This window comes from Mustela nivalis (genome assembly GCF_964662115.1).
Source record: "Mustela nivalis genome assembly, chromosome: 6".
Classification (NCBI taxonomy): domain Eukaryota; kingdom Metazoa; phylum Chordata; class Mammalia; order Carnivora; family Mustelidae; genus Mustela; species Mustela nivalis.
The window spans coordinates 132,466,217-132,610,395 of record NC_139025.1 but is presented as its reverse complement, the minus strand read 5'-3'; positions in this window follow the sequence as shown (position 1 = coordinate 132,610,395).

Sequence of the window (144,179 nt, the reverse complement as noted above, 5' to 3'; positions counted from 1 at the left end):
TATTCTTCTAAGATGGATAGAATTTTAAGTTCTCTAAGGTAGTTTGCATTTGGTTTGGGGTTGCATGGAAGGAATTACCTGTAGTACTTTGGAAGAACGGGGATAATGTGGTCATGTTTAGACCTTCATAAGGACATTGTTGTTTGGAGGAAGAGAATTAAGGGGAGTTTGAAAGAGGAGTGTAAAATAGGAAGCAAGTAGTGAGTTGAACTTTGCTTAGTTTACCATTTTTCCTTAGGCTAAGCATGCCTGAAAAAGGGAAGGGTGTTGGGGGGTAGGGGAGGACTTCCTTTTTTTTTTCCCCCTCTCAGAATTTCACCAGAAATAACTTAATTATTTAGAGTGAGGAAAGAATTACAAAATATTTGGAGAGTGTATACAATTGGTGGTCTATTGAAGTAACTTAACTATCTCATTATCAGGGAACTTCAGTCAAGAAGCCAAGACCTTTAGGTGAAATGCTTAGAAGATGGTCCCAATTGGCCCATTACTATTGTTCTTTCTCACATCTTTACTTACCTTCAACCCTCCTGCTTCCCACTCCATTGTTCTCTCTTCCCCTACACTCCTCATTCCATCTGACCAGTGGTACAAGAGCCACCAAAACACTTCTGCCCTATATTAAAGAACTTTACTTCTACCACCTTCTTTGCCTAAAGACTGTGTTTCAAGGCAGAAGTCATAGCCCCAACAAGGCTTATGAACCCTTGATGCATACAGTTGTTTCCATGAGAAAACACATCCTCAAGGCAAAATTGTTGACTTAAGTCTGTGCTGCTGGGATACAATGCCTTCTAAGTTTGGAAACAGCCTTCCTGTCTTGTATCTCACACCTCAAGAGAATCTAACCAGATTAAAAACACATTCTCTGTGTAAATACACAAGTCTGTTCTCTTATTCCTTTGTGTGTGGGCTGTGCGTGGCACGTCAGTTGGAGTCACAAATGCCAGTTTGTATAAATGAAGTGATCAGGCTAGACTAAAATTACATGCATATTGTGCCTTCGCCTTTTGACCGATACTGACTGAGAACATGCCTTCTCTGAAGGAGTTTGCCTTGTTTGGTTGGGATAAGAATTAAAAAAAAAAAAAAAGTCCTCTATGAGGTTAAAAACCATAATCATCATAATAAAAAGTATTCATCTAACTTATACCTACTTCCTTCTGTCTTCCTCTATGCCTTGAATTTCATCAGATCGAATTTACCAAGCTCCAAAGAATTCCTTCTGCTTTGTCCAAATGTATTCTTTGAAAAAGGGGGGGAAAAAAGGCCCCAGTCCCTCATTTTGAAACAGAAGACTCTTCTAGAACAAATGCACACTGCCATAAGTGAAATGGTATTGGGGGTATGTCTGCTCCAGTCTGACCTGCTCTTGGCTGGAAAGAGATTTATGGAAAAGGAGGAGGTTGGTCTCTCCCTGGGTCCCCAAAGACTGGGCTACAAGTGTTTTCTGGGTGTTCAGTGGAGCCCTGACCTCAGTGTCTCAGCATCAGCTCTTCTTGGCGGAGAATCAATCAGTAAGCCCGACTAAACTAGGATGCAAAATATTTAACTTGAATATATTACAGAGAAGAGTTCTTTCATATTCTGAAATATAGAGATGAGTGCTTGATATTTATTTCTAAATAAATCCCATTCTCATTATTGGGGAAAGCAGGTTATTTTGGTAACTCAAGCCGAATGACCTAATTAAAACTTGATATAAAAATTCAGCGTGCCATATAGTACTTTACCTGTCCAAAGTAAACACGAACAAGCACAATTTATTTTAGTGGAGCATCCCTCATGCAAAATTACTAGTGAGTATATCACAGCCAATTACAGGCCACTGTATATGCAAATTATTACTCTTTCAATTATTTATAGAGAGCTATGAGTGTACACAGTTCTTTATAGAGCATCAAACACAGAAGACAAGAGCTCTGAATGAGGAAATCTAAATAGCAGGGAGTTCTCGTGAAATGATATGGTTGGGTGGCAGAAAAACAAAATGAAATTCGTTTGCAGACAGTTAAAGAAGGAAAAGAGGGAAAACAGGACTTAGGCTATTCAGAAGAGTAAGTGAAAATGAGTCACTAGAATGAGGACAGGCCCCACGCAAAACTGAGGCCAGAGCAAACATTTTTATTTTTCTCACTTGCCTACCCCACTCCCAACGCTACTGTATCATTTTACTATGTTATATTCTAGACTTTGTTTTTATACTTATTTTTCTTTTTTTACTCAAACTCATGTACAATAAAAAGACATCATAAGGCAAGTTAAGAGATGAGAAACAAATGGAAATCCAATATTTTGACATGCCTGGTAGTCAAGAATAAATAACTGGAATATGGAAAAACCCCCAAAGATCAATAAGAAAATTACAAACCTCCCACCCCCCAGTTTGTTGACAAATTATACAAAATGCAATTATCATAAAGAGAAACACAAGTGGTCAATGACATGTATGAAAAGAAACATAGTATTCCACTAACTTGAGGAAACACCAATTGAAATAAGATACCCTTCTGGCAAAAATTTACGAACTTTGGTAATATATTGGAAACAGCAAAGGGAAATAGAAACTCTCCAGCGGTTGGTTGGGGTGTGTATTGGTATGGCTATCTTGGAGAAAACTGGCTGTATTTATTAAAGTCATTTTCTAAAGTGCGTATCCAGTGCCTCGACCACTCCACTTCTTGTGGACCACCCAAGAAATAGTTATACTGTTTGTTAACTGCAAACAGTTAACAATGCTTTTGAAAAGACCTTTGGAGTTATGGAACTACTCTAGTACTATAATAATGGCAAGTGACATGACACAATTGTGAAAACCCATAGACTTTTACAACACAAAGAATGAACCCTAACATAAACTATGGACTTTTAATTTAGCAACAACATCTCAATCTTAGTTCATCAACTGTAAATGTACCACAAAGATATTTATGAGAGGAAAATCTAGGAATATAGGAGGGTGTATGGGAAATCTCTGGACTTTTGCTCGATTTTCTATAAACGTAAAACATACCTAAAAACCCCCCAAACATTAGTAATTAAAAAGAAGAAGAAGAAAATTGGAAACCCTTAAGGCTATTTTAGATAGGGTGATGTTAACAATGATAGTTTTGCCAATTAGAATTGAGTTCTAGCTTAGAACTAGAATTAGAATCAGATCTAGTAAGGCCAGGGGTATGATGTTTGCACCTACAGACAATAGTGGGAGGGAATATGTCTTGTTTTTGTTTTTGTTTTTCCTTTTCATCTTTTTTGAAAAATAAGTTGCTTGACAAATCAAAGACTTTCTTACATTTATTCCTTTTTAGTCACCCTAAACAGAGAAATAACAATGTCATTATGTGAATGAATGTTATAACTTCTGACCAATTTCACTTTTATGTAGATAGAATAAGCCAAAAATGTGCCAGAAAATAACAGTAGGTAATATTAGCACTAAGATCCTTTGACTCTAGGGGCACCTAAGTGGCTCACTCAGTTAAGCGTCTGCCTTCGGCTCAGGTCATGATCTCAGGGTCCTGGGATTGAGTTCTGCGTCGCATTGGGGAGTCTGCTTCTCCCCCTTACTCTCTCTCTGTGTTCTTCCTCTCTCCCTCAAACAAATAAATAAATAAAATCTTCAAAACAAAGACCTTTTGACCTTAAAGAGAATTTAAAAGTTATAAAAAGAAACAAGAAAGAAAAGCAGTTCGTTTTCTCTAATAGATTTTATTTTCAATATTTCTGGAGCCACTCAGTTTTCATGAGCCCTACATTTTGCTTCCCCTCTTGCAGATTCGTACCAAACTCTCCACATTCACCTAACATTTGTGATTCTCCAACTACAACAAATAAAGTCTTGTCCTGTTCTGTCCCTTGCTTGTTGGTTGGTTTTCATCCTTGGCATCAGACCTCTCTTGCTTTCACCTCTTTCCTGCCTTCTCACTTAGAAATCTTAATTGGATGCAGTAACCTTGCCAGCTCTCATCTGCCTCTCATCTTCCAAATCTTTGTGCCTCTCCTTCTGCAGGGCAATAAGCCAAAGCTTCCAGACAAATTGGATGGCATATTAGCAAGTTACTGAGTAATCCCTCCATGGATTCAAAGGACAGTATGGAAAACCCCAAGATTAAAGTTCAAAAATCGAAAAAACCTTCTTGGATTTTAGGTTGGTTTTCTGAGATACTGAATTTTATACAACGAGGTCACCATCCTCTGATATTTGAGAAGGATTCTGGATTCTGACCAAAGGACTGTTGAAAGATCCAAGGCATTGCAAATTGACTTGGCATGGGGAGATCCTCCTGAGGAGTAAAGGAAACCAGCACTGTGTCACTTAGGCAGCGGACACCATATGCTTGACTCAGCATCCATGACTGAGGAGGTGACAGAGCCAGAGAAACCTGCAGACCTAACAAGTAGGGCAACACGTTGTCAATTGGAGTGCAATGCTTTCTCTCTCTCACGTAGGTTTTTAAGAACCTATTCTTTGCTACGAGGCATCACTGCAACCTGGAAATGGATGCCTTTCTTGTGATGGATTTCATTTCAATTTTGAAATTCCAGGACAACTGCTTTAAAAAGACAAGGAAAGATGTAGTGGAAGTGAGAGCACAGTCAGCTGAGACAGGTTTCTTGTCAAGAGTTTAAGTATGTCAAAATACACTTCTGTCTTTCTTAAAGATGGAAGCTAATTGGGAGGGAAGGTGATATATGGAGCTCTTGAAGGAAGCTTATTGTTCCTGGTGGCTTAGAACTTAGAAACTAATGTAAAGGACTTTTATTAAGTATGGATACAATCCTTGTGAAAAAGAACATTGGATTTCAGATAATTTTAAAGATGTAATAAATATATAAAGTTAATTTCATCACTAAAACAATCAAGTTTTTTGGAGGAAATTTTGAATAGAGCCATGAATAAGAAAATAGATGTGTGAGCATTCTGTGTAAATGATATGTTTTTTGAGTGAACATAGTCATATAGTAAGATTAAAACTGCCAGAGAAAACATTTTTCTCTCCTTCTAATAACTCCCAAAGCAAAGAATAAAAGAGTAAACTAAAGTACACTGAAAAAAAATAGATAATTGAGGTTATTAACAAAGAGACAAAAAATCTTGAAAAAATGTAAGACTCAAACTTATCCAGATACATAACAGTGTATTTGGTACTTATTTTTTATTTGATTTGTATAACTATAACACTTTATCAATGAAATAAATGTTATATATAGAAGAAAAAAATAACATCTTTCCCCTCTCCCACCTCTATCCCTATTCTGTTGGTAATGAATGAAATAGTGTGGAGTGTTTTCTTCCACATCCTATCATGATAAACACTAAAAATATTTCACATATTCTTATATCAAACTTGGAATTCCTTGCTAACATAGATAATGCATTATTCAAGCATATGTCCCCAGAAACAAATAATGATTGAATAAATAGATGAGTGAATGAATGTTTACCACTATTTGATGGTACAATGTCTTGGGGCAGGATATTATGTCTTATTAATCTTTGTATTCTAATTACCAAGACTGGCATAGAATAGTGTGTAGTCCATTCATTTTTCTTGAATTGTTGAATAAATGCATGAAGGAAGGGTAAGTTTCAATCCCACATTGGTTAATATGGGGGACAAGGAAGAGGAAAAAAATAAAAGAATGAAACAAGCCTAAAGTGAAGAGATAAAGACTGTGTGAAGGAATGAAGGAGGGGAAAACGCAAGGTGAAAAAGAAGAGCAGGGACAAAAGGGACCTGAAGAGAGAGGTCCACAATGAGAGAATATACATAGAAGCAAGAAAGTTAAGAGAGCCTCCATACACAGTGCATTCCTGAGGTCTCAATAGTTTCTGTGCCAGGAGCACTTTTTAACTCCTTTTACATCCTTTCCTTCCACATCTAACCCATCACCAAGAACCTCTCTAATATTGGGCCAAAATTTTCCCTTCCTCATCAGCCTTTTACCCCATCTTCCTTCTTGAGCACAATCCGTAAAATACGAAGCTATGATATTAATTCTCCCTGCAACATTGTTTAAATCATAACATTGGCTATTAAAACAAGTTTCATTATTCTATTATGCTTAATAAACCCAAATTCAACAGCCCCAAACTAAAAGGAATTTATAAGCTTTTATTATATACCTTCTGAGTCTTTTCACTTGTCGAGCCAAGATAGCTAATATATCATTTTGCATACATTTTCCCATTCCAACTCTACCTTAGCCAACCCAGAATGTTCTTGTCCTAATCTACAGAGTGCAATGCTATGTCTTATTCTGTAGCTACAAGTGAGTAGTTCCTTTGAATAGCAGGAATATCAATAACAAAACTTCTCAAATATAATGCCATGTGGCTAGCCATTATGGATTCATTCTCCTAAAACTTCATGATAAAATAGTGCTTGATTGATCCATTCATTCCTTCACAAATTAAATTGAGCACCTACACTGTGCCAAGATATAATGATAAATAAGCCAATAAACATAGTTCCTACCTTCCTGGCACCTGAAATCTAGAGGAAAAAGACAAATAATTACAAAAATATATTATGATAAGTATAATAAGAGAAAAAAAGATGTCCCCAGAGACCAGTACATGTCAAAATGGGAAAACCCCCAACTAAAGCAAACCAACAAAACCTTTTTACAATATTTTGAGAAGCATTCCTATTGGGTATAAACCCAGTTGAGTTGAACTGGAAAAACAAGTGACTGATTCTTGTATTTGTTTGTTTGTTTTATTCTTTTTTTTTTTTTTTTTTTTAATTTTCATGAATGTGGTCCTAAAAGAAGTGAAAGGCTTTTTTTTCCTGATGTCATATTATCTCTTTCCTGTCTCAGACACCCAGGGTTTTTTCCATCAGAAAGCTGAGAACCTATCCCTTTTCTCTACCAATGATGATACTTTTTGAGGCTCCTAACGTGTGTTTCCTCTTCCATATTTCTACATTCCATTCAGAGAGTTCCAAAAAAGCAGCAGAAAAGGAAACAGAGGATTGCTGATGAAATATTAGATCATTGGAATTATAGCACTCACGGTACATGTCACTCTTTGCAAACACCATATGCTTGACTCAGCATCCTGTGCCAAAGCAGTGAAAGAGCCAGAAAATATCCTGTTCCCAACTATCTTCCATTCATTGGTATTGCCATCTATTGATCATTCTTCTCAGAATCCTTTATTACAGCTATTGTAAAATTGTCAGCCTTGCTAACCTTTCTGGTGAATCTGTACTGTTCACTTTGTTACAATTTTAATTGGCATTTCTTAAGATTACTTATCATATATAGCAACTTTTCATATGATTATTGGTCATTCAAATAGCCCCTTCTTAATGTGGCAGTTTTAGTTCTTTTTTTAAAATTGATTCTACCTAATCATTTGTCTTTAAAAATTTATTTGTATCAGTTCTTTATGTATTTAATTAAATAAGATTTGTTTTTTAGTTATGGGTATTTTTAATAATTTCATCCTTTTTGTATGTTTTCTGTTCACTCTCAATAGTTTCTTTTGATGAACAAAAATAAAATTATATATTTGTTAGTTTTCATGTATAATTTTTTGGTTAAGATTTTTGGCATTTCACTTAAAAATTCTTTCCCATTATTCCTATATTATATTTTTAAAGCTTTATTTTTTATTCTTTTTTTAAGATTTTATTTATTTATTTGATAGAGAAAGAACGATCACAAGTAGGCAGAAAGTCAGGCAGAGAGAAAGAAGGAAGCAGGCTCCCTGGTGAGCAGAAAGCCCGATGTGGGGCTTGATCTCAGGACCCTGAGATCATGACCTGAGCTGAAGGCAGTGGCTTAATCCACTGAGCCACCCAGGCGCCCTTTATTTTTTATTCTTTCTCATTAAGATCTACAATCCATGATAAGGCTGAAAATTAATGAGCTAAGTATGTCAAGAAAATAAAAAAGGCATAAAAAACCTGAATAAAGTAGTCAATAATAAATATAAAAACACACATTAAATGTATAGAAAGCTGGCATACAATAAAGATCAACAGTTTTCTATTTTCTAATTTTTAGAAAAAAAACAATAAAAATAGAGAATATAAAAATAACAAATATCAGGAATGAAAGTAACAACATCACTATTGGTCCTGAGACATTTAAATGATTATATAATGATATGGTGAACATGTTTTGTTAATAAATTTGAACTGACACAAGATGAAATAGACAATAAACATAGTCTTTAACTGTTAAGGAAATCAAATATATTAACTGAAAACATTTCCTGGTCTTACGCATTATTGAAATACCTCAGGCACCTAACATAGAACTCTAGTTTTTCTAAATGCCCAGTAAGTATTTCATAAATGATTAATTGTCTTTTTAGGACATTCTTATAGGTAGTTATTAGGAGTGTGAGTGGTATTTCTAGATGTAAATATGACAGTAAGTAAAGAAAACTAAAAGTGTGTTTTTAATAAAACATTTATCTAGAAAAGGTAACTAAAAATGTACAAAACACTTGTCCCATTTATTTTTTTAAAGATTTTATTTATTTATTTGACACAGAGAGAGAGATCACAAGTAGGCAGAGAGGCAGGCATAGAGAGAAGGGGAAGCAGGCTCCGTGCTGAGCAGAGAGCCTGATGTGGGGCTCAATCCCAGGACCCTGAGATCACGACCTGATCCAAAGGCAGAGACTTAACCCACTGAGACACCCAGGTGCCCCCACTTGCCCCATCTAAAAAACAGTATTATAAATGTAAGCAAAACAAGGTCTAACAACAGTAGACGGATTAGGTCAATTATATGTATATAGATATGAGATAGATGCCTTGAATATTCTGTAGACATTGATAGCCATCGTGTAGAATGTACTGGCATTAGAAAATACAAAATATTATTGAATGAATAAAAGAATTACAAAAGAGCAAGGGTAGCACGGTCTCAACTTTGTAATTTTGATTAGTAGAGTGTGTATATTCATAGGTAGAATATATATATTGTGTATATTGTGTGTTGTCAGCAATAAATGTCTACCCTCACCCCAAGTTTCCACTATTCAAATTAATATATCTTTCAGGGAATATGCTAGCATTGGATAGTCCTCCCACCCATTTTCTATAGAAATCAGAGATTTTGAAATAAACTTGGTGTGTATTTTTCAGGAATGGGAAGATAATGAGGACAAATGTTTATATAATTCCCATCCCTTTGAACACAATCTGCCTTATATTCTGTGATGCTTTAAGTGGAAAGCAGGTACTGATTAATGAAAAGATCTGTAACAAGAGCAAGGGAAAGAAAACTTTTTTTTTTTTTTTAAGATTTTAGTTATTTATTTGTCAGAGATAGAGAGAGAGAGAGAGATCAAACGTACAAGCAGGGGGAGCAGCAGGCACAGGGAGAAGCAGGCTCTCTCCGCTGAGCAGGTAGCCCATTGCAGGACTAAATCCCAGGACTGTGGGATCATGACCTGAGCTGAGGGCAGATGCTTAACCAACTGAGCCACCCAGGCGTCCCAAGAAAGCTATTTTCTAACCTGGGCCAAGGCACGTCCAGGATGAAACACTGTAGACTCTGAGAAACAAATTGAAGGTTTTGGGGGAGTTGGGGGTGGTGAGCCTGGTGGTGGCTATTAAGGAGGACACATATTGCATGGAGCACTGGGTGTGGTGCATAAACAATGAATTTTGGAACACTGAAAAAAAATAAAATAATTTTTTTTAAATTGACTCATTATAATTTTTCTTAGTATTAAGTTAAAGCCAGTCACCCTACTCCACCTATGCACCTCTCCTTCACAAGGAATTCATGCTTTAAATATATCATTTAATCCAGTTCCGGAAGAGACATACCTCCAGTTTCTTTAGGTTTGTTTTAATGCTTCACTACCAACATTATCACTACATCAAAGAAGTAGGTATTGTATGTGAATGATAATTAAAGATTTTAAAACTCAGTGGTGCTAAGTAAGAATGGGATTGTTGTTGTTGTTGTAAAAAAGATGGCAGTGAAAAATAGTCAGTTATAAAAACTAAACAGAAGTTTACCAGGTATAGAGACTTTACTGATGTTGGGGGCCCCAAATCCTGAGAAGATACAAAAGATAAAAGATTAAAGGGCTAAAAATCACTTTTATCATAACATTTATATTTTAGTCCATCTGCTTATTTATTTATCTGTCTTTTCACTGGTCCCTGGTTTCTTGAGTACATGGTCTGTGTCATCTTCAGTTGTGTAGCCTCAACTGAGTAAAGTGTCTGGTCCAGAGAAGAAACAGTAAATGTAAGTTAGAACACAAATTTATGGATGAGAACCAAAAGGAGATAAATAAATGAAAATATGCCATCCAGGAGAAGTGGAAACCATCAAGTTATTTTTTATGCAAAGACTAGGAATTTGCATGTTTCAGGGCTTAGGAGTCCAAGTCATAGATGAATATGGCATTCCCACTTCTGGGGAAAAATGAACATATAAGCATTGTCCAAGTCCATATCCATGTTCTAATCAAGAACTCTGTAAGAGGCATTGATCTTTCACCATTGAAAAGAACTAAGAATCTTTCATATTTCTCTGGCAAGAACAAGTTACATTAATTTCACTGAGGAAAAAAAAAAAAGTAACAACTGACTTGCTAGTCAAATGCTGTCCAGTTTTGAAGGTCACCAAAATAGATTCAAATTTTCACATCTTTGAGGAGATGGAATGAAGTCTTGCATTAATACAGAGACAAAAATATGGAATGGGCTCTTAAATACATTCAAAGTTTAAGCCCTAATATTCTACAATTGTAATATATATCTCTCATTTTAATGATAGTTGCATAGCATATGGTAAATTATAGAAAAAATAATAATTACAGAAAGATATAGTCTGGAGACTACAAATTAAAGTTGGATGCTTACATGGAGTCATATTCACTTATCTTAGGAATATAAATAAGGACACGATAAAATTATTTGGATATTATAAACAAAGTATTTGGTGGAGAACACATTTTTGGACAATTAAATATATACACCAATGAACTCATTAACATCTCATAAGTCATTATCTAAGAATTACACTAAACTTTGAACTTTTGAAGAATTATTTTAATTTATTTTAATTATATTCTTTTTCATTTATTCTTTAAACATATTGGTGATTCTTTTCTGTGCCTCACTCTGTCCTACAAGTTTGGAATACAAAAATTAATGACAATCTCATATCTGGCATACGTTTGACCATTCTCTCTTTCCATGTACAGCTGTGAGGTCATTACTTACCCTCAGAATCCTTCTCATTTCAAGGCTTCAGGCAGTTACTGTCACTTGGGAGAAGTACATTTAAGATGCATCCAGTTTGCCATTTCTGATAAGTGACATCAAAGAACTTGTATCTAGTTGGAGACAATATATATTCCATGAATGTTGACATTTTTTAAGGCAATATTTTGATTAGTAAGACATAGGCTGTAGAGTTCAGTGGCAGGAGAAATCACAGCAGGTGGGAGCAGGAACAGAGGTAAATTCAGGTAACTTGTCTGCCATTGGGTCTATAAATAATGTTTAGAGTTTAAAGGTAGAAACCATTCCAACAAAACAAAGCATTAAGAACAAAAATGTTCTCTTTTTTTCCCCAAAGGGTGAATGTGCTGTGCATTTATAATAATGCAAAGTAGTATTTTTTTTAAAAAGTGAGCTAATGTAATTTCTTAAATCCCAAAGGAAATCTTGATTCTAGCTTATTTTACTTTGTTAAATACATGTTCCCCCATCCATGCCTTCAATGAATTTTAAACTTCAGACATGTTCCCCTTCAGCTTGTGTCTTTCCAGCTAGAATCTAAATTTTCCAGTCTATCACCTCTTATCCCCTTGAGCGTTTTATTTGTCATGCTCTGTACAAGCTGCAAGCACATGAACACTTTTTTGAAAGGAGTTAAAGACTGTGGTGACAATAACTTCTCATGTACAGACTTGCATGAGTTTATGAAGAAATGCTGCTGTAAACAATCACTGTCCCAGGAAATCATCTTGGACGGGCTATTCTTTGACTTTGACTTTCACATATCACACATTGTTAATCTTTTCTTTTATTCAACAAAAATTTATAAGGTGCCAGCCACCCACAAGATTTTGTCCAAAATGTTAAGGTTAAAAAGATTAATAAGATTAACAAACAATGACTTTTGCCCTAAAAGACCACATGTTTAAGGAAAACAACAGATGCATAAAAAAGATAATATTTAAAAATGGGCAAGGTTCAATGATAGATATATCCACATAATGTCTTGAGAGCAAGAAGTGATCTATAACCTAGCTTGGCAAAGGGATGGATCAAGGAAGACTTCAGAGAAGTGACATTAGCTAGGCAAACAAAGGCTTCTGATATATCTTCTTAACAAAGATAGGAATACATTGCTTATACCACTGGACATTGGCTTATGTCATTTACTATCATTGTGGTTCTGACTATAATACACAACACATCAAGCTTTGGCTTCTAACAACAGCCTACCCACATTTCAACACTATGTCCTGTCACGTCCTGACTTTATGGTTTTGGATTTCTGATTCAGCATGGAGAGTATAACAGTGACCTAGGTTGTGACCATTCAGAGATGATGCAAGCTGAAAAAAGAAAGTGATTTATCCTAGATCAGTGCTTCTCCACATGGTGTCCCTGGGCTGGCAGCATCAGGGATACCTGAAGACTTGTTAGAAAGGCAAACTCTCAAGCCCCACCTCCAACCTACTGAATCAGAGACTCTGGTCATTAGGACTTATAAATCTGTGCTTCAACAAATACTCCAGCTGTTTCTGGTACACTTAAAGTTTGAGAACAACTCTGTTGGAGAGGGAACAGATCACATCATACCAGTGAACATTGTTTTTTCAAAAGTAATCTGGAAAGTTCTCACCAGAAAAGGAGAGAAATGGATGATGGCCAGCTGACAAAATATGTCAAGAATATCTAGGCTAGCAAAGTAAGATATAATGATACAAAACTGGTATTCTTTGTGCTAGAGCTCAGCAGTCAGCTCTTCAATTTATTTTCTTCATGAATACAGTATTTGGGGGAAAAGGAGACCGTAAGTGTGTGTAGAGACTTTATTCTACTTATTTAATAACTTCAATTAGTTAAATAGTTAAAGGAATTTAAAATAGATCATTTAAAAGTCACATGGCTCTCCTTTTAAATTAATGACTTCAACTCAGATCATTCTACTCTATGACATTCTACTCAGCATTAGAATTTCTGTATGCCAAAGAAATATGAAAATCCATATCTTGCCATTGTACCATTTTAATATTCATTTTAATGACATAATATAAAAATTTCACTTTACTAAGAACATCCATAGCATAAATACCCTGTAATAAGACATTTTAACTTTAATAGCAAAAATTTGTGCTCTTGTATCACTCCAGCTTGATGGATAAGAGCATCCAAATTAGGTTTTTAGCACAACCTTTGGACTACATTAGCAAAAATAAATATTAACATAAGAAATGTATGATGGAAAATCTTTAACACTATACAAAAATTAATTCAAAAGGTATATTGATCTTTAAGCCACCTAAAATAAAATGTATTAAGCAATTCTAAATATTTCTGTAGCAAAAGTGCTCCATATTTCACACATTTTTCAGACAACCTAAGTAGAAAGAACTCACTAAACACTGAGACAACTCTGATAGCTTGGGTCAGAATTAGTGGATTTGCCTACAGAGAAATCCAAGACTAGAGAACACATTCCTCTAAGTGGTTTTGAAGTCAATTTCTCTTAAGAAAGGTAAAGGAGATGATTTTGGTATTTTGATTCTCTGCTGAAAAGAGAGTAAATGTTCATATAAGTTGTTCACTTCATGTTCATTTGGATAAAACAGCTGGTTGTTAGGAAACCTAAAGCACTGAGAAAAAGAATATTTAATTTGGACAGAGAAACCAGCAAAAGGTAGTCCCTGGCATAAGAAGAACATGAGGAAATCTCCATTATTTTTTTCATCTTATTGTTGCTTCTTGCCATGAGTGTCAGTGCAAGAACTAAAATTCTAGAGAAACACTGTCTAACCAGACAACTGAGCAAACAAGATCCTTGGTGCTAGAGAGTGTGAGGGGACATATTGAGAAAGAGAGAGGAAATACTCAAAGTATGCCTATGAACTGGCAGAAATTTCCAGCTTAGACTCCGAGTTAAAAAAGCACAGAACACACCCAAGAAGTATAGCAACCATTTTAGGAGCTGAACTAGGATATTAGCTACTGCCTATGTCCTATCCGAAACTTTAGCTCACAAACTTTTAGACACACCAGAACAACTGTCCACATAAGGTAAAAGAATTTGTGATCTGAACCTGATTGTGTTAATTGAATGTTAAAGAAAAAATCAAAATTCTTCAGACAATTTTAATGGGTTCAAAAGCCTTACAACATAATACTCCAAATTCCTAGAATAAAATCAAAGTTCTTAAGACTGCAAAGTATCAGGAAAATTTGAACAATTCTTGAAAGAAAAGATAATCAGTGGATGCCAATCTCCAAATGATACAGATGCTGGAATTATTGAACAAAAATTCTGAAGCAGCAATATAACAATTCTATATAAGATAAAAATAAACACTTTACAGTAAATGGAAAGGTAAAAATTCTCAACAGAGATGTAAAACCTACAAAAAATAACAAAATGGAAACATTAGAATTATAAAATACATTATCTGAATATATTTTTTTAAAATTACCATATGGATTTAATAGAAGAATGGTTATGACAGACAAAAAAGAGTCCATGAACTTGAAGGTGAATCAATACAAATGATCCAATCTAAAGACCTGAGAACAAATACATTTATGTTAATTGAAGCTCAGAGTCCTGTTGGATATTATCCAAGGGATAACATTTATAACATTGGAGCCCCAGAGGAAAGGAGTAAGGGATTGACAAAGATAAAATATTTGACAAAATAATGGCTGAAAATCTTCCCAAATTTGATAAATGTCATAAAATAAAACTCTGAGAAAATTAGAGAACTTTAGAGAACTCAGAGAAAATAATGCCCATATAAATAATAAAAATTCCAAAACTTAAAATAAGAAAAAAACATTGTGCAAGTTGGTATAGCCACTTTGGAAAACAGTGTGGAGATTCCTTAAGAAATTAAAAATAGAGCTATCCTATGACTACAATTGCACTACTGGGTATTTATCCCAAAGATACAAATGTAGTGAAAAGAAGGGCCACCTGTACCCCAATGTTCACAGCAACAATGCCACAGTCGCCAGATTGTAGAAAGAACAAAGATGCCCTTCAACGGATGAATAGATAAGGAAGATGTGGTCCATATACACTATGGAGTATTATGCCTCCATCAGAAAGGATGAATACCCAACTTTTGTATCAACATGGACAGGACCAGAGGATACTATGCTGAGTGAAATAAGTCAAGCAGAGTCAGTTATATGGTTTCACTTACTTGTGGAGCATAAGGAATAGCATGGAGGACATTGGGAGATGAAGAGGAGAAGTGAGTTGGGGGAAATTGGAGGGGGAGACAAACCAGGAGAGACTGTGGACTCTGAGAGACAAACTGAGGATTTTGGAGCTGGAGTTGGGGGGTAAGCCTGGTGGTGGGTATTGTGGAGGGCATGTATTGCATGGAGGATTGGGTGTAGTGCATGAAAAATGTATTTTGGAACACTGAAAAAAAAATTAAATTAAATTAAATTTAAAAAAAAAGAAGAAAGAAAAATTATTGTGAAAACCCAGGCAGGAGGGAAAAAAATGCTACATAACAGACTAAGGAACAATGGGTATAGACTTCTCATCAGAAATCATAAAGGTGAGGGGCACTTGGCTGGCTCAGGAGGTTAAGCACCTGCCTTCAGCTCAGGATCTGAGGGTCTTGGGATTGAACTCCACATCAGGCTCCCCACTCAGCAGGGAGTCTGCTTCACACTCTCCCTCTGCCTTTCCCACCTCTGCTTGTGTTATCTCTCTTAAATAAATAAATAAAATCTTTAAAAAAAAAGAAAAGAAATCATGAAGGCTGAGGAAAATGAAATGCCCTTAATTTGCCCTCTCAACCCCAGCATAAGGAGGAGCTACCAGTGCAGAATTATAAGACCAATGAAAATTAAAAAAATGGGACAAAAACAACAATATCTTACATAAAGAAAACTCAAAGAATTAATTAAAAGTTCAAAAATAAATGTTGAAAGAAGTTCATTGGATTGAAGGAAAGTAAAACCAGAAAGAAACTTGTAACTTCAAGAATGAATGAAGTGCGGTAGAAGTGATAAGTTTCTGAGTTAATATGATAAATTATTTTTATCCTTTTAATTCTCTTAAGAGAATTAATCTTTTTAATTCTCTTAATTCTCAGACTCATAAAAGCAAACATTGCTGAAGGAGGGGACAATATATGCAGATGTAACAAATGTGATGACAAAAGGAACATATATATGTAAGTTGTGAAATAGTTATGCATATTGTGAAAAGAAATGATCAAAACAAGAATCACCAAAAATATAGAAAGTGGTTAAAAGCCAACAGATAAATTAAAATGAAATTCTAAGATATTCAAACCGCTTAAAATAAAGTAGGAAAAAGGAAAAACTAAAACAAAACAAAACAAAACAAAAAAACATAGTGGACAAACATCAAAACAATTGAATGATGGACCTACCTTGAAATACTCCAATAATTATGATACATGGAAGTGAGCTAAATAATGAACTAAAAAACAGAAGTTGTCATATTGGTTATAAAAACAAAAACAAAAACAAAAGTTTTCTTTGAAAGAAATTCACTTTAAATATAATGAGATAGAGGGTGCCTGGGTGGCTCAGTAGGTTAAGCCTCTGCCTTCGGCTTGAGACATGATCTCAGGGTCCTGGAATTGAGGCCCGCATCAGGCTCTCTGCTCAATGGGGAGCTGCTTCCTCCTCTCTCTCTGCCTGCCTCTCTGCCTACCTGTGACCTCTCTCTCTCTCTCTCAAATAAATAAATAAAATCTTTAAAAAAATAAATAAATATAATGAGATAGATAGTTAAAAGTAAACAGACAAAAAAATATACCACATGTGAATACTGATCTAGAGAAAGCCTAATTGGCTATATTAATACCTGATAAAGTAGACTTCGAAATATTTTTAGTTGTTTCTTATAAAGTTAAACATAAATTTACTACATTGCACAACAAGGTATTCACCCAAGTGAAGTGAAGAACTATTTGTATTTAAAAGCATTTATGTGAATGTTTTATAGATTTGTTTGTAATTGCCTTAAACTGGAAGCAACTCACATACCCCTCAAATGGGTTATAGATAAACTGTAGTATACCCACAAAATATACCACTACTCAGCAATAGGAATGAATGAACTATTGAAACTTGCAACAACATAGATTAATCTCAAATGTGTAATGCTAAAGAAGCCTGTCTCAAAGGGTGCCAGATGTATGAATGCATTTATATGATATAAACTCCTCAAAAAGGAAAAAAAAAAAAAACCTTCTAAAAATGGGGAACAATTTTTTAAGGGTTATTGTGTAGAGTAGTGGGGGTAAATTGACTGCAGAGGAACAGACGGCAATTTGGAGAGATAGTTATGAACAGTTCTGTACCTTGACTATGGTGGTAGTTGGAGGTAATTTAGCATTAGTCAAATCATAAAGTGCAAAACCCAAGCCCAATTTGTGATTTTAAAATACTATAAATGTCATTCTGAAGATAAACAGAAAAAAAATGCATATGGACTGTACATTAAACAACACTGTTAATATTGTCATTATAGTATTTTTATTACTGCTACCTTTCTTAGTTGTACTAGGCAATTGGGTTTCTTTAAGGAGAATTTACTTGTTTTGGGGAGATGAATCCTGAAATTTTTATGAATGAACATGTTATAATACCTGTGTCTTATTTTCAAATACTTTAGCCTAACCCCAGTATATGGCAAAGAAAACAAACATAAAAACATTAGAACAGTTGGTGAATCTCTAGGAATCCCTATTGAGGGGTTTATTATGCAAATCCTCACAGTTTACATAGGTTTAAACTTATTTGAAAAAAAAATGTTTGGTGAAGATTTTTTTCTAATGTTCTATTTGTAGAGCCATTGCTAGAATCTGTTGTCATTAATACAATTTCTAAAGAACATGATAAATTTACTTATTGTGCTTTCTAAAATTAGTAGAGCTTAAAGGAAACATAGCAGAAACTCCATGATTTGGTTCAAGGAAAATGGCCCGTTAAAGTATAACAGGAGAAACATGGTTTAAAGAGATTTGAGGTGAAAGTACAGGGTTTCAGTAACTTTCTCATGAGTTAACACTTGGAGTTTTTTTGTTGAAAAGCCAATAAACAAAAGACAAGAAAGAAAAGTAGAATTAGTGGCTACAGTTTGGTGTTTTTGTTTGTTTGTTTGTTTATTTGTTTTTAAGATTTCTGACAACTTAGGAAAAAGGAAAAACTTGTAATTTGTGTGCAATATAGCCATTGTAAACAGCAGCAAAAGCCGACATGCAGAATCTAATAAACAAACACTAACCTCTGAAGGGGCAATGGTACAAATTTACATGGAAATGATTTGTTCTATATAACAACCTTGAAGTGAAGGCAGATCAAGGAGCTATGGGGAAAAAATAACATCACATTATTACCCCACTTAAAATACACATCTTTGAGTATGTCTACCAATTTCCATTGACTGTTCCCTTCTTGCTTTTTACCTTCTTTTCTGCTGATTCTCCCATCAGAACAAAACAAGCCAGGCTTCTATAAACTTGTAGAGTACTGCAGGGATTTTTCCTTTTCAATGTCATTGACAGCCGTGGTTGGCTGGCCAAGTCATTGTCAGCTGTCTGAGCTGTGCTCAATCATAATCATCTCATCCATAAATCTTTCCATGACTCTCCTCTGACTAGAATGATCACTTATCTCTCAGAATATTCTACTTATTCTACAACATTTCAGTAACTACATTGAAATTATTTGGATACATCTCTGCCCATCAGGGATGATGCTTTGTTTTTGTATCATTAATATCTAATATAGTGAGATATTGACTCTAAAATCAATATGTGCCTAGTTGACAAAGCACCTGGTGCTTTCCAGATAGAATGGTGGACGATGACATATGAGTTAAAGCAAAGTGAAGAAACAAAACCAAGAGTGATTTTTGTCAGTGTGGAAAATAATGGTCACTCTCTTGACAAATACAGTGATCGGCTTTTGGGTCTCCAAGTCTGATTCATTGCATTAGAAGCTCAGTGTAATTTACTGCAAAACAAAAAAAATAAAAATGCCCTGAGTCATCAGTGCAAACAGAACCATTTTTTTCTTATCTATGTAGTATCAAAAGCTACTGAACTATAAATGAGAATAACATTGTGAACTTTATTGTATATCTAAAGAGCCAAGACAATGCTATTTAATATACAGAAAAAATTTATAACATGTGTTTTATATATAGACATATAAAATTTTTATACATAAAATAAACATATAAACATAAAATTTATACATATGTTGCTAAAACTTCTCTTAATTGCCTGGGGCAGTCCTCTAAAATCTTATGACTAAATGCAAATTCTTGGTTCCTACCCCATGCCTATTAATTCAGAACATGCATTCTTAAGAACAAGATTACTAGGTGACCATATACATATTAAAGTTTGAAAAACACTGTCCTAAAAGATATCTAGGATATACAGAAGAAAACCAAAGTTTGGCTCAAACTCTCACCAGAACAGAAAAATTTTGTATTTCCCCCAATGATGTCAACTCAGCTGTAGCAGCACACATTCCTAATGCACGAGATCGCTGATAGCATTTGTATCCATCTTGTATCCGTGTTATCAGCCACCCACATTTGTCTGCATCTGCTGTTCACAGATAAAGTTAGCATTTTGGAAATGAGTAGCTATATCAATCTATTTGTACGCAAATAATCGCCTAGTATTTTCTGTCTGAGGAAGAATGTGCATGAGTCCACGCACCCCAACTTGACTCTAGGACTTATCCCTTCTTTTGTAAATTCAAAAAAGAACAGAAATGCACATTTTTTGAAACTACATTGAGTTTAAGAGATTAAACATTAATAGTAAAGCAAGGGCTCAGGTAAAACTGGTTTCCTTGTTAATTCTTTTTCATAGCTGTGCTTTCAGGAGACTGACTTCAGTTTCTCTCTTAAACTGTAATTTGAAATGCAAATAATAAAGTTATTTAAATTCCTACTGATTATGCTGGGATTAAAAAAAAAGGAGAAGAAAGCATCTTTTGCTAAAAGAAATGCTTGAAATGTAATGACCTATTTAGAAGGGAAAAAGTATATTGAATGGTGTTATAAAAACAGTACTTTCTTTGCATTTGAAACACCTATGATTTGGTACTTTTTGTTTATCTTTCAAAATAAATAACACATTAACCAAGGAGGATTTTGGTAACTTAACTATAGATACATTCTTCCACAGATTAACAGACACAACCTGTAGCAGAAGCACATAGATAGGATTCTTCATCTTCCATTCTTGATTTCTTGCTTTATTTTTTTTTAAGATTTTATTTATTTATTTGACAGACAGAGAGAGATCACAAGTAGGCAGAAAGGCAGGCAGAGAGAGAAAGGGGGAAGCAGGCTCCCTGCTGAGCAGAGAGCCCTATGCAGGGCTTAATCCCAGGACCCTGAGATCATGACCTGAGCCGAAGGCAGTGGCTTAACTCACTGAGCCACCCAGTTTCCCCTCATCATTGCTTTCTTAAAATCTTTGAGTTGGTCTAAACATGGAACCCTACATGTTTTTTGAGGGCTACAGATCGGAACTCTTGGGAGTCTGTCTGGAAGGAAGATTTCAGGGATTATATACCATAGCTCACTTACTTAGTTTCTCTGAAACAACCAAAACAAATGTCAAAATATTTGTACCTGAAATCTACCTAGATGCAATAAGAGAAACCATTGTTCATATCAATTAAAAGTACAAAATATTAGTGTGTATGTGAATGTATTTTTAGATATTTTATCTAGTTATCATTATAGTAAATGTATTTCAGATAGCACATATCTATAATAAATTTTAAAATCTTTAATGAACAGCATGTGATAGATTCAGTTTTTTTAACTGACCTAATTCTTGACCTTGGAGAGAAATCATTACTCATAAATGTGTACAAATGTAATATATCTACTTATTAAAACCAATTCAATTAAATCTGTGTTTCAATTTATTTGTGGGTAGAGTTTAGGAAGAGTATTATTTCTGTTTTTGTTCTTCTTTTAGCATCAAAGCATATTATATTTAAAATTGGAGTAGAGTAAGTCCAAAAGATGAAAATGAAGATTTATTCATTTGGGTTCTATTCATAATGTGAAGATTCTCCCCAAATTTCTATTTTAAGAAGTCTTTGTTAGTTCTGACCCAAAGTGCTTGCTTGGTTGTAATGATCCCTGGGATTTAGCAGCTTGCTTATGGAATGGGAATGAGGAATGGCTCAAGGTAAGAAGAATTTGAGGAGTCATGAATTTAAATAATGCTTCATTAATACCATAATTTACATAATATTTTAAAAGGACGTCCTAGAGAGTGAAACATGCCCCCCCCCACCAACATGAAGACTTATTCAAAAGATTAAGGAATGCTCATCTCCTTGCAAGTATGCAACTTCATTTTAGGTACTCTGGAGACATTTAGGTGATTTGGGAAAGTCGTAGCTTCTTTGTTCATGTAGAACAATCACTAATAAAAATACGACTTTCAGAGTCAAAAGTCTAAATAAATCTCAGCTATGCCCCTTTTAGCTTTTTCCATTTTGGGTTTGTTTATTTATTTATTTATTTATTTATTTAAATGTAAGTGACTGGGTTTTAAAAAATAATTTGATTTGCAAATATAGCAACTTTTTTATTTCTGCCCACTAACTATGATGCCGGAGCAGATGTAACCAACCCATGACAATCCAGGAAAGATTCCGTATGATAAACCAGTTCCAACTAAAGATTCCAGACAGTACAGGTTATAGTCACTCTGTGATGTCTAGGGTAGCTCATGTGTAGTTACTCTCTTAAGATACTGCTTGAACTTCTGGATTTTATTGTCTCTTAAAACTATTGTAGATTGTATTTTGTATATTGAGTTAATTTCTTTTGAATTATTAAGCTGTGAAAAATAAATACTTCCTTTTTTTGGAAACATAAATATTTCAACTAATTACTTGTAGTAATGGACTTGAATTTTTTATTTTAATACCCACCCATTGTCTTTTTACCAGGAACTGATATAAATCTTCTCAGCATCTTTATCCATTCTCATGTACATCAGTTGAGTTTCATGCCTTACACGTTTCTTCTACATTTATTAAATTTTCCAGTCACCATGTTCCAGGGTCCATTGGCCATGTTACTGCCAAAACTTCCCACTTAGAATGCCACTTTACTGGTTGTTGTACTATTGCTTTCTGGTCAGTATTAATTTGTTCCCAATTTTTTTTTTTAAGTTTTCCCTCTGAATATAGATGCATTTCATTTTTCTATGTTGTGTTCAGTCAAATTTCAGATTTCCTTTTAAAGCATTACCGTCTCTTTGGTGAGCTAGGCCTGAGGACATGTTCTAGGTCACCCAGAAATCTGAGTTATCTAATTTAGTGTCTACTTACAGGATCAATAATCTAGTTGATGTCATTAGTTTATTCCTGATAGCCTGATTCTTTCAAGCCTATTATTTAAAAAAAATATTTTTTTAAAAATTATTTTGTTTAGAGTATTAGATACTGGAATGTGGGAGTAGATAAACAAATAAAATGGAAATAGAATATGCCTTCAAGGAGCTTACAGACTAAAGCAAGACTAAAATATATACTCCAGTGTCCTTGACAGGTATTCAGTAAATAAATAAAATAAGTGAGGAAGGATGGGATGGAATATATGTGGGAATAGCAAGTGATCTGGTTTGATTAATTTAGCTCCAAGAGGAAGGGAAAAAAGTCAAACTTGGAAAAAATCCAAATATCATTTCTATTCTTTTAAATTCATTGCTGAAGTATGTTCTGTGGGCCTGAAAGAGTTCTAACTCTTGGAATGTTACATGTGCTTGAAAAGAATATTTTCTGGTGTTGGATGGAGTGTTCTATAAATATCAATTAGATCAAATTGACTGTTCAGGTCAGGAGCTGTTCAGGTCATCTATATCTGTACTGATTATCTGCCTGCTTTATCTATCAGTTACTGACAGAGGACTATCCAAGATTCCAATTATATTTGGGTATTTGTCTATCCCTCTTTTAGTCCTATTAGTTTCTGTCTCATGTATTTTAACATCCTGTTGTTAGGTGCATACATGTTCAGAGTTGTTATGTCTTTTTGCAGTATCATGTTTCTTTTTCATGTAATGACCCTCTTTATTCTTGGTAATTGTCCTTATCATAACATCGTAAATCAATATAACTACACTTTCTTTGTTTTTAATGGTTAGCATGATATATCTTTCTCTTTCCTTTTAATTTTAACATTTCTGAGATACATAAAGATGCAGCCTAGAGATTTAAATATAAATGTTTAAAGTTAGTTTCTTGTAAACAACACGTAATTTGATTTTGTTAACACAGTCTGACAATTAGATAGTGTGTTTAGACCATTCATCCTTTTTATGGCTGGGTAGTATTCCATTTTTTATATATGTACCATATCTTTATCCATTCATCTATGGATGAATTCTTGGTTGGCTACCAGATCTTGACTATTGTAAATTGTGCTGCACTAAACATAGGGGTGCATATATATTTCTGAACTAGTGTTTTCCTTTCTTTAGGTAAATATCCAGCAGTGGAATTACTAGATCATATGGTAGGTCTATTTTTATATTTTTTAGTAACCTCCATACTGTTTTCCACAGTTTGCATTCCCGCTAACAGTGTGCCAGTGGTCCCTTTTCTTCCCATTCTCACAACACTTGTTTTTTCTTATTTTTCTGATACTAGCCATTCTGATTGGTGTGGAATGAAATCTCACTGTGGTTTTGATGTACATTTCCTTAATTAGGAGTTGTTCAGCATCTTTTCACATGTCTGCTGACCATCTGCTGGAGTAGAGGATTCTTTTCTCCAAGCTGGAATAAGGTTCCAGAACTGTCCTCTGGCAAAGTCTTTTTCCCTGGAGGTAGGCCTTTATTATGGAAAAGGCTCTGGACTTGTCTATGATGGAAATCCTTCTTGGATCCTCTGAAGATTCTTAGGAAGGAAGCTCAAAAAGGTATGGGGGCCCTTAAGTAAAGTGTCCAGGAACTTTTTTCCCTCTCACATCAATCCAGGCTCTGCCTTCAGCAATTTATCAACATTACCATTTATGCGTTCCTAATAGTTTAGGTCCTAGGAGCTTCTGCTCCTGGTAAATAGATCTCCATTGCTGCATCTGTCTTCAGATTTCAGGGTGAGGGATTGCTTTGCCACATCAGCTCTCTTGATGAATCTTGGAAAAATTGCTGATTTTTAGCTTGCCCTGGTTGTTCTTGTAGGGAGAATGGGAATGACTATTTCTGAGACATTTCAGAGATAAAAGCAAACATCCTTAGAATAGAAGTTTGGAGCCAAAATATGGAAAGGTTTATTCTGGAAATCTGGCTTTGAGAACAACTGAAATTTTGAAACAGAGTTCTTACATTCCAAGCAGATGCGAAAGGAATACTAATTGGCAGTTGTGCTGAAATTGGCTAAAGTCAGAGGAGACAGTGGGTTGGAAGACCTACTGGGAAGTTATTGACATCTCCGTAGTCAATACTGACAGCTTAAGCACAGATAGCATGAGTGGTAATAGAGAAAAAAGATGAGCATAAGAAGAACTGTGAAGACAGAACAAGCTCGGTTTACAACTCATGGTAAGTGAAGGAAGTGGAAGGAAAAGGGGCAACCAATGATGACTCAAATGTTTGAAGATAGTAGTGAAGGCAGTGGGGGTGATTTTCACAGAAACAAGGCACAGAAGAGAACGCAGATGCTTAAAAGGGACATGATGATCTTATGAGGATCTGGAAGTCACCATTTAGAAAAGACCATTACTCAGTTGAAATCAAACAATTTACCAAAGATATGGCAGCTGAAGATTTATATTTGGAAGTCAGCCACATAGAGACTAGTTGATGTCATATGCCTGATTGTCTTCGTAGATAATGACATTAAAACTATTTTGTTGAATAAGATTTATTAATCACCCAAATTTATTAATCAACTAATCTAATCAAAATTAAGGTTTATGCAAGTCGTGTTGGCTCTCTGTTTTTGCTCAATTATAGGCAAAAGAGGTTTAAAAGATAATACAATTAGCTGTCAATGAATCAGGTATTAGCTAATGAATGCATCTAATGTGGACCACACTTCTAATGGACCTCCAGTGGTGTCACATTTATCAGGCTCAAATCTATAGCCAGAGGTATTAGGAAAGTGTAAATTTATGGACACAATTCATTGGATGTGAAGTTGACCATAACGCATGGCTATTTTCATTCTGACACTAACGACAGAAATGAAATGCTCTTGGATCTTCCAGAGACCTCAAAGAAATTCCTACATAATGGATATACATAAATGTTTTATCCAGAAAAGGAGACTTCTTTTGAATTAGTATAGTTCGATACATTCAAATTCTGTGTGTTTATAAATATAAACAAACACCACACCTAGTAACAGTGATTAGGAAATGTGAATGAGTATATAGGGAACAATTTCTAACATTACAAATGTTACAAATTTAAGGAACTTCAACATTCATTCTACAGAAGAAACTAGAATATTGAGCACATTATTTATATAGTGTTCAAGCCCACAACTTAATTTTGATAATCAAAGAAAAAATTTGGTGGACCCATGATTGTTAACCAACTCTTTTCAAATCAATTGACTTTGGAATGAACAACATTGTGCTCTCATTGAGAGGGTCAAATTACCCAGGATTTTAGCTCCATGTCAACTTATAAATAGACAAATCACCATAGACACATCACCCAGCATGGCTCTGTTCTATTTCTGCAAGTTCCTGCCTGTCAGGTTTATAATTAGACCATGGATTCTTTCTACAGCCATTTTGACTTTGCATCTCCCAAGCTCTTTCAGGCTTTAGGGATGTGCTGGTATTGTTAGGTTGAAAATGAACTATTCCACTGGAGTGGTAGAACATTTCTAAATGCACTGATGTGGCCATAAGTCACAAGTACTAAGCTGGGTGCCCTTGTAGAAAGGTAGGAAGCAAATGTATATTCCCTTGGACATTCTCAGAGCGGGTTATGACTTCTCTGCAAAGCAGCCCATATCTAAATACTATAGATTTATATTTTCAAAGCATATAGGCTTATTGTAAAACTGCATTTACAGTTATCACTGATTGTTAAATAGTTCTTGAGTTAGTGAGGTACCCTGTGCACTCAAGATTTCAGTGAAGTTCTGGATCCATCAGAATGCACTCAGCCTAGGACTGGAACATGAAGGAAAGGAAACTCATACCCATCTGGAAAATGATCAGGCAACTAGAGCTGAGACAAAAGAACTTTGCACTAAGGAGCAGCTGGTGTTGGTGCTCCATGGCATGACCATGAAGAACAAATGGGCTGCTGAATGAAATGACACAATTTCACACGGCTCCTGACCTTTTCAGATTAATTTCCTATATTGACCAAAGAACAAAACACTTGCCTTCCACTCCACTTTGGATTATGTAGGCACAAACATGTTATAAAAGCCAAATGAAAGCAAGGGAGGAGGAAGTCAGGCAAAGATGGCATATCTTCTATACTTTCTAACACTAGTGCAAACCCTGTAGAGTGTGAGCAGATTGCATTCTGTGAGATGCAAAATATTTTAAGTTACAGGTGATATCTAGTATTCTTCTTGAAGCTGGTGAATTATAAATTTTATTTAAAAAAATTTTTGCACCTACTTCTGAGTGATGGTTCAGTTTGCTGTCCTGAGCTCCTGGTAAAAGTCTCAAAATTAATAGTCTACTTGATCCTCTTGGCTCTGAAAAACATGACGTGTTTTCCTAAGTGGTACCTATATGAGGCAAACATTACACACATAGCATTTCTTTGTTTCAGACCTGTTTAGAAGGAACAAGCAAGGATCCTAAAGTAGAATGTTAGACTAAAATATAATTGGGTTTGATAGAGATCATCCAAGTAATGAGTTTTAATAAAGCAAATAATCTTTAAGAAGTAGTTAATGATACAAATACATGCTAACTTTAGAATATCCAGAAAATCTAGGGAAAGGAAGCATAAACCAAAAATCACTTGACTCTTCGAACCCAATAACCACTTTTACCATCTTGGCTCATATTCTCCTAATCTCTTTTCAAGCACTTTAAACAGAACAACTGTGGCCATAAAGAGTTTTACTATTCTTTCAGAATATTAATTTTTCATTTATAAAATGACATTTTTATATTATCAACCCAGCTACAAACTTTAACTGAATACCAAAGTGAGTTCTTAAATTTTGCCCAAAATGTCACTTTTGAGCTTTGGTTTTCTGATCTCATCAGAACTATTGTGATTTTCCTCATTTAAATAAGTAGATCACTGTCCTCATGGTCAATCTCACCTTGCATATTTGAAACATATTTTGAACATCATCTTAAACAGCCCCACTTCAGTACCACCTACATCTAAGTGAGAGAGAAGACATGTCACTGGCATAAAGGATAAATACACAACAATTAATACTGTAAAGAAGATAGATATTGCTTTTGTGCAGTGGCTAACAGGGTCCTCCGTGCCCACCTGTCTGAGAATGCACAGGGAATTAGAATGTACGGCTTTCATGCATATTAGAAGCATTGTTTAAATCAGTTCTCATTTTTCCTTTTTTCACCTTAAAATACATGTCAGAACCTACTTTTGTTCATTGCAACTTCACTCTGGTTTTATCACCCTCCTCCCCAAGCCAAGGCAGCAGCAAAAATGTCTAGCTTCCATTCATTTTACACCTCTTCTTGCTAAATTATCACCAGGTTTGAGCTTTAAAATTCATTCACAGACAGCTCAAGTTGGGTGCATAAACATGTTTAATTCATTTGTCATTAGGCCACGTGACACCTTGTTCCTTTAACTTTGCAGCCCTTACAGCAGGCGAGCAAAAGTCCCTCTTTTCTGCGTGGGTTAGTTAAGATGTATCTGGCTGTTTTGCACTATCTTTAGTATGCAGGGAGCACACAGATGGAGATAAAAGGCGAAATGTCTATCTTTGAGTCCTCTGCAATACCGAATAAGTTATCAACCCACTAACATGCATGTCTGAATAGACTCCTTTGGCAACAGTGAGATGTTATCTTCCGTGACATGCGAATTCCTCCCTCATGTCAATCCATGAAAGTACTAAAGGATGAACGCACTAGTAAAATGAATGTGGCAACACCACTGGGAATGTGAGAGCATCATATTTTCCCCCAGCTCCTTTAAAAAAAAAAAAAATTCTCCAGCTGAATCTTCCATATACATATAAATTAGTCAGTCTGAAGAACTGCTTGAGAATCCATCTCTTTAATCTCAGGGAGTAGGCGTGGGGAATATACTCTGTTTAATGCTCAGGGGCCTTGTTTTTCCCCTTCAACTTTGCCATCCTCCTTCACAATCAGCCCACACAGATGGAACTAAGAAACATGTAGGCTGGAAGCTGGGCAGCTGTGCTGGCCAAATAAGCATACACTTGACTGGGGCTTGACCCAGAGTAGACAAACCCACAGAGAAAGACTAACCCAGGGAGGACACATGGCCCACCTGATTCATTCATAAAAACAAAACAACAAAAAAATTAATAGCCTGTCAGATGCTGTATAAGCACAGCACATCCAAATGCCATTGGTTGTTCCCAATAACCCTGAAAAGCTGCATGTTATTTTTGTTTTACAGAAGAGGGAATGGATGCATAGTAAGCCTGCATAACTTGGGAGTGGTGAGTCAATATTCAAATAACATACTGTGACTCCAGGGTCCGTACCACTAATGCTCTGCGCTACTGCTTGTCCTCCCCTCCCCAACACCTTTTTAAGCATTTGTGTGTTATTGCCTCATTATAATCCTGTAAGGTGGGTTTTGCTCTCCCTCTGCCTAAATGCAAAAACACTATGTAGCACGACTCAAAGAACAGATGATTTTATATAAACTAGCCAACTGGGGCACCTGGGTGTCTGTCTTCAGCTCAGGTCATAATCCCAGGGTCCTGGGATCAGGTCCCACATCTGGCTCCTTGATCAGCAGGGAGCCTTCTTCCCTCTCTGCCAGCTCTTTCCCCTGCTTGTGCTTTTCTTTCTCTTTCTGACAAATAAATACATATTTAATAAAAAAGGAAATTAAACTAGCCAACCACCTATTTTATTTGGTATGGTGGAAATAAAGTCACTAATCTATACCATAAAAATGGAGTTTTAAGAACACAACTTAAATGATGTCTCTTCTTTTAGCTCTTGAACTTGGATTGAAGCCTTCTTAGACAAGTGGTTGGAAGCATGAAAAGGTTTGTCACACTGGAATTTGGGAATACGAAACTTGAACTCCTGGCTGTGATTGTTCAAATTAATTTCTATTAAAATATGCTATAATTAATTAATTTATTATTTATTTTTATTAATTTTATTAAATATTTTATTAATTATTAATTAATTCAAATTAATTTTTATTAAAAATAAGCCACATCTGGGTGGTTCAGTTGGTTAAGCTTCTGACTCTTGATTCAGTTCAAGTCATGATCTCAGGGTTGTGAGATCAACTTCCAAGTTGGGTTCCATGCTGGGTATAAAGCCCACTTAAGATTTTCTCTCCTTCTCCTTTTGCCCCTCTCTGCTTATAAAGAGAGAGAGAGAGAGAATATGTTATATGTGGTCTTTATGTACCAGGACCATTCTAGAACCAAGGATTACAGCAATTAAAAATGAACCTTTAGGGGCACCTGGGTAGCTCAGTGGGTTAAAGCCTCTGCCTTTGGCTCAGGTCATGATCCTGGGGTTCTGGGATTAAGCTCCGCATTGGTCTCTCTGCTCAGCAGGGAGCCTGCTTCCTCCTCTCTCTCTGTCTGCTCCTCTGCCTATTTGTGATCTCTGTCAAATAAATAAATAAAATCTTAAAAAAAAAAATTCTCTCTCCCTCTCCTTTTGCCCCTTTCTGCTTATAAAAAAAAAGGGGGAGAGAGAGAGAGAGAGAATATGTTATATGAGGTCTATATCTAGAACCAACGATTACAACAATTAAAAATGAACCTTTATTTCAAGGAGAACCCCCTTTTTTCAAGGGGCACCCCATAATTGAAAATAGAGATAGATAACTACCAATACCTATACCCAAATCAATGAATTGATTTTTCTATCCATCTATAGAAGGATATAAATAAAGCAGAATTTATGTAAGAAGAATAACTATAGTTTGTGGGGAATCCACAGTAACATTTAACTAATCACATTATTTTCCAAGAAACAATTATTATAACTTTCATCCTATATAGGCAACTCTGCTATACAATATTATATTTAAAATTTAAATGTCATTTTCTCTTAAAAAGTTTCTTAACCCTAAGCAGAAGAAAAGAAAACCTATAAGAAACAGAAAAAAGAAGTATCAAAAACAGGAACACATGCATTCTTCATAAAATTTAAGAAACATAAAATAAAGCAACAACTCAAAGAAGGTGAGTTTAGTTCAGAAAGAATTCTTGAGGAAAGATGAACTGCATTTTGAAGAAAATTGTGGGCACAAGCTGGAGACCAAGGAACGATGTCAATGTCAGATACAAAGATATGGAAATCCCAAGCAACATCAAAGGGTTAGCAATAGGGTTTGAGAGGCGAAGTCGTGGAATGATAGAACCAACTAATATCATAAAGATAGGATCACTGAAACTACGTGATGGTGAGAGGGTATAATTGCCAAGGTAGGGAGTTCATTAGAATCAAACAAATGATAGAGGACCAATATAGATTCTGGAACAGTCTATACAATGCATGGCAATGGGTTGACAAAAACATGGTGAAAGTTTGTAAAGAAACTGCCTTTCTTGGAAGGAAAGGAACTGCTATTAAAATCCATACAGCATGACTACAGACCTCAGGTAGTTTCCAGGATTTGTCAGTCTCATCTTAGCCTGGAACATTTCCTGAAAAATGTCTCCAAGTCTTTTTTTCACCCACTATGGAATGTCTAATACATGTGGAGATGACACTGGTACTTAGTGAAGATAAAAATGCTCTGCAATTTATTGCCATCTATTACAGTTTGAAAAACCATATTACGATTTTGTGTATGCTGAAAATAAGGCTCTGAGTTGTTCACTAATGTGAGTCGGATCATAAAACCAGAAAGTAATGCAAATAAGACTGGAACACAGGCCTATCTGAGCCCATCCCCACACCCTCAAGATGGTTATATTCCACGTGAGAAGACAAGATTCATCATTCTGACTCTTTTCCTTTCCCATATAAATATTTGCTTAGTGCTTTTCCATTTAAATATTATGTGCCAGCACTCATAAATTGGTAGATTATAAAATGAATTCTCATCCTCCCCATTTCCCTGTGCCCTCTCTCCCCTTCTCTATTTGCATTGGCATGAGAACTTCGAGTTCCACTAAATGAGTCATTTGGGACAAGAAAATTAATTTATTTGAGCAGATGTATATAAACGTTGCTCAGAATAGAATCACAAAACAGCTCACTATTTACATAAGGTCCCTATAATTGATGACCTTTTATAGTTTTGTGTGAAGAATCCAAGGAGCTGACTAAGAAAGCTACATGGGAAATATCAACACGATTAGAAATACAGGCTCATCTCTTGAATTCCAATTTGGTGGTGACACACAGTGAGCCCAGAGGAGAAAAATAACCACAGAATTCCTCTATGCAACAATACATTCTTCACCCTAAGTGCACCCAAAGCCAGCTGATATCACAATTGGACAGTGTCAAAATCAGGGCATTCCACGTTGTTAATAACAAATGTTGAATCTCATTTTTTTTTTTTTTGTGCCAATAGTAGGAAATACCTATGTTTTAAAGGAAAACCAAGTACTTGTCTTACATTTGTCTTTGACGGCACCATTCTATTTATATTAAAACTAATCATTTCCACTGTATGACATTTTCAAACTTCTAACTGTAGATCTTCTGCACAAAACGAAGAATACTGTTTCCAAAAGCTCGTGGCTAAGCATAATTCTTATTTTATGGATCAAAGAATTTTCCTCAAGATTAAGACCTTTCATTCTGAAATATTGCAGATTTCCTTACTTCTTTGCCCAAGTGGGGAAGAAAAGTCATGATTTGGACTTAGTATTCTTGTCAGCAGTGGGTGGAGTTTTCTGGGGGAAAAGGAACACGGCCGGTTAAAGTACCAGCACAAATTTCTCCAAACGTAGATGAGGACACTGATGAAACAGCCAAAAACTTGAAAAAGTAAATAAAATAACGATTTAATAAACCTACTTTGAGCAGGAATTCACTATCTGTATCTCAAGTGTACATCATTATAAATGGAAATTTATTTTGAAGTACTAAATGTCAAAAAACACAATCACTTTCTTCAGACTTTAAAAGCTAAAGGCACAAAAAGGCCAAATAAAAAGAAACAGGAGAAAAAGGAAAGATGTAAAGGAAGAAGAGTAACCAAAAAATGGGTGGAACCAAAAACTGGGTGATTTTCTATGGAAGAAGACAAGAGTCTGGCAAGGTCCTAGCGGTCCATTCCTTTTTTTTTTTTTTTTTTTAAGATGTTTTTTATTTATTTGAAAGAGAGTGAGAGCACAAGAAGGGGGAGAGGCAGAGCTAGCAGGGGGCCTGAACCAGGGCTTGATCTCAAGATCATGACCTGAGCTGAAGGCAGATGTTTAACTGACTGAGCCACCCAGGTGTCCCAAGTAGTCCATTCCCGGCAAGAACTTTATGAAAAGTCAGAGGAATAAGTCTACTACTGCCAAAAGTGCTAACAAAACAAAACTCAATGTCTGATAAATATGTGCCCATCTAAGGGGGCAGAAATTAACACCCCCAAAACAATAATGAAGATGCATATGTAAGGGACATAGAAGCAGATGGTTACACATGTATTTATTTATCCTGCGATAGCATATCAAGGACCTCCTTTGGCAAGACCGGGACCTACCCCCAGCAGATATTTTATATATGCGGCCTAAAGACAAAAGACAGGGTCTGGCCCTCAAAGAGCTCACAGTTCTGTGAGCAAGACAGAGGAGGTCCTCCCAAATTAACACAGCTTGTGGGTACTATGCTGGAGCGCAAGGTATTGTGGGAGCACAGACCAGGAACTTCAGTAGATGATCACGACCCGCATGTAAGCTCAAAGGCAGATTCATCTTTGCTCTTACAGGAGCAGGAACATTATTAACCATTGTGGAAGTTTAGGTAAAGAAAAAAGGATCTTAACAGGCTTTCTACACTGAGAAAAATTATGGAACAAAGTGAAAGTGGTCTAGGATTCCAGATAGCTACTGAATATACCCATTTTTTTGTATGTGTTACAGTACAAAAAACTTTTTGAACTGTTTATTGCTTATCAATAAAAAGTTCCATATAGTCATCAGAATTTACTGGAAAATGAATTAAAAATAACAACATTTAGAATGTAGCCTCCCCATTCACTGCTGTTATGGTATATTTTCTCCAATTTTTCTGAAGCACACCAAATATACTGAAATCTATCTCTAACATCATACTGTTAAATATCCTTAGAAAGCATTTTACATTTCCTAAGCAGCACCCTCACCAAAAAATTTTTTCCTACATTTCCACTGGGGAGAAATACATGGTGTCTCAACATTGTTTGTGGGATGCTGACACTTCCAGAATGAAAGATGTGCTGAGGAATCCTGGAGACAACCTTGTTGATCTCTCTGAATACATTTGTTTTTACCGTGCTGTTATTCACTATCTTATCAATGTATGTTTTATCTCCCCAAATAGACCGTAGCATCTGTGTGGGCCAGGACTGTCTCTTAGAGGGTCTGCAGCTCCTAGGACACTGGAACAGGGCTGGGCTGGGCATACAGTCGGTGTCAACAAATAATTGATCGATTGATCTGTCAGGCTTCAGACTTGGGTAAGAATTTAATCACCCACCATTGGCCTCCCACGCTCAGGGCTTGGCACTCAGTTTAACTGGCCAGAGATGAATAGGGATTTGAGGCAGAGCCACCTGGACCTTCACCCATGAAATCCTGGGAGTTGCATGTTGTAAACCTTTTAGACTCTTTCAATGTTAGAACCATAAATTACGTAATTCTTTTTAACACCAATTACCATGATTTGATCCCTGAAACACTTGCGTTAGTTGACCCCGAACTTCAGTGAGCTCATATCTGAACCTGAATTATTATCCTTTTTTTCTTCAGTTTTCCAAAGGGACATTACCCTGAGGGTGGCCTTCCTCGGAGGTGACAGTATGATGTAATGACACCCAGGTCACAATGTCATGAGCCATTGTCCAGAAAGTGATAACCCCCTTGTCCTCCAATCTATCCTTGAATGCTGAGGTTGGGTTCAATCTGGCCAAATGGGAAGTGGCCAGCCAGGCTCCGATATTTGCCCCAAAGAATCTGCATGGAGCTATTTTAAGCACCCTGAACTGCATGAAAAATCACAAAGAAGCAGGAAAATTCACTGTGAGGCTCTCCGGTGCAATCAGTTCCCGTGACAGAATTTGTTTGGTATATTCTTCAGTTAGCTGCTTCGGGGGGAAAAAAAAAAGGTAAGGAAAACAACAACAACAAAAAAACATAAGAGCCATTTTCTCCCCCTCTTCCCCTCCATCCCTCCCTTAGGGCCTCAGCTTGTGTCTGTGCGCAAGTCCTGGGGTCTTGGGTGTCAAATGTCAGGCCTTGTACTGAGCTGTCAAAGAGAAGAATGGCCTGGGATGATTGATGACTGGGAGGCTTGAAACCCAAACCTCCACTGCAAATGCTCCTTTTACAAAAAAGCTGGGGCTACCCACAGCGCCTATATTCAAGGTCACTTGGCATACCATTACACCCACCGCTTGGGCTCCCAACAAGCCGGGCCATTCACACAGGGGCTGACTTCTCTCTTCTCCGCTGTGCTCCCTCCTCCCTCCCCCTCCACCCCTCTTGGCTCCCCTCATGAGCCCTTGCCCAAAATGTTGGAATCCTGAATCCCAGTCAAATACAAAGATAAACGGAATGATATGACCTTTTTGTTTTGTTTTGTTTTGTCTTGTTTTTCTTCAGGCTACATTTGCTCTGAGAAGCCATGGGCTGGAGCTTTCTGGAGCACAAGTCAGATGACAAGATTATTAATGGGAGCAGGGCAATGTCATATCTGATTTCATGCATATTCATGAAGGGAGCCACACAGCTGGGACCATGCGCTGTGGAGAGGGAAAATAAAGAGTGCTCTACCCCCCACCCCAGGCATGAAGAATGTCATTGTGGAGATAAGGAGCCTGACTGGAAAAGTTTAAGTGACTGGATCCTTCATTTTGAAAAGAGGAGGTAAGTATTTGCAAAAACCACCACCACCACACAAACCTTCGCTACTCCGACCAAACTCAATAGCTCAATACTGACAGAGAACCCCATACCTAAAATTACCTACCTAGAAGGTCTCTGGTTATGTATGCAGAGGGACAATCTTTGCAACAGTGTCAACAAAAGAAGTCAATGTGTTGAGACTAAAAAAAAGAAAATCAATGAATAGAAAGAAGATGCGTATGGCAGTTAACATACTGTTCTCCCAATGAAAGATAAATTAGGATTATTATAGATTTAACCATGTAAAATTATAAGAGAGAAAAATCTTAGTTGGTCACTAGGACTAGGATCAAATAATCTTTTAGTCCCAATAAAATAAATGCCAGGAAAGCATTTGCAATCTTAATTCTATAGCACACAGACACATCCAGAAGCTGTCTCATACATGAGAGCACCCCAGTGGAGGTTCCGCCTGGGATTTGAGCGTCTCGTCTGCTGATCACGGCTGAGAAACTGAGCGGTAAAGACAGCTAATCACAGAAGTCTGATGTACTTGGAACTAGGGGAAAAAAATAAGGTCCTCAAGAAGCAGTGTATGCACCTGTTTCCCTTGGCCATCCAGCTGGGCCTGACCAGCCACAGAGCACAGTGACCAGTTAGAAGAGACCAAATAACAGATGCCCCCAAACTATAAAGGTGGCCATATTGGACATTTCCCACATCCAATGTATTTATATGTATTTTTTACTCTGCATAGCAGTGCCCTTCCAAGTTTGCATTCAGTGCTCTCCACAGTGAGGATCTTTCATGCAGTTTTATTCCAAGCTGTCAACATCATAAAAACATCAGTTAGCTGTTGAGTCTAATACCAACATTCTCTGAAAGAAGACCAACCCACCATGGAGAAGGAGTAGACATGCTGTAGACCACTTTCTTTCCCCTCCTCAACCTGAACACTCCTCACCAACAATAAGTACCTTCTTAAAATCTATCTCATCTCCTTTAGGAAGCCCGGAAAACTGGGTGTATTGGGTAGGCTTATCAATTAGACTAAAAAGTTTAATGATATGTAACCAGTTGTTATAATTCTGGAAATATGTACTAGAGAAGAAATTCAAAGTATTAAAGATCAGGCACAAAATAAGCTATTGTAATGTTATTTACATCGGCATAAAAATGAAGAGAATAAAAAAAATGGGTTAAATGTGAAACCACAGACAAATGAATTATGCCTCATTAATTGGAAGCAAAAAAAATGTATTGACGTATCCTGACTAATTTTTGACAAGAAACAGGGCAGAATATTATTCTAAGATTATTTTTCTTATAATTATTTTGGAAATTTTGTGTAAATGTCAGTCACTGGCACAATGGAACTTATGCTGTATATTCATGATATTGAATATTGAGGTAAAATAAGAAATATTCTTCTGCCCATTTAATATCTCCCATATAGTGGTAAAATAGAGGACAATAGCCTTATTCAATGAATCACTTCAACCCATACCTTCAGTTTGTTTTTAGAATTTCCAGAATCATTCCATTTGAGAATATTGAGAAAGACGAAGTGAATAGGTAATTCTTAATTTGTAACTTTATGTAACTAAATGATAATTTGATTCCAACTTTCCTTCTCAGCTATCTCTGAGGTATATGAATGAAAGCATGGACAGAAGGTGAGGTTTTCCATTTTTGTAGGCTTAGGAAAATGACTTCTCCACTTCCTTCTCTTACTTATATGATATATCATATTTATAAGTTCCTTTTGCATAATATCATGAGTTGCAAGAACCCAAATTTCAATAAACACCAAGGGATGTTTTGTATGGGTAACAGTTTTTCCTTTTAATTTCATCAAAAATATAGGCATTGGAGTTAAATAACTTATATTAAATCTTTATTAATAAATAGTCAATGTTTTTAATAGAATACTAAAAATACTTTAGGTTTTGTAGAATGTGAAAAAATACATAAAATATATCAAACTTAAATATTTATGTATAATAGGAATGGGAAAATATGTTCTGGAATGTCCCTTCCCCTCTCCCTCTCTTTCTCTCTCCAAAAATGGAACATTATAGACTCTCACTATGCATTTCTAAAAGCCTTGGGAGAAATAAAAAGGAGAAAAGAAGAGGAATTTAAGGAAGTTCTAGTGTTCTAGAGACTAATTCTGCTGCCCTTAGCTGCTGCCTCCCCCAGAAGAAGGGTCTCATTGAAGACACCCATGGCTAGGAGAGACCTCAAGGAAGTATCCCTGAGGAGTGAGGTTCTAAAGAGTTTGCTAAGTTTCAGACCATAGTTGTCAGGAAAGGATTCAGGAGCCAGCCTGCAGGAGAGGCTGAGGCAAAGCCTGGATTCACTCTGGAAATTCCTAGGAAGCAAGGGCAACAAGCAGCCAGCCAGTCAGGTTGGTGGAAAAGAATGAAGAAAACACACATGGCAGAGTAGGCAGGACCAAGAGGAGGTCCGAACTCAGCTGAGAATCAGGCAAAGCAAGCTGGACAGCAACACTGAGGGCCACGTTAGCATCCTGAAGGGGGAGACCAGAAGGCAAAGGCAGCCAGTGGCCCCACTACCCTCAGTGAACCACTCTGAACTGCTGTTCTCAACCTAAACTCCAGCTAAAAACACTGGGGAGCTCTTCACGCATTCCTAACCAAGGGCCCATCCCCTCCAATTAAAGCAGAAACTCTGAAAGTTGAAGGCTAGACCAAATTACTTACATTTGGGGCTAGACTGTTGCTGAATGAGGGAGAACACCTGGTTGGGGTGATCTAAGAGAAAGGTCACCTGTCTCCAGGGAGCTTCTAGTTAGGCTGGAGGTGGTGGGCAAACCAGCCCCAATTTGCACTTTGCCCTGGCCAAGCAATTTGAATCTCCCAGCCCAGGGTGATAGTTACAGAAATAACTAAGCCGTGCATTCAGCTGTTACCCCTTAGAATCTTCACTCCCCCAAATGACCCCAGGAGGCAGATAGTTCCTGTGGGTCCTACAGCTACTAAATGTACCCAGGGAGGATGAGGGACAAGAATTTGATGTCTGAGAGCTCCAGCCACCGCTGCCGCCGCTCAAATATCCAGTGTCAGGACTGCTGTGCTGCAGAGGTAAAGAGTGACTATCCCAGTACCAACGAGGTGCCATCGTGACTGTAAATTTCCTGAAGGCAGATCAACCAGTTATTTCTTACATTCTTATACTCTCCCAGTGGCAATATGCTACAGCAGCAAACGAGGTCTGCTTATCATTATGAAGCAGGTACCTGTTCTATGTCGTGGCTTTGTCACCTGTCAAGCAGGGATTACCCAACTAAGCTGTTTTAAAATAGAATACAATTATGGTCGCAAGTTATTTTCCAAACAAACTGATAATAATCTCATTTAAATGTGTAATAGCCATGACTTTCCTGACAACAAATGCAAGCATGGCTCAAAAAGCAGACCCCAAATGCAGTATTTTTCTGGAGATGCGTTGGCATGTCAGTTTCAGGAATGGCTTTGCCCTGAGTGGCTCGCTTTACAGGCAACGAGATGTCATACTTTGTTACTTATATCTTCGCATACCTGATGTGAATTTTTGAAATTTCTATGGCACACCTAAGTTTCCCAGTTCCTCAAATTCCTCTGTGATTTCCAATATTCAGATTTAATAACATGTAGAAACTGGAAATTAATCACCCTAAATAGATAGAATCTTTGAGGAGCAGAGCAAAAGAGAATCATATCATACCATGCCTACAATGTTCAATGGATAAACTGTATTCACCTGTCCAAATGCATAGGTAGACATGTATTAAATTATATCTGCCCATCATACAGGTTAGTAAAATGGGATTCAAAAGCCATTTATTAAGCTTCACGTAAACAGTGCATGACAGAACCAGAATTCCAATCCGGGCCTATCTGAACCCAACACACAGAACATGTTACACATGATGTTTGACATCGGCTCTATATCATTAAGGGAATCTTAAATTTCTTCATGTAAATAAATGTCTTCTAAGACCAGACATATTATTTTGAGTCTAAAACAAAACAAAAGGCCCAGCTTACACTTCCTATCTGAAACTTTATTCTCAATTTTGATTCCTTCTCATCATTAGGGATTTTGTATATGTCATGTTTAGGAGGATGTAAAAGAAAACTTTTGCCTAATGCCTCCTTCTTCTTACTAGAACACTGTTATCTGGACACATGGTCACCTCAAATGAAGACTACGTATCTCAGCTTCCCTTGTATCTGAGTGTGGCCATGTCATTAATTTCCAGACAGAGAAATGTAAATAGAACTGTGTATGAATTGCTAGAAGTATCCAGAAGGAAGAATATGTTTCTCATTCTTTTCCTTCTTCCTGTTGGTGGACATATGTACATGGTTGATAGGGAAGCATCCACTGAGGGTCATGAAGTAGAATCCATATATTAAGGATGACAAAAAGTCCAGGAGATAGATGAAATCATTATCCTATTCTTGGATTGCCTGTTTACAAAAACTATATATATATATATAGTTATATATAACTATATATATATATATATATATATATATATATTTTTTTTTTAACCAGGGACAAACTACAGCCCACCCTTCCAAATCCCATGCACCCTCTGTTCTTAGTGAATGAAGTTTAACTAGATTTATTACAGTAATGTCGTTCACTTAGGTATCATGTGGGACTGATGTTCAGCTACAAAAGCAACATTAAGTAGTAGTCAAGTGACCTGAAAAGCCTAAATTATTTACTATCTGGCCCTTTACAGAAGTTTGTTGACCCCTGATTTAAACCATTTTCCACTTAGAATTTCTGTCACTCAAAGTTAAAACTAATTCAGATGCATATAGAAGCCTTTGACACCTGTCATATCCAGATGACTATGGACTATAATAAACGTTTTATGTATTTATTTTTGGTAGGTCTTACTGAGGTATAATTAAAGTACTCTAACCCAGACATGTAAGGAGTACAATTTGATCAATTTTGATATAGGTATATTTCTGTGAATACACCACAGATAATGAAGAAATCCACCACCACCAAAAGTTTCTCATCACCCTTTGTCCATCCCCAGACAGCCATGAAACTTATTCCTATTTATTTGTTCTAGAATATTTTTGATGAAATCATCATATATGTTATGGATTTATAGATTCAAACTGCATGTACTCTTTTTTTTTTTTTTGGTATGACTTCTTCACAGAGCATAATTGGAATTTATCCTTATTCTTGTGTGTTTCATACTTCATTCTTTTTTTTTTTTTACTTAATAGTATTTTATTGTGTCAGTATATCATAATGTGATTATCCACTCACCAGTTGATGGGTATTGAGTTGAGGTATGGTGTAAAGTGTCAACTTCATTTTCTGATTGTTTATTTCTAGTAAATAGGAATACAGTGGAGTTTTGCAGATTTATCTTTCATAACTGTTTGATTTAATTTACTAGTCTTCGTTTTATACCTAAGGAGCTTGCTATCAGTGGGAAAAGATAGTCTGAATTCTTTTCCAGTATGTATGTCTTAATTTTCTTTTTCTTTTCTGCTCATTGTATCTCTAGAATTTAGTACAGTATTGAATAGTTTCAAGAGTGAACATTCTTGCCTTTTTCTTATTTTAAGGAGATTATTTTTAGTCTCTCATTAGAAAATCTGATGGTATCTATAGGTTTTTGGTAGATGTTCCCTATCCAGTCCTCTCTATTTCTGATTTGTGGAGTTTTTAATTACGACTATGTGGTGGGTTTTGCCACATGCCTTTTCTCTGTATCTATACAGGTGATTGTGTGATTGTTGTTCTTTACTAATATGCTATATTGTATTTGTTGATTAGTTAATTATATTAATTAATTGATAAATTGCTATTAAACCACCATTGCATTTCTGGTCATGGTGTATAATCCATCTTTTATGTTGCTGGATTCAATTTGTTAATATCCTGCTTAGTGATTTTGAGTATTTATTCATGAGGAATGTGGGTCTCTAGTTTACTTGTGACATATTTGTTAGGTTTTGGTAAGGTGATACTAATTCATAGAATGAGTTAGGAAGGCTCCTCTCCTCTGTTTTCTGATAGAGTTTGTGAAGGATTTGTATTCATTCTTCTTTTAAGAATTTTCCAGTGAAGATACTTGGTTTTGGGCTTTTCAATGTTGGGAGATTGCATACTTCTTCTTGACTCAATTTTGGTAATTTTTGTCTTTCTTGAATTTTTCCCATTCCATTTATGACCTAATTGATGGGTAAAAGGTTGTTCAAAATATTCTGTAGCAATACTTTTAATCTCTTTATGAAAAATTTCAGGAAATTTGTGTCTTTCAGTTTTTGTCTTAGCCTAGCTAAAATTGGTCAATTGTGTCAATCTTTTAAAAGAGTTCACTTTTAGTTTTATTTTTTCTATTTTTGTGTTTTATATTTTATTGATTTCTGTATAATTTTACTACTCATTTTATTGATTTTGAGTTTAATTTACCCTTCTTAGTATTTTAAGTTGGAAATTTAGAATATTGACTTTAAATTTTTTCTCTTTTTATAGATGTTTGGAGAGTATGATTATCCCTCTAAACATTGTTTTAGTTTCATTCCATAAAGTTTGATATTTTTTTCTGTTCATTTAAAATATATATTTTTTAATTTCTGTAATGATTTTGAGCCAAGGGTTATTTAGTAGAATGTAATATTTAATCACCAAATATTTGAGGATTTCCCAAATATCTTTCTTCTGCTGAGTTCTAATTTAATTCTTTTAGGATCAAAGAGCATGTTTTGTATTATTTCAATCCCTTTAAATGTACTGATACTTATTTTATGGCCTAATGTACAGTTTATCCCAGATAATGTTTCTTGTGGTCTTAAAAAGAAAGCATATTGTGCTGTGATCAGATGGAGTATAACATAAATGTCAGTGAAGTGAAAATGTTGATAGTGTGGTTCAACTCTTTCATATCATTAGAGATTTCTATTTTTGAAAGCAAATTATTATAATTTTATTGTTCATCTATTTTTCTTTTCAGTTATATCAGATTTTTATTCATGTGTTGAAGGGCTGTATTGTTAGATACATGTATATTTATATTTATCATATCATCCAGATAAATTGACCTCTAGTATTTCTTATTATAAAGTCCTTATTGTCTAATATTCATATAGCTACATGTCTCTCACAATTATTGTTTGCATGGTTTCTCCTTGCCTGTCCTTTCAATTCTACCTATTTGTGTTTTTGAATCTAAAATGTGTTTCTTGTAGACAGCATATAGTTTAACTTGCTTTTTTTTTTTAAGATTTTTATTTATTTATTTGACAGACAGATCACAAGTAGTCAGAGAGGCAGGCAGAGAGAGAGAGAGGCTCCCCACTGAGCAGAGAGCCCGATGCGGGGCTCGATCCCAGGACCCTGAGACCATGACCTGAGCTGAAGGCAGAGGCTTTAACCCACTGAGCCACCCAGGTGCCCCTTAACTTTGCTTTTTATCAGTCTGGAAATCACTGCTTTTTCATTAGAGGATTATTCCATTTATGTGTAATATACTTATTATTGTAATTGAATTTACATCTTTCATTTTGCTATCTGGTTTTAATATGTCTCATGTCTTTTTTACATTCTGTTTATCTTCTCCTGCCATGTTATTTTATATATATATACATATATGTATGTATATGTATATAAATACATACACACACATACATGACATATACATACACACACATATATTTGATATAATGTGTAATTTGATATATAGTACAATATATGTGATGTTATATATGTATACTTGGTGTTATTTATGTGTATATTTGGTATTTTATATATATACATATAGTACTACATATACTTGGTTATATATGTATCTTTCATATATATAAATGAAAGATAAGACCATAGGAGAAAAGAAACAGAGTAACAAAAAGTCATCAATAGTAATATATCGAATAGTAATATGACAGATACATATTTTCTATCACTATTTTAATATCTCTATTGATTTATGAACATATTTTAAGTTATATTCTATTCATCACATGGGCATTATCACAAACCACTTGAGATTAATTGTTGTAAGATATAGAAATTTTGTTACAATGTAACTTCATTTCCTTCTCCCTTTTTTTATTGTTACTGTCATATACCTTATAAATCCAACAATAGTGGGCTGTAATGTTACTTTTGGCAATTTTGTGCCATTTGGAGATGTGAAATGAAAACAGAAAAAATATATACAATCTTATATTTCTACTCATATAGTTATGATTTCAGGTGCTCTCAATTTATTTCTGTGTATTTGAGAATTAACTGATGTCTGATGTCATTATTTTTAACCCAAAGAACTACCTTTTGTGTTTTTTGTAAAATAAGTCTCTGTTTATCTGATTTATTTTAGCTTACTAAGGCAGATCATCTCTTCTAGAACAATTAGAAATACCTAACATGTCTTAATTATAGTATACAAATTTTGATATGTTTTACTTTATTTAAATATTTTCTAGTTTTTCTTGTGATTTCATCCTTGACCCATAAACTATTTAGAAGTATACCCTAATTTCTGGGTATTTGGGTTTTCTTATATATTTTCTTTGGACTGATTTCAAATTTAATCCTTTTGTGATCAGAGAATACACTCAGTATAATTTTGATCCTTTACATTTAATAAGAATTGTTTTGTGATCCAATTTGTGATTTATTAGAATGACTGTACCATGTGTACTTGAAAAGAAGATATATGATACAGCTATTGGATATAATGATCTGAAAAGTCACTTAGAACAAGGTACATGGGGGCGCCTGGGTGGCTCAGTGGGTTAAGCCGCTGCCTTCGGCTCAGGTCATGATCCCAGGGTCCTGGGATCGAGCCCCGCATCGGGCTCTCTGCTCAGCGGGGAGTCTGCTTCCTCCTCTCTTTCTGCCTGCCTCTCTGCCTGCTTGTCATCTCTCTCTGTCAAATAAATAAATAAATAATCTTTAGAACAAGGTACATGATAGTGATTTTTTAGATATTCTATTTTCTTACAGATTTTGTCTGATTAATTCATGTGAAGGAACAATTGTTAAAGTCTTCTATTATGGCTGTAAAATTATCTGTATTCCTCTGTCATTTTTTACTTTTTGTAACTTGAGGCTATAATAAGCACATGTACTTAGATAATTTTTGTCTTCCTCATAAGTCATCCCTTTTATTGTATCAAAATATCTTTTTTATGCTATTGAAATATTTCTTTTCAAGGTGGTTCAATACAGTTCTACAAACCTTCACTATTTTTGGTTTGTATTTATTGTACATGTATACTTCTTAGGAACAGTACCGAAATACATGTGTGTCATTCAATCTTTTTTTGTTTATCTAAGTCTTAGCTAAGACCCACACCCCCTGTGTGGGTCTGTCCCACACAAATGTAGCTTAGGCTACATCTTAGGCTAAGACTTATACATTCTTTTTTTTTTTTTTTTTTTTTACACAAACAGCACATTTTAATGTATCAAGTGAAAATATCAATATTATAGAGAACTCAAAATAGTGACACACATTCTATGTTGCTAAATTCCCTCCAGATTAGTCTGTTACCTGTGCTGCCTTTTACCCAGGTTTCAGAAGTGACACTCTTACTAAGTATTTTCAGATGCTCCTCAGGTAACTGACGGGTCAAATCTGGAATTGTTTTCAGCATTTTCCATACAGTTTTGTGTTCACGCAGTGTCCTATAAATGGGCCCCAAAAGATACAGAAGCAGTGAAAAGAAGGGCCATCTGTACCCCAATGTTTACAGCAGCAATGGCCATGGTCACCAAAAATTTCTTTAAAATATCCAGGAATTCTACAATCTCTTCTTCAACTTTTTTGGGCTCATATAAAGTAAGACCACCACGTGCTATTTTAACATGGATAGCTATATTGTGAGAATCATCACGTTTTGGGGGTTCATATTCTACTGTCTCTTCGATAGATTTTCTTTTTCCCTCCAGTTTGAAAAGTTTAGGCAGTCTGGGTTTTTTCTGCAGGAATATTTTAGGATATTGCTTTATAAACATAGTGTGAGCGGAGAACACACTGCTAGAACTCCTGGATTGCAGTCCCCTTATGTGGCACAATGCATTCAACTGGCCATAATCAATGTACTTAGACATTTTCAACCCTCCCCACAAGTCGGTGCTTTGAGCCTCAGCGGATGATACTTTCAGGGTGCAGACCGCTGCTGTGCCTTGGCAGCGGCCTAAGACTTATACATTCTTAAACACAGAATTAGAAGATTCTCTTCTCTCTCTTACACTATCCATCCCTCAATAATCCTTGAAAGCCTCCTTTTCCTAGTTCCATTGGCCAAAAACACAGAGTTTATTTCAAAGGTTTAGCTGAAGACTTCACCACTGCTGTCATGCTGCCACATGATTGGGGTATAAAAGAGGTAAGACATGATAGGAAAAGACAAAAAAATGTCAGGAAACTCGTCTCTGTACAGTCACTTTTCCAAATTTCAGCTCTACTGTACCTGTTTTTTTTTAACCTTACAGAGTCCTTAAGTAGTTACTTTCATATTTTGTACAGATATTTTAGTTGCAATTAGTGGAAGGGATGGGATAAAGTGGACCTCCATCATCATCACCGTGCTCATACCTTCTTATTGTCTATGCTACATAACGTTTTTAAATGAGAGAAATTCACTGGGTGCTATATGGGAAAATGACAGAGCTGTGGTTGAGTGATTTGATTTAGATTAAAGCTAAAGGTGGCCTGAACTAAGATAGAATCTCTGGGATAGAAAACAATGCAGATTATGAGTAAGAACAAAGGGGACAACAGGAATGACTTGATATGAAGGAAGGAGGAGAAGTCAGGGATGAAGCCCTGGTTCTGATTTAGTTTGCTATATATTTGGCAAATCCATTCATTGAAATGAGCAGAAGAGAAAAAATTTGGATATGGGTATAAGATAAAAGTTTCAACTTGGACATCTCAAGTTTGGGGTGTCCATGGGGCATCATAATGAGGATATTAAGTAAGCAGTGGATAGAACCAATAATAAAACAGGTGCTCTGTACATATGATGAACAAATTAAATTAAAATTTACCTTTAACAGAAAAGTGCTATGGGACTACCTTGGACTCTAAACATAAGCTATTATATATTTTATTTCCCTTCTGCTTTATCTAGCAATGAAACATTTGATTAACTACTATAGTTATTGACGTTTCACTTCCCACTAGCACTATCAGTCATAGTTTAGGATTTAAATATTACAAATGGAATTCACAGACTAGTGAGAGCTTGGCCATTTCTATTCCACGTTTGTGTCACTTTTTCTCAACTTTAGGACTTTGAGAATTGCTATGCATTTGTACTAAATACTAATATGATACCTTTTGACTGATTCAAATATTACATTTATAACAGCCTGATAAAAGGATCTAGTTATGAAAACTTCATTTGTCCACCATGGAAGGTAAGGTAGTATCTAATAATTGTTAATATCTAGAGGCAAAAAACAGATTTGCTAAATGGAAGGGGCAGGAAGAAAGGACTAATATTTTTCGAGCCATTTGAAGTGCTAGCTTATTCATATCTGCTATCACACTCAAGCTTCATATAATCCCTTTGGGTAGATATTATTAGATCTACTTTTGAAAGTCAAGCAGTTGAGACTGAGAAAATGGACACTAGCCCAAGATGACAAAGCTGGTAATCAGCAGAGTCTAAGCTCAGACTCATGTTAGAGGACCTTTAAAACAGGTGTTAGAAGATATTTGAAGATAGCTTTCTCCTGTTGATGCTAGTGTAAAAACGCTGAACATTTCAATAAAAAACTTGGAAATTTTTGAATCATTTAGATATCCCAACTATTTACATTTCCATAAAAACCTGAGGGTAAATCAGGGTTTTTAGATTACAAGATACTGAAATAATGCCTCTAATCACTACTTATGATTAATTAGCCACATAGTTATTTTGGCTACAGGAAACATTTTCTCACATTCAGGTTCATCCAAACATGTCAGCATGGAGGCTGTTTTATTTTTTGGGTTTTTTGTTTGTTTATTTGTTTGTTTAGATCCTACTAAAAAATATCAAGCCAGACAACTGTGTTTAAAGCCTAATATTAAGGCCCAACATTCTGTACTGCCTTGACTTCTGGGGAAACTAAGAGAGCCTGAATGGCCTAACCATATATATTCTCTTATTCATTCTGCTCCCACAGTTAAGGTCCCCTGGCCAAATAATCCTCCCCATCGAAAGAACCAGGCATAGTTCCTACTTATCTTTAAGTATCTCTGAGTAGTTTCTGCCAGCCTGTGGAATTATTCAAACAAACCAATCATATCTTCTTGTGGAAACTGGGGGTCACCTTACCCTCTTGATACTACAAAGAGTTCCTCCCAAGGATCTGCTTTTTCACTCTGTCCTGAGCACAACTCCCTGTGGCCCTGTGTGGCATGCATGCAGCATCCTTCTCCCCCAAGCTGTCAGTTTCTGTGACTAAGGAAATACTGTCAATCTCAGCTGCCTGGGGTCAAGTATCTTATGTTGGTCATTCTCATAAGCTTAGGGTTGGAGTCCCTCCCTCACTAGTGAAGAAAAAAGGAAGTGATGGAGACATTATTTTCAAAGAATAATCCTTGTAAGTAAGGATTTTGATCTGTAATTCTGTTGACTCAAGATCCATTCAGGATGCCAGGGAAGCCTTGAAACTCGCTATCACCAAAAGTGATCCTTCACCCTCTTACACTGTTGGTGGGAATGCAAGTTGGTGCAGCCACTTTGGAAAACAGTGTGGAAATTCCTCAAGAAATTAAAAATAGAGCTTCCCTATGACCCTGAAATTGCACTACTGGGTATTTACCCCAAAGATACACATGAGGTGAAAAGAAGGACCATCTGTACCCCAATGTTTATAGCAGTAATGGCCACGGTCGTCAAACTGCGGAAGAACCAAGATGCCCTTCAACAGACGAATAGATAAGGAAGATGTGGTCCATATAAATTTGCAGTATTATGCCTCCATCAGAAAGGATGAATACCCAACTTTTGTAGCAACATGGACGGGACTGGAAGAGATTATGCTGAGTGAAATAAGTCAAGCGAAAGAGTCGATTATCATATGGTTTCACTTATTTGTGGAGCATAACAAATAGCATGGAGGACATGGGGAGTTAGAGAGGAAAAGGGAGTTGGGGGAAATTGGAAGGGGAGGTGAACCACGAGAGACTATGGACTCTGAAAAACAATCTGAGGGCTTTGAAGGGGTCGGGGGTGGGAGGTTGGGGGAACCAGGTGATGGGTATTAGAGAGGGCACGGATTGCATGGAGCACTGGGTGTGGTGCAAAAACAATGAATTCTGTTACACTGAAAAGAAATTTTAAAAAAATGATCTCTTATTTCAGTGTTATCCTAAATAAGAAATCAGAGAACGATGGATGAAAGACTTCAAGAAGACCTACCTTGTGTCATTACACCTACCTTACGGTGGGAAAGGAGAGACATAAACCTGAACTCTGGAGTGCTACCTTGTGGGATAATATAGCGTAGTGGCTAATGGTGCAAATTCAGGAACTGGGTTAATCAGCGTCAAATCTTAGCCCCGTGGTTACAGACTTTGTAATGTTGGACAAGCTAATTAACCTCTGTGACTCATTTTCCTCCACTGTATAATACAGAAATAATTATACTTATTGATATAATAGTAGAAGAATTGATGGTCATATGAGTTTAAATAGATAAAGTATCTATCACAACACTTGCTTTTTGTAAGAGTTTTCTTATTAGTGATGTTAGTATTGCTATCAGTAATATTATTAGAATTAAATTATTAGGTTACTATTACATTGAACCACATGAAATTAACTCTTTTGAAGTAAAATACAGGCAATTTCTTTTTTTAATTGAGATATAATTGACATATAACATGATACTAATTTCAGGCATACAACATAATGATTCAATAATTGTATATATTGTGAAATATATACAGTAAGTCTAGTTAACATCCATCATCATTCATTATCACAAGTATTTTTGTTGTGATAAAAACTTTTAAGATTTCCTCTCTTGGCAACTTTCAAGTATACAATACAGTATTATTAACCACAGGCTTTATGCTGTGAATTTGATCCCTGTGACATTTATTTTATGACTGGAAGTTTGTACCTTTTGACCCCCTTCACCCATTTCACCCACTCTCCACCCCCTGCCTCTGACAACCACCAATCTAATTTCAGTATTGATGAATTCAGATTTTGCAGGTTTTTTGGTTTGTCTGCCCTTTGATCTCATGTATAAGTTAGGTCATATGGTATTTGTCTTTTTTGTCCATCTTATTTCACTCAGTGTAATGCCTTCATGGTCCATCCATGTTATCGATATAATAAGATATCCTTTTTATGGCAGAGTAATATTCCACTATTTACACATCAACCATATTTTCTTTTTCCATCCATCCCCTGATGGACACTCAAGTTGTTTCCATATCTTGGCTATTGTAAATAATCCTGCAATGAGTATGAGGGTGCAAATACATTTTTGAGTTAGTGTTCTCATTTCCTTTGGGTAAATACCCAAAAGCAAAATTGTTGAATCATATGATAATTCTATTTTTAAGTTCTTGGGGAACCTCCATACTGTTTTCCATAGTTGTTGAAGCAATTTATATTGCCACCAACAGTGTACAAGGGTTTTTGTGCACTTTTCTCCCACCCTTGCTAATACTTGTTATTTCTTGTTTTATTCAGTAGCAGCTATACTGACAGGTGTGAGGTTATATCATATTGTGGTTTTGATTTACAGTTCCCTGATGATTAGTGATGTTGAGCACGTTTTCATGTACCTGTTGACCATTCATATGGCTTCTTTAGAAAAACATCTATTCAGGTCCTCTGCCTATGTTTTAATTGAGTTTATCACCAATTTCTTACAGTCAATTCATTTTCATACTTGTGCTCATAACTGAGAAGATGATTTCTGAAACTCTAAGTTATTACTAATAACTGACTGATAACTGACTAATAACTGACTTTGGAGGAGTATATTCTAATAAATATAAAGTGTTTCCTCCTAATCACTGTTATTCCACCTTATGTGATTGTGTCGATGATTAGCTCTGCCTAATAGCACAAAAACAACATTTCAGATTACTTAAAAAGAAAAAAGGGATATTAATACATAAGGAATTCCTTCTATTTTCATAATAATAAAGTTCCACAGTGACCTCTATAATAATGTTCTTACAACTTCTGTCCATCATATTTTTGCAGGAAGTTTTTACTATGCAGAATACTATATTCTTAATTTGGTTACCATTGTCATGACAGTGGAATTACTTGTTTATAACACTTTCACATTTTCATCAAACTGGGACATCTGGGTGCAATGGGTATTTTTTAAGCTTTGGCCACAGTAGATTCTCTACTTAATGATATTGCTATAATATCTGTGGTATGTCTCCAATTAAATAGAAAAAATACAACTATATGCAATGGCCCAGGATTAGCCTGACTTGAATTAGGTGTGGAGAATTTGAGCCTGAGGAATGAAGCATTAGTAAATTCAACTACTGCACAATTCATACAAATAATTTGTTAATAAGACTGAATGTGTTTAAAGTGGCAAAATCTAATCCAAATAAACTTAGAGGGTAAAAGAAATCCATGGAGCACTAACGGATGTCCAAGAGAACAGCTTGCTAAATGTTCAGTCAGATTCATGGACTCAACACATTCTGTCAGGAATCTTCCTTTGCATCTACCTGTAAGCTCTCATTTCACTTGAAATGAAGGTTTCTTTCATAGAGTTAGTAAGATAGCCACTGGCCACCACTGGCCATCTTTGTCTCACCTCTTCTTAGCTTCAGAATCTCTATATAGATAGGTATTTTCTCCTCTCATAAGCATGAATCAATCTCACAGAAAACTCTGCTTATCTAGCTTAAGTAGTATGCTCATTTCTGAGCAAATCTTTGGGTCGAAGGAGATGGAGTTTTATTATTGGCCCAACTTGGGTCAGAAGCCAATAACTGTGGTCGGAGAATACGGTCAGAGGTTGTGAAACATCCTAAGTCTCCCAGGGTCTCCCAGGATTATATTGGGTAGAGAGGAGTGATTCACCTAAAGAAGAGATGCTGACAGAATAGAAATAACATGTCCACCAATTGTCTTCTGATAAAGAATATCTTTTGTGGAGAGATTATATTGTTCTTCTAGAAAATATTTATCAAATTATCTTGACAGCACTCCATATAGCACATTTCTGGGATTGGTTCCCTTAAAATCACTGAGTAGAAGTTGTGCTTCATTCTCTGGAACAGAATCTAATATTGGAAAATCTGTAAAAGTAGAACAAATGAAGCAATAAACATACTCTATTAGAGGTTCTGTTTTTTTATGGAAATTGCCCATGAGCCTCTACTAAAGAGCCATTTGCTACTATAGGACCATTTCAAGGGAAGATTCTTACCATAGAGCTCCTCAGAATGGCTCAGAGTCCTCCAGTACTTTCTCAAATTCTGCTGCACCAATTATAATCCTGAAACACGTACAAGATTGTGAAACGTTACTAATTTATGCATTTATAGATTTTCATTTCTGATAAAAGAATGAGGGACACCTGGATGGCTCGGTTGGTTTAGGGTCCAGCTCTTGGTTTCTGCTCAGGTCATGATTTCAGGGTCATGGGATTAAGCTCTGCATTGGGCTCGGCACTCAGCATGAAGTCTGCTTGTCCCTCTCCCTCTCCTCCTCTCTCTTTCTCTCTCTCTCCCTCAATCTCTAAAATAATAAATAAATAAATTCTTTAGAAGAATGAAGTCAGAGATTTTTATTCATGTTGTTATCCTCAGCTAGTTATCAGACCACTATGAATGTTCTGAAGTCTGTGGTTAACAGCTCCTTACTAATAAATGTTGAATAGCTAAGATTGAGTTGAGTTGACATCTGAAGTTTGGCTTTGAACTTTTGCACTTGTACTTATAAGAAAATGTATAAACCAAGAAAAGAGTGTTCTGGACCCTACTCTATTGACACTCACACCTTCCTCAAAATTTTTATCTATAAAAGTTGAAGCTCTGTATCTAGCTGATCCCAGTCCCTACTATTATTATTAAAGAGAACAAACCCATGATGAGTTACACAAGCATGAAATCATCATATTGATCAATTAGTTTTGGAGATCCTCTCCTCATAGTGAAATGCATCAACATAACTACAGAAAAGGCTTACTTCTGGTATCACTTCAGTTTCCTATGTGAAAGAGAGACTGTCAAATAGTATGGTAAAAGGCCTGCAAGAGGAGCCAGTGTGTGCCACATTTATGGGAAATTAGATAAATTTGGATGTGAAGATGTTAGAATGTGAGGAGCAGGTTACAGGAAATAAGCCTATAGTCCAGCACTAACTGGCCTTCTTAAATTTACAAACTCATTTTAGAGTAGCATAATCTCACAAGCTCGCAGGAATATTTTTTCAATCTTTTCATCATTTTGCACATGATATTAAAAAATGTATTTCTAAATAAAGTAAGTATCTCCCTTTGGATGAGGACATATTTATAATTTATAATAAACTTTATTTGATACAATCTCTAATGATATTCACAATATAAGCTTAGTAACTATGAAGCATGATGGGTATCTAAGATCAGGTTCCTAGAAAGAAAAACAGATTTTATATAAAAAGATGATTGAGAAGTGCCCTCAGCATCAACTCTTGTGGAGGAGGGAAAGAAGTAAGATTGTGTAGAGGGATAAATGCAATTTAGAAGGCATCAACTCAATCCCAAGATCCCCTGGAGAATTTTGGAGATGGATCATCACTTGGAAATTACGGGCCCTGAGGCAAAAAGTCTGAACCTTTATCCTCTATATTACCAGTCATGGATCTGTGCTTCCACTCTGGGAAGAACTACAAATTTGGACTGGGTAGCTCTCTTTAGCCGAGGACAATTCCCTAAAAATGGAATCAACTGAGAACTGTTACTCACCAATATTTCTAGCAAGTAGGAGAATGAGGGGCCTAGTTCTGAAGGGTGAATATACATGGTCCATCATAACATCACTATAGGGGTTAAGAACATAGTTCTGGAGACAAATTATATAGTTTTACCCACATAATACAATTGTATTATGCATGAATTTGGGTAAGTTAATGAAGACCTCAAGGGTCACCATGGTACTAGAGGTCCTATGCAATGAAATAAGACAAAGAAGAATGAGAAGAAAAAAGAAAAGTAAAAGACATGTTGATTAGAAAAAAGGTTAAATTATCATTATTTCTGTTTGTTTCAGGTTTGTATTTAAATTCTAGTTAGTTAATATATAGTGTAATATTGGTTTCAAGAGTACAATTCAGTGATCCCTCACTAGCATATAACACCCAGTGCTCATCGCAACAAGTGCCTCTTTAATACACATCACCCGTTTAGCCTGTCCCCCACCCACTTCCCTCTATAAACCTTCAGTTTGTTCTCTATAGTTGAGTCTCCTGTGTTTGACTCCTTCTCTCTCTCTTTTTTCTTCCTTCCCTTATACTCATTTGTTTTGTTTCTTAAATTCTACAGATGAGTGAAATCATATGGTATTTGTCTTTCTCTGACTCATTTATTTCAATTAGCATTATACACTCTACTTCCATCTATGTTGTTGCAAATGGCAAGATATCATTATTTTTGATGGTTGAATAATATTCCATATATGTATAAAATATATACTATAATATGTATACCATATCTTCTTTGTCTTTCATCATCTTCTTTATCTGTTGATTTTTCCATAATTTGGTTATTGTTGATAATGCTGCTGCATTTTTTAAATACTATAGAATCTACCAGAAAAACTTATAATTTAACTTGTAAGTGAATTGTAAAAAGTTCTAAGATACAAGGTTAATATTTTAAGTATTAAAAAATCAGTTATATTTCTATATACTAGTATTAAACAATTAGAAAAATTCAGTTTCTAATCACATCAAAAACTACACATATCAAATGCCTTAAAATAATTCTAACAAAAAATAAGCAAGATGTCGATGTCTGAACTAAAAACTATAGAATAACATCAAGAGAACTTGAAAAAGACACAAACAAATGGAGAGATGTATCATGCCAGTTCTCCCTAATTTGATACAAATATTGAATGCAATCACTACCAAAACCTTTTTTTTAATAAAATAAGCAACTGGATTCTATAATGTACAATGGTAAGAAAAAACAAATTTTAAAAAGAAAAAAATTAGACAATTTTCCTAATCTGATTTCAAGATTTACTATACAGCCATAATAATAATGGACCCACAACTGGTTTTAAGATGCCAGATCAAATTAAATGGGAAAGAAAAATCTGAATATATATTTGATTTATTTTTCTATCTATAGTGCACACACACACGCACACACACACTTTAGAAATGAATCATACACCTAAATATGAAACCCAGACACAGATTCTAATAAAATACAGGAAAATGGGGCGCCTGGGTGGCTTAGTTGTTTAAGCATCCAACTCTTGATTTCAGCTTATGTCATGATCTCAGTGTCATGAGACTGAGTCCCATGGAGCCTGCTTAAGAATATCTCTCCTAGGACACCTGGGTGGCTCAGTGGGTTAAGCCTCTGCCTTTGGCTCAGGTCATGATCTCAGGGTCCTGGGATCGAGCCCCAAGTGGGGCTCTCTGCTCAGTGGAGAAGGCTGCTTCCCCCTGTCTTTTTCTGCCTGCCTCTCTGCCTACTTGTGATCTCTGTCTGGCAAATAAGTAAATAAAATCTTTTAAAATAAAAAAATAATGAGAAAATGAGTGTCTCTCCTCCTCCCTCTGTTCCCCCATCCTTACTTGCATAAGTGCTCTCTTTCTCTAAAATAAGTAAATAAATGAATAAAATATTAAAACAGGAAAATATTTTCATGATTTGACAAAGATTCTTGGACATGCTACAAAAAACACTAACCAAAATGAAAAAAATAAGTTAACAAATTGGACTTGACCATTTTAAAAAATTGGTGTGGGTCTAATTTGTATTTAGACCCAGTTAAGCAACCGACTCTTGTTTTTGGCTCAGGTCATGATATCAGGGTTGTAAGATCAAGCCACATGTCAGGTTCAGCACTTGGCACAGAGTCTGCTTAAGACTCTCTCTCCCACTCCCTCTGCCCCTTTCCCACCCCACTATATCTTTCTTTCTCTCTTTCATTCTCACTCTCTCTCAAATAAATAAATACATCTAAAAAATCAATTTGATTTTCAAAAGACCATGAGAAAGCAAACAGGACATATGCTGGTAAACATATTTTCATTGCGTGTATCTAACAAAGGTCTTGTATCCAGAATATGTAAAAAATTCTTCCAAATCTACAATAACAAAAAGCAACCTGTTAAAAAATGGGTGAAGTAATTTAACAGATACTTCACATAAGAAGATGTTACCAGATACTCAGCATCATTAGTCACAAATGCAAATTAGACACACAATGACAATACTAAATGGTGTCAAGGGTATGAAACAATTGTGACTTTCGTATATTGCAGGAGGAACTTTAAAATGATAATACTATTTGGGGAACTGTTTGATAGTCTCTAATGCATATACCTAAACACCCAGCAAGCTATAGTTCTATATACATCTATCCAGGAAAATTAAAAATATCTCTCCAAATTGTCAAAAAGAATTTTCATAGCAACCTTATTCATTATAGCCTAACCAGAAACAACCCAATGTCCAATAACTGGGTAATGGTTGAAGTATTTGTGGTATATTCATACAAAGAGCTTACAACTGTAGAAAGGAAAGATCTATAGTATACAGATCGTGAACGAGTCTCCAAAATATCATACTAAGCAAGATTCATTATTTTCACTTACATGAATTGTCAGAATAGGCAAAAGTAATTCATGGTAATTAAAATAAGGAAGTGATTTCTTGGGGTCGTACAGAGAAGTGATAGGAATGGGCCACAATGGAACTTTCTGAAATACTATAATGTTTTAAATTTTGTTTAGATGGTTACCAAATAGATGCATACAGTTGCCAAACTAAACCCATGAAATCCATGCATTTTGTTTTGTTCTGTATAGCTAAATTATATCTCACAAGTGTTTTAGAGCCTCAGTTTTATGTGTTTGTGTGGTGTTTTGTTTGTAAAATAAAGGCTAGCAGGTCCTACCTTAGATAACTATTGTCAGAAATATTGAGAATTTTTTATGTGTTTATTTGTTTGCTTGCTTATTTAAGTAGGTTTCATGCCCAGCATGGACCCCAATGCAGGGCTTGAACTCACGACCCTGAGATCAAGACCTGAGCTGAGCTGAGATCAAGAGATGAATACTTAATCAACTGAGCCACCCAGGCCCCCCAATGACAGAAATTCTGATTTTTGGAATAATATATACATGACAATTTTTTTTTAATTTATTTTTTATTTTCAGCATAACAGTATTCATTATTTTTCACCACACCCAGTGCTCCATGCAATTCGTGCCCTTTATAATACCCACCACCTAGTACCCCAACCTCCCACCCCCCACCCCTTCAAAACCCTCAGATTGTTTTTCAGAGTCCATAGTCTCTCATGGTTCACCTCCCCTTCCAATTTCCCCCAACTCCCTTCTCCTCTCTAACTCCCCATGTCCTCCATGCTATTTGTTATGCTCCACAAATAAGTGAAACCATATGATAATTGACTCTCTCTGCTTGACTTATTTCACTCAGCATAATAATCTCTTCCAGTCCCGTCCATGTTGCTACAAAAGTTGGGTATTGGTCCTTTCTTTTTTTTTTTTTTTTTTTTATAAACATATATTTTTATCCCCAGGGGTACAGGTCTGTGAATCACCAGGTTTACACACTTCACAGCACTCACCAAAGCACATACCCTCCGCAATGTCCATAATCCCACCCCCTTCTCCCAAACCCCCTCCCCCCAGCAACCCTCAGTTTGTTTTGTGAGATTAAGAGTCACTTATGGTTTGTCTCCCTCCCAATCCCATCTTGTTTCATTTATTCTTCTCCTACCCACTTAAGCCTCCATGTTGCATCAACACTTCCTCATATCAGGGAGATCATATGATAGTTGTCTTTCTCTGCTTGACTTATTTCGCTAAGCATGATACGCTCTAGTTCCATCCATGTTGTCGCAAATGGCAAGATTTCATTTCTTTTGATGGCTGCATAGTATTCCATTGTGTATATATACCACATCTTCTTGATCCATTCATCTGTGGATGGACATCTAGGTTCTTTCCATAGTTTGGCTATTGTGGACATTGCTGCTATAAACATTCGGGTGCATGTGCCACTTTGGATCACTACATTTGTATCTTTAGGGTAAATACCCAATAGTGCAATTGCTGGGTCATAGGGCAGTTCTATTTTCAACATTCTGAGGAACCTCCATGCTGTTTTCCAGAGTGGCTGCACCAGCTTGCATTCCCACCAAGAGTGTAGGAGGGTTCCCCTTTCTCCACATCCTCGCCAGCATCTGTCATTTCCTGACTTGTTGATTTTAGCCATTCTGACTGGTGTGAGGTGATATCTCATTGTGGTTTTGATTTGTATTTCCCTGATGCCGAGTGATATGGAGCACTTTTTCATGTGTCTGTTGGCCATCTGGATGTCTTCTTTGCAGAAATGTCTGTTCATGTCCTCTGCCCATTTCTTGATTGGATTATTTGTTCTTTGGGTGTTGAGTTTGCTAAGTTCTTTATAGATTCTGGACACTAGTCCTTTATCTGATATGTCGTTTGCAAATATCTTCTCCCATTCTGTCAGTTGTCTTTTGATTTTGTTAACTGTTTCCTTTGCTGTGCAAAAGCTTTTGATCTTGATGAAATCCCAATAGTTCATTTTTTCCCTTGCTTCCCTTGCCTTTTGCGTTGTTCCTAGGAAGATGTTGCTGCGGCAGAGGTCGAAGAGGTTGCTGCCTGTGTTCTCCTCAAGGATTTTGATGGATTCCTTTCGCACATTGAGGTCCTTCATCCATTTTGAGTCTATTTTTGTGTGTGGTGTAAGGAAATGGTCCAATTTCATTTTTCTGCATGTGGCTGTCCAATTTTCCCAGCACCATTTATTGAAGAGGCTGTCTTTTTTCCATTGGACATTCTTTCCTGCTTTGTCGAAGATGAGTTGACCATAGATTTGAGGGTCTATTTCTGGGCTCTCTATTCTGTTCCATTGATCTATGTGTCTGTTTTTGTGCCAGTACCATGCTGTCTTGATGATGACAGCTTTGTAATAGAGCTTGAAGTCCGGAATTGTGATGCCACCAACGTTGGCTTTCTTTTTCAATATCCCTTTGGCTATTCGAGGTCTTTTCTGGTTCCATATAAATTTTAGCATTATTTGTTCCATTTCTTTGAAAAAGATGGATGGTACTTTGATAGGAATTGCATTAAATGTGTAGATTGCTTTAGGTAGCATAGACATTTTCACAATATTTATTCTTCCAATCCAGGAGCATGGAACATTTTTCCATTTCTTTGTGTCTTCCTCAATTTCTTTCATGAGTACTTTATAGTTTTCTGAGTATAGATTCTGTGTCTCTTTGGTTAGGTTTATTCCTAGGTATATTATGGTTTTGGATGCAATTGTAAATGGGATTGACTCCTTAATATCTCTTTCTTCTGTCTTGCTGTTGGTGTAGAGAAATGCAACTGATTTCTGTGCATTGATTTTATATCCTGACACTTTACTGAATTCCTGTATAAGTTCTAGCAGTTTTGGAGTGGAGTCTTTTGGGTTTTCCACATATAGTATCATATCATCTGCGAAGAGTGATAATTTGACTTCTTCTTTGCCGATTTGGATGCCTTTAATTTCCTTTTGTTGTCTGATTGCTGAGGCTAGGACCTCTAGTACTATGTTGAATAGCAGTGGTGATAATGGACATCCCTGCCGTGTTCCTGACCTTAGTGGAAAAGCTTTCAGTTTTTCTCCATTGAGAATGATATTTGCGGTGGGTTTTTCATAGATGGCTTTGATGATATTGAGGTATGTGCCCTCTATCCCTACACTTTGAAGAGTTTTGATCAGGAAGGGATGCTGTACTTTGTCAAATGCTTTTTCAGCATCTATTGAAAGTATCATATGGTTCTTGTTCTTTCTTTTATTGATGTGTTGTATCACATTGACTGATTTGCGGATGTTGAACCAACCTTGCAGCCCTGGAATAAATCCCACTTGGTCGTGGTGAATAATCTTTTTAATGTACTGTTGAATCCTATTGGCTAGTATTTTGTTGAGTATTTTCGCATCTGTGTTCATCAAGGATATCGGTCTATAGCTCTCTTTTTTGGTGGGATCCTTGTCTGGTTTTGGGATCAAGGTGATGCTGGCCTCATAAAATGAGTTTGGAAGTTTTCCTTCCATTTCTATTTTTTGGAACAGTTTCAGGAGAATAGGAATTAGTTCTTCTTTAAATGTTTGGTAGAATTCCCCCGGGAAGCCATCTGGCCCTGGGCTTTTGTTTGTTTGGAGATTTTTAATGACTGTTTCAATCTCCTTACTGGTTATGGGTCTGTTCAGGCTTTCTATTTCTTCCTGGTTCAGTTGTGGTAGTTTATATGTTTCTAGGAATGCATCCATTTCTTCCAGATTGTCAAATTTATTGCCGTAGAGTTGCTCATAGTATGTTCTTATAATAGTTTGTATTTCTTTGGTGTTAGTTGTGATCTCTCCTCTTTCATTCATGATTTTATTTATTTGGGTCCTTTCTCTTTTCTTTTTGATAAGTCGGGCCAGGGGTTTATCAATTTTATTAATTCTTTCAAAGAACCAGCTCCTACTTTCGTTGATTTGTTCTATTGTTTTTTTGGTTTCTATTTCATTGATTTCTGCTCTGATCTTTATGATTTCTCTTCTCCTGCTGGGCTTAGGGTTTCTTTCTTGTTCTTTCTCCAGCTCCTTTAGGTGTAGGGTTAGGTTGTGTACCTGAGACCTTTCTTGTTTCTTGAGAAAGGCTTGTACCGCTATATATTTTCCTCTCAGGACTGCCTTTATTGTGTCCCACAGATTTTGAACTGTTGTATTTTCATTATCATTTGTTTCCATGATTTTTTTCAATTCTTCTTTAATTTCCCGGTTGACCCATTCATTCTTTAGAAGGATACTGTTTAGTCTCCATGTATTTGGGTTCTTTCCAAACTTCCTTTTGTGGTTGAGTTCTAGCTTTAGAGCATTGTGGTCTGAAAATATGCAGGGAAGGATCCCAATCTTTTGATACCGGTTGAGTCCTGATTTAGGACCAAGGATGTGATCTATTCTGGAGAATGTTCCATGTGCACTAGAGAAGAATGTGTATTCTGTTGCTTTGGGATGAAATATTCTGAATATATCTGTGATGTCCATCTGGTCCAGTGTGTCGTTTAAGGCCTTTATTTCCTTGCTGATCTTTTGCTTGGATGACCTGTCCATTTCAGTGAGGGGAGTGTTAAAGTCCCCTACTATTATTTTATTGTTGTTGATGTGTTTCTTTGATTTTGTTATTAATTGGTTTATATAGTTGGCTGCTCCCACGTTGGGGGCATAGATATTTAAAATTGTTAAATCTTCTTGTTGGACAGACCCTTTGAGTATGATATAGTGTCCTTCCTCATCTCTTATTATAGTTTTTGGCTTAAAATCTAATTGATCTGATATAAGGATTGCCACTCCTGCTTTCTTCTGATGTCCATTAGCATGGTAAATTCTTTTCCACCCCCTCACTTTAAATCTGGAGGTGTCTTTGGGCTTAAAATGAGTTTCTTGGAGGCAACATATAGATGGGTTTTGTTTTTTTATCCATTCTGATACCCTGTGTCTTTTGACAGGGGCATTTAGCCCATTCACATTCAGGGTAACTATTGAGAGATATGAATTTAGTGCCATTGTATTGCCTGTAAGGTGACTGTTATTGTATATGGTCTCTGTTCCTTTCTGATCTACCACTTGTAGGCTCTCTCTTTGCTTAGAGGACCCCTTTCAATATTTCCTGTAGAGCTGGTTTGGTATTTGCAAATTCTTTCAGTTGTTGTTTGTCCTGGAAGCTTTTAATCTCTCCTTCTATTTTCAATGATAGCCTAGCTGGATATAGTATTCTGGGCTGCATGTTTTTCTCGTTTAGTGCTCTAAAAATATCATGCCAGCTCTTTCTGGCCTGCCAGGTCTCTGTGGATAAGTCAGCTGCCAATCTAATATTTTTACCATTGTATGTTACAGACTTCTTTTCCCGGGCTGCTTTCAGGATTTTCTCTTTGTCACTGAGACTTGTAAATTTTACTATTAGGTGACGGGGTGTGGGCCTATTCTTATTGATTTTGAGGGGCGTTCTCTGAACCTCCTGAATTTTGATGCTCGTTCCCTTTGCCATATTGGGGAAATTCTCCCCAATAATTCTCTCCAGTATACCTTCTGCTCCCCTCTCTCTTTCTTCTTCTTCTGGAATCCCAATTATTCTAATGTTGTTTCGTCTTATGGTGTCACTTAATTCTCGAATTCTCCCCTCGTGGTCCAGTAGCTGTTTGTCCCTCTTTTGCTCAGCTTCTTTATTCTCTGTCATTTGGTCTTCTATATCACTAATTCTTTCTTCTGCCTCATTTATCCTAGCAGTGAGAGCCTCCATTTTTGATTGCACCTCATTAATAGCTTTTTTGATTTCAACTTGGTTAGATTTTAGTTCTTTTATTTCTCCAGAAAGGGCTTTTATATCTCTCGAGAGGGTTTCTCTAATATCTTCCATGCCTTTTTCGAGCCCGGCTAGAACCTTGAGAATTGTCATTCTGAACTCTAGATCTGACATATTACCGATGTCTGTATTGATTAGGTCCCTAGCCTTTGGTACTGCCTCTTGTTCTTTTTTTTGCGTTGAATTTTTACGTCTTGTCATTTTGGCCAGATAAGAGTAAGTGAAGGGGCAAGTAAAATACTAAAAGGGTGGCAACAACCCCAGGAAAATATGCTTTAACTAAATTAGAAGAGATCCAAAATCGTGAGTGGGGAGAAAGGGGATAAAAAGAGGTTCAAAAAGGAAGAAAGAAAAAAAAAAAGAAAAGAAAAAAAAATTTTTTAAAAAAAAGAAAACACCTGAGAAAAATGTAAAAAAGAAAAAATATATATATTAGATAAACTAGTAAAAAATCGTTAAAAAAGAAAAAGGTAACAGTTAAAAAAAAAAAATTTTACCCGAAGGCGAGAAGAAAAAGAAAAAAAAATGAAAAAGAAAAAATTAAATTAACTGCAAGACTAAAAAAAAAAAAAAAATCACAGGAAAAAAGCCATGAGTTCCGTGCTTGGCTTTCTCCTCCTCTGGAATTCTGCTGCTCTCCTTGGTATTGAAACCGCACTCCTTGGTAGGTGAACTTGGTCTCGGCTGGATTTCTTGTTGATCTTCTGGGGGAGGGGCCTGTTGTAGTGATTCTCAAGTGTCTTTGCCCCAGGCGGAATTACACCGCCCTTACCCGGGGCCGGGGTGAGTAATCCGCTCGGGTTTGCTTTCAGGAGCTTTTGTTCCCTGAGCGCTTTCCGTAGAGTTCCGGAGGACGGGAACACAAATGGCGGCCTCCTGGTCTCCGGCCCGGAGGAGCCAAGAGCCCAGGGCCCCACTCCTCAGTGCGCCCTCAGAGAACAGCGCCCAGTTACTCCCGTCTGCCTGACCTCTGGCCGCGCTCCGAGCTCACCGAGCCTGCGATCGGTTCAAGGTAACACCGAGCTGTGAGCTTACTGTCGGCTCTGTTTCTGTAGCCGGCTTTCCCGTTCCAATACCCGCAAGCTCTGCGACACTCAGACACCCCCGATCCTTCTGTGACCCTGCGGGACCTGAGGCCACGCTGACCCCGCGTGGGCTTCGCCCCGGTTTAGCCTCTGGACTGATGTCCCTTAGCGGAACAGACTTTTAAAAGTCCTGATTTTGTGCGCGGTTGCTCCGCCGCTTGCCGGGAGCCGGCCCCTCCCCCCGGGGTCTATCTTCCCGTCGCTTTGGATTCACTTCTCCGCCGGTCCTACCTTTCAGAAAGTGGTTGTTTTTCTGTTTCCAGAATTGCTCTTCTTCTTCTCTTCGGTCTGCCGATGGATTTTCAGGTGTTTGCAATCTTTAGATAAGCTATCTAGCTGATCTCCGGCTAGCTGAAGCAGTCTCAGCTTGCTACTTCTCCGCCATCTTGACTCCTCCCCTATACATGACAATTTTATCACAAAGTATTGTGGATGCTATAGATTGATGTCCACCAAAGCCACCATCCCCAGAGCAGGACTGAAGTACTTATTCCTTAGCCTGATGGGAGATTTGACAGCTTACAGTTGAAGTTTATCTCCCAGCAAATGCCCTTAGCCAAAGGACACATTCCATTCCCCGGATTATCCTGTATCAATAACTACTAAGTGCAGAGGCATGAAAGTCTCTTGCCCCAGCTCAAGACAACTCCTCAGGGCCATCCCAGCTCCAGAGCTTCCTGTTTGGTATTGTCTGAGGCAGTTACTATATTATCATGATTACATCACAGCTCAACTTCCTCCTCTGCTCCATCCTGTTTCCATTATTCCACACATTTGTTGATCTCAAAACACTTCCAAATAAACTTCCTGCATGCCAATAGCCATCTCTCTATCTGTTTCCTGGTGAAGCCAACCTGCAACAGTTGGTGCCAAGGGCATTCCAGGAAAACAGACTCTAAAATGGAATTTGGGAACTGGGTCGACCTCTTTTGTCTGACATTGTAAATCCCATTGCTATTGGGAGGTGAGTCATTGATAACCTTTGGCACTGGTCATGACCTTCAATGACTTACCTGCTGAAGGGAATGCATTAGCTGAAAAAACATGGCAAGTGTTTGAAAAGTATGAGGCAGATTGTAATTATAAGAACAATGAAATTGGATGGCCATAGCTAGAGGCAATCAAGCCTTTGGAGAAAGACAATGAAAAGCTGAAGCTGACTAATTAATCTTTAAAGGTCAAAAGTCACAGCCAGAGATCTCCTTGACAAATTATAAAGAGATTCTCCTGTGTGGTTGGAGGATGAAAGACTGAGAATCTGGCCTAAAACTTCATCTTATGAGTAGTGGAGCCCCAAGGAAGTTTAGGGTTGAATTTTCAGCTCTAGCAGATCTAGTACAAAAAAGTGTGTGGGGGGGGGGGTTGTTGTGACTGGAATAGAGTGAGACCCTAAGAATTAGGATAGGGACATCTGAGGTATCTTGTCAAAAACCTTGAATCTCCAGATCCAATCTAGACCAATGGAAATAGTCTACTCTTCCCTGTTAAAAGCTAGAACTCCCTGCTTTCATGAAGACTGTTCAGAGTTTTCTGCCATGCTGAATAACATGTGTCCCCTTCAGAATCTACTTTTTATTCATTGTTCACCATTAGGCCACTAACAAGAGATATACCATAATGGTACCTATCCAGAAAATTGCTGAGCCTGCCAAAAGAGGAAAGGAACTTGATATTGGACTATAGGGTATACTTTCAGAAGCCAGGAGATTATATACAGAACTGGATTCAGAGCCTACTGAAGTAAGCAGAACAGAATGTAAGTTTGGATAGAGACAGTTCACGAAAATAGGAACACAACCAGGAATATAAAATAGAATACTCTGGCAAAGACCTTGGATGAGGATTTTAACACATCAATAGGATGTCTCTTAGAAGCTTGGGGAAATCAACCACCCTCAGTAAGTTAAACAGAAGTGACAGAACAGCCATTGCAGATTATGTAGAAGGGAATCAAAAGGCTCAGAGAGGGACACATGTGTGGCTCAGTCCACTAAGCATCTGCCTTTGGCTCAGGTCATAATCCTAGGGTCCTGGGATCAAGCCCCACATCAGGGTCTTTGCTCAACAGGGAGTCTGCTTCTCCCTCTACCTGCCTCTCCCCCTGCTTGTGTGCTTGTGATCTCTCTCTCTCTTTGAAGAATAAATATATAAAGTCTTTATTTTTTTTTAAAGATTTTATTTGTTTATTTGACAGACAGAGATCACAAGTAGGCAGAGAGGCAGGCAGAGAGAGAGGAGGATGCAGGCTCCCCGCTGAGCAGAGAACCCGACACGGGACTCGATCACAGGACCCTGAGATCATGACCTGAGCCGAAGGCAGGGGCTTAACCCACTAAGCCACCCAGGCACCCCTATGTAAAGTCTTTAAAAAAAGAGAGAGAGAGAGAGAGAATGGACATGATAGAGTTGGTGTCCTGTGTAAGACTGAAAAACCCACCAACTATGTTCTGCCAGAGAAACTACAGGTCAACCTGCCCAACTAACTGGCAAGGAATGCACTAGCATGAGGGATACCAGGATCACTAAGCAGTGGCTGAGCAATATGGACCAGTGCCGACAGGAGGAGACACTATTACAGAAATGGGCTCAATAATCAGACGGGATGATAGAATTCAGAAATATATGAGACTAGGTGGTAGCACTTAACTGCCAGAATACATTCTTTCTTTACAAAGATCATGGTAACAGTTTGAACTGTCAGCTAGGGTATCTGACTTGGGGAGAAACAAAGACTATAGCAACACCATAGGAAATGTATATATTAAAAGTTTTCTCAGCCTCTTTAAAATTGAGCCATTTATCCAGGTAACAAAAGAAAATATGCAAACATGATGAGAGCTTGTGGATGCAGTATCCAAGCTAATATGGATAATCATCAAAGTGTCATCATGGGTCCCTCTATTAGTATGGTGGTATATGGGAACCAGGTGTTGAAATCCGTTGTCACCCACTGGATGAGAAAAAAAGGCTATCAGCTTCATCAAGGTCCAGAGAAGGAAGAACTTTGAAACAGATCCAGGCTGTGGTACAAGCATCCTGGGCGCTTGAGCCATGAGATGTGGGTGAAAATATGGTATTAGATGTGCCAGTGTTTAGAAAATACACCAAGAGAGCAGTAAGAAGGGAAAGAAATCACCTCCATCCTGGCAGGGTAATGGACAATACTCATCAGGCTGGGGTAGAGGCTGCATTTGCACAATGGGGACAGAGAAAAATAAATTTGGTCACCGTTTGGGTATCTCTTACTATCCTTGTGCTTAATTTTGATGGTAAATGAGCAAGTGCAGTGGACATAACCCAAGAAGGACATGGCGATCAGGGACAAATCTTTTCACCCCGCTCCCCAGGTGAGCTACTTAAACCAGAAAAGGGGTCATGTTAGAAGGGAGGAAATCTAGAACAGATCATAGGAAAAAGAAGTAATTAGTATCTACTGTATTCTCAAGAGCATTTTCAGTGGTGAGGGCTGAGTAGAAGAAGACTCTTCCACATTTCCTCAGGAGAGGATGGGACCATAATTCTGAAGAAGCTGATCCCCAGATTTATATAAAGCAAGTAAATCTTACTAGTAGAAGGGGTGGACTGTAATAAAACCTAGGAGATGCCTATTCACCCTCCAGAATTCAGTATATATATTTTCCCAGCTATTGAGAAAGCTGATGACTTACATCTTACGCTGAAACGCTACCCCATCTTGACCCTTGAGTTTCCCAGATAAAAGAGTATTGTTTCACCCAAACTTATGTGTCCTTTCCTGGAGTAACTCACATGCAATGCCTGATCTATGTAAAAATCTCAGTTCTTTGCTTCAATCTGGGCAAGCTCTGCAGGATAATCCCAGCCCAGCTAAGATCTATGATATGAATGCACAACACTCTAATTTTTCCTTGCATCAAATCTTGTTTTTTAAAAAATTATTATTATTATTTTTATCTCTTTTCAGCGTAACAGCATTCATTGTTTTTGCACCACACCCAGTGCTCCATGCAATCCGTGCCCTCCCCAATACCCACCACCTGGTTCCCCCAACCTCCCACCCCCCACCCCTTCAAAACCCTCAGATTGTTTTTCAGAGTCCACAGTCTCTCATGGTTCACCTCCCCTTCCAGTTTCCCTCAGCACCCTTCTCCCCTCCATCTCCCAATGCCCTCCGTGTTATTCCTTATGCTCCACAAGTAAGTGAAACCATATAACTGACTCTTTCTTCTTGACTTACTTCACTCAGCATAATCTCTTCCAGTCCTGTCCATGATGCTACAAAAGTTGGGTATTCATCCTTTCTGATGGAGGCATAATACCCCATAGTGTATATGGACCACATCTTCCTTATCCATTCATTCATTGAAGGGCATGTTGGTTCTTTCCACCGTTTGGTGACCATGGCCTTTTGCTTTTATGATTTAGAGGTTATCAATAATTCTGACGATCAAGTTTTGTCACATCTTGTCACATAGACCAACTTTTCCCTTTAGACTGAGGGGCTTCTTGGAACATTGTTTTTTCCTAAACCACTGGGGACTCCGCCATAAAAAGAAGACAGAAAAATCTCTGCTTACCATCCTGTTATAATTATTATTAACAGAAATTTTATGCAAAGGTATTTCTCAGAACAAACGCTACTCTTGTTATTTACCTGGAAATTAATTACGTAAAAAGCTAGCAAATAATTTCTAAGACAACATATACCATATATTTTTTTTCTACTGAATGTATAATGAAATGTGGATTGGAAGTGAATTGTTTCTTAAAGCACAAGAAGTAGATAAAGACTTCATTCATGGACTAGTTGAAATTTTGGGGTTTTGAAATATTAGTCTCAAATATTAGTTGTGGCCACACAACTGGCCAATTTGTTTTATAAATGTTATAATTTGCTTCTGAGCTATAATTTTCAGGATGTTACTGGCAGACACAATTCCATATATAAACTATTATGGGTACCAATAGAGTATTTTTATTACCAATAAATTAAAAGACAGATTTTAATAGGACACATATCTATCTTTCACTGTATTTTTCTTTTCTAAATTTTAGTTTTGATTACTAGATTACTGGAGACATCATTTGATTGCTGGAGGTATTTTGCTATATTTATATATATTGTGATTAGAGGAATTCTGCTTTATAGGTCCATTGAAGTTCATTGTCAATTTTCATACTGCTTATTAACTGATATTTTAACATTGTGTTTTAGGTTACCTTCCTTTAGACAATACAAAGGACTTACTATAGACATAAGTAAGTATGCTTAAGAATAAAAACCAATTCACCTGCCCACTGTTACCACCAAAGCCTCCCAGGGTGTCCATCTCAGTGGTGTGCAGGTGTGAGTGACCGAGACCCACCCATACCAGACAAACTTGGCTTTTAAGTCACCATTGGAGGCTCACAAAGCATTCCAATTTTGAAGAGGGAATGCTTTGAAAGTTTAGTTATTGGCTTCAAGTAAAAATCAACACAAATCTCATCACTGCTTTTAGAGGCAAGAAGTACTGGGGGCACCAGATTAAGCGTCTCGTGGTGGAAGGGAGCCAATGAAGGGATTTCCACTGAGATAAGGCACAATTAGTTTTGCCACAATGTGGAGAATGAAAGAGAAGTCAGGGTGGGAGTGGCGTGGGTTGGAAGATGGGAGAAGAATTAATAGATTATTGCAAAATCTGAGGATTTCAGATAATAATGATCTGATCTAGAATATGAAGTTGGGATATGAAGAACTGCATACATTCTAAGCATAATAAGGCAATGGCACCTGTATCTGTAGTTACTTGCTCATGGAGAACATGAGTGATGAAGAGGACAAACACAATATGAAAGTCTGGTTTGGGGCACAGATTGGGTTCTAGTGTCACTCACTAAAATAAAGTAGAAAGAAAGAGGAATAGGTTTTTGTAAAGAAAGATTATTTCAGTTCCAGGTAGTCTCAGTCTGAATATTTGTGGAGAATTAAAGAGCTATGCTGCCTGAAATAATTCCATCCAAAATTATAGAGAGAAGCCTGTGAATATTTGGATTCATGGATCTTCAGATAGAACCCTAAGAAGTGTCTCCATATACAGGACTCATGTATCAACAACTAGATACCGCTCTCCTAACATAATACTCATTTTTTACATGAATTTAAGGACTGTGACTCAAAAGTTAAATCCCTTTAGCATGTAGTATATTCATTCATTATCCCAAACAACATACAAAAACAATTGGGATAAAAACAAAATTTAGAATTTCCATGACTTCTACTTTTCTGCATCTCCTGAAGTAACATCCATGCAACCAATCTTTTTTTTTTTTTAATAAAATCCAAATAGTAAATTTTGACTCTTTATTCTAAACTGATTTCGGTTAGTAAATATTAGCAAAAATGATTTGGGACAAAACTTTGTGGTAGGACTAAAACAGCTATGCTCCATGGCATTTCACATTTTTGCAACAAGCTCAAATACAAGCTGATGATATTGCTAAATATAAAATCTTATATTAATTTTCTGTATTTAGGCCACTACATCATTTCTGCAATCAGTTGAGTAGTGGATAATTTAAAGCACTAAAAAAATACCATTTTTCTCATGCCGATAAAGCAAAGAAAAACCCACTGCTAGAGATTATAGCAATGTGAAGAACATGACAGGGAGATCAGAACAGAGGAAATAGCATGTTAATGACATTCACTATTCTCCCTGTGTCAAGTCATCAGCATTTTTATTGCCACTATTTCTCAGCATACACTATTAGAATTTATTGAGTCAATCTGTCTCCATCACCTGTGATATAATATATTTTATTCAATAAGATATGGAATAATATTTATCTTTCAACTCCAATGACTGGCTTTCAGGACAATAACTGCTTATCAACCAAGCATTACAAGAGTAGGAAAGGTTGTACATTTTAATATCTGACCCGAGGGTTGTCATTTTAGCATCTCTACATTTGGTATTAAGAAGTGTGCAGACTTCAATCCAAGAAATCACTCAGATTCAGTAGTTATGGCAAATGATGGTATCAAATCACGTTTTAAAGTTCTAGCTGAGAGAAGCATATTGCAAGAAGTCGAGGAAGGTAAAAGACTAGTGTTGAAGTGTACCTATGAAACGTTTACACTGGATTGTCTATTACCAGAATAGGAATCAAGCTCATGCCTAAGCTTACTCACCTCATAAAAATATGTAAATGGCAAGTGGATGCTTTTTTTTTTTTTAATTGCCCCAAAACATCTATCATTGAAAAAAATCAGGGTGAAAGTCCATCTGCAAGGTATGAGCTCAAGTTGTTGGTCTGAATCTGGGTGTGTTCAGGGTTGAACATGGTGTCTCCAGTTATCATGTCATTGATGTAGTTGGTATCCCATGGTAGCCGTTTGGAAGGAGAATTGCATTTTTGATGGCTATGTGGTCCTTTGGAGGGAAGAACATGGATTTCATGCAGTAGAGTGAATCAAGTTCTGAACTTCCTGCACAGCTTAGCTTCCTGTCGCTCACCTCAGATAATTCTCAAAAACAAAGAATCCACTATGTTATTTTTCTATGTGCTTTGATGAACATTTATTCCATATCTGCTTCCTACCTACTTTCGCCCCAGAAATCTCATGTCGATGTGGAGACAAAGGGCTGTCATAGCACTGACATGATTGAATTGGTATTTGGTGGTTTCACCCCAGAAACCAAGGGGTCCGGAACTCCTGCTGGTAAAAAGCACTAATTTATCTGCTTTTAGTTTTGCTCACCAGGAAGTCCCCGCTCCCGGGCAGAGAGCGTAGCACTACACACAAGCAACTTCCTGTCAGGCAGTTTATTGCTTGATTGTGTCAGCTATTGCTGACCTGCATGAGTGGGTCAGGCAGCAGGTAAAACACAAAGATATCTGCCTTCCAACAGGCACATGTCTCCTCAACATGTGTGGTATTACCATTAAGCATGCCCAATGCGGGCATCTTTATTATTCCCTGCTATTTTGTTTATTTGTTTGTTTTCTAAATGTTAGTCTGAGCTTTCCTTACAAAAATTCTCCATTGCAGTTGACTTTCTCTGTTCAGCCCACACACTCCTGTATTATTCTTTTCGGCATATTAGAAAGTGAAAAAAAAAAAAAAAACTGGTGTTGGAATCATCTGATTTGAATTCAAATCCCAGTTGAGCAACTTACTAGCTGTTTGATCTTAAGTAAACTCATCTCTCTGAGTCGCAGTTTCTTTGTGGTGAATGCCTGCCTTGAAGGGGCTATGATAGAGATAAATGAAATGATAAATGTTAAAGGACTGCCCTCAGGTCTGACTCACAGTAGGTGCACTTGCTTCCCTCAGGGGAGGGAAAAAAAAGAAACAACTAAACTTTTAGGTTATATTATCCTCTCAAAAGAAAACAGAGGGGAGAGTTGCTTGTTGGTTCATTTATTTACTTATTACTGCACAGGAAGGGGAGACGGGAAGGAGGAAGTGTGGTTAGGAGAGATCGTGCATTAACCCCTTTGGGAATTGTTCTAAGTGTGTGTTTTGTGTATGCTACTTATATCTTCTTAGAGTCCCCATTTTAAAAGCACGTCCTTTCTTTGCTTTGGCACCACACAAGACGGTAACAATAGGATTAAAAGGAGTGAATCTGGTTTAAGATTTGTCTTGAAGCTTTACGGAAGCCAAAAGGAGGTGTTATATTCCCAGCTTAGCGGGGGAGCACTTGGCACAGGAAATCTCAACCTCAAATCCTTGGCTGTCCTCCACAGATTTGAGGTTGCTTTGTTGTGTGTGTACCTTTGTGTGCTGGTATTGGGGAGGGGGGCTGTGGGGGAAGCTTAGGAAGGGGGAGTGACTTAGGGGAAAGTGAATAGAGTGGGAACATCTGATAAAGAGATGTCTGGGTTAGGATCAGATCTTGATTCTTGTGCCCTGGCTGACAGTCTTGGGCACAAATGTCATCTACCAACCTCAGCAGGTCTCACTTTGGGCAAGTTCTTCAGCCATAAGACAGCTGATTTATCTGTAGAGGGGATAAGAAAATATATCTCAGGGAAGCCAAATGAGAAACTATGTATAAAGCATATAGACCAATGACTGCTCTTTACTTAACATATGCTAATTTCCTTTTATTACGTAGCTTCTTACTTTATATCCTGAGAGAATGGCACCTGGGAGAATCACCATGTGATCTTGATTACCCAAGTGAAAGTTTGAGCAATGCAAAGACCACCTTAGACTGTAAGCTTTTCCATAGAGAAGTTTCCTTCCTATTCAGTGAAATGCTTTGGACCATATGTCCTGATCAGATGTTCAAACCATGATTCTGTGCATCCCACATGGCTCTCCTTCTTGTATGTATGAAAATGAGCAATCCCATTCAATATCAAGACCAAGTCAGGAGCACCTGGGTGGCTCAGTTGGTTAGCATCAGATTCTTGCTTTCCACTCAGGTCATGATCTTGCAATCATGAGATGGAGCCCCACATTGGGCTCTGTGCTCAGGACAGAATCTGCTTTAGATTCTCTCTCCCTCTGCTCTTCCCTCCACTTTTACCCCTCCCTGCCAAGGCATACTCTTGCTCTCTCTCACTGTCTCTCAAATAAATATGCAAATAAAATCTTAAAAAAAAAAAAAAGGTCAAAGTCAACCCTCAATTGACCACATGGTTCCAATGGAATGGTAGCTTATTGAATATTCATTTAATGATTTATTGAGAAGCCACTGAATGTCAGGCATTGTTCTAGATGTTGAGACTATAGTAGGAAATAAGGTATACAAACTTTCTGGGCTTCGGGGCTCATACGCCAGTGATGGAAGCAAACAGACTATCACCTATATACATGAAATGGTGTCTGGTAGTGTGATAAAATTCTCACAGGAAAACTCATGGGATAATATGATAGAGATTAAAATAGAATGTGTGTTATAGACAAGGAGGGTCATAGAAGTGGAAAGAATGTCCAATGGAAAAAAGACAGCCTCTTCAATAAATGGTGCTGGGAAAATTGGACAGCCACATGTAGAAAAATGAAATTGGACCATTTCCTTACACCACACACAAAAATAGACTCAAAATGGATGAAGGACCTCAATGTGCGAAAGGAATCCATCAAAATCCTTGAGGAGAACACAGGCAGCAACCTCTTCGACCTCTGCCGCAGCAACATCTTCCTAGGAACAACGCAAAAGGCAAGGGAAGCAAGGGAAAAAATGAACTATTGGGATTTCATCAAGATCAAAAGCTTTTGCACAGCAAAGGAAACAGTTAACAAAATCAAAAGACAACTGACAGAATGGGAGAAGATATTTGCAAACGACATATCAGATAAAGGACTAGTGTCCAGAATCTATAAAGAACTTAGCAAACTCAACACCCAAAGAACAAATAATCCAATCAAGAAATGGGCAGAGGACATGAACAGACATTTCTGCAAAGAAGACATCCAGATGGCCAACAGACACATGAAAAAGTGCTCCATATCACTCGGCATCAGGGAAATACAAATCAAAACCACAATGAGATATCACCTCACACCAGTCAGAATGGCTAAAATCAACAAGTCAGGAAATGACAGATGCTGGTGAGGATGTGGAGAAAGGGGAACCCTCCTACACTGTTGGTGGGAATGCAAGCTGGTGCAGCCACTCTGGAAAACAGCATGGGGGTTCCTCAGAATGTTGAAAATAGAACTGCCCTATGACCCAGCAATTGCACTATTGGGTATTTACCCTAAAGATACAAATGTAGTGATCCAAAGGGGCACATGCACCCGAATGTTTATAGCAGCAATGTCCACAATAGCCAAACTATGGAAAGAACCTAGATGTCCATCCACAGATGAATGGATCAAGAAGATGTGGTATATATACACAATGGAATACTATGCAGCCATCAAAAGAAATGAAATCTTGCCATTTGCGACAACATGGATGGAACTAGAGCGTATCATGCTTAGCGAAATAAGTCAAGCAGAGAAAGACAACTATCATATGATCTCCCTGATATGAGGAAGTGGTGATGCAACATGGAGGCTTAAGTGGGTAGGAGAAGAATAAATGAAACAAGATGGGATTGGGAGGGAGACAAACCATAAGTGACTCTTAATCTCACAAAACAAACTGAGGGTTGCTGGGGGGAGGGGGTTTGGGAGAAGGGGGTGGGATTATGGACATTGGGGAGGGTATGTGCTTTGGTGAGTGCTGTGAAGTGTGTAAACCTGGTGATTCACAGACCTGTACCCCTGGGGATAAAAATATATGTTTATAAAAAATAAAAAGTTAAAAAAAAAAAAAAAGAAGTTCCCTCCGAAGAGGTGATGTGTCTGAACAGAGATTTCAATGAAGTGAAGGAAAATCTAGGCGAAGATTTGGAGGAAGACTATTTCAGAAAGAAAGGGGCCAGCCTGATATTGAAAAAGAGTAGCACAAAAAACACTATGTTGGGAGCTGGAAAGAGCAGATGCAGAAGAAGGGGAGATCAGACAAGTAGGACGTGGGTCATACAGGTAGTCAGGAACCAGGGAATAGTTAGTCTCATAAACTGGCTTAAATTAATTTAGATTTTATTCTGAATGTGACAAAAAGCTTTCAATGTGCTTTACACCCATCAGTGATGGATATGGTTATTTATTTTATATTTTGCTGAAGCTTTTCTGGCTACTGTATGTAGAATCTACTGTGAATGATCAATGCTGTACAAATATAATTTTAAGTAATGCTTAATCAATGCAGTGTGATTCCACTGTGAGCATGATAGTAACAGATTGGATTTACCATCTACTCCTTACTAGTGGGCTAACTCTAGTTAAGGTACCAACCTTTGAGCTTTGATGTTCCCATCCATTAATTGGGAAGGTCACTCATTCACAGGGCTATAGCAATAATGTAATAAGGGACATATATGAAATGTCTAATGATACAAAACACTTAAAAATATTAATCCCCCATTTTTCTCATCTCAAATAAGTATTCAGTCAGTTAAGCTAGCTAGCTTTTACCTCAGGGAAGGTGCTTCAATCATTACTGTGTGCCTGAAATCTCACTCCCACCCTGGGAGGACTCCCTGCTGGGAAGGGGAGTGGGAAACACGGCAAAAGAGCAGGACAGAATCCGTTATTGCTGCCTAATGACGCCTGTAGCAAGTAAGTAGGGGGGAGACTCAATGAAGAGAGAGGGACTGCAATGGAATCACCAGAGATGGTTTCAGAGCCCTTGGGAACTTCAGAAGAGCCTCTGAAGACAGAGTGGCTGTGGCTGCCATTTAGTCCACATGTGGAGAAAGAAATAATTCTTGATAGACAGGATGTGGGACAAATTATCTAGAAGAAGAGTATCATGTCTCTTATTCTGAAGTGGTTAATGTATGGAGGAGTCTCCATGCTATGTGGCCAGCAAAGGTTGGGGAAAGAGAGGTTAGAAGAGCACGTAAATGAAGGAAGAGGCACATTATTTTGTTTACCATGATGGGGAAAGCACAACCATGATAATGTGCTTAATAATGTGTGGGTCATTTTTTTTTTCTTAAGATTTTATTTATTTACTTTAGAGAGAGACAGGGAGAGATGCAGAGACAGATGGAGAGAGAATCAAAGCAGACTCCATGCCCTACATGGAGCCCAATGTGGGGCTGGATCCCACGACCCTGAGATCAAGACCTAAGCTAAAATCTAGAGTCGCTTAATCAACTGAGCCACCCAGTTGCCCCAACCATGAGGAAGTGATGATAGATTTCAACAAGACAAATGGTTCAGCTCTATGAAATTGTGGATGGTGAAGAGAATAGCCAAAAGATCCCTGGTTTCATTTCTCAGGTGTATGTCTCTCATCGCTAGGTCAAAAACATCTCGGTTTCTCCTATTATAAACTTTAAGGGACTTTGTACTGCTGGACTGACATCCACCTGCTAATAGGTATCTAGAAAATCCATTTTCTATTATATTTGTTAATAAATCTTAGTAAAGCATGAATTATAAAGAAATGCAGTGTCTTAGCTAAAAGAAATCAATAATGCTTTTAAACACAAACTCATTAGTATTAAAGATTATTCCCATTTTTCATTATATTGAGAAAGAAAGGAAATGATAATCATATCAATGCATGCCATCCATCGAATGAACATGATGTCAAAGGCATTGTTTAAAAAATTAAAATGTTTCATACAAATCAGATATTATTTATTTATTTACTCCCCATTTCCCCCCAACATTCCTTTTACTCCCCCATGCATGATTCTTTCCAAAGAATATGAGACAGCTTAAAAAATGCATACAATTTACTAAGACAAAAATAGATAAAGAAATCAGAGAGACATATATTACTATTAAAAATAATGTGCCGTATAAATGATAAAAGGCACAATTAATATATCATGTTCTTTAATAGTGGTTGCTTTTCATCCTATAATCTAAAGTACTCTATAGATATCATCCTATTAATAGTCCTGTTATCTTTGCCCAGGTAATTCATTTTGGAGAGGATTAATATTCAATAAGATATCAAGTCATTTGAGATTATCATAGAAACAATAAATATTTTGGAAAACAGTATTCCATGTTTTAGGCCATTTTCACAAATCATATAAGAGTGATAATAATAATTCTTAACCTGACAAGGAAACCAATCTGGAGTATTGTCTATGCATGCCAACTCGGTTTCACTCACACTTATTCACACTTATTCACACAGACACACAGGCTTCTGTCTTCAGTGCACGTAGATATACACATACTTGCTTTGTGTAGACAAACAAAGATAGTCCCAGAAGGCAACTATGGAAGGAGGCGATCACGTTTCTTAGTTTGTCTGCTGTGCAAGTCAGTACTGCCCCAGACAACTAGACAAATGGCCTTTTGCCAAGCAGGATTGGATCCCTGGGCAGCAGCTACTTGTCCCCACCTGTGACCACACCCCTGAGGCAATTGTAACAAGCACTGGGTTTCCTTGCAAGTCAAGGTGGGAGGGTGAGGTTACCCATGTCACCTGGCTAGAAGAGCCAGTGATCCTGCTAATCCTTTTACAAGGGATGCAAATCCCCAAGCATCTCAATGCCAACCTGGCCATTCAGTGGATTTAGCAGATTCACTGCATAGAACACAATCCAAAAAAAGAAAAAGAAGAAGAAAAACAACAACAACAACACACAATTGGCAGAGATCTCCCCAGACATCAAAACATTTTTTTTTTTTTTTAAAAAGACTCAAAAATCGTAGTGGTAGATTTTGCATCCTACATAATCCCACGTCCAATATTTATTGCAAAGTATTACTATGTTTTTGGGGTTTTTTTTTGTTTTTTGTTTTTTGTTTTATGTTCCTGGTTGTTATTTAAAGGAGAAAATTTCATTAAACAAACCGTGGATATAAAATATGAAGTCTAGATCACCTACTGCCAAGGAGAAGCCAAACATCACTAAAAAGGATTAGTTTCTTTCACTGTCTAGAAATTTTTCATGGAAGACCTCGGCTGGCCTTTTGATATTAAAACTTCCTAACAAGTATTACACAGGAGTTTTAAATTAGAACTTGCTGTCACCGAGACAGTTATAAACTGTTAAATATGTCCTTTCTATGCTAAGCTCCTGTAAAGTATGCACATGGCCATGGCCGAGACCCTCTTCCTGACAAGTAGCAGAGTGAGATCACAGAGACTGGTTGCACGCTGCCTGCAAGGCTATGCAGGTAGCCCGTGAAATGTGTGTGTGTGCATGTGTGTGTGCACACGTGTGTGTGCATGTTCAAAACAAGCCACATTTCTCTGCTTCTCAAATCATGTAGTTCCCACCATGAAATCTCATGGAAATGCACGTTACACTTTTCAGTGAAATCTGCAAACCAAAGAATGGTATTCAAACTAACTTGGCATCCATCAAGACTCATTTAACATGAACTTTTCTCCAATCACAAGAACTTTAAAGAAATCGTTCTATGTCATTGTGATCCATAAGATATATCATTATCCATAAGGCATCATAATTTTATTTTTTGAGATTTTAGTTATTCATTTGAGATGGAGAGTGCACAAGCCAGGGGGAAGGGCAGAGGGAGAAGCAGATTCCCCACTGAGCAGGGAGCCTGACACAGGACTCAATCCCCAGACCCTGGGACCATGACCTGAGCTGAAGACAAATGCTCAATGAACTGAGCCACCCAGGTGCCCCAGTATCATAATTTTATTGACTAAAAAAGTGAGACATCGCTTAAAACATTATTTTCCTGTTATCATTACTTTTCACGAAACAGAAAAAGTGGTACGTGAGGTCAATGGACATATCACAGAAAAAGGGGGAGGGGAAGAGAAAAAGGAAAGTCAACCTCCCATTTGTTTTTCATTCCCGTGTTTCATTTTGCTTGTTTTATAATATTTTCCAACAACAAATAGCTCCTTCAAAAGCTCATACTGGAGGTTGCATAATGGACTCTGCTTTCTCCTATCTGACTAGTGGAGTCCATAATTAGTGCTTAATTATAGTTTATATGGCCACTTTGGCCAAGAAGAAAAGAGCTCCTTTGTTAGAGTCAATGAAGTACTTAAAGCTATGCCCAGGACAGGGATGGGTTTATTAAACACTTGGGTAAGCAATAATAAACTTACATTGATCAGGCAATTCGATAGATCTCTTTTATGTGCTGCTTAAAAAAAAAAAAATCCAGGTAGAATTGAAAATTACTAGAAATCCTGTTGAATACGCTAAGAGTAGTAACCAACACCCTACACACAAAGCCCTTGTACTAGGAGGAGTGTAATCTCTCCCCTCAAGAAAAACTGACTGTCCAAAAACATGAGATATTCCTGCTTTATGCTGACTTTGTAAAAAGGAATGGACATGTTTTATATTATATAATAAGTGATATGCTTTGAGAACCAGGCACAGATTCAGCACTTTCCTTGCCTGTAAAGGTTAAATAAGTTGCCCAAGGTCATAGAACAAGAATTCAAATCAAGGCAGTTTTGTTGCACAATAAACAAATTGATTTTTACCTTCTTCCGCTTAAAAAGTTTGTTGCTTGTGTGAGTGAACGTTAGCCTTTTATAATTTTTAAATTTACTTTTCACTGGCCATCCTTCTGGAATTAAGCCTGGCTGGCAGAAGCTAGAGAAAGCGGCTTTTCCTTTTCCTAGCTTCTCCTGCAGCAAGGAAAAGTCCATGTGTCCCAAGCCAGCTAGTAGCATCCAGAGACGAACTGGGAGCCCGACCATGCGTAACACGGAGAGCAAAGGTTCATTCATTTGCTGCTGCAGGTAGTGGCAGTGACATCCGATTTCCCGGTAGAGAGGGCTGCAGCGCCGGTAATGGGGTCCACGGGATAGGGGGCAGCTCTGGGGGCATGCACAACGTGATCAACAGGGCCAGAGCTACAGCGTTGCTGGCCTGGTCCTGGCTGCTGCCTGCCTTCTTTAAGCTTCTGTGTTCTGAGACCGCTTCTCCATGTTCCCTGTTTCAATCCACCAGAGCTGCTTTGTTGCTTACAATGTCGATCTCTGATAATATAAACAATAATAAGTTGATGTTTTCCTTTCTTTAAGCACTGCGCACAATAATCGGGTTTGTTGCATTTTGCAACACAAGATGAATTTCCAATCTGAACTTGGAGAGTGGCATTGAAAGCTTTAGCGTTGCTGGACTGCCCCTCACCCCTGCACCTCCAGCTCCAAACAAGTGTGGATCAAGGCAAGTGCTCTAAGCCCGTGGCTTTTGAGTCTGCGCACCATCTGTCAGGAGGGAGAGGGGGGCAGCTGCATTGTCATACTTGTTAGTTCTCTCCTGGGAGCAGTGCTCAAAGCCCAGGGTTAAAACCAAAATGAAACTGGGCAACATAACATACAAACTGCCCCCTGCTGCTTCTTTTGTCTCCTATCACAGTTTTTAGTCACAAAAATAGTCACCACCACGACCTCTACAATACGCCGGCCTGCATTCCTTCCTTCCTTCCTTCTCCCTATCTATTGCCTTGAATGGGCCCTGGCCTGGCCCCCCGGGCAGTTTAGCAGGCAATGTGGAGCAGAGAGTGATGGAGTAATCATAAAAACCCACAATCTGAAATGTGACAAGTGCTCGGAAGGAAGCATCCTGGGTCGTTTGCGCATGTGTGATGGAAGGCAGGCTCTGATGTGAAGGGGAATGTCAGAGGTCAGATCGGAAGAAGCCTTAGTTGGATAAGCATGCAGGTCAGGGGCATCTCCATGATCATGAAACAAATTACTGCGAATTTTGTGATTTAAAACAGTATGTATTTCTTATAGATCTGGAGGTCAAAAGTCTAAAATGGCTTTCACTGAGCTACAGTCGAGATGTCAGCAGGGGTAGTTTCCTCTTGAGACTCCCGGGAAGAATCCATTTTCTTGCCTTTCCCCTCTTCTAGAGGCCACTCCTGTTCCTCAGCTCATGGCTGCTTTCTTCATCTTCAAAGTCAGCAGCATAGCATCTTCTCTCCTCTCTGACCTCTGCATCCACTCCTTACATCTTCCCTTATTGTGGCCCTCCTGCTTGCCACTCACAAGGACCCTTGTGATTACTTTGCACTCTCCTGAATAATCCAGCATAATCTCCTTATTTATCTCAAAACCCTTAACTTCGTTACATCAGCAAAGCCCCTTTGACCATGTAAGGTGACATAATCATAGAAGCCAGAGAGTAGGCAGTTAATGGGGGCATTCTGGGTAGATAGAACATCTGTGCAAAGGCACTGAGGCAGTGTAGAATGTGGTGCAGAGGAGCAATTGAGGAAAGCCAATGGAGAAAATTAGGAAGAGTGTGGCATAAAGAAGAAATAAAAAGCACCCAATGCACCAAGAAAATTTGGTTGAAGGCTTTTCTATGTATTATAATCACAGGAGCCAAGATTCCATTTGGTGGGTGTGTATATTTGCATTATATATATATATATATATGCATTATATATATGTATTTGCATTATATAGATATATTTCTATTATTTAAATATTTTATAGAGTTTATTTTAATCAGGGACCACAAGAGGTTGTCTTGCTCTGATACATTTCCTGATATCTGATTTGCATGTTTAAAGATGGCTGTGAGTCCAGAATGGAGGGCGGATTGGCACACAGCATGAGAAGAGGCAGAAGGACCAATGAAGACTGAGCACAGTATATTCCAAGAAAAAGACAGGAAGTCAGACTCCAGGATACTTTCAGAGAATCAAAATGTGAGATGGAGCATCTCCTTCACACTCCTTCTGGTTTCAAGCCATCCCAGCTGTGGTGAGGAGTGTCTGAACAGAAGCAGGACTTTCAAAATCATGGTTAGTGAGGCAGGATCCAGCTCTGGTTCATAGAAGACATAGTTGATCTCCCAAGTTAAATTAGTTTCTTTTATTATATATGTTTGTGAGTCCTTATTCCTTGCCTCACATTACTTAGTGTGTTTTTTTTTTTAATTTATTTAAGAGATTAATATCTGTCTATTCCACTAGGCTATAATTTTCATGAAGACAGGACTTTTACCTATTTTGTTCATTAATATAGCCACCATCTTGCACAGAATTGGACATATAATGATGAATATAAACATATGTTTATTTAATGAGTGAATTCACTTGTGGCTCAGAAAATCATAGTAACCTACAAACTAGGTTAGAAGTCAATAACTTTTATGTTAAAGCCAGGTAATTAATATTTCAGGCTCTGTAAACCTATAGTCTCTGTAGCAACAATTTATTCTACTGTTCTAGCATGAAGACAGTCATAGACAGTCTGTAAGCAAATGGGCATAGCTCTGTCCCAATAAATTTTTTTTTTAATATTTTATTTATTTATTTGGGAGAGAGAGAGAGATCACAAGCAGGCAGAGAGTCAAGCGAGGGGGGTGGAGAGAAGGCTCCCCGCTGAGCAGAGAGCCCGATGCAGGGCTTGATCCCAGGACACTGAGATCATGACCAGAGCCAAAGGCAGAAGCCCAACACACTGAGCCACCCAAGTGCCCCTGTCCCAATAAAATTTTATCAACAAATACAAGTTGTAGGCTACATTTAGCCTGAGAGCTTACTTTGCATATCCCTGATGTAGGGTACAGAGTTTTAAATAACTCTATGTAAAGAGTATTACATTTTTCTTTTTGATCATTTTTCAACCTTTGACAAGGTTAAAAATGTCTCCAATTCAAGTTACTAAGTAGTACATTTAACATGTCCATCTTTATAACAACCATATTCATATTTTAGAGGCTCTCACACTTACCCTTAGAACAAAGGCTAGATGTTTTCCTTTATTCTCGTCACTGAATGCCCATATTTGGTGGTTTCCAAAGGAAACCACTCCTTTCAAAGGAGGTCAACATTGAGGATACAGAGGGTATTACTATCCCCAAATGACAGTTCTTCAGTGACAGTAAACTGATTAAAAACACTGTTTCAGTAATATCACTGTTCATAGATGTCAGCTTTCTCTCACTTCAATGGGTAAAGAATCTACTCCCCCACCCTGTGACCAAATTACTTGCTTTGGCAGGTGTAATATGTTTCAAACTGTTGGGTGTCAATTCCAAGAAGAAATTTTAAGACACAGGCTGTACTTCCTTTCTCTTGGCCTTTGGGTTCATTAATATTTTAGATAGAGGCTGGTCTATGAGCTGGACCCCAAACAGAAGACAACCCGAGTCATGGATTTGTAATGGAAGTGAGAAATACATTTGTTTTCTTGTAAAACCTTTGCAATCATGGGGTCATTTTTATTGCAACAATATCCTAGCCTATCCTGATTAATAAACTAGAAACCTCCCTACTCAAACATCAGACATCATTGTTGGAAAAGCCACTGTTGATGAGCAATAACTATAGTCTACATTGATATAAAAAGGATCCTAATTATAGTCAGTAAGAACATGATCAGTTTAAATTGAATGGGTGGGCAAGCTATATAGCAAATGAGAAAATATGTTTAAAATAAGTGAATGGACAAGAAATTATTTTACAATTTCTTATAAAATATGCCAGCTCTCTAAAACCTCAGAAGAGCTGGTATGATCACCTAGCATTCTTACATAGCAAAGATTGACTGGAGCTGATTTTCAACTTCCCCCTCTAAACATGGTGTCCACTATCCAGTTTGCCATAGTCCTTTCCACTCATGTAATAAATACAAATGCTTCTCCTCAACATCCCCTGAGCCTGCCCTCCCCATATGTCGTGTCAGACTTTGTACCTACCTGATACCCCATCTATATTTTTAGTCACTCAGATTTTGAAGCCAGTGACTGCCTTCCTCATCTTTGTTTCCTTGGCCCTGAACACAGTGCTTGGAATATAACATGTACCCAGTGCATAACTATCATTGAACTTCTGTGCTAGAAGCTTCCATAGAGCTAAAAACTTAATCAGCTAGGCCTCAGATTCACTTTGAAGTGATGAATCTATCAGTCCATCTGAATATTTATTAAATCCTAATGAGCGTTAAAGAGAGGATGTATGCAAAATGGGAGAAGAACAGAGTGTCCAGACAGGTCAAAGTGATGTATGGTATTGGCAAGTTATGAAGCCTGCAGGATCTTTTCTGATACTCAGTTGAATGTCTAAGGTTTTACTAAAAGCAGGAAATTTAAGGACATTTTCCATCCCTGGTATTTAGCATCGCTTAATATGACACTCTTGCTCGAAGCCAAGTATGGGAATGTTCATCCAAATCTCAGGAAGAGAGAATAAAATTTGATGTCTGTGAGCTCAGAACTTTAATATTAATCACAAAGGCTATATCCTTTTCCCAAACCTGCTGTATTTCATGTCCCAGTCCTTCCCTCTCCCCACCCTCTTCCTTGCTCCATTACACTTTATTCTCTTCCTGGGGGTGGGTGGCAGAGGGAGAGGTAATTCATGCCGCATCTTCAGACTGTGTGCAGAACGTGTCTCCCTTCAAGGTGAACGACACTAAGTCAATCTCTTCATTTAAGGGGTGAGAATGGGATCAGCAGTCAGCAGGAGAATTACACACACAGATCAGCCGAATCTTGACCAAAATGGATATAGGACAAAGAGATTCCTTGGACGTAGTATTTATTTACTTCCTGATGGAGTTGAGAACAGGTTTTAAGACACACATAGGATTCTGGACTAGGAAATGAGAAGCTGTGGTGATTTTTGTTTTTTCATTCACAGTTTTATTTCTTTACAACGATAAAGAAGGGATAGAGTTTCACTGACTTGTTTCAATAAAAAAAGAAATAGACATATAAACAGTAATTTTAATTATATCTTATTTTCCTGATACACTTGATTGAATTAACATAACACTATCACCCCTTATAACATTTTATAAAGAACTGGTCTTAAGTAGAACTCTGCATTCGACTTCACTCTCTCTAGTGGTCTTATCATTAATCTGCGTTATGCATGGCTTTGCAACAGGGGAATCGCAATATCTTGTGGAAAAAAATAATAAACTCAGTAAAAGGAACTTGCTCAGAGTGCCTGTACTTTATTCATAGGTGAATTTCTATTGTCCATTATCATTTATATCTAATATGAACCATTCTACACTGCTTGCCTCTAATCCCCACGCTTGTTAAGGAGCTTAAGAGGAGAATCAGTTGATTTCAAGGCCTTTTGGAGTTCAAGGGCAAAGTGATTATTTCCTTAAAGGAAAAAAAGATCATGGACTCATCACAATTTCCAAAGTTCAGCTCTTTTTTGCTTCACTAATTAGAAGCCAGACCAAATGCATATCTGGAGGCTTTTATACAAGCTATCAGCCCTTTGCCCTGGGACCAATTACAGAAAAGTATCTTTTACACATTACTCTCTGTGAATATCTAGTGTTCATACAAGCTGTCATGTTTCACCATGAGTCATGCTAAGACCATATAATCACACAGTTGAAGAGCTAATGATATGTTTGCTCTTCTCACTTTAACTTACAAACACAACTGCACTTAAATGCCTGTGGCTGATTTGTAGCTTAAACATGAATGTGTATACATATACATACATGCAAACACGTTTTTTAAAAAGAGAGAACACTATTGAATCAGTAAATAAAATTATGCTTTTTCATCTGAAAAGTATACTCCTGTGTCTAATTCTGTCCACAGCAACATGTTTTCCTTGCAAAAGGAAAGCAACAGTTGAGTGTATGTATTGAGAGCTTGATTTAGAAGCCAGCATGAAATTTATGTTATTTTTTTCAACGCATTTCAGAGAACTATTGATGCACTGGTTATGGAGATCTATTGTTTAAAATGACTTCATTTTTCCAACTGTATTAATCTGGAAGAGAGAGGGAGGAAGAGGAGGGAGAGAGAAAGAAAGACAGAGATTTACTTTGAGGAACTGGCGAGTTGGAGACCCAGGAAAGCCAATGGTGTCATTAAGCCAAAGGCTGGCGGGTGAGAGACATAGAAAGCACAGAGGTTTCATTTCGAGTCTGAGAGTAGGGAAAAACAGTGTCTTAGCTTGAAGGTCTTGGGGCAGGAGAAGTTTCCCCTTACTAACAGGAGGGCCAGATTTGTATATTCAGGCCTTCCACTGTTTGGATGAGGCCCATTCACATTAAAGAGGACAATCTGCTTTACTTGGCCTATAGATTTAAATGTTAATTGCATTTTGAAATGTTCTCACAAAAACACCCAACATCATGTTTGATCAAATGTCCATGGCTCAGTGAACCAGACACATCAAATTAAACATTCTACCCCAAAGTCTTCATATTTGTGTTTCTGGTGACCCAAAGAGATCTGATATAAGTTAAGTCATGATCTAAAAGGTCTTAACTCTTGTCAGAGCTTTGGAAATGTGAGACAATTCAAGAACACAAGAAAAATCCACCCTGAAGAAGAAGACAATGGGAACTACCATCTTCTTACAGTTGAAAGTCTATCGAAGGAATGTAAGAGGCCTTTTAGAGAGATGACACTTCAAAATTAGGATTTATACTAAATGCGATGTGGGTTTATCAACAATTCTACTCTGTAGAAAGCCTGCCTCATTTTGACAGTACAAGTAACTTTTGTCATTGAGTGTTATTAATGTTTGAATGGTGGGGAGTGAGACTCACAAACAAGTTTCCATGTCTTCCGCTGAAGACACCACTTGATTTTAGTTTATAAAAAGAAAAAAGATACAGTTTCTTCTCTTAGTTGCCATGGCTAGAAAGCTATGTTTATCTTTATTTTGTTGAATATTGTACCATTGTCCACAAAGCACATACCAGTGTATGCTAACTTCCCACTTCTAATAAGGAGTGGGGGGAGATTATTAAAGAGAAGATTTAAGGAAAGAAGGAGGTCATCTTGTGAAGACTTATATAGTAGTGTTGGGATGGTTAGCAAGGGCTTAAAATAGGATATTCTGAGAGGAAGTATTTGAAAATATTTGCAAACTACTTAGTCCTGTGTAAATGTTACATGAGTGAGGGTCTCCCAGGTTCAGGATCAGACTGACCCCAGGATGGATTTGGCTTATCTGGCTGACAAATAAGGTATTCCTTCCCCTCTTCACACCCCACCCTACATTTTATTTTCAGGTTAATTGTCCTTTCTAACGAAAGAAGAAAAATTCTTTAGTCAGTGACACACAAGTAAAAGCCATCATTTCCTAGAGATGCCCAATAAATACTCCAGGTCTGTTTACTCCACTGGTTAATTACAATCTATGTACCTGTCCACGTGATTTTGGACAATCCACCCTAGAAGAATATGACCAGAGTTGCTAAGATTTTCTTATAGTTCTACTTTGGTGAAATAAAATATTCCTCATAAGAATCGCCTTCTGGCTTTGATTTTATGCAGGCAGATCTAAATTCAGGATCTGTTATTATGTTAAATAATCCACTTTCTACTTCAGTAAGTCATAGTTTATGGTACAAATTGTGGGGGAATAAGAGATAAGATGTCTTTCTAGATTCTTACCCACCAAAATATTTATGTGACTGGCTCCTCTTCTCTGTCTTTCCTTCCACCCTAGTTCCCATTCACTGTACCTCTCTTCAAAAGAAGTACATCTCTTCAAGTCCTCTGCCCCTTCAAATCATGTAGTCTAGGCTTCACATAATCAAGGTATTTTTTTTCCCTAGGTACTGTGAGGGACCTAAAAATGCATAAGTTGCATCCATTCCTCTGAAGGAGATAGACGTATAAGCAAACATAACGTAAGGCAGAGCAAAACACTACTGATTTAAAGACACAGGCAATGTGCTAGGGGAACAGAGAGAACCCAGATGTAGTGGGGACTGTGAAAGCGTCCATTAGGTTGTTGCATTTGATCCAGCCCCTATGAATGAAAATTCTTACATGATTGTGATAGAATGCACATATCATAGAATTTTGCATTTAAAATAGTTAAAGTGCATGGATATGATTCTAATAGGCAGATGAAGACATTGAATTCCAGGAATGGATCAGCTGCACACTATGACAGGAAATTTGAAATCATGTGAATAGTCTTCATGAATGCTTGGGGTGTGGGGAGTTTAGAAATATTAGAACATGATACAGGTAAGATGGACCGAGCAAAAATGCTTGATTTTCATATTAAAATTTGGAATTTATTTTGCAAATTATGCATAGATCATAGTTCATAGATCAGGGTGGAGATAGAGCCAAATGGCAAACAAGGAGGCCCAGTAACATTGCAAATGTCCACATTAAACAAAACAAAACAAAAAGTAGATATGATGAATAAATCAGCAAGATGCATGGCACATTAAATTTAGAAGGTTGGTATAGAAGGAAGACCTGATAAACAAGATTTTAAAATGTTGTAGAATTTAGGATATTGGTAGCTGAGTCAAGACTGAAATACAAAGGAAACCAATGCAAGGGGAATTCAAGAATAGAAGTGTTTCAATATGCACATGGAGGGCAATACTGGCACATTCTTCAGAGATTTCAAGTGGGCTGAAAGTTTTCAAATACATTAAAAAGCAAAAATAAACCAAAACAAGAAAACCTGCTTCTTTTAGTCTTATGACATTGAATTGGGCCAGAAGCTTCTCAAATCAGTTTTCAAACTCTGAAAAATGGAGAAAATGATATCATTTGTAAGTCCAGAGGAATTTCTGGTGTAAGCAAGAACAGAGTAAGACAAGCTTATGTAGTCAACTCAGGAATGACAAGTTTAGCCAACAAGGTAAACTTAATTTTTCACTCTATAACTTCTCTCAAATGACCCAGAAACTCAGAATTTAAAGAAACTGCAGCTACAAAATTGAATATGGAATCTGGTAAGAAATAGCAAATCCTGGGCAAAGTTCTGGAGAAGTCATATATTAAACTGGAAATTGGTGGCTGTGCTCTTTTTCCCACTATGTGGACCTTAGTGAGGCATAGTAATGTCTCCACAGAAGGACCAAGTCCCCCAACAATGACCAAAAATCTTTTCTGTGATGGCCATAACCTGTCATATTTGTGCCTTGACTGGTCCCAATCTACTTCAGAGATTTCCCAGCATTTTTTTTTTTTTAACTGATTGTTACATGAGGTACCTGAGTGGCTCAGCCAGTTAAGCAGCTGCCTTCGGCTAAAGTCATGATCTCTCTGTCTTGGGATTGAGCCCCATGTTAGGATCCCTGCTAAGCAAGGCGTCTGCTTCTCCCTCTCTCTCTGCCCCCTCCACTCTGCTTGCACTCTTTCTCTCTCTCAAATAAATAAATAAATAAAATCTTTTTTAAAAATAAAAATAATAATAAGCTGATTGTGCGGAATAGTGAAAGAGACAAATCTTTGTTTCAAATGAAGTCATCAGAATGACCAAATTGTTACATAATCTCAAATCTCTTAATCTGTTTCCTGATACAGCTCATTCATTGCACTACAGTATCCATCTTCAACTATCCTTGGTGGATGGAGGAACTAATTAGAAGCAAGAGTTAAGTGTCAAAAAAAAAGTTTTTTTAAGAGACTCGATAAAGATAAAATGAAATATAGTGGACATTAGGAGTGATCTTGGAATGTATTTGAATGAAGTTCACTGGAAAGATTGGAGATATTGGCAGCTTGGAGAAGAGGGTCCAAGAGGGGATGAATTATTTAGGGAAGAGAAAGGTACTCAAATATGAACCCATGGCAAAAACAAGGAATCTTGGAATAAAAGGATACAAACAAAGTATCAGGAATAAATTCAGGAAAAAGTGTATTTCTTTACATTTATGTATGTATGTATGTTTGTATGTATTTATACTTTTTGTAGAATTAGCAATAGTGGCACAGAAAACTAATGTACAATTTTAGGTCACACATCTTATTTTGTGAGCTTCTCTTTATCCCCACACTTTGTTGTGTCCATGAGTAGATTTTCTCAGCATTGTGGCCATATATCATTGAGGTATGGGTACTTGATTGACTCAGTCTAGCTCAGTAAAATGTTTCTCTTAGAAGTATGAAAATAGGACAGAAAAATGTTTATAAACCAGTTAACTGATTCAACTGGGAAGTGATTGATACAAACGTGTGGAGTTGGTACTGATTGATTACTCTTTTTGTTCCCTAACCTGAGGAAGTCATTCTACAAAAGAAAAAGAGAAAACTGAAGCAGTTGGGATGGAAACAATGGTGAAATCTCATGAATCCTCCAGCATCTTGGTTTCTGACTTCCCAGTCCTCATTTCAATATGCAAATGAAATATGGTTTCATATCTAACATTTGATTCACAGAATTGAGCTTGTCTCTTCCCTTTTGTATATTAGTTTGAAGGGCTTCTTTTCCTTATAAGCAAACAATTCCCAAAACAAAAGTAAAAAGATTTTTAAAGCTTCAGTATACATTTATTCAGTATAATAATATTTCATATTATTCATATTATTGAATAAATAACATATATTCAGTATAATACTTCAGTGTACAATATATATCCAGTATACAACACTCAAATTTGCTTTGGAATTAAATAGATTTCTCTGAGATAGGCTCAATACCAATTATGACATCAATCTATAATAAATGAGCAGAAGTCAAACTATCAATGCCACTCTTTAGAATATTTGAAGACGATTTCTAAAAGAGGATTTAAAAAACTCTCTCTCTTTGGGACATAAGGACATAAGCATTTTCCTGACAACTAATTCATTAAGTTTGTATATTCCAAATAAATTTTAGTAAAGGAATAATCCCAAATGCACCCAAATCTACAAATTAGAACAATATAATTTCCATTTAAAAATAAACAAAACACTGACAAAACCCCAAAGAGCAGCTAAGATCCTTGAGGAAATTCAAGACTCTTTTAACTAATAACCACAAAATTAAAAATAATTCATGTTTGACTGGACAGAGAGAGATATTGAAATTGTTAAAGCAGTTAATTAAAGTCTGTCACAATACAAAAGGTCTAAGTATGTGTAAATTTCTAACTATAATAATGATGATAAATTTCCTTTTTTGAAAGGGAAAGACTAAAAGCAGTAGAGTTTTCTCATATTTATTAGGTTTTAGTGTGAGATAAATATTTCCAGACTTCTGGTTACAGTTAACTTGGTCAACTAGAAGATAATTCAAAAAAAACTGAGAACAACTAGGAAAGCCAGGTGGAATTTAAAACTCTGTCTAAGTGAAGACTCTTCAAATCATCTTGATTCTAGGAACATCATTAAGATTACATCAGAGCACAAAAAGGCTCTGGCACATGTCAAAGGAAAATGTACGTTATTTTGGAGGAAGATAAAATCATGGAAACTTCAAATTATTTCTACACTTAATTTTCAAATGGAATATCAGGCAGAAACACCACTGGTCCCATGAGGAATTTAAGACTATGTGAACAAATAGTAGAAATAGATTATTAGGGGTTCCAGAATTTGGAATCATAAAAATATTTTTTAAAAAAACAGATTTTAAAGCAACAGCTATGTTTACTTTGTCCTATAATTTTAAAAAAGTACTTGAAAATTTTGGAAGGGAGCTAAGACTAAAAAACAAAATGAGAAGGAGGACATGAAGATGGAGATGAAGATGAAGACATGGATGACAAAGGGGGAGGAGAAGGTGGACGCAAAGAAGAAAAAGGAAAAGAAAAGAAAGAGTCAAATTGTTGGACAATAAAGAAACTAAATTTGACACTTATTGAATTATTTTAATAGTAGAAAAAAAAAAAACTAAAGAGATAAATGGAAGAGAAGTCCGATAAAATCCTTCAAGACATAGCCAAATAGGAAAATGGGAATAGGCTACAGCAACAAAGTCCAATCCGTGTGAAATTAAATTGCCACAAGAAGTCAGGATTAAGGGAAAGAGAAAAGGAGAGAGGGAAGAGGAAGAAGTAGAAGGAACAAATCTTCAAAAATGATGTTTGAGGAGACAATGGCTGGAAACTTTGCAATGCTGGTGAAATATTCAATATTCAATAACCCCACATATTCAATAACCCCACCAATTATAATTAGAATAAAAATAATTGTACACCTAGAGATACATTACAACTGGTGAACAAAAGAGATAAAGGAAAAAGTCTTTTAAAAATAATTCCAGAGGGGAAAAAAAGGATACATCTAAGTTCTAAGGGTTCCCTGGGTGGCTCAGTCATGAAGTGCCTGACTCTTGATTTTGGCTCAGGTCATGATCCCAAGGTCATGAGATCCAGCCAGGCATTGAGCTCTGCTCTGGGCAGGATCCTGCTTAAGATCCCCCTGCCTCTGTCCCTCCACCACAAATAAATAAATGATAAATAAATAAATAAAATAATAAATAAAATAAATTTAATAAATAATAAAGAAGATTAAAAAAATAAATTTAATAAAATAAATAAATAAATAAAATAACTTCTCAACAGAAGTGACAGGAAGGAGAAGGCAATGAATTTTTTTTTTTGAAATGTTTAAAAAAAATAACTGCCAATCTTGAATTTTATAACCGTGGGGCACCTGGGTGGCTCAGTTGTTAAGGGTCTACCTTCAGCTGAGGTCATGATCCTGGGATCCTGAGATTGAGCCCCACATGAGGCTCTCTGCTTAGCGGGAAGCCTGTTTTTCCCTCTCCCATTCTCTTTGTTTGAATTTCCTCTCTCATTGTGTCTCTCTCTGTGTCAAATAAATAAACAAAATTTTAAAATTTTAAAAATAATTAAAATAAAAAATATAGACTTTTATATCCAGAAAAAAATCCTTTCAAAATAAAACAGAATTATAACAATTTGGGGACAAAAATAAAGGGATTGAGATTTACTGTCAACTTTTCTGTGCAAAAGGAAGTGCTAAAAGAGGTTTTCAAATAGAAGGAAATGGACACCAGGTGGATAACTGGAGTTGGAGAAAGAAATGTAAAGCATGGGGCACCTGGGTGGCTCAGTCATTAAGCATCTGCCTTTGGCTAAAGTCATGATCCAGCCCCACGTCAGGCACCCTGCTCTCTGGGGAGCCTGCTTCTCCCTCTCCACTCCCTCTGCTGTGTTCCCTCTCTCACTGTGTCTCTCTGTCAAATAAATAAATAAAATCATTAAAAAGAAAAAAGTAAAGCATGGAGAGATAAAAATCAGTATTACCTATAAGAAAAATAATACCGTGCTAATGTATTTATTTATTCAAAATTAAAATAAATTTTAGTCACAGTATACAGATAAGGAGAAGGAAATGAATTTAGATTATTCTAAGTGTCTTGCATTGCCTGAAAAAGGAGTAAGAATACCAATCAATATGTTTTTGATAAGCTGAGGAAAGTGTTCTCTGATCTGTAGGCTAGCCACTCAAAAATAGTGGAAGAATACATTACTTTCAAAGTAATTTTTAAAAAGTGATAAAAAGAAAATGAAAAGGTGAATATGTAAATAGTGGAAAAACGAAGCTTAGATCATCAGAAAAAAATAGAAAGCATTTAATAAAATGGTACATTAAATTAAAATATCAATAATTATATAAAATATAAATGTACGAAGTGTTCCAAATAAAAGAAAAATAAGTTAGAGTGAATTAAAAAATTAAATGTTATAAGTGACATATCTAAAATATAATAAATAAACACTAATATAAGTATAGAAAAAGAACATAAAGGATGGAGAAGGATAAAACAGGGAAAAATTGAATAAAACATAGAAAAAAATCCAATCTATATTAATAGGAGACAAGCAAAATTCAAGTGTTATAAGAACAATGTTTAATTTACCAAGAGTTAAAATAAGAATGCATCAATGAGCATAGTCTCAAAATATATAGAAAAAGAAATGTTGACAACATTAAAAAGAGAAAAAGACAAATCCACAATCCTAATGGGATATTAAACATTACAACTCTTTGTAGCCAAACAAAAATTTAAAATAAGAGCAACCTAAATAATTAGTAAGGACGTGGATGTGTTCAGTAACAAGATGTATAAGATTGACCTTATGGAAACATGAAAAGCACACACCTAATAACTGACACATATATTAAAAACACACATAAAACATTTCTTTTTTTTTTTTTTAAGATTTTATTTATTTATTCGACAGAGAGAGATCACAGGTAGATAGGCAGGCAGAGAGAGAGGAGGAAGCAGGCTCCCCACTGAGCAGAAAGCCCGACGCGGGACTCGATGCCAGGACCCCGAGATCATGGCCTGAGCCAAAGGCAGCGGCCCAACCCACTGAGCCACCCAGGCGCCCCACATAAAACATTTCTTAAAGCTGGCCACAGACTAAGTGACAAAAGCAATCATCACAACTTGCAAAGGGCCAAAGTCCTACAGAGAGTTGGAATAGAATTATTTTTAATTAGACTGGAATATAATTTACTTTAAAATATATATTTTATGGATATAATATAATTTATATTATAGGGATATAATTTAATTTAATATATATTATATGGAATATAATATAATTTAGTTTAAACAGACTGGAATATAATTATTTTTAAAAATGAATAACAAAAAGGTAGTTAGGAAATACTTCTATGCATGAAAATTTACAAATAATTTCTAGTAATGAACTCATGGGTGAGAGAAGTAACAGTAGAAATCTGAAAATATTGTAACTGAAAGAAAATAAAAATACTCCATATGTGAACACGCAAGTGAAAGCTCTTGTCTAATGGGCTATTTATAAGTGAGAATAGAAAGAAGCCAAGGTCAATCAGTTAGTATTCACCTAAAACATAAATAAGAAAAATTGGCAAATTAAACCCCAAGAAAGACAAGGATGAGGATAATGTACAAAAAGTATTAAATTCAGTCACTCTAAATGGAGTGGACAAATAAAGTCACAGTGTGTTATCTGCATCCACTAAGCAAATGGAAAGAGCTATAGTAAGACTGATCAAAATGAAAAAAGAACAAGCCCAAAGCTCATCAACATTAGAAAGAACAGGAAAGCACCACTGCAAACACTGTATACTTTAAACAGAATCCAAACAATATTATAAACAGGCTGATTCTAAGAATTTCTAAAATTTATATTTTTTTTCCTTTGATAAATTTTTTTTGTTGGTTTGATAAATGTTATTTATTTATTTATTTATTTATTTTTGCTAAAATTTAAATAGACTGGATAAATTCCTTAAAGTAGCAAAATTGAAATTTTTAAAAAATGAGTCTATAAGTAAATGCAATGAAATAAAGGGGCAGAGAAAGAAAGAGTGGAAGAACGAAGGGGGGAAGGGGGGAGGAAGGAAGAAAGGAAGAGGGGGAGGGGGAGGAAGGGCGGGAAAGGAAAGGAGGGAGGAAGGGCGGGGAAATCAAGGCCGACCAAGTTCCAAACGGCTTCTTTATTGACTTACATCTGACTTTTGGGGGAGAAATTATGCCCATCTCACTTACATTCTTTCACAGAGGAGGAAGAGAAACTTACCTTCCATCTCTTTTATGGAGGACAGCATAACCACATTTACCAAAATCTGACTCCAAGAAAATTATAGTATTTAAATGCAAACATTTTAGAAAACTGAATACATCTAAATAAAAACATGATAATCCCTAATAATTGATTTGAGTTAATTCAAGTATTCAAGGTAGGTTTTGGGGTTTTTTTTTTAATGCTTTTAATTTTTTTAGAAGAGGGGGCAGGGCAGAAGGGGAGAGAAACTCTTAAGCAGGCAGGCCCCATGCCCAGCGTGGAGGCTCACACAGGGCTCCAACTCATAACCCTGAGATCACCACAAGGTAGACTTAATATTTAAAGTAATCACTATAGGGATACCTGGATGGTTTAGTCAATTAAGCATCTGCCTTTGGCTCAGGTCATGATCCCAGGGTCCTGGGATGGAATCCCACATTCCTCCCTCTGCCTACTGCTCTCTTGGCTTGTGCTTTCTCTCTCTCTCTCTCTCTGACAAACAATAAATAAAATCTTTAAAAAAAAATCATCATGGTATTCACATTAATCAAATGAAAGAGAAAAAATTCATAACCATATCAATGGTTGCATACAAAGCATGCGGAAACCACTTAAAAATATATTCTAGGAAATACATCATGATATATTAATATGATGGAATACTATTTAGCAATAAAAATGAACTGCGGTGCATACACACAGAAGAAGCCCCACAAAGATAATGTTGATCAAAGAAACCAGACGCAAAAGAGTACACACTGTTTGATTCCATTCACATAAAATGGGGAAAAAATGCAACCATAGTGTTTAGGATATGCATACACTGGTGGTATAAGGAGGCAAGAAGAAGATTATATAAATTTCAAAGTAATGATTGCTTTTGGAAAGAGCTATAGGAGGTGGTAATTGAGCAGGGGCAGGGTTAGGGAAACAGATCATGTTCTGTTTCTTGACATGGGTGGGAATTATACAGATATTCATTTTATGATAAATCCCTGAGTGGCATCCCTTTGGTTTGTACAGTTTTCTGCACATATTTTGTCTGTATTTTATAAAAAGTCTTCACCAATCATACCCCCCTCACAAAGGAGAGAAGTAGATCATAGTGCCAAAAGGTCATGTTACAAGTAGGAAATACTGAGACAGCATCAAGATTCTATTCCCTCTTATTCACCAATGCAAAACAGCACCTTTGACCCTCCTTCTTAATTTACACAGAAAGGGTTAAGTCAACTCAGAGTATACAGCAAGTAAAACCTATATACCTCATACGACATGAACTTCTTACATAAGTTTGTGGTGGAGTTCTGAGCATTTCACTACTGATAGACCTGAGCCACCAGAAATACACCAAAAGAGTTTACTCACATGTGACTTTGAGAATCATGCTTAAAACATGATTCATACACATACACCATAGCAGGTAACCCACAAATTACTATAATGAACAAAGGAGTTTATCAATTTCATTTTAAAAACAACACAAAATCACACGGAAAACATTTTTATAATTTTTTTTTAAGATTGTATTTATTTATTTGACAGAGAGAGATCACAAGTAGGCAGAGAGGCAGGCAGAGAGAGAGAGGAGGAAGCAGGCTCCCTGCTGAGCAGAGAGCCCGATGCGGGACTCGATCCCAGCACCCTGAGATCATGACCTGAGCCGAAGGCAGCGGCTTAACCCACTGAGCCACTCAGGCGCCCCCGGAAAACATTTTTAATCTGTTTTGACATGCCAATACTTTATCAAGCGTTGCATTCACTCAATTATCAGTTTAGATCTGTCAAAATGGGAACACTTCTCCAGACAGAAGCTGAGTGCTTTTCCTTCAGCCACGCCTAACCCTGCCCATCAATAGACACCTGTTAGCAGCGTACGCTTCGTTTTGAACAAACCAAATCCAAGCCAACTCTGAGGTAAGAAATAATACTTAGTCCCTGATGAGAGCAGTTGGGAATGTCACAGTTGAAATGGGTACTGTAGGAAGAAGGGCCCATCCTAAGAAAACTTCACCAAGGGAGAAAATGGTTGGCCCTGAGGAGAAACTCAAGCTCTTAGATGAGACCGACACAGAATTCCACTGGAAAATGAAAGTTTCAGAAACATGGAAGCCATGCTCTACTATGGGAGGTTAACTTTTAAAGGTAGGTGGGGGTGTTTCCAGAGAAGAAGGGAAAAGAAAACAGACAGGATAAGAGAATGCAAGGAGAAATCTGAGAGGAATGTGGGGAAGGCAGGTAGCTTGAGTGAGACTCACCGCAGGGGGCAAGCACACAGAGAAATGGACACTGAGCTCGAAAATGATTTTGCTGCAGGCTAGAAACGTAATTCAACCCACCCACACACACACACACACACACACACACAGTGATTTTAATGTTTGGTGTTTTTAAAAGTTGTTGCATTCCAGTCAGAATGCCGTGAGGTGAAGGTGGGCATACATGGCGGGTATGACCCTAATCCATCCATTTGACACCCCCCCTCCCCTTTCCAACTCATGAAGATGCAGATCTCACCAACTTTTTTTGGCTGGTAGCACTACCCTCCTGTCCCAGTTACCGGAAAGGTGGTTTAAAAATGGCTCCCTGGCAGGGATATGTAAGATTATTACAAATGGAGCCGGGGCAGGAACCAGGCAGCAGCGCAGGTCAGGGCGTATGAATGGCCGGCCCTCCAAGCAGTGTTCCTTCAGCAGAGAGATTAGGGAAGCTCTTGGTCAAGGGGCAGCAGAGGGCACTCCAGGCCACCTCAGGTTAAGTTGTGGTCACTTTATCTCTTGTTGTTGACGCAAAGTCCCGAGGCCATGGCCCAGGGTTTTCCTGCAGAAATGTGTTTACAAGCAGGTCAAGGACTTGTAGACAGATAACCATTAGCAAAACAACTTTTCTATTGACAACAGAGCAAAGAAAGGTGTGTTTGCAGATGAATTATCACTTGCTTCTTAAAGGAAAAAGAAAGCTCAGTCAGATCACTAAATCCCAGCTTTCTTACCCATGACTGAATTTTCTGAGACATGTAGGAAAAACTGCTTCTCGCTTTTCTCACGATCACACCCACAACTCACCAACTGAGGAGCGATCCGTGAGGGCACTTTTTAGCCTTTAGTAACATCCGCAAATTATCCATTTGGGTCTTATTAAGATGAAGAAATGATTCTGTGCCAGAGTTGGGGGAAAAAAAAATCAGTTTTTTTGAATCCGTTTCAAAAAACTGAATCAGTGCCGAAATAGCAGGAAAGGGTTTCAGTCTCTTGGGCAAGCTCTGGGAATGTCTTATTAATACCAGGGAAAGTGAATTCTTGAAATTTTGGTAAAATCCTATATGTCTCCCAACTGAAGACAGAAGGGAATGTAATCCAAGCGCACGTTGGCAAGTAGGGAAAAGCAAAACAAAACTGTTCAACAAACACATCCACTAAGAGACTTAAAATACGTTTATCAGAAACAACATGAATGAAAAGCTTAGCTAATAAAGGCGTTCAAAGCTTTGAAAACTGTAGCCTATTTCAGCATAGAGTGTGATGTAACTCTGCCTAGCGACTTGGGCTGGGGGGCGGGTAGCCTCTCTTGGTGCGTCTACTCTTATGCTAAAGAAGGGAACTCGCATTTTCACTAAAGGAGAAAAATCTGAACTTGGGAATCAGCCCGTGGGTAAATATGAGCTGTCTCATTAGAAAGATACTTCTCAATTAGTTTTCTTTTTATCCTTCTTTCTTTCGGCGCTCAGCCTCCTTACGCACACCCACACAGACACAGCCCTGCACTTGCGAAGGGTCAGAAAGGTTCCTGCCGATTTCTCCCCATAGAAGGCCTGACAATGTGGCATGTGCAGTCTCGACAATGACATGCCACTCAAAATCCCTCCCTTCAGATTGTCCCTCCCTTTAAAGGAGACAGCCAACGTGAATGAAACACTCTTTTCCCCCTGGGGACGTCTGACTTGCTTTTATTAACCCAGATACAAAGTGCCACTCAGAGGCCTCAGTAGAATTCTTTATTCTCTTAACTAGCAACTCATTTGACCCTCAAGAATAGTATTAAAGCTCCATAGTTTTCCATATTTCTTATTTATTTTATGTTCCCACTGCTCCACGAAGAATGCTTATAAAAACATTGCCATGTACTGTAAAGTCTTCATATTAAAAGGACGTTTTAAATGGTCTCATCGTAACATGTTTCTGCCACTCAAATTGGAAAACTTTATGCCAGTTCCTTTCCAAGCTGTTAAAGATTAGCTTGATGTAGATAAGGCTATTCCCCAAACTCATTATCTGTCTTCCAAGTGCACCTTAAGGACTCCTTAATAAAGTCAAGGTTACGTGAAGAGTATTTTACTGAAAATCAGTGAATGACTATTAATATATCTGCATTACAGATGAGTTATTTTGTCTCTGTCTCTCATCTTTACCATGAATGATCCTTCTTTTTTATTAGGTCTTTAAAAAATAAGATTATTTCTTAATTTTATACTGCCCATGCACCAGTAGTAACTGGGTGGGAGCAGCTAGGAGATATTCAAATAGATGTAGGCGATACATTCTATTGGATGTGTTACACAAATATCTTTGACTTCTACATCATCCCAAAATTAAAAATCCATTTCCAGTTTTGCGGCTTGCTGGTGGTAGCCTATTCAACACGTGTACGTGCACACACACGCACACACGCACACACACGCAGAATGAGAGAAAGATTCCTTTCCTAAATAAGAATGTGATGAGTTCCTTTCTATTATGTTTTGAGTGATGGTAAGACGAAATTCTGGTCCATATGAGTTTTTCAGGGGACAGATCTAAGGATACAACGAAATTGCAAATCCATAATTTTCTCACCACCCTCCTTCTCAGTAACTGGACTTCCATCCAGATATTACTTTCTAGCATTTAGCTTTCTTTAAAATCTGCACCTTCCCCAGCACAAACGACAAGTAACACACGCTGTTGATGCAAAAGTGGCTTCTTTTATTTCAGAATCAGGATTTCTAATTCCTCCACATGACCAGACTCAAGATCCCAGAGTTGTTTAAAATTTTTATTAAAAATAAAAATAATTCGGGGACCCTGGGTGGCTCAGTTGGTTAAGCGTCTGCCTTCAGCTAGGGTCATGATCTCGGGGTCTTGGGATCATAATCTTGAGGTTCTGGGATTGAGCCCTGCATCTTGCTCTCTGCTCAGCAGGAAGCCTGCTTCTCCCTCTCCCTTTGCTCACCCCCCACCCTAGTTTATGTTCTGTCTCTCAAATTAAATAACATTTTTAAAAAATAACAAAAAATTTTTTAAAAAATCGTAAGAATTACTGATTTATCATAAGGCATCAGTGAGTGTCTCTCATCAGTCAAGATCGATCATAATGGAATTTGTACATATTTGTTTTTGCTACTTATAACAAAGTTGTAAGCAAATCTTTTCATGCTTGCTGACCAACAAAGAAGTGTTTCATTAGCTGCTCCTTTCTGCCAAACTAGAGCCATTCTCAAGTCTTTCTGTCGAATTTTTTTTTTTTTTTTTTAAACTGGGGATCTTCCAAGTGCTTGGCTTTTCGGGAGGCATTTTTCTCCCTGTTCTCATGTAAGTCAGATGAAAATACAGTGTATGTGAATCATCTACATTGATTGATAATGTTGACTCAAGCCCAAATCACAATCTGCAGACATATAATCATAGTAATGGTGGAGTGGGAAACCAGTGAGATAATGGAACATTTAGAGGCTGCGCCATCTTGGCTCCTGGGAATTATATCAGACACGTAATAATGTTGCTATAACTGCACCTTCACACACTTGGCTATGAGGAAAGGAATCCTTGTTCGCTGGGTCACGTCTTCCCCATAGAGAGAATCACCCACTGTTTAGTGCCTCCACACCCAAATTTAGAGCCCACAGGGAGCAGCTTTCCTAATGGGAGAAGACAAATCTGGCTTCGTGATATAGGGTAAATCAAAGGATAAACTGAAGATTCCTCCATGTCTCTTCCATTCCACTCTTCCCAAATTCCTGGGATGTTTTGGTAGTTTTTGTAGTTTTCCAGAAGGAGACCGGCCTGGCGTTCTGGCCTGTCTTCCTCATTTTCCTCCGGGGTGATTCATGGCTAGTAGAGTGGAAGGGTAGTGGGGAGGGAGGCCGGCTGTGGGAGCGGCTGTGCTGTGGTGGGTCTCTGGGCCTCGCTGATGGCAGTCCCTTCCATCACCTGTGTCGGGGTGTTTCGGGGGTGGGGAGAGTGGAGATCAGGGCGGTGACTCCAGATGGTCACCCTACAACTAATCCTGGTGACTGTGGGAGGATCCATTCTGATTGTGAAATTAATAACTCATAGAACAAAAATCGGTTTAAGGGACAGAGGTTGCAAATGAACCTATAACTGAGAGCCTTTAAAATATTTTTATGTCCTGTTAGAGAGAATCATAAAAGTGGCACAAGGAATAAGGAAAATATCAATGACATTTTATATATTTTAAATTAGTCATAATGAGCACTGTATATTTTAACTTCCACTTGCCATCCTTTATTTGCTATAAATTTTCAGTGTCTTCCTCAGGCTCCTATGTCACCTAGACACTTGGAGATTGTTTAAAAAAAGTTTTTTTACACCAAAAGGTACTTAAAAACAACAAAAAATAACTCAAGCATCATAAATGTGCTCAATGACATTCTGATTTTATGACACTGATTTCTTGGCTTCTAATCTGAGAGTCCTAATGTGGGTCCTGACACCAACTCCCAAATGTAAGTTTTACCTTCAGCCTTCAGGTCAGGCTCTGTGATCCATTTTTTTTTTAAATTTTATTTATTTATTTGACAGAGAGAGATCACAAGTAGGCAGAGAGGCAGGCAGAGAGAGAGGAGGAAGCAGGCTCCCTGCTGAGCAGAGAGCCCGATGCGGGACTCGAGACCAGGACCCTGAGATCATGACCTGAGCCGAAGGCAGCAGCTTAACCCACTGAGCCACCCAGGTGCCCCGACATACGTGTTTTTGAATAAGCTTGTCAATTTCTGCAAAACTGTCTTCCAGGACTTTGACTGAGAACATGTTGAATCTGTAGATCAATTTAGGGATAATCGGTATCATTATTATTAATATTTTCAAATAACTAGTATTTGTTAATTTTCTGTGTAATTGCTTTCTACATCATTGATTTTTGCTCTTATTTTAATTTTTTTTCCCTTTGAGTTCAATTTGCTTTTCTTTTTTTCAGTTTCTTAATGAGGAAGCTTACATAATTGATTTTACAACTTTAATTCGAAATATAAGATTTAGATTTATACATTTAGGGGCACCTGACTGGCTCAGGTGGTGGCACATGTGACTCTTGATCTTTGGGTTTTAAGTTCAAGCCCCATGTTGAATGTAGAGATTACTTAAAAATAAAAATCTTTTTTTTTTAAATGAAGATATGAATTTAAATAAAAATAAATAAAATAAAGTAAATTTAAGAAATAAAGTTATATATTGTCCCCTAAGAACTACTTTTACTGCATTCAACAAATTGTAATATATTGTATTTTCATTATTAGTCAATCCAAAATATTTTCTAATTTTTACTTGTGATTTATTTTTGGATTCATGATTTATGTAAAAGCGGGTTGATAAATTTCCAAATACCTCGGCTTTTCTTAAATTCCAATATCCTATCACTATTAATGTCTAAGTCAATACCATTGGGGTCAGATATTATAATTTGAATGATTTCAAGCCTTCAATATGTATTAAATATATTTTAGTACTCAGTCAATAGTTTGTTTTAATAAATGTCCCATGTGTATTTGTTAGGTATATTATTCAATAGTGTTAACTAGATCATACTGGTTGATAATGTCTTTCAAATCACCTAAATGTTTACTGCACTTGGGGGTGGTATGCTTGTTTTATCTAATACTGAATGAAGGAGGCGCCTGGGTGGCTGGTTAAAGCCTCTGCCTTAGAGGTCATGATACCAGGGTCCTGGGATCCAGGCCCGCATTGGGTTCTCTGCTCAGCAGGGAGCCTGCTTCCCTTCCTCTCTCTCTCTGCCTGCCTCTCTGCCTACTTGTGATCTCTGTCAAATAAATAAAATAATATTTAAAAAAAATACTGAATGAAGGGTCTTAAAATCTCAAACTAAGCTTTCCACTTACTTATTTCCTCCTTATGTTTACAAAATTTTCTTCACACATATAGAAGTTTTAAAGTTGATTCAGTTTAGCTCTTCCATCTTGAAATGTGTTTCATGTTCACCCCTATTCCTTCCCAGAAAAGAAGTTGTATTTCTTTGCATTCCATTTTCCTTGGATATTAGCATTTAGCTATATTTTTGTGCTATCTTGGATGACTGCTCTAATGATTACTTTATTAATGTTTAAGTAGTCATAGTCTACCTTCAAATAATATTATACTCTTTTACTCTTTTTCAGTGTAAGAATCCTACAACTCTCTTACAAGGATCTTTGCACCTGGGTGACTCAGTCAGTTAAATGTCTGCCTTTGACTCAGGTCATGATCTCTGGGACCCGGGATTGAGCCCCGCATACTCAGGGAATCTGCTTGCCCCTCTCCCTCTGCCCCTTCCCAGCATGTGCTTACTCTCTCCTTCTCTCAAATAAATAAATAAAAATCTTTTAAAAATCTTACAACTATATATTTATCTTCTTCTCATCCTTCATTCACTTATTTTCTTATGTTTTATTGTTCTATATGTTATAGATCCCACAATACATTATTTTTCTTTGTGTTTTAAGGAGACATTAGTCTTTTAAATACATATATATTTAAATACATGTATATTTATATATTACTTAACTATTTATCCATTTATGTAATTTATTTATATATTTATATTTATTAATATACATAATTTATTTATATAAATGTAAATATTTAAATATTATTTAAATATTTTTTCTTTCATTCATACTTAAATATTTTTTCTTTCTTGTGTGTGTGTCTATATATATAGACACACACAAAATGAAGGTTCTCCCAAAAACAAGCCTTTTATGTTTATCTAATACTCACCATTTCTGGTATTCTTCAATCTTTCCTGAAGAAGATCTCGAGTTCCATCTGCTGCTACAATATTCCTCTAGCCAAAATAACTTATTTTAGCATACATTACATAGAATTGAACTGTCTATGTTTCAATTGCTTGAGATTTATTTTCAGATGAAAAATATTAGAATTCCTTTTGGGGACAATTTCTGAATGTGGAATTAAAAAAATATAGTATGGGCTGCTAATTTTCCTTTACCTTCCCACATGAAAGCTCAGAAAGAAATGCTCCATTTCACCACCACACAGAACAATGAATATTATCAATGATATTTCAGACACAAGGATAAATGCCCACCTTGTGGGACTCACTCTGGCATTGGGAGGCACCTGACTTATGGATGGCAATCACCTAAATCTCCCTGGGGTCTCAGGAAGGCAGAATAGATATCAAATGTGTCAGAGTATATCTGGCTACTTATTGGTTATTGGTTTATGCCCAGAAGAGACATATTTACATAGGATATTAGAGGCTTCCTAGGAAATAACTTAATTGGAAGGAACAAGACACTAGGTACATACAGCATTAACCAATAAGAAAGCTGTTCCTTCTCTGAATCTTTCCAGGAGGAGAGATGAAGACTCTGAGTCATGGTTTTTGTTTTTTGTTTTGTTTTTGTTTTGTTTTGTTTTGTTTTTAAGTACATGTAAGAAAATCTCTTGGGAAGTTATAAGACATGGAGCAGTATGTACTGATAAGAATATTACTGTGAGGGGAACCTGGGTGGCTCAGTAAGTTAAGTGACCAGCTCTTGATTCATGAGCTCAGGGTCTTGAGACAGAGCCCTGCTTCAGGCTCTGCTCCCAGTGGGGAATCTGCTTGAGATTCTCTCTCTCTCCCCTCTGACCCTTCTCTGGTTTATACACTTTTTCTCTCTCTCTCTCCCTCTCAAATAATAGAATTTTTAAAAAATTATGTGAATGTGTTCTTTGTATTTATGAGATATTTGGATTATGTAAAGATGGAGACAAAAACCCTAAAAAAAAAAGATTGCTGGATTTGGCTGAATCTAAATGTAACTTCTGAATTCTAATAAAAACGTTGAAATTAGCTGAAAGGCAAATTATCAACTCGAAGATAATCAAAATAAAAAATTAATAAACATTATATCATAAACCTCTAGAAAAGAATGCTTCTATTTAAAAATATGTGAAAGCTTAGGAAAGACCCTTCACAAAAGAAAAGCACATGAAAAATAAATGCATGAAGAGTATTTAATTCCTGGTATATAATATAACAATAAGATATAGTATTACCTTTGTAGCAATGGCAAAACATTTAAAAAATATCCAGTATAGGGGCACCCGGGTAGCTCAGTGGGTTAAAGCCTCTGCTTTCAGCTCAGGTCATGATCTCAGGGTCCTGGGATCGAGCCCCACATCAGGCTCTCTGCTCAGTGGGGAGCCTGCTTCTCCCTCTTTCTCTCTGCCTGCCTCTCTGCCTACTTGTGATCTCTGTCTGTCAAATAAATAAATAAAATCTTTTTTAAATAAATAAATAAAAATAAATAAATAAAAATATCCAGTATCTATAAATAAATAAAAATTGGGGTGCCTGGTTTGTTTAGTTGGTAGAGTATGACCCCAGGGTCATGAATTTAAGCTCCGTATTAGATGTGGACCCTACTTAAAAAAGAAAAGAAAAATAAATCCAGTATTGTGAAAGTCCATTCATAGATATCTAAGAAGCCTTATTTTTTAAATTTTTTTAAGATCTTATTTATTTGACACACAGAGAGAGCACAAGCAGGGGGAGCAGTAGGCAGAGGGAGAAGGAGAAGCAGGCTCTCCAATGAGCCAAGAGCTCAAAGTGGGACTCGAACCCAGGACCCTGGGATCATAACCTGAGCCAAAGACAGACACATAACCAACAGAGCCCCACCAGGGACCCCATCATCTAAGAAGCTTTAAGAAGGTATGTTTTATTTCCTGATGGGAATATATGCAGCCATTCAAAGTTATTAAGTGAAATTATAAGAGCATGGAAAACAAAACGTATTGCTGAAGAAAAAGATACATTACAAAATACAGTGATGCCATTTTGTAAAAGAAAACAAAACAAAAAATATGAATGTATGAACCTCAAAAACCTAAAAGATATATGTATGTCATCTTTATCAATATGGAACTTTAATTTCTGGGACTCTAATGAACAATAAAATCTGCAATTTTATCAAGAGTTAGTGGAAAATAAGGGTTTTACTGGAAAACAACGAAAAATGTTACACTTAAAGTATAAAAAGAATTTACTACAAAATGGAAGAGATCTATAGCATTAAATATCTACTTTGCTAATTGTACTATTGATTGATCTTCTTCAATCTTCCAGTGAAATATTACTTTTGCTACCCTTTATTGGGTAAAGGCATTGGGTAAAGGTGTTCCATTAATTGTATGCTATGTACATGCTACTCTGGTTTGAATTTTTTTTTTTTTTTTACTTTGGTTAGCATTTTGTTGTGACCCTATGTTTTCCTTTTTTTTTTGTTTTTGTTTTAACAGATATCAGCAACTAACATACCTCCTGATCTTTGTACAAAATCACATTTTTTGCATGTATCTCCCTTTGTTTTTATATCAAAGGAGTGCAGTTTAAAGAGATGTCATCCTTCTGCACTTGTTTAACAAAATCGAACTGAATTCTGTACATGTAAATATGTTGTGAAATTTAAATTTTGGCATAATGATACAAAAGAGTGTCATCTTTAAACTTCAGTTGCCAAAGGATTATGACATCTCAAAATACTAATTATGAGTAGCTGGGCAGAATTATAAATTATTTTTCCCCATTGCATTTATATGCGATTTTCCACATTGCTACAATAACATCATAATCAGAAAAAAAAATAATTAATGTTGAGTAAGAACACATATATAGACCTCTGGTTATTTGGGGATCTAGATCTAGAAATCATATCAGGGGTGCTCTATCTGGCAGTAATTGGGTATGTTTTTTTCCTGCATGAGCCAGAAGACACAGTATCTTCTAATGTGATTTGAGGGCAATAGGAAGAGATACATTTGGGTCTCGTAGCCCTGAAAATATCATATTTGTCTGGTTTGAAGAAGAAAAGTGTAATGTAATAATTTGAGAAGTCAATAGCAATAGCCCACATAGGTATGCCTAATTTTATAGTGCACTTAAAGCTTAGAAAAATTATTTAATCTGATGTTGGCACAAATGAAGTTTGATGTATGAGTACGCCAATTCCCATTGAGATTGCCATTTTAAGAAATAGGAATAAAAACCCAAAAGCAAAAAAAAAAAAAGGAAAGGAAAAAAAGCGTACATCCTTTCCTTTGAAACAAAATTGGATTTTCAGCATTTTGCAGTTTTGAATTTCACATGAAGATGAACTTAAAAACAGTGACCATTAAAACAGTTGTTAGAAAAGTGTATTATTTACACGGCATGCACTTTTGAAATAGAGGTTACAGGAATCATATAGGAAGACATAATCGTACCGTGCAGTGTAACCTACTTTGAAAGGTGTAGGCAGCATAGGGGGAAAAAAAAAATGTCCTTACATCACACTTGTCAAGAAACAGAAGTTTTATTACCAAGGAATTTCACTTTTGCTGCTTATTCTTAACACTAGCTCAGGTACTGAGACGATTTGTTGATCTAATATAGATAGTGATGTCTTGGGTTTGTTCAGATTTATATGGACAGCATCTGGGGATCAGGAATTACATTTAAAATGTAATAAAATGTTCCTGTGCACTTTAACTTACAAATACTATACTTAAAAAAGTAAACATCAAATAATCTCGGGTATCTTTCAAGAAAATGTTGACATAGCTCAAGGAGCTCACACAGATATCTTGGAATCATTTCTAAGTAAACTTAATAAACTCATTTTCGTATTCTATTGCTGTACAATAAACTGTCACACCCGGGAGAAGAAGAAATACCAAAGCATGTGCTCTCATTTGTTACAAAATGTGTATTTTGTAGTATAAAAAAATTATTTTTTCAAACAGTACCAGAGAAGTCCATTCAAAATAAAAGTAAGTATGTATGAAGGACAATCTGTTACAAAGAGACTACAATGAAAAATATCAGTATTCATACATTAAAATAAAAAAAAACACTCATTATTCTCCTGAAGCACTGATATCATGATCAGAGTCATTATTGACTCTGTTACACCAGGACAACGACAGGTTCAATTAAAATTTTTTTCTAAACCTTTGGATTGAGAACTTCCTTCCAGACACTCTTTAATAACAAAACGAGGAATCCACTTAAGTGGGATTAAAAAAAACCAACTCAACTAAAAAAAAGAATAAAAAAAAAACCTCTATTTTTAAAAATCCTGTTTTACTTCTTCTTTCATATCTGGGAGATTGTTAAGAAAAACCTCTTCCCTCCCACCAAAATCCCTATCCACTCATATTTCTTTTTTTTTTTAATATTTTATTTATTTATTTCACAGACAGAGATCACAAACAGGCAGAGAGGCAGGCAGAGAGAGAGGAGGAAGCAGGCTCTCTGCTGAGCAGAGAGCCCGATGTAGGGCTCAATCCCAGGACCCTGAGATCATGACCTGAGCCAAAGGCAGAGGCTTCAACCTACTGAGGCACCCAGGCGCCCCTCCACTCATATTTCTGATGCATTTGGATTCACCACCAGACCTCTGTGAACGTACACCCCAGGTAGGAAGGTAGTGACATAAGTTGGCAAGAAGGCTGTAGCTTTTCAAGTTCACAAAGTTGAAAACGGGGTTTTCTAATAGAACTGTTAAATGTAAATAACTTAAACTATATTTTGAAAGATGATATTTGGAGCCAGGATTTTAACCAATGCTACACACAGCACAGTGAACAAATTAAAAAAAAAAAAAAGAAAGAGAGAAAGGAGAAAAAAGGAGAAAAAAATCCTTCCTTTGTAATATTTTGAATTTCAAATATTCTTTTTATACTTAAATCACATTAATAGAAGACTATTGACTCCCAATAAACTGTCCGTGGCACAGAAAGTTACTTTCTGACACCAAACTGTAGACCACCATCCTCATATTCTAGCTAATTCCATTGACTGGAATTGAAAGAAGCCTGGATACAAAGATTAGATTGTTATCATATTAAATATGTTATATATAATAACATATAATATATATATAAATATATAATATATATTTATAAGATTACTGATTTATATGGGTTTCATCACAGGTTCTTCAATACAAAAAAAATGAGTTTGCTTAAGTTTATACATCCTTAGTGGGAGGAAAATATCACTGGTTATTTTGTGTCAAGCTTTTATTTTTAATAGTGGAATTTTAAAGTCAACATCTATTCTTCCTGAAAAGATATTGAAGGGTATGAACTTTTGTGTGTAAGTGTATGTTGATTGTGTGTGTGTGCGCGCGCACGCACGTGAACTCAGGCAGAAGATGGAGGGAGAGAAAGAAAGAAGACATACTCTTTAATACAAAAGCCTTTTTCTGAAGCAGCTCACAAAATTGTTTTTAATTTTGCCACCTGGGACCAGGAAGCCGTGAACATGGCATATGGCTGAACTTTGGGTGGTTTGGAACACAAAAACATTCAAGTAGCACATTTTTCAAGTAGGGTCTATCGCCTCTGAACTGAGGACATTTCTTCTAATATTTTGAACCAAACATGGAGAATTTGGCAGCTAAGCGATTTCTCTTCAGAGCTCAACAAAATGAAGTAGCTGATATCTCTTAATAGAAGCTGTAGGTCTCCATCTGTCACATGTACTCTGATGACTCCTAAGAACCATTCTCATTTTGGAGCCCCTTTTGAAAACCCAAAAGGACATAAATAACTTCAATAGGGTTAAGTATTTATTTGGAAAATATATCTTCCAAAGGCTCAGTAGCCAAGTTGCCACTCCAGAAGGGGAAGGAAACAATGTCACCTGGTATGGGCCATCGATGTCTGCTAGGCAGAAAGGAGTTTAATGCCTTCCGTTTATTTGTCAAATTTGTATTGAGTACCTCCTATGTGCCAGGCATAATGCTGGGCTCTTTTCAACACCTCTGACAGCAGAAATTTGAAGAAGCCATTTGAAATATATGTCTATTCAGATAACAATGAAAAGCAGGTATATGATAATTATCCAAGGGTATAAAAATATATAATTGACCAAAAATAAATTCAGTGATTCATTTTTGCATCACTAATTCATTCAAATGTTATTTCTTCAAAGAATCTTGTCCCTTGAAACCAGACTACTTTCCTAAGGCAAAGCAAATGGTACAATGATTTTCTTTGCTGCGATTGCCAATGTCATGGCCATGATTTTCGGTGGTTATTGCCATCAACATGGACAAAATATTAAAAAATAGTAGTTGGTTTATCATGTCCAAATCAGGTCCACATTTCAACCTGTTATTGCTAACCCAACACCAGCAGTCTACTCAACGATTTTAACTTTTTGCTTATGATTTGCTTTGTTTGGGGAGCCTGGGTGGTTCAGTTGGTTAAGCATCTCCCTTCATTCAGGTCATGATCCCAGAGTCCTGGGATGGAGACCTGCATCTAGCTTCCCTGCTCAGCAGGGAGCCTGCTTCTCCTTCTCCTGTTCCCCCTGCTTATGTTCTCTCTCTCTCTCTCTGTCAAATAAATAAGTAAAATTCTCAAAAATAATTTTTGTTTTGTTTGGGTAACTTGTTTTAGTGTGGCCATCAATTTTTTTTTTTTTTTGCATGAAAAATCAGACTAAACAAGATAATTTTATTTGAGATCAGTATTGTTATATTCTGGGTACAATTGTTCATGAATATGTCTTAAAAGGAGATAGATAACATTTTAGATAGTAGCATGAATTTGTGTCCCCCAAATAACTTGAGAAATTGCTGTTTTATGGATAGTTTATTTTTTAATTTTTAAAGAAATATACTTTCACAAATGTCTGGTAGCTTTCTGATCAGAACTCAACTTTTTCTTACACTGTGAGTCCTAAATCACAAGATTTCCAGAATCTGGGTAACTTTTCTCTTCATGCCCAGGGCCAAATTGAGACCTTGCAATTCTATTGAACTGTATTCCAAATTCCAAATTTAGGGGCGCCTGGGTGGCTCAGTGGGCTAAGCCTCTGCCTTTGGCTCAGGTCATGATCTCAGGGTCCTGGGATGGAACCCCACCTCAGGCTCTCTGCTCAGCAGGGAGCCTGCTTTCCTTTCTCTCTGCCTACTTGTGATCTCTCTCTCTGTGTCAAATACATAAATAAAATCTTAAAAAAAAAATTCCAACTTTGTATCGTATCAGAGTCTCAGCTTCCTCATCTGTTAAGATGGAGACAGAAATGCTGGACTCCTAGAGTCCTAGTGAGAATTAAATGAGATCTTTTCCATAAAACAGTGAGCAGGATGCCCGTCCCGTACATGTTCCGCGCCAGATAGGTGGGGAGGAAAACAGCAGCAGCTCTGATCGTACTAATGAGTTTCTTTCTCACAACTGTGAAAACTCAATCATCAAATGACTTTAAGGCCAAAGAGAGATTATTTTTTAATTACTTGAGGGTTTACTACTATCCATGGCAGAATTCACTGCTGTTGGCCGTCACTCAGTTCTCCAAAGCCAGCACATGGGGGAATTGTACTTCCCTGATCACTAGAGGTTAGGCCAGGCCCTGTCATTATTTCTGGCCAAGGATATACAAGTGAAAGCAACATGAGGCCCGTAGGAGCCATGACATTTTCTGATTCTTGATGCTGCCTCCTTCACTTGCTGGTACAGTGACTGCAAAGCCAGTGATGATCCTTGGGTACCACAGACAGAGAAACCTGGAGGGCTGAGCCAGCAGCACATGGAGGGAAACTGCCCAGAGATTTATTGAGACTCCCCACTCAACTCTCAGGGAAAAACAAACTTTTGTTATGTGACCTTACTGATATCTTGAGATTGTTTGTAACTGCAGCATGATATCAGCTATGATCACAGGTAGGTAGACAGACAGAGCTATAGTAAGAAGAACTACTTAAAAATTATTGGACGTTGACCTTGATTTGTTAGCATTTGTCCTAATGTTTAAATTAAAAACATATAAATTAAAAAAAAAAAAAACAAAAACTAGTCCCCTTCCTCTCCTCCATGCTTGCCCATTGACTCTGACCAGAAGCCACTTGACTTCCTTTGATAGAACAAATTCTGAAAATAAACATGTCAATAGTCGGGATGAATTTAGAGAGCTGAACGGCCGTACAGATTCATTATCAGATCAATTTTATTTAGGTATTTATCTTAAAGATTTATTTACTTATTTTGGAGAGAGAAAAAGTACGTGAGTGGGGGGAGGGGAAGAGGAAGTGGGAGAAAGAATTTCAAGCTGACTTCTGGCTGAGCATAGAGCCCCACATGGAGCTTGATCCTGGGAACCTGATATCTTGATCTGAGCTGAAGTCAAGGGTTGGATGCTTAACTGCCTAAGCCACCTGCTATCACGTCAATTTTAGAGTTGAGGGGCATCGGAGATTTGGCCTCAAAGAGAATTACTGATGCAGTGGAATTTAGCAGTAGATACAGTTTAGAACTTAACAAAAAATTGGAGGCAAAGGGAGTGGTACGAAAAGACACTTAGCTGCACACCTGAAATTAATGTAACATTGTCTGTTAACTGTACTCAAATAGAGAAAGAGGCTTACTACTGAAGTGTCCTTTTGAAAGGTGTTTTATTTTCTTCTTAGCTTTGACCAAAAGTTCTGATGCATTTATCTAGTCCTTAAGACTCTTGGACTGAACACTGAAGCTCAGGAACTTGACACATTTTTTTTTAAGATTTTTATTTATTTATTTGAGAGAGGGACAGTGAGAGAGAGCATGAGAGAGAGGAAGGTCAGAAGGAGAAGCAGACTCCCTGTGGAGCTGGGAGCCTGATGTGGGACTTGATCCCTTGACTCCGGGATCATGACCCCAGCCAAAAGCAGTTGCTCAATGAACAGAGCACCCAGGTGCCCAGGAAGTTGACATAATTATAAAGTAATATACGGGGGTGGGGTGGATGGAGAGGTGCCTGGGTGGTTGTTGGTTAAGCATCTGACTCTGGATTTTGGCTCAGGTCATGATCTCAGGGTTGTGAGATCAACCCCAAATTGGGTACTGCACTGGGTGTGGAGCCTGCTCAAGATTCTCTCTCCCCCTCTCCTCCTCTCCCACTCATGTATGTGCTCTCTCTCTAATAAAAATAATAATGATGATGATGATGTTGATGATGATGATGATGACGTATCCAGCGACCTGAAACAAAATACAAAGTCCATGGTCTTGCCATTATGCCTCCACATCTTTACCTTAAAGGAAACATCAAGATCCATTCATGTTGTGGCAAATGGTAAGATTTCCTCTTTTTTATGGCTGAATAACATTCTACTGCATGCGCATATACCACAATTCTTTTATCCATTCATTCATCAATGTGAAACATGGATGGACCTTGAGGGCATTATTCTAAGTAAAATAACTCAGAGTTAGACAAATGCTATATGATCTCACTTATATGTAGAATTAAACAAACAAACAACAACAAAAAAAAAAACAAAAACAAGAACAAAAACAAAAACCCTACGATTACCAGATTCTGAGGATGGGAAAAGAAGGAACTGTAAGAAGGTCAAAAGGTAAAAACTTCCAGTTAGAATATAAATAAGTACCAGAGGTGTAATGTACAACATAGTGACTTGTAGCTACCTCTGCTCTATGATATATAGGGAAGTTGTTAAGAGAGTAAATCCTGTGACTATCATCACAAGGGGAATTTTCTCTTCCTTTTTGGTTCTCTTTTATTTTTACTGTATGTATATAAGACAACGAATGTTAGCTGAACCGAGTGTGGTAATTATTTCACAATGTATGTAAATCAAAGCAGCAGCATGCTCTATGCCTTAAACTGAGACAGTGATCTACGTCAATTATTACTCAATAAAACTGGGAGAAGGGAGGCGCACCATACAGCACTTTCTCTCTCCTACAAAGAACTGGGCCTTTATACTGCAAAGCTCTGATCATTGGCTTAATTTCCTCTCCTGATAGTCTGTTTTTTTCTACAGCATTTCTTAGCTTGGATCCTTGCATTTCCCTGTGCAGGACTCTTGAAACAGAAGCCTTTAATAACACTGCATATCTGTGGCTAGAACAGCCATTTTTTTCCAGGGTTTTAGATTTTAGTACCTGTATACTTTCCCACAGATCTCTCAATTGTAGACTTTCAAACCTTGCATATTTCTTCACCTATGGATTTCTTTGGATTACCCAGTGTCAGGTTTTTGCTGAATTATCACATATTTAATGTTACCTTACTCTCCATCTGACAGAGAAACTTCCTTATGTGCTCCAGCCTCTTATTCTCAAAATATAGGAGTGAAATTGAATAAAAAAGAGAGAACTGTTTTGTGGTTTCTGCTTAAGTCATATAGAGATGAAAAGGTAAGGTCACTGTAGAACTAAGCCTAAGTTTGTAAAATAATGTTTAAAAATGTTGCATCTATATCTGTCTATTTCTGCTAATACAAATGGGAATCAAAATGTGTCAACAACTTAACCAGATTAACAGAATTGGTTAATGATTTGAAATGGAAATATCTTTTTAAAAATAATTTAAATGTGATGCCACATGGAGTGCTAACCAAATCAACCCTGAAAGAAATAGCAATTTAAAAAAAAAAATGAACTAAAAGATACAAGCAAATGATAGAAATAACACTATGGAAAACAAACCCATTACAGAAATTCATTTGGAAAAAAAGACAATTCCAAGAACAATTTAAAAATGCACTAGTTGGGGACGCCTGGGTGGCTCAGTTGGTTAAGCAGCTGCCTTCGGCTCAGGTCATGATCCCAGCGTCCTGGGATCGAGTCCCATATCAGGCTCCTTGCTCCGCAGGGAGCCTGCTTCTCCGTCTGACTCTGCCTTCCACTCTGTCTGCCTGTGCTCGCTCTCGCTTGCTCTCTCTGACAAATAAATAAAATCTTTAAAAAAAAAATGCACTAGTTGGGGTGCCTGGGTGACTCAGTTGGTTAGGCATCTGCCTTCAGCTCAGGTTATGATCCCAGAATGTTAGGACAGAACCCCGCATCAGGCTCCTTGCTCAGTGGGGATCCTGCTTCTCTCTCTGCCTGCTGCTTCCCCTGCTTGTGCTCTCTCCCTCTCCCTGACAAATAAATTTTTAAAAAATCTTTTTAAAAAGGCATTTGTTCCCCCAGTAATTTGGTATACACACCCATGTGGACAGCCTAAGACAGACCCATCTCATTGGTGGAGACTCTCCAGATTAAAGCCAAGTCCTAAGCCTATAGGTCATCAGAAACTAATGAGTTGAAGATTCTCTTTATAGTAACTAAATGGGTAGTTCCCTTATTTCTAACATATCTCCCCATATGATTTTGTAGCAGACACAGTGGGCTGACCAAACCATGATTCTGAACCCTTTTCTCCCTGGGCACTTTCCAGTTTCAGATTGCCACGCTGCATGTTGTTAGCCAATGGCATGTAGCAGAAATGCACTCTATGCCCAGAAAACCATTGCTTACTGAGTACATGGACTACAACTTCTTATTCCTCATTCTTGCCATAATCTAGACATGATAGCTCGATTTCTGGCTACCATTGGCATAGACCAGGGGAATAGCAATGAGCTCAGTATTGGAATCACTGAAAGGCTGAGCTATTTGCATTACTCATTCAAGAGGAAAAAAATATATATATCCCTAATTTGTAAGCCACTGCAGACATATTTTCTACTCCTTTAGCCAAGAAGTCTGTCTTACCACGCTTTTACTCCATCTAACATTTTTGCAAAATTCCTCAGTAATCTACCATTTTGTCCCAAATCTTACTGATAAATTACTTGATTTGATAGATTACTTGACTTGTGTGAAAATTTGACTGAGTCTGAGGCACCATCATTTCAACAGTCCCTATGTCTGATCACGTTACGATAGTTACTGCTGAGTATAAATTTCCTCCAATTCCCATGTCAGAGTCGACTATGTTGACTAGAGAATATCACTGGCCAACATTTAATCCAATTAACAAGGCCAATGCAGTTACTAAATTGGAAACTACATGATGATATTATCCTAAGTTCAGACTTGCAAAGACTGTTTCTTAACCTTACAATCCTTGAGACCAGGTCTCCAGTCATGCACACATACACACACCAAAGCAAACCAACAAACAAAACAATTCTCCTAGAATATGGTGAAAAGAAAGATTTTTTTAAAAGATTATTTATTTATTTATTTATTTATCTATTCAAGAGAGACAGAGAGAAAGAGTCAGAGGCAAAGGGAGAAGCAGGATCCCCAAGGAACAGGGAGCCTGATGCAGAACTCGATTCTAGGACCCAGGGATTATGACCTGAGTCAAAGGCCAATGCTTAACCATCTGAGCCACCCAGGCACCCAGGAAAGAGATTTAATTTTTAAAAATTTTTTTATAAATAGTTAGCTTTGCCAGTTTTTATTTTTATTTTTTTATATTTTAAAGATTTTTTTAATTTATTTTACAGACAGAGATCACAAGTAGGCAGAGAGGCAGGCAGAGAGAGAGAGAGAGAGGGAAGCAGGCTCCCTGCTGAACAGAGAGCCCGATGCAGGGCTCAATCCCAAGACCCTGAGATCATGACCTGAACCAAAGGCAGAGCCTTAACCCACTGAGCCACCCATGCACCCCAAGAAATAGATTTTAAACCCTTATTCACACAGCTTTGTTTTGACTTCCACATTATTGTCTATTAGATGTATGGAAAATGGCTTTTGCCATATTTAAGACTTCAGGCATTTTCTTTATCTTCCACAGGACAGTAATTTTGTTTATGGAAATGGTGGGCTGGTATTATCAATTCAGATCGGGGCAGAAAAATAATGAGGTGAATATCAAAAGTTGAGGTGAATAACTATTCTACAGATTCATGATGGAAGAAGAGACATTGAGCATTAATTTTTCAAGCAGAATTTTGAGCTATGAACTAAGTATTAGATGAAAACAAGTGATTCAGATTAATCAGGTAAGACTATGTATGTCTGAATATGTATGTATGATATATATGTTATACATATGTATGTGAATATATGTATGTATATATGTATTTATATGTATAAAGAGTATGTGGTAAGTGTGTGTGTGTGTGTGTGTGTATAAACTGTAACAAAATTCCATCTTAACCACAAAATTCTATAGAATTTCTTTGAACCATAATTTATAATGGATTTATGACATTCCTCACTCTGCTTTTTTTCTTGTGAGCCAAGACAAGGCCAAGCACTTACAATTCCCTGCATTGGTCCCACTTGTGTAAGACATCAACTAATAGGAAACGTTGTCTCGACCAACAGAATACTTACAAAGTCCCATCACTCTATTACTCTTGGGTCAGGTACAGTCTTTAATAGAGTGACTTACAAGTATCTAGAGGTACCTTGGAACAGAGTATACTTGTATTCTGTGTTTCTTTAATTTTTATTACCGTGACAAATCTAGTCCTACTCTTTGGTCATTAGCTTGTCACCTGTGAAATTAGGGTTTTAGAGTCTGGATGATGCTTAAGTGTACTTCCACACCTAAAATTCTGAGTTTGTTTCTCTTTATCTATTTTTTAATTTGTCCTTTTAATTTTTTATTGTTGTTCTAATCTGAGGGATAGGGCAAGGGATTCTAGGGTACAAATTAGGTCATTTCTACTCCCTCCCATACATTACAAGTAGAATAGCAAAAGTAGATCTTATCTATAGGATTTAGTAAAAGCATTAAAATAATACAGATTGGTAAGTGCTTTGAGGTTTTTGTTTGTTTTTTTGTCTGTTTGTTTTTACTATTTTTAAGTATTATTACATTATTAGGGGGTCCTAGGCTTTCCTTTCTTATTCTCCAGATAGTTCTTCTAGAATTATGTTTCAGTTATTGCACACATAGCACTACTAAAATCAGGAAAATTAAAATTTAAAAAGAATGCAGAAAGTTATGCTACTCTAAGAAAAAAAAGTTTCCCTGTATGTTCTCTTCCTGTGTTTGCCCATTTATATGCAGACATGCATTTGTAGTTGTAATCATTTTATAGATATAATTTTTGTTTTCTTCATTTCTTATTTAATTTCCATAATAGCCATATTCTCGTATTGTTATGCATTTTCTCATTTTTCTTTAGGGCAAGTTCCACTCCTTAGAATTACTCTCTGGATCTGTAAATATCCTTCTATGGTAGCAGTTACATTTCTCCTTTTTCCCTCTATGCTCTTACCATCCTTTTCTATGTGTTGCCTTATCTAAATCAAGGTAGTTATTCCAATAATAGATTAATCAATAGGAATTTTAGACCTATTCCAGTTTTGCTAGTGCTATACCTAATTTGTGGATACACATTTGAAAAGGGATAGGAAAAACTAAAGTAGGTACAGATGGAAACAGTAAAAATGATTAAAGGATGGGAAAATGGGACCTCTAAGGAAAGAAAAAAGGAGATGAGATATTTGTTCTTCAGAAAAGAAAACAAAAAACTGAGAGGTAGGTTTATAAGATTCTTAAAGAACGGGCAGAATTATCGAAGAGCGAGTATTTCTAGTTGTTTCTTCTGTTTGGCAATAGAACATGGATAAATGGATTTAAACTATGATTAGAGTGGGCATGAAGATTCTATGATGGCATAGAGCTCTGGGCTAGAGCCACAAGGAACAGTCAGAGAGGAAACATGTGAAGGATATGGAATACTCAGGTGTTTCCCGCTCTGCTAAAGAGGGCTGTGTCTTGCCATATGTTGATTATCCGTGGTTCCATTCTGCCTTTCCTCAGGACACTGTTTATTTTCCAAAGTGTCTAATGTCCATTTTCAGTAATTACAGCCTCTGATAAATGCATTAATATTGACCTCCAATGCTGTTATGAGGTATTCTTTTCACAATAGCAAGCTAGTTCTCCAAAACAGAGTTGGTCTTCAATCTCTACTCCTTCTCCCTGGATGCCTGGTTGCCTTTGAATGCCAAGATCCTGAGAACAAAGCCTTCTACCTAATCATATTTTATCCCATACCTCCATCTCACTTCTGCTTCGTCCAGTCTGGCCAGTGTATGCAGTCAGCTACGTAGGTGTAATTTTACTGATAAAATTTTTTGCAGATTTTATGGTAAAAAAAAATAGGTACACTAGGTAATTTTCCCACATGGTATAATTTTTTCAACATATTTTTATGAAAATTATTCTCATAGAATGATTGCTTGTTTATTATAGTTTAATTCCAAGCCTAAAGTACCCAATGTTACCCACAGCTACCTAGCCAAAGGGAAAACAATCTTTTTGACAGAGACCTATGATTCTTCCTCATTAGCAGGTCAAAAAGTGTTCATGTATGCACTGTAATCTTTTATTTAATTATTTTTTATTAATTATTTTTATTAACATATAATGTATTATTTGCCTCGGGGTACAGGTCTGTGAATTTTCAGGCTTACACACTTCACAGCACTCACCATATCACATACCCTCCCCAATGTCCATAACCCAGCCACCCTCTCCCTACTCCCACCTCCCTGCCCCCACAGCAACCCTGTTTGTTTTGTGAGATTAAGAGTCTCTTATGGTTTGTCTCCCTCCTGATCCCATCTTGTTTTATTTTTTCCTTCCCTACCCCCTACAACCCTGGACTCTGTCTCTCAAATTCCTCATATCAGAGAGATCATGTGATAATTGTTTTCTCTGATTGGCTTATTTCACTCAGCATAATACCCTCTAGTTCCATCCACGTTGTTGCAAATGGCAAGATTTCATTTCTTTTGATGGCTGCATAGTACTCCTCTGTGTGTGTGTGTGTGTGTGTGTGTGTGTGTGTGTGTTTCACATCTTCTTTATCTTCTTTATCCATTCATCTGTCGATGGACATCTAGGTTCTTCCATAGTTTGGCTATTGTGGATACTGCTGCTATAAACATTCAGGAGCACGTGCCCCTTCAGATCACTACATTTGTATCTTTAGGGTAAATACCCAGTAGTGTGATTGCTGGGTTGTAGGATAGCTCTATTTTAAACTTTTTGAGGAATCTTCATGCACTATAATTTTTTAAATTCTTAAAAGCAACAAGAATGCCACCATGTTGGAGAGGTTCCATTTTATAACTGTTCATCATGGAGACTCTGGACTCAGACTCCATGGGTTCAGATCCTGGTGGGAACACTTGACTGGCGTGATGGCCTTAAGAAAGTTCTTGGTGTGCCTTAGTTTTTTAACTGTCAAATTGAATTCATAGTAAGAACTCATTTCACTTTGTCATGGCTTTAGGATGATAAACCACCATCCCAAGTTCCCATTAGCTTTCTTTTTTTTTTTTTTTTTTTTTAAAGATTTTATTTATTTACTTGACAGAGAGAGATCACAAGTAGGCAAGTAGGCAGAGAGGCAGGCAGAGAGAGAGAGGAAGAAGCAGGCTCCCTGCCGAGCAGAGAGCCCGATGCGGGACTCGATCCCAGGACCCTGAGATCATGACCTGAGCTGAAGGCAGCGGCTCAACCCACTGAGCCACCCAGGCACCCCCCATTAGCTTTCTCTATTCTTACCACCTCTGCCCCAAAATAAGGTTTTCATTCCAGTGTCCATACAAAACACAAGCAAAAACTATTTTCATGAATTGAATAGACTATAGGGATTTAGGGTCAGGATGTCCATCCCATGAAGAAAAGTTTTTCAGATTTATCTTATGTCTTCTCTCTTCTCTCTTACAGTGCTATCAACCACCAACATTCTAACACACAAGGTTTGAAATAGGGTGAATGTATGTAAAGTGCCCAGCAGAATACATGGCAAATGGAATATCCATAATAAGGTTTTAGCCCTCCTATTCCTGAGTTCACTGAGGAAATAAAATAATCAAATTAAGTATGTGAAAGAATGTTTATCAACTGCAAACCCCTAATTGTTACTAATATTATCTTCACCGTTATTGGAATGTACCCCTTTTCCTGCTTTCATCTCTGTGATTCTGTACATGTATTTCAAGGATTGTTGTGGACTTTGTGTCAGTTTTCATGCTCCAAATGGATTTGCCCAAGAGAATTTGAGATGCTTCTATTTTGTAGAGTCCCAGGCCTTTGGGAAAGTCCCAGCCTTTGGGAAAGGAGCTTTGACATACCTGAGTTCTCCCACAGACGTAATCAAGTTCTGCATACAGGATCAGTTAGGAAATTCAAACAGACTGGAACCACCTCACGAAACAAAGTGCAAAATACGCCTACTTCTTTTCTTTGTCAGTTAATTAATAACTCTGTAAATGTTGTGACTAACAACTTGGATTTCTTTGGAAGTGCTAGGTTTCTGTCCCTATCTTTACTAGCTTTGAGATGATCGTAAATTATCAAACAGGAAACAGGGACTAGTGGAGGCGGTTTGTCCCACTGTGCTACCTTCCAGTATTGAAGATGAAATACTTAGAAGTGAGTTATATGAATGGGACTTACAGGCGGATTTTAATGATGTTAGTCTAGGTCTACAAGGCATTTTGCTAACTTCTCTGAGAGAAAACAAGAGGAAGAAAGAGGTTGCTTGATACAAATTCCTTTTAAATAGGCTTGGTTTGGCTGTGATTGAGAAAATCCAAAAATGTACCAGAGAGCAAAAAATAAACCAAAGCAACTGTATTTTAAAGGAAAATTTCCTCTTGAAAGGCTTGCTTGTACGGTCAGGTTAAAACTAACATTTATCAAGAGCCTATCAGAAACTAAAATGTTTTGTTAATGATTTCTGGCATAAATGTAAAAAGAAATCTGTGAAATAGACATTGTTATTTTCAGGTTCTAGATCATCAACTGAAGCCCTAATAGGGAGACAAAACAAAGAACAAAATCAACAACAAATCCCCTTTTTATGATGAGTGGCCTGGGACTCTTTAGCCAATTTTTCCTCAAACTTAGCTCATTGGGGTCCAGTCACCACTGTGTTCTTAACTGTGATTATCAACAGTCTCAAGAAATATGTACAAAAGTGTGAACCCAAGTATGGAGCAAACCATTCTATCTGTATGATTGATCTGTCTGTAGATACAAGATACTCTTCCTAATTCTCTGTATGCATCTCATTAAATTGGCTTATTTCCTGGACTGTTTGTCAGGTGCTCCAAATTATACAGTAATGTAGAGTAACATACTATACATTATATACTAGGTACTATAGTAGGCATTTATATATTATATAATATGGTATGTATAGTAGGTGATTAGCAATTTTTTTGTGATTAGCAATTTTTATTAAATCATGATGTATATACTTTAAAATCTCATCTATCTTCTTCATAGTTACCTTTAAGAATATGGATTATAAATATGCCTACAAATTTTGATAAATTAAAATAATCTTACAACAGAAGGAAAACAAGCAATCCTGACTCCAACAATCACTACTTTAATTTTCCTGTGTACACTTCAGTTATATTTCAGAAATGTGTGTTTTTATCTAAAGATTTATTTATCTTGAGAGAGAGAGAGAGAGACAGAGCGGGTATGCATGTATGGGGAGGGGGAGAGGGACAGAATGTTTCAATCAGATTCAGGGCTGAGCAAGGAGCCTGATCCCATAACCCATGAGATTGTGACAGGAGCCAAAACCAAGAGTTGCTGGTACATTTTTTGATTTTCTCAATCACAGCCAAAGCAAGCCTAAATTCATATATATACACACATATATATATATATGCACACACACATTATATATGTGTGTATTCATAGATATGCATAAATATGTATGTGTATGTGTATATATGTATGTATATTATATATGTATATATGTATATACTAGCATAAAATTCAATAGTGTTCTTTGACTGTAAATATAAAGTATTTGTCATTTAATGGGAAAATTTAAGGTAGTCAGATTTGTCAAACTCCATTTGCTTTTATCACAATCTATTACACTTTCCAATCTTATTTCTTTTCTCTTCACTTTTTTATATTCCCACAATTAGTTGTTCAGGGTGGTGTTTTGTTTTGTGTTCTTTTTTTTTTTTTTTTTTTTTGGTGTTGGCCATTATGATTACCCAACATTCATCTGAATCTATTTTCCTCCAATTATGCATGTCAAGTTTAATAGAGTACATATTTAGAAATTAAGCATCCGTTTACCGCTTTTTTTCCCCATCTCTCTCCCCAGTTAGTTGCATAATCTGGAAGTTTACCCGAATTATAATTAGTAAATCATTAATTTTACATGATTATCCTTGTGTTTTTATGTTGTCCCACATACGTTTTTGTTTAGTCCAAACCGTTTAATATCTCAAATATCTCATTGTGGTCAGTTTTGTTTTAATTCACTTCTGGGTCAGCACAGCTATGTCTCAAAGCTCTTCCTTCAGGTCTGCTGAATTCATCAGGTCAAAACCCTTCTTCTATTTGCATTATCCTTTTATAAGTAAAGGATTGGGTTTTTTTCCTTGAGTTTCTCACTCTTTTTCTCTCCTCAGGTGTCTACTTCTCATTGTCCTTTCCTCACAAACTACATTCACCTGATTCCAGAAATCTTGTTCCCTTGTTTTCCCACAAGGCTGCAGCATTTCCTCTGTAAGTATCTTGCTTTCCCATGGGAAAGATGGTGGGATTCAACTCTGACTCATCCTAAGTGTTTCATCCTGGTACCATGTGCCCTTCACCTACAGAAATTCTTCAGAGACCTGTTATGGATATATGTGATCCTTAACTTGGAGTACTTGCTATCCACTTCCTTTATAATTTGTTGATCATTTCCCTGTAGGGTTGCCAAATAAAATGCGGGACACCCAGCTAATTAGCATTTCAGATAAATGACAAGCAAGTTTTTGGAATAAAAATTGTCCCATCCTCTCTTCGTTGTTATTGTGGCTGTTGTGTTGCTCAATCTGGCCATCTTACTTCCAACAGAAATCTGAGTGAGAGCTGTGGAATTAGAAACTAGGCCATCTACCCAGAAGTTTCACATTTTCTTCTCTTTGTTCCCTCTCTTTTATTTCTTCTTTCATTTGCTTACTTCACCTTGCATTTAATATTTAGCTCATAAGAAATGACAGAAGTCATTTGCTTCCACAGGCTACTTACTAATGAGTCCATTATCTCCATTCTTAAATCAAAGTCAAACTCCACTTCTTCCCAAATGAGAGAGTACTAAGCTAGGTGCTGGTGGAGAACAGCAACCTAGATTTCTTCCTAATGATGCCCGATTGCCTATAGGTCCCAGAGTGCTTTCTTTTTCTTCTAGCAAACTCTGAAACCATAACTTTACAAAGTTAACATCATTAAAGGGAACATACCAAATCCAAAATTGAAACTGTGAACTACATCAAGCTAGGAGAACACAAACTGCTCCACAGATTTTGCTGTGAGTTTCTCCAAATTTGTCAATATCCCAGGGAGCACTTGTGGTTTTTCTGCAGCACCATGATAAACCTTGCATACAACTGGGGAAGCTCACCTTTTAACATGGTAAGAAATTAATTTTGCCAGGCAAGGGGGTGTAAAATGGTATAACATTGTTTATTTTATAGTCCTCAAATTATTAAGGAAACTGAACATCTTTTCAAGTGTTTATTAGTTCCTTTTCTTTGTACATTTTTTAAGAGTTTGTTTTTCTTCTCTTCTTTTTCTTTCTCTCTTTCTCTCTCTCTTTTTTTTTTTTTTAAAGATTTGACAGACAGAGATCACAAGTACGCAGAGAGACAGGCAGAGAGAGAGAGGAAAGCAGGCTTCCTGCTGAGCAGAGAGCCCGATGCAGGCCTTGATCCCAGGACCCTGAGATCATGACCTGAGCCAAAGGTAGAGGCTTAACCCACTGAGCCACCCAAGTGCCCCTCTTCTTTTTCTTAATAGGAGTTCTTTGTATACTCTAAAAACTAATCTCTATACATTACATATGACCAAATATAATTTCTCAGGTCTGTGTCTTCACTTGGTTTATTGGATCTTTATACACTAGTTCTATTTGAGTAGAATTCAGCCTAACATTAATTTTAGAACTTGAAAATTCAATGGCTGTATCTACTTTAAGCTTCTCATTTCATGGAAAAGAAAACTGAAGGTGAGAAAATATGTATCTGAGATTATCCTACTGGTTAGTGGTACAAAGAAAATTAGAAATTGGGTCTTTTGAGTTCTGGAATAATGATTTGTAATTATACCAGCATATTCTCCACTGGGCTCTGGTTAAAGTTGTATTCCTAGAGGGAAGAAGAGAAAAAAAAAAAAGAAGATACACACACACACACACACACACACACGCACTCACACCCACCACTTATTCACTTTGTCTTGAATTATTCATATACTGATTTTTTTTTTTTCAACAAAGGTTACACTTAGGTATAAAGTACCTTTTGAGAGTCCTCCTTTTTCCTGTCGTTCCTTTCTGTTAGGCTTCATTTGATAGCCATGAACTGTGGATAAAGAATAAATATGGCTTTCCTGTACCCTAGGACTCTTCTCTGCCTTATTTATGTCTGACCTGGTACAGCACAGCTGACCTTGGAAAGTTTAATTGAGGCTGGAATTATATGGCACAGCTTGAGGCCACCTGAATTTAGAGGGTGTGACATACACAAAGACGCACTCATACACACACACGTTGACAATGTAATGGCCTGATGAACTGAGGGTGTGTATGTCTGTGTGTGTGTGTATCTGTGTGTTTAGCTCTACTGAAATGGCCGCAGTGAAACAGCCTATTGTAGTTTTTAACTAGCCTGAATTTGTATGAAATCAAATATACCTACATTCCTCTATAATTAAAACAGTTTATTCATTAAATCATTTCTTAGATATGGAAGCTATTAAGATTAAAAAAAGCAATAATCAGTTGTAACTAATTTAAGGCATAACTGTTCTGTGAAATATTTCTTAAATATGTTATGATAGTTCAAGTGTTTGATAAATGCTGACCTTTCCACTGTCATTAAGATAATTTAATAACATAAAAGCAAGCAAAAATTTTGCTAATTGATTTGTTTTAGATAACCATTTAAATTTTTAAAGCAATCTTAAATGGTCAATTACAGAAAAATATGGTCTACTATATTTAATAAGATTATAACCAAGATTTTAGATATGATTTGTACATGAAACCAAAGACATTACTACTGAAAAGAAAAAAAAAATTCAATTTTTGTTTATTAATTAACTCGATTTAAAACCAATTGCACTTCTAACTAAATATTCTTTAATTATCATTTTATTACATGGTAGATTTTGAACTATTTTAGTATGAATGCCATTGTAAATAAATCTGAAAATTAGATGTGTTTATTAATGGTACTTTTATCTAATTAGACAAATAATTATATCATTATTTTCAGAGGTATTACTATATATCTTGGGTAATTAATTAACAGCATGCTAAAGCCCAAATATATTTGAGAAACTATTTCCATTTTGAAGAAACATAAACCCATTTTTTTTGTTTCATTCAGCTCAACTAAAATTAGTCCCAAAACTTCTCTTTAAATAACCACAAAATAAGATTAAATGGATCAATACATGATATTTTCATATAGGGGTGTGTGTGTGTGTGTATGTGTGTGTGTGTGTGTGTAAAAGGCCTCTGGAGAACATGACTTTATTTTGTTTTTTTTTTTTAGATTTTATTTTTAAGTAATCTCCACACCCAACATGGGGCTTGAACTTATAACCTTGAAATCAAGAGTCACATGCTCTACCAACTGAGCCATCCAGCCACCTTGTGAACATACCTTTAAACAACTAAAAATCCAAGAAAAAATCTCTTTCTCTTTTATTTATTTTTTTGACACAGAGAATCTCATAGATGTGAGGAGTGCTCACAATTTGAGAAACATAAAAGAAGAACTCAAGCTTGCCTACAGGGCATTGTAGATTCACACACATAGAAGTTGGACAGATAATTACACCCATATGCACCCATATAAACTTGCCCACAAATGAGTTTTATAGCTGTAAGTGCAACTCAATATGTCACCAAGTCAGAGCTTACAGCTTCATTAATCAAAACATTAAATAAAATTATTTTAAAACTAACTGTCTGAGTGACACATAATTTTCTTTAGTTAAAAAATTATCCCTCTTATAAATATATGAATATATAAAACATATCAATAATTGTTAAAATTCAAAATTGTTGCTCAAAACCAGTAAGCAAGGAAAGAATATGGCCTTAGGTCCATAATCTGCCACGAGTCTCAGCTTTTATAGATTTTGTTTTGCTAGGAGGCCTAGCCAAATTATATTGTCCTCACAATTATATTCTAATTAAAAAAATCTGAATTGACAAATAAAAATAATAAGTATGATTATCAGCATTTACATAGCACTGTGTGCCAGACACGATTCTAAACAACTTCCACATAGCAATTCATTTAATCATAGTTGCTCATTAATCAAATATTCTTGCATGTGGTAGGAAGGAAATTTATTTGGCTACTCAGAGATAAAGTTGAAGCAGATTTTTCACAAAAATAGTAGGAAACATGAAGAACAAGGTGTTCAGCCTTTATCCAACCTCACATTAATTACTTATTCTGGGTCATAGCACAAAAGCCACAAAGATTTATGTGAATTCCATTCTAAAATGAATGTAAATGTTCTTTTGATACCAGATCTTGAAGTGTTTTCTGTAAAAGGACTAGATAGTTTTTAAAGTGGCCAAAAAAATAAAAAAAGAAAGAAAATAAAATGTGGCCCAAGTTAGGTTTTCTCACTGTAAGGATTCTCTGAACATCTAAATAATTAACTTGGGAACATTTGATCTTCATCTCTACCAAGCCTGGGATCCTTGACACTTTCTGAAGACCAAAAGCACCCTAGGCCCAGAAAGTCTATGATCCCGTAATATAAAATGACAGAAGAGTCAAAACTTGAACTTTTAAAAAACTTTTAATTATTAATTTTTATTAATTAATTATTATATTAATATTAATTATAAATTAATTATTTTGGTATCATTATATTATAGATAATATATAGTTATTATATAAATTATGCATATTATTATACAATTATAAATTATATTTATAACTATATATTATATTATTATATAAATTATGCATATTATTATATAGTTATAAATTAATTATTTAATTATTTAATTTTTTTATTGGTTTGTGACAATGTAAGTGTACACAACTGTCCAAACAGTGGATTCCTGTTGGATCCCAGTTTTACTTATTGACGGTTGTGCTCACTCAAGCTTTGATACCCAAAACTATTAGTAAAATATTTATAGCATTGAATTTGCCGTGCATAGGAAAGATTGTTGCCACATTCTATAGAAATTTTTACTAAAAGTTGATAATATTGGTTCTCTTTCCCACTAAGATGACAGGGACCTTAGCATAAAGAATCATATATGGCTTGGTCTATTCTTTTTCAACCCATCGTGATACACGAATATTCTGCTCTGACAGAATATTATTTATGTTATATAAAAAGCATTTATCTGTCAGTAAATGTTTTAAAACATAAATCCAACTGGATAAAAAATGTATATAGGCACATCACAAAAGAACAAAAGATCAAATCAAATAAAATGGCTTGAGTATCTACCATCCAAATAGGGTGAACTTTTCCTTTCACGGACTATCCCAAGACAGATATAAGCTGAGTGTGTGGGATGTTAGGGCTGAGAGATGTGTCATATTAGTCAGGGAGACCTTTTATGACTGAAAGCTACTGCCCTCAAGAGATGGAGCCGACACCATAGACCACTTCACCTGAGACCCCAGACCACACTCAAGTTGGAGCTCCCAGAGGCGTGTCATCCCACAGAACCTACTTAGAGGCCCTTTCTGTCCAGATCTCAATCTCCTTTCCTTCCCTGAGGTCTACAGGTCCCAAGGCCCTGAGATGATCTAGATGGATCTATGCCAATTCATTTATGGTGGGGGATCCACTTTATTCAGACCTATCTGCTTTAGGTCAATATAAATTCCACTGTGGAACATGAAATGTCAGTGTCTATCCATTCACAGAACTTTGGATGCTTCAGGAATTATACACACTTCAAATAATAAGATGAAAACACTGTGATTTTTTCCCTAAAGAGCAGCTTAAGCAAAGTTCCTACTACTGTGGTTTTTTTTTTTAAGATTTTATCTGTTTATTGGACAGAGACAGAGATCACAAGTAGGCAGAGAGGCAGGCAGAGACAGAGGAGGAAGCAGGCTCCCTGCTGAGCAGAGAGCCCGATGCGGGGCTCGATCCCAAGACCCTGAGATCATGACCTGAGCCGAAGTCAGAGGCTTTAACCCACTGAGCCACTCAGGCACCCCTGTTTTTTGTTTTTTAATCTGTGTTTTGATCGCTGGTGATTTCTACTGTGCCATTTGTGCTTTTACCACTAGGCTTCCATGCAGGCTTATGGGGTGACTCCCTTAAGGGTGTCAATAAAGTCTATTTATTCAAATGACAAACTTCACTGAAAGGCTCACGAGGCATCATTCTGAGTCTGTCGTATCTTTAACATGGCTTCAGCAAAGTTTATTTTTGCAATTGTGAATAGAATCCTGGCACTGATGAAGATTCTATACATTTCTGAAGAGTAATAGAGGAACAAAAGTTCTAGGCCTGGAAAGAAATATTTTTAGATTTCTTATTTATTACATTTTTAATAGAAACTCAGGGAAAGCCTTATCTGCTGTCATTTGGTTTAAATTCCACAGTACTTTTTGTATTTGACCAAATTCCCTTATCTCTTATTTCCTTGTATTCTGCTGTGCCAGCCTCCTAGCAATTGATATACTTATCTGTGGTTTTATAATAAAGTTTTAGCTGCTACTGAGGGAAAAGAGAAAAAAAATAGGGAGAAAAGGAAAAGCTGCTCCTTAGATACTAAATATATCAGCTGCCTGCGTCCATTATATGACTTTGAAATGGTTGCCTGTTCTTAGCGTATTTGGGAAGCTTTTGGGGTTAGTTCTGTGCATTCCATTTAGAGGTATGGGCTGGGCCTTTGCTACAGCCTCTGATTTCTTTATAGAGCAGGAGACGGACGTGGTGTGCAAGGTAGAAATAAGGGAAGGAAAAAAATGTAGACACTAAAACACACACTCATACACACACACACACCCCAAACAAAAATTTTTAAAAAAGGGTAGAAGTCATGTATGCCTAAGGGTACCTCCTTGTTCTTTTATTTCACTCCAAAGCAAGCCATTATCTCTGCCTCCAAATTGAAAAAAAAAGGAAAGAAAAGGATCATATTGGGCATGCTTTCACAAATTGAAATAAAATGCTTTACCTATTTAAATCACAATTCAAAAGTTAAGGAAAATCCAGGGGATCCTGGGTGGCTCAGTGGGGTAAGCATCCAACTTGTGGTTTTGGCTCGGGTCATGATCTCAGGGTCATAAGATCAAGTCTTGTGTCCACCTCTGCGCTCAGTGGGGAGTCTGCTTGAGGATTCTCTTCTCTCTCTCCTTTTGCTCTACTCCACCTCTGCTCATGTGCTCATTCTCTCTCTCTCTCTCTCAAATAAATAAACAAATCTTTTTTTTTTCCTAAGTTAAGGAAAGTCCAAAATCAAATTGCATCAAAATGTTAGCTGGCAATTCAAACTCCCTGAATTCACGATGGACTGTGGATTCTAAAAGTTTCAGCGTTCTCATGCAGGAAGGTGTCCAAATAAATGGACATGCTAGTTGGAGGAGTTGGACAATGACTTTCTTTTTCAAAGGGCTTGGGGAGGCTTGTTTTTGTGGGGGTTATTGGTCTAGTAAGATAAATTTGACAAGTGCTTCCTACGTACCTGCTAGTGTCAAAGCCTCCTCTGTCCACTGGCTTTCGCGGAGATGGTCTATAATTTAGAATCTTGCCATCACACAGCGCCTGCCTATAAACTCCCCTGACCTCTGCCCTTCACGTACCTGACCTGTAAAATGGAGACCCTCCTACTTGTCCTGTTTGAAGGCAGGGAAGAGAATGACATGACATTTTAGAGTTCTTGTGGATATATATAACTTCATGACTTGAATTATTTTGCTGGTTCTATGGACCCAAGGAATGTCCTGTGAAAAGACAGACTCCAACTGAATCTCATTGAAGAAACAGCTCCGCTTGCCAGGAAACGAAGTTGGACTTCTAGGATGGTCCTCAAGTAGGGGATTCAAAATACTCTAACTTTAGATCCCTTCTGAGCCACCCCCCTTGATATCTGCTTTGCCAAATTGGGCAAAAAAAGGTGCCCTCACACTGTGCAAAAAAAATGCACACTTTGTTTGTTCTCAGTCAGGAACCATTTGGCCGCTCTCTAAAGCTGGGCTCTTGGAAGCTGACAGGCCGCCAGTCTTTCCTGGCAGTAAATTCACCAGAACTTCTCTGCGAACGTTCATAAGGAAGATGGAGAATCCCCTTCCCCTCCCATCTTTGCCAACAGATGTTTTGCCTCTGTGACACAGTACAATAAACCCAGTGAAATAATGAAGGAGAAACTCACACTGAAACACCAGCTACTTCTGAAGGGAACAAATGGACTGGATTATTTCCACGATATTCCACTGTGACAGAATGTGACAACTATACCTTTTCATTTCCTATCCAGCCTCCAGGAGATGGAAGATTTAGTACTCTGTTGCACACTTTAAGTCTGAGAAACTTCTCCTTATGGCTTCTTAGGAGTCCTGGAGGCTGAAAAAGAAATCAAGTTCCTTCCGATTGGAGGCTAGGATTCATATTCAGTTGCATTATTTGCAGGAGCAATGCTGGTGGCACTTTGCAAATATTGTCACCATTGACCTGCCAAGGTTGTACATCTCAACCTCTGAGCATCGCTTTCATGTCAGCAAATGAGCTGTTTTCAGTCCCCGCTGCACTTTTCTTTTTTTTTTTTTTTTCCTGTTCTTTCCAGGTTCCAAGCTGAGACTGTCAACATTACTATAACTTGTGATCCTGTCCAGCCATCAGTTTAAAACAATTTCCATACACATTTACTCAGGCCGAGACATAAGCAGGAGGTCCCAAGGTGGCACGTTCTTGCATTACCCTAATCCAGTTACCACTGAGTTAAAATGCTTTCATTACAGTTCCAAACCCCTAGGAGAAAGTGGGTATGACAAGCTGGGGTCTGCTTATTATGTTTTAAACCAAGACTGACTCCAGGAAATAGTAGCGAGACTGGACAGGTACATTTTCACCTACTTCCCTTCTTCTTTCTTGCTGGGTAGATGTTTGTAAGTCCTCTTAATCTGAACTCTCTTCAAGGTCTTCTGGCTTACGTTTCAAGAAATGTGCAAAGCAACAATACAAGCCATAATTATAAATAAATTATTTACACGAAGTCCTTTGGAAACCTTATGTGTCTTGGAAATGCTTTAACCTGCCCCTACCCGCCCCCTCACTCAACTAAGATACTTTGAAACTGTCTAAACCTGTTTGCCTTAGCATTAGTAAATTATTAAAAACTAACTACTTCCTTAATCATTGTGAATGAACACTAAATCAAATACTTAAGGTACGATTTGATATAAAGCAACTTACTTATTCAATTAATATTTATGTACTACCTACTTAAAACAGGTATTGTGCTAAGCATGGTGTCTCAAAGAGGGAAATGTGGCCTTAATACCAACCTTTTTTGAGTTTACAAACTTAGTGGGGAAACTGGACAAATAAGTATAATATTTTAATAATGTAAGCAATGTGTTATAAAAGGAGAGAGAAAGAAGCTGTGGAAAGAATTCTCGGGGTCCCTTGTAGAGATTCATTTCCTAGACAAGAAACAAAGAAGGCTGTGGGAAGAAATGATGCCTCAGCTTCAAGCTAAAAGGATACAGTGTGTCTCAGAGGAAGGGCAGACAGCTTTTATGCAGTGTTTAGCCACCCTTAGTAAATAAAGTCTCGGAAGGATTGGAAAGAAATTTAAGAAGGAGAAATAGGGGAAGTGTTGCTGTACTCCAATGCTGTGCCAGCAATTTCATTTAGACAGGGCTGCTGGGAATGTCAATTTCTGAATATCTGAAACTTACACTATTTAAGTGCCCAAAGTTTATTTTTGTGTCCACTTTTATTTTTGTGTCTTGAAGCCACCATCTCACTCCATGCCTTCCCAAACTGTATGCACCCAGTAAATTTTCCAAACTTGATATCGAGTGAAAGAAATGAGAAATAATTATGAAAGTGACCTACCCCTCTATCTAGTTTGTAAATCTAGATCTTTAAAATTCTGGATTTTATTTTTATGGTTTGCCTACTCTTATCTCCATTTATGTGCTGAATTTATATTTATGAAATGAATATCATTTGAATGAATGCACAAATGAATGCAGGAATTTAAAAGTAACAAAAACACTGATCTGGTAAACAATTTAACTTAGAGAAACATGGATACAAGATTTATATTTTGCATTTATTATTTGGCTTACTTTGTTAATCATTTCAGTAGATTTTTCTAAGTTACCTCTCATTTTATTCTTTTAAAGTGCATACTTTGGAATCTAGTAGACAACTGCATATTAGATGAATTTTATATGAAATTCATAAGAAACTAATTCAGCCTCTGAATTAATACAATGTAACCCACTGTAAGAATGTAATTTTTTAACTTTTCTTTACAAAGAAGTTTGCATCCTGCCATTTGTAGAAATTGATGGAATACTGAAGCTGGTTCTCTCCTTATTGCACATTTTATATTTGCAAGAGTAAAACTACTGTGTTTGCCGAACTCTTTGTGTGAATATCTCTGAAAAAACCACAATTAGAGTCTAAGTCTAGACTAGAGTTTAATTCAGCTCGAATCTATAGCTTGGAAGGTTGAACATAATTGGTGGAGAGTGTGAAACTTTATAAATCCTTGTAAAATGACTGATGGTTTACATGAAAATTTAAGTCACCCAACACAAGCAGATGAGAAACCAATCAACAGTAGAAAATTGTCCCTGCTATTTTGATTACTTCAATCTGTAATTCACAATCCCAAAATATTCCAAAATTACTTCTTCATCTATTTTGTAAGATATAAGTAGAAAACTATTGGATGTGGAGGTATATAAGATCTGCAGATTACACAAATATTTATCAAATGCCTACCGTATGCAAAACAGTAAATCATAGAGATTTTGCTGTGAATGAAACATACATAAGTCTCTGCCCTCAAGGAGCTCACATTCTACTGGGTGGAAATAGACATCTAGCAAATAAATTATTAAAATCTACAGTACATTCGATAGTAGTGTTATGGAGAAATATCAAGAAATATATAATAATTTTAAATATCATAGTCAGAGTAGCCTTTACTGAAGAGAGGAGACTTCATCAAAGACAGGAAGGAAGGAAGGGAGAAAGTAACTATTTTGGCAGAAAACATTCTGGTCAGCAGCAATGACAGGTGCAAAGGCCCTGAGACAGAAACACATCATGAGTTGGAGGGACAGGAAAGAGATGGCATGGCTGAGGCAATTAATGTAGGGAAGAGTAGTAGGGAATGATATCAGACAGGTGGGTGTAGACAGGTATGTGTGGTCAGTTATACAGAGGCTTTGGAAAGACGTGGTCTTTTATCGTGAGTGCAATGGGAATTGACTGGAATGGGGGCAGTAAGGGACATGATCTGACTGGCTTTTTTTGGAAGAATATTCTGACTGCTCTTTTGAGAATTGTCCATAGGGACGCAATGAGGGTGGTGGGTGGAGGGAATGAGAGGGAGCAGAGAAATCGGTACTGTCATGCTCTGGTCAAAGTGGTGAGTGCCTGGGCCAAGGGTGGCATCCGTGAAAGAGATAAGAAGTAGTGAGATTCTGGAAAGACTCTGAAAGTGGAGATGACAGGTTTGGGACTAAAATGAACTAAAATTTGCACACCAACAAAAGAAAAGACACAAAGAAAATATTGAGATTTTTGTGTCAGCAGCTAGTCAAATCTTAACTTTCTTGGGGGGAAATGAGGCATAGGAAACCAAACCAAATCACAAAACAAAACCTCTGTTTTCTCTTCTTGGCGAGTAAGGGAGAGAATAGGTTTCTTCATAGCAACAGGGTGGAATGGTACTTTCGGGTTTCGGAGTCCAGATCTGTTTCTCTCTTTCTTTCTTTCTTTCTTTCTTTCTTTCTTTCTTTCTTTCTTTCTTTCTTTCTTTCTTTCTTTCTTTCTTTCTTTCTTTTAAGATTTTATTTATTTGACAGATCACAAGCAGGCAGAGGCAAGCAGAGATTGGGAGCCGGGGTGAAGCAGGCTGCCCACCAAGCAGAGAGCCTGATTGGGGCTCAATCCTAGGACCCTGAGATCATGACCTGAGCCAAAGGCAGAGGCTTTAACCCACTGAGCCACCCAGGCGCCCCCAGATCTGGTTTTGAACAGGATGCTCCCACCTGCTCCTGGGCTGCATGGTGAGGACAAGGTTAGGACAGAATTACTGAACTATGTTCAATTTTGTTATCTATAAAAAGGTGGTAGCAATAGCCCTTCTTTCATAGAATTTTGTGAATACTCATCGAGAAAATCTGTATGAAGTGACCATCATACTGAGTGACTCGTAATAGTCACTTGGCACACATTGGAAACAGCAAATTGAGTGTGTGTGTGTGTGTGTGTGTGTGTGTGTGTGATGGTTGAGAAAACTAACCCTTTCAATGTTCCAGATACCCCAAAGAAATGGTCTTAATATTAGCACATAGATAATTTTTTGAAAAACAGATTATTAGTAACCCAAATAACATAGTAAGATGAGTTGAACACCTGTAATGCAGAGGGTTTAGTAGAATATAAAAATACATACATAGCATGGTTCCTGTTTTCAGAAAATTTACTGATTGAAGAAGAGACAGATATGTGCACAGTATAACATGAGAATCAATGAGAATTGAAGAAAAACAGTGATTTTCTTCCAATGAGAATGGAATCACTTTGGCTGATGTTTCTAAGTGGGAATAAAACCTCAAGACTGTCACGATGGTATTTTCTGGACCCAAATCAATGTGTGTGATCTGACAAGTATGGTCCTGCGTAAAAATAGTGTCATTTGTTGAAATCAGGACTATCCTACAAAGTTTAACCTTCATAATAATTTTAATGTGTGTTACATCCCAATTATTATATGAGCTACTGTGAAAATGTCTGCCATCTAACTTCCCTGCCACTGGACAGCCCCAGGGACGTAGGTCTGGTTTTCTCTAAAAGAAACACAGAAATACATCTACCAAGCCATGAATTTGGAGTGCTTATCTGAACTAAAATCAAAACCTTCAAGTTTGTCACCTTGCCATTATTAATGGATGGTTAACACCCTGCTAAGCTGGTCTACCACTCAGCTGTTTTCTTTAAGTTGTTTGAATAACTGGTATTCTTCCTGCTCACAAAGTCATTGTTAATGTGCATATTGCAAAATCATCCTGAGTAAACAGTCTGTGTCATCTGTATTGAAGGGAAGTAATGTATGGATTAGCGTATAATAGCATGGGTTAGGGAGAAAAATGAGTCACCAAAGTCGTTGGTTCAAAGGAATAAATAGCTAAATCATTATCTTGATGCCTGACTTAGAAAGCTTTAGTTCTCAAAAGCATAATGTCTAACATGTAAAAACCATTGTGTAAAGCCCCATTAGGGAATGCAGTTTGGTGGTTTAGGATGGCAAACTATGGGCTGTGCCCACACTTAACAAAACACAGGATTTAGAAGGAAAAAAAAAAATGAAAAGGGAACTATAAGAATATTCAGCCAAGTTGCTTGCTCCCTGAAATGGTGAAAATTAGAAGCCCATTGCCATGGGACGCCTGGGTGGCTCAGTGGGTTGAGACGCTGCCTTCGGCTCAGGTCATGATCTCAGGGTCCTGGGATCGAGTCCCGCATCGGGCTCTCTGCTCGGCGGGGAGCCTGCATCCTCCTCTCTCTCTCTCTCTGCCTACTTGTAATCTCTCTCTGTCAAATAAATAAATAAAATCTTAAAAAAAAAAAAAAGAAGAAGCCCATTGCCATGGAAGATGCATGACAGGTAGGGATAATTTGCTCTGATAATCAATATATATATATATATATATATATATATATATATATATGTATATTTATATATATACATATACATATCTGGAAACATCTTCCTGAAAAAGTTTGCATGGACTTATTGTATTCATTCTATGTCCCTGGTGCGGGGGCACATAGACGAATAAGATACACCTATCATCAAGGACATCAAAAGTTAGGAGCAGATGTGGCAGATGGATTTCATGGATGTATCTATGCTAGTCGGTTACAAGAGCTACATGTACACTGTTTTGAGAGGAATCATGACTCAGCAGGAGAGAGTATTGGGATCAGTTCGTCATGTCCAGCAAGGATGCTGTTAATGGATGACTCAAGTACTGAGTGTTGACAACAGTGATCCAGAGGCAGGGATAGACACCTAAGCAAAGATGTACAATCCAGTGCTAAGATGGAAATGTTCAGCAGGTCCTGCAGGGGCACAATAGAGGTGAGGGGGGTCAGGGAAGTTTTAATGGGGAGATTACATTTGGCTTGAGTCTTGATGACTTCAGTTTGAAGGATGAACATGTACCCAGAGTTATGGACTGAATGCTTGTGGGAGCCCACAGTTCCCATTTTGAAGCTGCAAGCCCCAATGTGATAGTATTAGGAGAGGGAGCCTTTGGGAAGTGATTAGGTTTAGATGAAGAGAAGAGGATGGTGTCCCCATGATGACACTGGGGCCTCAGAAGAGGAGGCCTGGGGGCTAGCTTCCCCCTTCCCTGCCTTGTGAGGATGCAGCAAGAAAACATCCATCTATAACTGGGAAGAAGGCCCCCAGCCAATGCTAGAAATGCCAACACCTTATTCTTGGACTATTCACAATGGTGAATAATAAGTCGTTAGGTCACCCAATATAGGGAAATTTCTTATAATTCAATCTAAAACAATCAGATCAGATGATGTGAGAGTGACTCCCAAGGAACCCAGTATTAAACACACAAAGAGAAAGGTGAAAAGAGGCATAGATTGTTCCAGTATTTATAAGAAGTTTGGCATTTCTCCAGGGAGAAATTCTCCAGGAGAGAGTACGAGCCAAATTCTTCACGTCCAATCTCTCCCATGTTCTGTTCATTATTATTCCTAAATATTTTTCAACCTATTTCACTCTCCATGTGGAGGTTGCCACCATGGTCTCAATGATGGTGATCTTTTCCCTAGGCTATCCCAGTGACCTCCTGGTCACTGGGTTTTTGGATAGCCCAAAAACCTGACTGGTTTTTGGATAGCCCAAACTTATTTATCTCCTCATTCATTCATTCAACAACTTTATTGAGGGAACATACACAAATCTTAAAACTCATTTATTTTGAGTGTGCAATTAAGTGATTTTTTTTTTTAGTAAATTTGAAATGTTGTGTAACCACCATCACAATCTAGTTTTAGAATGTTTCCATTAACCAACCCCCCCAAATTTTCCACATCCATTTGCAATCACTTCCCATTCCTACCCTCATCCCTTGTTAAACACTAAGCTATTTTCTGTCCCCATGAGCTTGTCTTCTGAATACTTCCTATAAATAAAACCATCGAGTAAGTGATCTTTTGTGTCTAGTTCACCCAAGATGGTTATGTATAAGTACTTTGTTCCTTTTTTATTGCAGAATAGTATTCCATTGTAAGGATATATCATATTTTGTGTACCCATACCCAATTGATGTACATTTGGACTGTTTCTACTTTGGGCTAATTTATGAATAATGTCACTATGGGTATCCATGTCCAAGTTTTTGTGTGAACACATGTTTTTATTTCTCTTGCTTAGATAACTAGGAGTAGAATTTCTCCATCTTAGCATAAATTTAAGAAATTGTCAAACACTTCAAGAATGACCGTACAATTTTATATTCCCATCAACAATGTGAACCATATTCCTCTCTCTAGATTTTATTTCACAAGGTTGCCAGAGTGTTCTTTTCAAAGTTCTTATATGCTGAACTACTTTGCAGTACTAAAAATGTTCAGTGACAGTGTTGTTCTCAGAGGATAGCACCAGATTCTTAACAGGGCCCACCAGGTCAAGGTAGAGATCTCTGATCCTTGTTTTCCTCTCTATTCCACTTCTTCATGGCTTTACTTTACCCCATTTTCTCTACTCCACCCATACCAGCCTCTTTTCAGTTCTTTAAACACTAGGCACTCCCACAAGAGAGCTTTGGCAAATGCTATGCCCAAGACTTAACTGCTTAGGCCACCTTTACCATTTCCTTGCCTGTTTTACAATGTTTATCCTTCCTTTGGTTATCAGATCAGAGGCCATTTATTCTGTAAAATCTTCTCCCCAGACCAGATCAAATTTTTGTGAGAGAGAGAATGTATAATTGTTATTTTAATAATTTTATAATTTATAAATACACATTTATTTTTATATTTATATTTAAGATACTTATAAATTTACAATAACATCAAAATTAATAATTGTTATATATAAAATAATTATACTAAAATATATAATATATATCATTTTAAAAAAGATTTTATTGATTTATTTGGCAGAGAGAGACACAGCGAGAGAGAGAACACAATCAGGGGGAGTGAGAGAGGGAGAGGCAGGTTTCCCGCCAAGCCGGGAGCCTGATGCAGGGCTGGATCCCATGGTCCTGGGCTCATGACCTGAGCTGAAGACAGAGGCTTAACGACTGAGCCACCCAGGCACCCTTGTGTGATATATTTTTGCATTTTATTTATCTTGGCTTATAATTGTGCTTTTACTTACTTACTATTTCTCTCAACCAACAGAATCTAAGCTTCCTAAAGGTGGGATCATGCCAGTCTGCTCACAATGACCCATAGGGAGCATCTGTAAATTTTTTGTTGAACAAATGAAGAAAGCAGAGAATCAACAGAGATGTTTAAGGAGGAAGGGATGGACAAGACCATGGAAAGGCCTTAGACATCTTGTGAAGGAATTTATACTTTACCCAGTGGGTGATGGAAAGTAAAGTACTTTGAAATGCATAGACATAGATTTGTATTTAAATTGGCTCATTTTGGTTTCTTTAGAACAAAATATTTAAAGAGAGAACAGTTAGAAGCAGAAAACCTTCTTAGGAGGTCAACACTTAGAGAAGGGTTCAGATCCAAGAAATTCTAAGATGACCCTCCGTTTTCTGACTTGAGTAGATAAATATATACTACTCATTAAAATAAGGAAATGGGGGTGCCTGGGTGGCTCAGTGGGTTAAAGCCTCTGCCTTCAGCTCAGGTCATGACCCCAGGGTCTTGGGATTGAGCCCTGCATCAGACTCTCTGCTCTGCAGGGAGCCTACTTCCTCCCCCCCCCACCCTGCCTGCCTCTCTGCCTACTTGTAATCTCTCTCTCTATCAAATAAATAAAATCTTTAAAAAACAAACAAAGCAGGAAAGAATGTCCAATGGAAAAAAGACAGCCTCTTCAATAAATGGTGCTGGGAAAATTGGACAGCCACATGCAGAAAAATGAAATTGGACCATTTCCTTACACCACACACAAAAATAGACTCAAAATGGATGAAGGACCTCAATGTGCGAAAGGAATCCATCAAAATCCTTGAGGAGAACACAGGCAGCAACCTCTTCGACCTCTGCCGCAGCAACATCTTCCTAGGAACAACGCAAAAGGCAAGGGAAGCAAGGGAAAAAATGAACTATTGGGATTTCATCAAGATCAAAAGCTTTTGCACAGCAAAGGAAACAGTTAACAAAATCAAAAGACAACTGACAGAATGGGAGAAGATATTTGCAAACGACATATCAGATAAAGGACTAGTGTCCAGAATCTATAAAGAACTTAGCAAACTCAACACCCAAAGAACAAATAATCCAATCAAGAAATGGGCAGAGGACATGAACAGACATTTCTGCAAAGAAGACATCCAGATGGCCAACAGACACATGAAAAAGTGCTCCATATCACTCGGCATCAGGGAAATACAAATCAAAACCACAATGAGATATCACCTCACACCAGTCAGAATGGCTAAAATCAACAAGTCAGGAAATGACAGATGCTGGCGAGGATGTGGAGAAAAGGGAACCCTCCTACACTGTTGGTGGGAATGCAAGCTGGTGCAGCCACTCTGGAAAACAGCATGGAGGTTCCTCAGAATGTTGAAAATAGAACTGCCCTATGACCCAGCAATTGCACTATTGGGTATTTACCCTAAAGATACAAATGTAGTGATCCAAAGGTGCACATGCACCCGAATGTTTATAGCAGCAATGTCCACAATAGCCAAACTATGGAAAGAACCTAGATGTCCATCCACAGATGAATGGATCAAGAAGATGTGGTATATATACACAACGGAATACTATGCAGCCATCAAAAGAAATGAAATCTTGCCATTTGCGACAACATGGATGGAACTAGAGCGTATCATGCTTAGCGAAATAAGTCAAGCGGAGAAAGACAACTATCATATGATCTCCCTGATATGAGGAAGTGGTGATGCAACATGGAGGCTTAAGTGGGTAGGAGAAGAATAAATGAAACAAGATGGGATTGGGAGGGAGACAAACCATAAGTGACTCTTAATCTCACAAAACAAACTGAGGGTTGCTGGGGGGAGGGGGTTTGGGAGAAAGGGGTGGGATTATGGACATTGGGGAGGGTATGTGCTTTGGTGAGTGCTGTGAAGTGTGTAAACCTGGTGATTCACAGACCTGTACCCCTGGGGATAAAAATATATGTTTATAAAAAATAAAAAGTTAAAAAAAAATCATTATTAATAAAAAGTGTTTAAACTTAAAAAAAAAAACAAGGAAATGATCACTAATTGTACAATTAAATATGTAAGTCTGTGAGTCTGGACTGGATATCTATAGCCTATAGATGTGATGAAAACCATGAGAGAAAGAGACTATAGAGAATAGACTATAGAGAGAGAGAACTATAGAGAAGAGGTCAAGGATAATGAAGCTGTGGGTAATCCCAACATGTAATGTATCCCAAAAAGAAAGAAAAAAATAAAAAAAAGAAAGAATAAACCCAGAGGAGGATAAGAACCAAGAAAGAGTAACACAGGGAAAGAGCTCCTTGACATTGTTCTTGGCAATATTTTTTTGGATATGATACCTAAAGCACAAGCCGCAAAATCAAAACTGAACAAGTTGGACTACATCAAACTAAAAAGCTTCTGCACACACACACACACAAAAAGCAAAAAAAAAATTAATCAAGAAAATGAAAAGGTAACCTACAGAATGGGAGAACATATTTGCACACCACAGATCTGATAATATCACAAAATGTATAAGCAATTCATCAAACTCAATATCAAAACAAAACAAAACAAAACAAAACAAAAAACCTACATAAAAAACAAAACCAAAAACCCCACAAATAATCCAATTGCAGAACAGGCAAAGGACCTGAATAGAAGTTTTGTTTTGTTTTGTTTTGTTTTGTTTTTCAAACAAGAAATTCAACTGGCCAATAGGCACAGGAAAATGTTTTTAAGGTCACACTAATCCTTAGGGAAATGCAAATCAAAACTACAGTGAGATTGCACTTCACACCTATTAGAATGGTCATCATCAAAAAGATAAGAGATAACAAATGTTGGTAAGGATTTGGGGAAAAGGGAACCCTTGTGCCCTGTTGGTAGGAGTGTAAATTGGTCCAGCTACTATGGAAAATTGGATGGCAGTTTTTTCAAGAAATTAAAAATAAAACTATCATTGGATCCAGCAATCTCATTTCCGGATGCATATTCAAGGAAAATGGAATTATTATCCCAAAGAGAAATCTGCAACCCTATATCCATTGCAGCATTATTTACAATAACCAAGACATAGAAATAGCTTTGGTGCTTATGAAGGCATTATGTTAAATCAAATAAGTCAGACACAAAAAGAAAAATACTGTATGATTTCATTTACGTGTGAAATCTAAAACGAAAACAAAAACAAAAAACACCTCATAGAAACAGACATCAAATTCCTGGTTGCCAGAGGTATGGTACTGGGGAATTGATGATGAAATGGAGTGAAGGCAGTCAAATGTCCAGGTGTAAGATAACAATCCTGAGGCTGTAATGTACCTTATAGTGACAATAAAACAACAATAATTTTTGTATATTTGGAAATTGCTAAGAGAGTAGATCTTAAAGGTTCTCATCAAAGGGAGGCCTGAGTGGCTTAGTTGGTTGCACAGCTGACTTTAGATTTTGGCTCAGGTTATGATCTCAGGGTCCGGGATCAAGACCCATGTTGGCCTCCACACTCAGTGAAGAGTCTGCTCAAGGATTCTCTCCCTCTCTCTCTGCCCTTACCCTCTGTTTGTGCTCTCTCTCTAAAATAAATGAATTAATTTTCAAAAAAAAAAAAGTTTCAGGGTGCCTGTGTGGCTCAGTCATTAAGCTTCTGCCTTCGCTCAGGTCATGATCTTGTGGTCCTGGGATCGAGTCCTGCATCAGTCTCCCCCTACTCAGCAGGAGGCCTGTTTCTCGCTCTGCCTGCTGTTCCCCCTACTTGGGCTTTCTCGCTCTCTGTCAAATAAATAAATGAAATGAAATGAAATAAATAAATAAGTAATGGAAAAAGTTCTCATCATAAGAAAAAGAAATTGTGTAATTATATGAGGTGGTAAATATTCACTGAATTTATTGAGGTATTCATTTTGCAATACATGTATCAAATCATTATTTTGTATACCTTAAACCTATAAAATATTATATGTCAGATATATTTCAATAAAACTGGGGTTGGGGGCAGGAAGCAAAGCCAAGAGGAGTGTAAGAAGAACCAAGAAGGAGAAACATGATGCTTGTCTTGCCAAGAATGACTCAGGACACAGAGAGAGAGAGAGGATCACCAATGCCATATACAAACATTCAGCTCTCAAATAAGAACTATGATTCATGGTTTTAACTGGAGCTTAAAAAAAAAAAAAACAGGATCAATAGGATTTTTATCTACCTAATTGTTGTGTCTAGTGAGACAGAATGTTTTCTGATTAATTTTTTGTAGTTTGGCAAATGCTTTATTTTGGGTGCACATAAAAATGTGTTTAGGAAATAATTTAGAATTGAAAAAAAAGAAACTTGAAATGAAAAAGCAAGACTATTTAACTCTGCCCAAGTTTCTGTCTTTCTTTCTTCCTTCCCAATCTGTTTTGACATCAAGACTACCTTGTTTTGTCAACTGTGCTGGAGACAGATAAGGATGGCAGGTATGCAGCTTAGTAATCATTAAGTCTCAAGTTGCCTTGACATCTGCCAATAGCTAAAACACTTTATGTTAAGTCTGAAGTATCTGCTCATTCACTTCTCTTGCTATTCAAGCTCAGTGACACAGCCAAAACCACTACCACCACTACCACCAAGAAAACCACATTGTGGGAAATGAAAGAATCATTTTTAGAAAGCATAATTACTTCCTACTTTTTATTTATTTCTATTTCCTGTTTGTTTTTAAGTTAGTTTTGAAAAAAAAAAAAAACCAACCACACACACACACACACACACACAACACACACAAAAATAGGCTAAATAAAATATAAATTTTTTCTTTTTTTTGAAGATTTATTTATTTATTTTAGAGAGAGAGAGAGCATGCATGCATGTGTGGGGCAAAGAGGGATAGAGGG